The sequence below is a fragment of the Rattus norvegicus genome, chromosome 1, assembly GCF_021556685.1.
Source record: "Rattus norvegicus strain SHRSP/BbbUtx chromosome 1, alternate assembly SHRSP_T2T, whole genome shotgun sequence".
NCBI lineage: Eukaryota > Metazoa > Chordata > Mammalia > Rodentia > Muridae > Rattus > Rattus norvegicus.
The window spans coordinates 205,156,969-205,301,147 of NC_141534.1; the positions used below are offsets into that span (position 1 = coordinate 205,156,969).

The following is a 144,179-nucleotide window of genomic DNA, read 5'->3' on the forward strand; positions in this document are numbered from 1 at the left end:
TGAACCAGTGGGAAGTAGAGGTTGCTTGGAGCAGAGACCATAAGATCCCCTTTCCCAATTCTAGTGCAGTGTTAGCTTCCTGGGATGATGGCAGCCTTCACATCACAAGGGCAGCTGGTGGCGTGAATTTTTAACAAGTTCTTCTGAACCATGTGGTGCCTGGCTACACTCCACACTTCTCTCTTGAGACACTCTGAGCTTACCACAGGAAACCACTGTGGTGAAGTGCTTGAAGCTATCCTTAGGTTACCTCAGGATCTCCAAATGGCTCTTCTACCTCAGTTCCTGTAAGAGATAACATTGATTCACTAATACAAGACTAAGAGATATTTACCTGTTTTAAAGAACTTCTCAGGCTGGAAGTAGTGGTGTATGCCTTTGATTTCAGAATTTGAGAGGCAGAGGCAGGAGGATCTCTTGAATTTGAGGCAAGTGTGGTCTATGTAGAGAGTTCCAGGGCTGCATCTCTATCTCAAAAAATTAAAAAATAAAAAGTAAAGTACTCTATTTTATGCCAAGTACTCATTAGGTGGATTGTCGAAATCTTGTGTCACACACCCTTCCTATCTGGTGCATCTTTGGAATCTATTAATTTTTTTTAAAAGGCTGGGCAGTGTGTCTTGGTGTTGTTGGAGTGCTTGCCTAGTGTATTAATCAGTGTTGTCTAGAGGAACGAAACAGAAAGGATTTTTAAAATAGGAAGGTAGAAAGAGGAAGGAGGATCAGGCATTCAAGGGTCATCATCACAGTGAGGTGGAGGTTAGTCTGGGCTACTAGAAACTGTCTTAAAAACAAAACAGGGCTGGGCTTGTTGGTGCACACCTTTAATCCCAGCACTTGGGATGCAGAGACAGGCAGATCTCTGTGAGTTCCAGGCCAGCTTGATCTGCATAGAGAGTTCTAACCAACCAGGGTTACATAGAAAGACACTGTTTCAAACAAAACAAAACGAAACAAAATAACATGGCCTGGAGAGATGGCTTACTAGTTAAGAGCATTAACTGCTCTTGCAAAGTACATGTGTTCAGTTCCTCATACCTATGCCACCTGACTCACAATTGCTTATAACTCCAGCTTCTGGGGATCCAACATCTTGGACTTGTACTCACATACAAGCCCCTCAAAAAATTTAGAATTAAAAATGATCTTTCTATTAAAAAAAATAAGAAGGGGCTGGGGATTTAGCTCAGTGGTAGAGCGCTTGCCTAGGAAGCACAAGGCCCTGGGTTCGGTCCCCAGCTCCGAAAAAAAGACCAAAAAAAAAATAAATAATAAGAAAAGCAGCGATGAGAGAATGCCAAATTGATCAAGATCCCTTCCCTATAGGCTGTGAATGAAGTCTTGTCAGCTCAATGCAGTTTGACTTTCTGCTGATCTCTCAGAGAGTCGAATCTACAGATAAGTAATTAAGTGTCTGGAATCCTGGACAGCTTCAGGAGCAGCTCCATTTTGAGCCTGCGCACTTTTCTTTACAAGATGCTTGAGCCAAGTCCAGAATCATTTCCCCACAACCTTAGCCCGTGAACTGGGTACAGCAGTAGGTATGTGTAGAAAGGTGTAGTTTGGATTGGAGATGTAGCTCAGTGGTAGCCCAGGGTAGATCCCCAGTGCTGTAGAAGATGGCTTTTAGCTCAGATGATATTTCCCAAACGCTAGTCATTTCAGAACTGACTGCAAGATGCGTCTTAGACTTCTCCTGTTAAATGACTCAGACGTTTGTTGTTGATAGTTTAAGACAGAGTCTCATTCTATAGCTCTATCTGGCCAGGACCTCTCAGTGTAGATCCTCCTGTCCCTACCTCCTCATGCTGATTTTCCATCAAACTTGGTTCATCTTAGCCACTTTGAGGTGCACAGTAGTTAACCACACAGTGCAGGCAAATATAACTTCTCCCCATCTCCAAAATAACTCATCTTCCCCAGTTAAAGATGTCCCTGTTAAAACTGACTCCTGTTCCTACCCATCTTTCCACTGTCTTTGTAAGCCTGTGCCTGTCTACTTGGTTTGAAGCAGGGCCTTAAAAAAAAAAATAAAAAAGATAATGCCAGTCAGTGGTGGAGCACACCTTTAATCTCAGAACTTGGAGGCAGAAGCAGATGGATCTCTGAGCTGATACAGATGCCATGGAGAAATATTGCTTACTAGCTTGCTCGGCCTGCTTTCTTATAGCACCCAGAACCACCTGCCCAGGGATGACACCACACAGTGGGCTGGCCCCTTCCCCATGGATCACTAATTTAGAAAATGCCCAGCAGGCTTGCCTATAGCCTGATCTTTTCTTCTTCTTCTTCTTCTTCTTCTTCTTCTTCTTCTTCTTCTTCTTCTTCTTCTTCTTCTTCTTCTTCTTCTTCTTCTTCTCCTCCTCCTCCTCCTCCTCCTCCTCCTCCTCCTCCTCCTCCTCCTCCTCCTCCTCCTTCTTCTTCTTCTTCTCCTCTTTTTCTTTTTTCTTTTTTTCAGAGCTGGGGACTGAACCCAGGGCCTTGCGCTTGCTAGGCAAGCGCTCTACCACTGAGCTAAATCCCCAACCCCCTATAGCCTGATCTTAAAAAGCATTTTCTGAGACTCCTCTGGGATCACTTTAGATGTGTCAAGTAGACATAAAATTAGCCAGCACACCAAGGTCTTTGCTCTTAATGTAAATCTTATGTTTGGGAATCTATTTATTTATTTTATGTATTAACTTACTTACTTACTTACTTACTTATTGTTGTATGTGTGTTGTGACTGTGAACTCAAGTGGATAAGTTTCTCCACAAATGTGTGAAGGTCAGAGGAGGGACAGCTTCCAGTAGTCAGTTCCCTATTTCAACCATGGGTTCTGGAGATCCAATTCAGGTCATCAGACTTGGACAGCAACTACTTTTACCAATGAGCTGTCTTGCTGATTGTGTGTGTGTGTGTGTGTGTGTGTGTGTGTGTGTGTGTGTGTTTGTGCATACTTAAAGTCCCAGTTCTCTCTCTCTCTCTCTCTCTCTCTCTCTCTCTCTCTGTGTGTGTGTGTGTGTGTGTGTGTGTGTGTGTGTGTGTGTGTGTAGTGGCTGCATATTTATAGCCCCATATTTATAGAACCCTTCAAATTCCAGTGACTTTTGGACAAAGAGCTGCCGTTTCAGCCCTTCCCTCTGAGAGATGACAGATGACACCTACAGTGTCTGCTAGTGAGGAGTCTAGCTTGCAGTAGGTGTTTAATAATGTTCCTGCTTTCCTTGTTTCAGCTCTTCAGATGCTAGTCTAAGGATGCTCTACCTTTGATGCTCACAGTTGCTTGCGATATGGAGGTGACATTATCTTTTCTTAGGATGCCTCCCTTCTTTATACTGTGCCTGATCCTTTCATTCTCCAGGCCTTAACTGAAGGTCCCTTCCTCAGAGGAGTTCTGACTACCTGACCTAAAGTCCTGGTCCTCTGCCTGACCCCATCTCAGCTCTCTGACACTGATCACTGTACAGTAGTTTTCTTTTTTCTTTTTTTTTTTTCCACGTGGAGAGGTTTAATGAGAGAAGAAGAGGAGAGGAGAGGAAAGGCCGGCCATGAGCACGTGGAGGGAAGGGGTGGGGGTAGAGAGAAAGGACAGGGAAGAGAGGAAGAGCAGGGAAGAGAAGAGAACAAAGAGAGCTACAGTTGTTTTCTTGTTCAATGTTTGAGGTCCCATGTCCTTGACCGCACACCACAAACAGATCATTCCCACTGACCAGGGCCAGGTATACAGTGGGCACTCAGGAATGGACTCTCCCAACTGCAAGCTTCGTTTCTTACTTTACCATCTGTGACTTCACTATATCCCCACGAGACATTTCAGGACTGTCCTCATGTTTAGATCAAAACGACAACAAAACAAAACAAACAAAACCAGCCATGGTGACTACACATGTGGTGACCAGAAGTGGAGGTTGGGGGCAAGGTCAGCAATCCAAGGTCATCGTGAGTCTGAGACAAGCCTGCTGGGATTCAGGAGACTTTAAAGGAAAGGAAGAAGGAGTAAGGAGGGAAAAAGAAGTTGAGGCACAGAGGTGCCCAAATCTGCAAAAAAGATCAAGTAACACGCCTGATTGTAAGCTAGACCCTTTTTACTTCCCGCTTCTCTGTGGACTTCTGGTCTGCATGTCAAAAACAAGTGGATTTGAGAAAACTTAAAATAACTTCATTTTCCTCCTTTGTCCCTGAAGCCCAGCTGGAGTGCCAGGGTGGCAGTGGCTACTGAGAGCTTTCATCTCTGACTCTGGTGGGTCCTTGCTGCCCTGCTCCCTGCCCCTCACTCACAAACCTGGGGTTAGCCAGCACTTCAGGGACCAGGAAGGAGCCCTTTGTGTGCCAGGGTCCACTTTACTCCTCTATTGGCCCTATCAATATGGCCTGTTCTCTGTGCCATAAGCACCCATGTAGCACAGATACTGCTGGAGTATTAAATGAGAAGACCTGGCACACCCGAGCTGGTCTCCATCACCATATCTTAAATGGCTGGGATGCACACTGGTGACCTCATACTCTGTGCTCATCTCTAGCCTAACCTTTGGCTCTGTTCTCTCCCCTCAGACAGGACAGTCATTCCATCCGAGAGTGTTAGTTAGATCGGAAGCTGCCCTTCTTCCTAAACTTGTGCTGAGGAAGGACACAGCTTTCTTCTATGCCATTGTAAATCAGTTTTTTCCCCCAGACAGTGTCTCACACTGCAGCTTATGGTAATCCTCCTGCCTCAGCCTCTCAAGTGTTAAACCTCTAGCAGTGAACCTTCAGTTTTGGCTTCAGTGCTAGTTTGACTTCCAATTGTTGTAATAAAACACTATCACCAAAATTAATTTGGGGAGGAAAGAGTTCATTTCATCTTACAACTCCCTAGGAAGCCAGGGCAGGTTTTCAAGGCAAGAACCTGGAAGCAGGAACTGAAGCAGAGACTGCGGTGGAATATTGCTTCCTGGCTTGTTCTCCACGGCTCCCTCAGCCCATTTTGTGATACAGCATAGGGTCACCTGTCCAGTAGTGGCACTGTTGACAGTTGGCTGGGTGCTCCTATATCGATCTTTAATGAGGAAAATGTCCCTATACTTTTGCCTACAGACCAGTCCGATGGAGATTGCTCACCCGAGGCCCCCTCTTCCCAGATTGTGTCAAGCTGACAAAAAAACACCAGCGACACAGCTTCTAAACTACTTCCGCCTCCGGTGAGACTTCAAATCCTACACATAGTCCTCATGACCAGGAAGACTTCCTAATGGCAAACCTCAGGATAATAAACAGCCCGTGGTGCTTCCACTTTTCTGTAGACCTTTGTGAGTTTAGCTACTTCCTAAAAGATTTTCTGTCTCTGCAAATATGCTTGACTTCAACATATCAGATTTAACATTTGAGAAAATACATTACAGATAACAATGCACACTGGAGCTGTAAAAGAGTGTACTATGTGTGTTGGGTGTATCCATTCTACAGTATCACAGTAGACACTGACTGCACACAGAAGGACAGCCTTCCACAGCCTGTCATCTTGTGTTTTCGTCACAGGTGCTGTCAATACATAAGAATATTAATCAGTCACAAATGTGTCTTCCAAAATCATGGCTTCATATTTGAGTGGAACGCATTAATTATATCCCATTTTGACCTAGCCTTGCCTTTAATCACCGGGTGGCATTTGTCAAATGCCACATGCCCCTGCACTTTCTGGGTTATACTTTTGTTTCGGGAATAGATGGGAACTTTAACACAAGGTTTTATATTTTGTCCTAAATTTTTTTACTTGCAAGGATACGCAGTCACATTAGTTATGTCAGATAATCCATTTTGGGCATGCATTTTCATATAAATTATGGGGTATTTTTGCCTTTCGGCTCTCTCACATAAGAAAGGGAAATCTCCAGCATGTGGAAATATGACTGATGCTATGTTCGCATGTGGGTTGGAAATAATAAGGATTATAAATGACTCACTAGGTATAGAAAATAAGGGGAGAAGACTTATTGAGGAGAAGTAAAGAGCTTGCTCTCTTTATGCACAGCTGAGAGAAGGCACCATGAAAGATATATTGCTTTTCACCTTCCTTTTATTTCTAAGGGAGTTTTTATTAACCCCTTTTTATCAATCAAAATAAATTGATTGCTGGAGAATGCAATATTTCCTGACTGTTTAAAATTATAAAACAAAATCAAAGACATGCAAGGCCACATTCCACATCTCTGGTAACTAAGAGATCAACCTTTCCTGGAGAGATTGTTAAATAATGTTAAAGATTACAAGCATCTTTCAAAACAGAGCATTCATTTAGGTAGAAGGCTGGGCCTCAAGATTGTCTGGGACTCCCACCTCTCCCAGCTGTGCTGGTGACCAGGTATGCCAGACATTGTTAGTTAATATTTATATTCCGTCGTAAAAGAACATATTTCTGTAGGGTAAATACAGTTATACCCAATAATAATGGCTCTGTATAAGGAATGATGGTCTAATAATCCAATTCTCGAGGAGAGGAAACTGGGTGACGAGGGACACATCTGTGACTCACTACCCCAAGAGGGGGTCTGGTCATTTGTAATGTCACTTGTACAGTGATTTACAGAGGGGAGAAATCAGAAAATAAAGATTTCCATCAAATTGGTGAGAAGATTTCTTTTGATCTCCACTTGTCTAAGTAGATGGTCAGAGAATTTGGGACAATAGGAATAAAACCTGGGGCAGGAGAGCTGGCTCAGGGCTAGGAACCTATACTGCTCTCGCAGAGGACCTGAGTTCAGTCCCCAGCATCTGCTTCAAATGCATTACAACTAAAACTCCAGCTCCAGGGAACTCTGATGCCTCTGGCCTCTGAGGGCACTGCACATGTGTGCACACACCCACATACATATGCACATACCCACACACGTACAAATGATTTAAAAATTGGTTGTTAAAAACTCTGGCTATTCTTCCAGGGGGCCTAGTTTTGATTCCTAGCATCCATATAGAAGCTCTGTAATCCTCTGTAACTCCAATCCTAGACAGTCTGACTCTCTCTTCTGAGGGCACCAAGCAGAGATAATGAAGCACAAGCAGTACATGCAAGAAAGACACCCGTACACAAAATACAAATTTAACCCCCACCCCAAACTGGTTACTATTTAAAATTAGATACAAACTTGCAAGGCCGAGGGTATAGCTTGGTGGTAGAGCGCTTGCTTTTGCACACACAAGGCTCTAGGTTCAATCCCCAGCATTACATAAAAAATAAAACAAAACGAAACCTAGCTTAGAAGATGGGACCAGACACGGCTCTGGTGTGAAAGAGAGGAGTTGAGTAACAGGCTCCTGAAACCCCTCGAGGCTTTAGGCAGCTCTGCGCCTCTTGCTATTCACTGCTAGGGCAATTGCTGCTTCTTCAAAGGCAGACTTCTTATGATGGACTTGGTACCCAGAGGAATAGTCACTGACCTGACTCTATACAGTTGACCAGACAGCAGAGTAGACTTGGCAGAACAGGGCTGGGCACTGCTCTTTCCCTCAGCTTCATGAAGGAAAAGACCACCCATCTGGGGGCCCTCCCCGCCTGTCTGTAAGCCTAGAAAGGTAAATAGTGGCTAAACAAAAACCTGTTCCTGAGCAAGTAATGGGCCGTGCCTCCCACTCAGGTGCCTCTCAGAACCCCTGTGAGTGTGTAATTGTTAGGAAGTGAGCAACTTCATCTTGAGATTGTAAGAAAATTACATAGCAATTCATTTATTTAGATACACTCCCGGCTATTGGAGACTGTGCGTCCTTTTTAAAAAAGAGTTATTATCTTAATTATGTGCATATGTGTGTGTGGGGGGGGTGCTATATGCACATGAATGCATGTGCCCAGAGGTCAGATATATTAAATTCCCTGGAGCTAGAGTTACAGGCTGTTCTAAGTCTCCTGATGTGGGTTACTGGGAATTGAACCCAGGTCCTCTGGAGGAGCATTGTGTGCTCTTAACCAGTGAGCCATCTGCCTAGCCCCACTGGTGGTTTGCCTTCGTGTATATCTGTGAACATGCCAGACCTCCTGGAATTGGAGCTATAGATAGTTGTGATCTGTCATGTGGGTACTGAGAATTGAACCCAGGTCCTCTGGAAGAGCAGCCAGTGATCTTAAACTGCTGAGTGATCTCTCTAAGGACTCTGAATTCTTTTTTTTTTAAAGATTTATTTATTTATAAGTATGCTGTAGCTGTCTTCAGACACACCAGAAGAGGGCATCAGATCTCATTACAGATGGTTGTGAACCGCCATGTGGCTGCTGGGATTTGAACTCAGGACCTCTGGAAGAGCAGTCAGTGCTCTTAAACACAGCCATCTTTCCAGCCCAGGACTCTGCATTCTTAAAATTCCAATCTCCTCCCTTCCTCTCTTGCTGGGTTCTGTGAGTTTCCCATATTTTTTGTAGTTTAGACTGGCTTCAAATTCGCTTAAGTAATGGAGGCTGACCTTGAATTCCTGATCAGGCTTCCTCCTCCTAAGTGGGATCCCAAGGGTTGGATACCACACACAACTTTTTCTTCTCATCAAAAAGAAAAATGATTTGTATGTTTATGTGTGTGAGTGTTTTGCCAGCATGGATGTACGCATTTGCAGTATGTGGGAGCCTGGCACCTGAGGAGGCCAGAAGGCACCGGATATCCTAGAACTGGAGTTATGGACAATTGTAAGCCGCCATAGGAATGCTGGGGAATGCATGCAGATCCTCTGAAAGAGTAGCAGGAGGTCTTAACCACTCTTAGGTCTCTCCAGCCCCAAGTTGATTTTTGTTTGTTTTTGTTTTTGAGAAAAGGCCTCATGTTACCCACCCTGGTCTCAAACTGCTGATCCTCTTGCCTCCCACCTGACAGCTGCCATCACAGGCCTGGGTTATCTTGCCTGAAGCTTGTTTTCATATCCTTGAAGAAGGAACTCTGTCAGTGAAGTTTTATAGAACAAAACCACAGAAAACATCCTGGCTGTTTAAGTCCAGGGTGGGGCTCCAGTCTGGAGAGCTTCCCATGGGAATGCAGGTCCAAACACCTCCTGCTTGCCCAGGTCATCTGATGACACTGCTTCCAAACTTCCTTCAGTCAATGCTGCCCTGCTGCCGAGGCCATGGAGTTGCATGAGGAGTGCTAAGGATGACACATTCCTGCCCGATCTGCCCAGCAGACTCTAGGGAGCTCAGGATGGATAAAAATTCAGATGACAGTAATGAATAGTAGCAAAGGATCAATCACTATTCCTTGGGCCTGGTGGCACAAACCTGAAATGCTAGGTACCTAGGAGGCAGAGGCAGGAGGATTAAGGGTTCAGTGCCACCCTGGGCTATTTGGGAAGGCCTATCTCACAGGGTAAAACAGCTGGATTTTAGCTGTGGTAGGGTGTTTGCCTAGGATGCTGAAGCCCTGGATTCTAGCCCTAGGATTGGGGGTTGGGGGGAAGAATCCACCCCCCCCCAAAAAAACCAAGAACAAGAAGTCCTTATTTCTTTTCTTGCACCCTAGAGAAATTTCTCTTGTTTATTAGAGAGGAAGCTCTTGTGATGGTAGTGGATGTTTGAGGAATGTGGCAATGATGACTGAGGTCATCGGCTTAGTTCAGTCTCAGCAGATCTGATTTCTATGCTAGGATGGTGTCTGCTACAGAAGAATCAGTCAATGACTGATTGGTTGGCCTCTGTCTACAGAGTGCCCATACAGTGAGTTAGAGAGAGAGAGAGAAAGGGAGAGAGAGAGAGAGAGAGAGAGAGAGAGAGAGAGAGAGAGAGAGAGTGTTCCTCACAATATCTACTTTGAATCCTTCTGCTAGCAGGACTGGGCAGGAGTTGGGTCTCCTTTGGCTGCTCCGGGAATCTACTCAGGGAGATGGTATCTCTGAACGCACACAGCAAGCGAGAGTTTTGTTGTCTTAGGGTTTACTGCTGTGCACAGACACCATGACCAAAGCGAGTCTTACAAAGGACAACATTTCATTGGGGATGGCTTACAGGTTCAGAGGTTCAGTCCATTATCATCAGGGCAGGAACATGGCAGCATCCAGGCAGGTGAGATCTAGAAGCTGCTGAGAGTTCTACATCTTCATCTGAAGGCTGCTGGCAGAACACTGGCTTCCAGACAGCTAGGATGAGGGTCTTAAAGCCCACACCCACAGAAGCACACCTACTCCAACAAGGCCACACCTACTTCAAAAGGGCCACACTTTCTTTTTTTTTTTAATATTTATTTATTTATTTTATGTATATGACGAGTACACTGCAGCTGTCTTCAGACACACCAGAAGAGGGCATCAGATCTCATTACAGATGGTCGTAAGCCACCATGTGGTTGCTGGGAATTGAACTCAGGACCTCGGGAAGAGCAGTCGGTGCTCTTAACCACTGAGCCATCTCTCCAGCCCAGGGCCACACTTTCTAATAGTGCCATTCCGTGGGCCATATACAAACCATTACACTTGTGTATTCAAGTAGCTGACCAGAACCCTGCATCTGGAAGATTCTGGCAGAAATGTGAACTCTTTGAGCCACTAGCCTGAGTCTGGCTGGCTAGTGCTTCTTAGCTTTGTAAGGAATTACTTCTAGCTCCACAGGCTGTGTTAGTTTGTGTTTTGCTGTTAGGATAAATATCTGAGGGGGGGGGGGAAATCCAAGCAGGGAAGATTTATTATTTTCTCTTGGTTTCAGAGGTTGGAGTTTGTGGTCCACTAGGGCCATTGCTGTGAGGACTTCCGTGAGGGAGTGCATCATGGTGGGGGCAGGGGCAAGGCAGAGCTTTGCAGCTCACTTTGTAGCAGCCAGGAATCAGAGAGCGGCAAAGAAGGACCAGGAATAGAGGATGTCTTTTCAGGGCACGTGCCCATTGAACACTCCCACTTCTAGGCCCAGCCTCTCCGTGCATCATATTTGGAATCCGTGAAGGGGTTATTCCAGCCAATTTTCAAAGCCCATCAGCAGGCAACCAAGTCTCCAACAACGCAGCTTTTGGGAAACTCCTGATTCAAACCACTATACACGCTATTGCCTGTGACAAGGGTGGGCTCACCTATGTCCTTGTTTCTTAGAAAAGGAACAAAAATTACAGCTGCCACACACCTTTAGTTCCAGAACTTAGGAAGCTGAAGCAGGCAGAGGCAAGCAGATCTCTGTGAGTTCGAGACCAGCCCAGTCTACGTAGTGCGTTCCAAGACAGTCAGGACTATATGGTGAGATCCTGTCTGAGAAGAGAAAGAAACAAGACTTACAAATAAGAACAGAACATTAACGTTCAGTGGACTAGGGGAATAAATGCATCTGTGTACACTGTTTATATGTAAAGCACTTTGACTCAGAAAAGACAGGATGCACGGCTGCAAGCTTAGGCTGTGCAGTATCCTGAGCCGTATGTCTGGGGTGGTCCCTTGGGCATGGACCCCTGGAAAGTAGCTTTGCACATGGAAATGTGTGTGCCAGTGATTGTGCGAGGAGTTCTTCCTTTTCTCACCCTTTCCATCTCTGTGCTGGCAGTGCTTTCAAATATGCAGTCCAGATGTGGTGGCATTCGTAAGATCTCAAGTACTTAGCTGACTGGAATGGGAAGGGTCGGGGAAGGTATTAAAACCTCGTAGGTCAAGAAAAAAAGCAGGAAGTACCACAAGCATGGACAGAGCCTTGGAGGTGTTTGTGTTAATCCTTCCTGGGCCTCTTAGGTTGACGAGAGAATCCACTCAACAAAGACACTCTTCAGTCTCGGGTGGAGGCTGATGTCACCTGCAGCTTGGAAGCCGGCTCTACACCACACAGTTCCTTCTGGGCCAGGGTAGAGAGAGGATATGGGTGATTCAGGCTGAGGATGGAAGACTTGTAGACCCATTAAATGGTTTTAACTGAAGACTTCGGGGACAGGGCGGGGTGGGGGGCGGGAACTGCAGCAGCTGGGTTAAGTATGCTGAGCTGCATTCTCACTGACGGACTCTTCCTGAGTTGGCCTTTTGGGATCTGATCATTCAACCCCGTCCAGCCCCAGTGTTCAGCACGAGCTCCTGGTGGAGGATATGCCCGCTCATTCAGCCCGTCTTACCTACTTCGGGGAAGCCAGATTATGCGGAGCCCGTCAGACAGCACCTGCTCCTGAGAAGAAATGGAACACGTTTTATTGGCACAGCCAAGATGAAGTATGTCTTGAAATCTGTTTTACAAATAAACTCGCACATAAATTGTCCATTCTCAGCTTGGAAACCTGCTTTTTTTTGTTGTTGTTGTTCACATTCGAGGAGCTGTCAGAGGTCCCTAATAAACACTGAGCCTTATTTAGTTTACTGGATATGTAATTCTTCTTTTCTTTGGAAATAATTATTTTTCAAGCAAGTGCAGCAGAAATATAACCAATAAACATCTAGCGATGACAGCATAAACAACCTTTATAGCAGGCCCATACATCGAGCACTCCAATAAAAGCCCCTATGCCGAGAAGGGAGCGGCGAAATTGGCTGTCTTGTCCCCAGACAGAGCTCCTCCTCCTGAGAATCCAGAGACTGCTCACAGCTACTTTCCACATCTGTGCTACAGAAGTGTCTATTGGCGTGGCAGGCAGACTGTCTAGCCGCCAGAATGGCCGTGGGGTAAGGAGGAGGAGTCTGGCCTCACGGCTGGGCAATGTACAACGAATATACCTACATGGTTTGGTGACACCTGCCTCTCCGGGTCCATTGTGGGGTAAAATTCCCCATAGGACTCCAGAGGGGCCATATGAGGACCCCAGCCTTTGGCCACGCTCACTGTCAGTTCAGGCCAGATGTCACACAAGGTCTGGACGGCTATACCTATGTGTGGAACAAGAATAGCCTCTCTAGAAGACTCCCACCTCAGGATTCTGCTCATGGCTGGGTCAACCTGATCCTCACCTTTCCAGGACTCTGGGAGAGGGAGATTTCTTCAGGCCTTTCCCAGCTAAGAGCTCAGGCTGCCTCTCACTGTGCCCAAACTGGTGGGCAGCATCCGGCTGGGGTGGGGGAGAAAAGATCCTGCTGGGCCAAGTGGGCTCCAGGCTTCTCCTGGGGAGCTGTGTGTTGCAAGTCCCCAGCAGACTTGCAGGGCTCATTGGGGCTCATTTATGCTTTTATGGTAGCTCACAAGATGTTATCGCAGCTTGAGAACTGAAATTAAAATATGTATCCTTCAGGTGCAAATCCTGTACTAACAGCTTTACCGCTGCTCAGCGGGGGGCTCCATTAATCTCGCACCAGTGAAATTCCTAAGGAAATTAATTCCCTCCAGTTGGGGTTATTCTCAACTGGTCTTTGGGGGGGCGGAGTAATTGGAATTTAAGAGTCTCTCTTAAAAGAAGGGAAACCTTGGCCATTTTACTTGAGCGGCAGCCCTTTTCAGTGCCATAGTTTCTCTTCCCCCCCAACTCCCCCTTTATGCTTGTTGATTCTCTAGGTAGGGTTTACAGATTTCTACCCATGGGATGGGTATGGTCCTTGACATGGTCCTTGAATGGTTTGTTCGTGGCCTCGCAGTCCTGGCACTGGGCACGCTGAGTAAGATTTGACCATAGGAACGCAGGACAAATCATTAAAAGCTGGTGGTTAAAATACTGCACTAACAACAGTAACTAAAAAGAGCTTGGCTGTTCAGGAGCAGTAAATATCAGCTGTCACTGTCTAACCCAGCAAAGCCCTGCACCCCTGCAAGTTTATAACACAGTTGAAGGCTGAGTGACAACTAAGTGGGTAAGGTGCTCAAAGCTTGCCTCAAGCATGAGGGCCTAAATTCTATGCCCAGAACTCACTTGAAAAAAGCTGGCTATGGGGTCGGGGATTTAGCTCAGTGGTAGAGCATTTGCCTAGCAAGCGCAAGGCCCTGGGTTCGGTCCCCAGCTCCGAAAAAAAGAAAAAAAGAAAAAAAAAGAAAAGAAGAAGAAGAAGAAGAAGAAGAAGAAGAAGAAGAAGAAGAAGAAGAAGAAGAAGAAGAAGAAGAAGAAGAAGAAGAAGAAGAAAAAAGCTGGCTGTGGTGGCCCACTTATAATCCCAGTGCTGGGGAGACAGACATTCAGATCCTTGGAGTTCACTGTCTAGTCAGCCTAGCAGCCTTCTTAGAGAGTTCAAGTCAGTGAGGCTTTGTCTCAGAAACTAAGGTGGATAGCTCCTGAGGACCAGCAGAAAAGGTTGTCCCCTGGTCTTTACAAGAACATGCACACGCATGTCACACAGACAGACAGACAGACAGACAGACAGACAGACACACACACACACAGAGGAGTACACACATGCATATGTCCTTCAGTTGATTGCAAACACAAGATGGAGTTCCCTGGCTGCCTTCCCATTGAAGCATTCTCTCTCCTAGGCAAGGACTTTAGCTCCCTGGCCAGAATCCCAGGTCCTGTTTCTATGTTCAGAAGTACCTCACAGCACTCCTGGGGAAGCTTCATTGTCTTAATCTACAGGTAAAAGCAGCTGATGTGCTGGGAGGGCTGTTTCTGGTCAGGCAAATCCAACAGTTCAGGATAGCATCTTAGCAGAGGGGGGTTGAAGGTTCAGGTGTCAATCTCAGGTGGCTCTCAGTTAGGAGTCCCAGTGCCTTAAAAAGGCATCTGACACCAGTGAGTGTTATACCCAGAATGACTCTACAGGGACATAGGCCCAGATCAACTCCAATCTCTTGCTTTCCTATTTTTTCCCCACCTGCATAGAGAAAGGCCATTTGGCCATTTTCTTTTACAATAATAGCTTCTAGTTAGGGTTACTATTGCTGTGATAAAACACCATGATCAAAGCAAGTTGGGAAAGAAAGGGTTTGCTTAACTCAGTTCTATATCACTGTTCATCCCTGGTGGAAGTCAGAACAGGAACTCAAACAGGACATGATCCTGGAGGCAGGAGCTGATGCAGAGACCATGGAGGGATGCTACTTACTGGCTTGTTCAACATGGCTTGTTCAGTGTGCTTTCCTACGGAACCCAGCCTAGGGATAGCACAACCCACCATGGGCTGAGCTCTGCCCCATTAATCACTAACTAAGAAAATGCTCTCCAGGCTCACCCAGAGCCTGATTTTTTGGGAGCATTTTTTAAAACTGATGTTTCTACCTCTCAAGTAATTTTAGTGTGTTTCAAGTTGACATAAAATTAGCCAGCACACTATAAGTGTGGGTTGTTCTGAACAGGCACAAACCACTGAACCTAAAAGTGGTCAGTGTTTCCCCAAGGTTGTCTGAAGGAAAAGGTTTGACTTGAGGAGAGTTTGCAGTGGTTACAAGGGGAATTCTGGTATTGTCCTCACTGCTGTGAGTGGTCAGCTTCCTTAGCTATAAATGGGGCGAGAGCTTGAGGGATGCTGAGGGAGAAATATGCACTCCATCTAACTGCCTTGAGGGGCAAAAAGCCTCTACCCCCTCGACCAGCATAGATCTGTATACAGATGTAACTTGAGCACATCAGTTTTCTAAAATGCAGCCTGTTCCCACCCATCCTGAGCTCACTAGTCTTAGATGCTGAAGTCAGAGCATTTTCTAGGCATTGAGGCGCCTGCTGCCTCCTGGGTTATCAATATTGGCAGTGGTAACTGCAGAAAGGGTGGTGGGAGAGTTTCTCAGGATATGTCCTGCTGTTTTCCTCTGGAGCTGGTATCTGCCACTGCCATGTGCAGCACATTCCATTCAGAGGGAAAGTCAGAGTTAAAACTGCCAGGTGAGAAGTGGGGCCACATCCTAAAAAAAAAAAAACAAAAAAAAAAAACAAAAAACAAACAAACAAACAAACAAAAAACAACAAAACTCTGTAACTCTGTAACATATCGCCTCGCTGAATTACAATGTTACTAATCTCAACCCACAGAAGCAGTCTGAGTTCTTCCGAGGCAGGCAGAAGCAGGTACAGTGAGTGCAGTGGTCTTCAAACTTCCTAATGCTGGGACCTCTTAACACAGTTCCTTATGCTGTAATGACCCCCAACCATGAAATTATTTCATTGCTACATCATAACTGTAATTTTGCTGTTATGAATTATAATCTAAGTATCTGATATGTAGGCTATTTGATATGCGACCCCAAAGGAGTGGGAACTGCACAGGTTGGAAACTGCTGGGTTAGAGAATGAAGGCCTCTCATTAGCACCCCAGCTCTTCTTGTTCTTTCATATCGAGCTCTTACACTTTGGGGAACTTTCGGGAGACCTTTTTAAATGCCACATTCAGCTATATAGTTTATATACTTAAATAAAGTAATCAGAGTGGGTAACCTGTCTTAATTTTATTTTTTATTCTTTTATTAAGGCCAAGTTTCATAATGAAGCCCAGGCCCTCTGGAACTTACCATGTAACACAGGGGAGCTCAAACTCTTGATTCTCCTGCCTTAGCTTTCAGAGAGCTGGGATTCCTGGCCTACCCCATCCTGTTTCTGCAACATGGTTTTCTCCTTTCTAGTGCATTTTACCTCCAAAGTGTTCGCCCACAGTTTTTGCTTTCAGTCAACCCACTCTTTATTTTAAAAAAATGTAGATTCATATATACTTAATGTGAAAAGAAAAATGCTGGGTCTAGGAGCACATACTTGTAATCCCAGTACTTAGGTGGTGGGGGCAGGAGGATCAGGAGAACACAATAAACTTCAGCAACAACTTCAGCAAGTTGGAGGCCAGCCTGTGACACTTAAGTATGTATTTCAATTAAAAACAATAATAAATTTATGATTGACTAGACACACCTCGTAGTAACTTTATTGTCAACTAGGTGGCACATATATATAACTCCAACATTTGGGAGGTAGAAGCAAGTGGATCATGAGTTCAAGGCCAACCTTGACTTCATAGTCAACTCTAGGCCATCTTTCAAAATAAAAGCTGGGGTGAGTTGGGGGGAGCAAGACACAGAGATAATGTGTGTACTGTCTCCCACTGATAAAACCTTGTGTCTTAGGGTTTTACTGCTAGGAACAGACACCATAACCAAGGCAAGTCTTATAAAGGACAACATTTAATTGTGGCTGGTTTACAGGTTCAGAGGTTCAGTCCATTATTATCAAGGTGGGAGCTTGGTAGTGTCCAGGCAGACATGGGGCTGGAGGAGCTGAGAGTTCCACCTCTTGTTCTGTAGGCAGCTAGGAGAAGACTGGCTTGTAGGAAGCTAAGAGGAGGGTCTTAAAGCCCATGCCCACAGTGACACACCTACTCCAATAAGGCCACACCTACTCCAAGGCCATGTCTACTAATAGTGCCACTCCCTGGGCTAAGTATACACAAACCATCACACCTTGTAAACCTATAATACAATATTATAATCAGAATGATAATGTCTGTGTGTGATCCTGATGCCTTTCTGAGGTTTCTGTGGCTTTACTGGTATTTGTGTATTTTTATTTCTTACAGTCCAAAGTTTGGGTTTCTAGCACCCAGCCAAGAAGCAAAACAATTTGTCCTGTTGCATTTGGAGTGCTGTGATGTACATTTTTAGGAGCTGTGTTTCTCGAGGTGTGTGTGACACGGCTCCCAGGGCTGTTCGCAATCACAAGAGCAGGGCTGCCAATATGACACAGGAGTGGCCACCACAAGGGACAATCCTGTGTATTTTAAAGTGGCCCAGTGAGCAAAGGTAAAAGGAAATCTTTAATTCCCAATATATCCGAAATAAAATATTTCAACATGTAATCGGCTACTGTTACTCAGGCTGGCCTGGAACTCACTGTATGGCCAGGCTGGACTCAAACTTAAGGAACTCTTCCTGCCTTAGCATGGGAAATGGTGTGGAGATACCGCTGGAGAGTCACTGCCCATACAGGGAAGGAAGGCGAGGGTCATGGCGGCAGGGTCTGGGTGGGAAGGTGCAGGAACTCTAAAAAGGAGCCTAACGGTTCTTAGAGGCAATGGGGCCATTTAGGCCTTGCCGTGTCAAGGTTGCAACGGGGATCACAGGGTTGTACCGAAGGGTTGATTTTGGGGTTCCGAGGGCACTTCTAGAAGAGTTCGAGTTTCCTTCAGGACTGAGGTACAAGGACTATCAGGGTTTTGCTCAGATACTATTGGTTTTAGTCTTCGACTTCCTAGTCATCTTTATGCAGCTTCATGTGAGATTTCAGCTTGCCAATATTCTAATCTGACTTCACTCTGATTTACAAAACACACATACTTACATCCCTTCCTATTGTAGGTTTATGTGCTCCAGAGCTACAACAGCCAGGGGCCAAGGCATCTAGCTAGTTAGCACACCAATACAAAACAGCGAGGCTCCACTAGTCAACCCAGCGCCACCAGTAGTGCCTCCAAAGCTCCCAGTTCTCCTGGCCCCAGGGAGTTCCCTTCAGAGCTGGAAGGCGTGGTATAGTGTGTTAGGGGTGGGTCCCCACCGCAGCGGGCGTGGCTTCCCCGTGCGCAGCCTCCTCGAGTGTCCATCCCGCCCTATCGAGCCTCCGGCGCTCGACTGCTGGCGTCTGGCGGAGGCAGCATGGCGGCGGGGGCGGCTGAAGCAGCCGAGGCGGCCGTGGCAGTGGTGGAAGTCGGCTCTGCCCGGCAGTTTGAGGAGCTACTGCGCCTCAAAACCAAGTATGCGGGTCGGCAAGAGGGCCCGGGGACCAGAGGGCGGCGGGCTGGGGGTCTTGAGGGCGGCCCCCGAACGCCGCATGTGCGGAGCTGAGCTCGTGGTCCAACGGCGGCCTTAGTTGGGCCGCGGTGGTACCCCCTCCTAGGGAAGCAGAGCACAATGGACCTGCCCTCCGGAGACCCGCATGTGGGCGCCTCCTGAAGGAAGTCTTGGCTGGTGATCAGCCGGCAGGCCGAGCCTAGTCCCTAGGTCCGGGACTTTCCTGAATCACCAGCTGACTTAGGGAGGGTCTGCTGCGGCCCGGTGCAAGCGCGGTTCGCCTTTGGACAAGACTTCCAAAGGCCAGCCCTGGGGATGCGTGGGAAACCACTACCTCGGCTCTCTGTGATGCTGCCCAGCCTTGGTCTGCAGAGTAGTGAGGGGTTTCGGGGTCAACTGCCTGGGATCCCCAACCTCTCTCCCTAACCCTCCTTATGTTCTAGTAACCCTGGGGCAAGTTTCATAACGTCACCTTTGGCTTCCTCCCGGGTGAATGGACCGGTTCGGTTCAAGTGCTGCTGTGGTTGGCGTACCGGAAGCTCTCTCCACTTATGTGAGGCCTTGGTGTCTTTACAGAGCAGAGCGGGCAGGTGGGAGATTGACTGGCTGACATCTGCTACTTTATAAAGCATAGAGGGGAGTTAAAATAGCTCATTCAGAGGCTGGCGGTTGTAGCTAGTGCTTAATATACAAGAAGCCCTTAGTTCAACTTTTAGCACCGAAAACAACAGATAACAACAATAACAAAAACCTTCCAGTTCTTTAAAAAAAAAAAAAAAAGGAAAAGAGAGGAGAATAACATTTGCTCGTAGGTAGAAGCTGGGCTCTGATTGATCCAGCCAGGTCGTTTACCAGGCATTGTGGAGGACGTCAGAGATGGCCTCATGGAGTGATGAGGGCTTGTGTGGACATGTCCTGCAAAGCTTGAACTTAAATCATCTGAGAAGATTCTTTTATGTGTGTGAGCGTGTTTCACATGCTTAGCTTGTTTTTATGTTTCATGGTTTAAATAGGCCTTAGTGGGTAAAAGTTAACATGCCATTTATTCTGCAAGTTCAAGGTCAGTTTGGTCTTCATAGTGAATTTCAGCTAGCCAGAGGTATATGGGGAGACCCTATTGCAAAAAACCAGGAAACAAACATTTATTTCTCTCAGTGAGGAGGGGGACAGAACAGGAACAGCACAAACCCCGAACCCATTTACATATATTCTTGTCACTGGTGTGTGCCTGAGATGACTCAGGAATGGGTCTCATGAGAAGTGCTGTGTGACACTCAATGAAGGAGCTGCACTGTGTGGATGTGGAAGCCATTAAGAATACAAATAGTGGGGCTGGATAGATGGGGCTGGAGAGGCGGCTCAGTGGTTAAAAGCACTGACTGCTCTTCCAGAGGTCCTGAGTTCAAATCCCAGCAACCACATGGTGCCTCCCAACTATAATGGGATCTGGTGACCTCTTCTGGTGTATCTGAAGACAGTGACAGTGTATTCACATAACATTAAATAAGTAAATCTTAAAAAAAACATCAAAACAAAAGATATTTTAAAAAAAGAAAATGCTTTAAAAAATACAAATAGCATTTGTGAGTGCCATCATTCCCATGTCAAGACTTTTCAATTTTGATGTGGGTTGAAATCTACCTTTTTCTTTTATTGCTGGTGTGTGTGTGTGTGTGTGTGTGTGTGTGTGTGTGTGTGTGTGTGTGTGTGTCTGTGCACCATATGCATGCAGTACCCCAGAAGCCAGAAGAGGGCATTGGCTCCTCTGGAATTGTGAGCCTTTGTGTTGGTGCTAGGAATGGAATCCCGGTCTTCTGGAAGAGCAGTTAGTGCTTGTAAAATCATTGAGTCATCTGTCCAGTCCAGAAATTTACTTTTTATATTAAACACACACACACACACAGTGTAATTTTTCTGATAAGTTTTTATGTTTGTGTAAGTTACTGGAATCTTAGTTTTTGTCTATACAGTGGAAGTGGGAATTGGGTATCAGAGTTGGTTTATGAATTTGGGCCCATTCATAAACCACTTAGAATCCAAAATATGGTAGTAGTGCTTAGAATTTGTACTGTAATTTGCAGATGAATAACTGGAGTAATAGAACACTGTAATAGAACAACAAATGACATTTGAGCTAATTGTTTCATTGATGGAGAACTGAGACTCATTATGTCTGCTAAAATAGTCAAATATTCTGGGGTGTAGTGCAGCTCAGTAGTGGGGTGCATGTTCAGAGCACTGGTTTGAATGCCAGTGCAGGGTATAAGGGAGTCTTGTTAGTAAAGTTTTCAGCTTGATCTTTCTAATTGTTGTCCTAAAACAATGCATTGGACATACTGGCCTGACTTATGAGGGAGAGACTAGTTACATACAGTATAGAGGGTGACATCAATCCTATCACATGTGCGGTTGGTATCCCATGCTTAAACGGAAAATAAGAGCTAGAAGTGTAAATATAAGGAAATCTTGGGCAATAATCATTCACGTTAAACACATGCAATGATGTTATCAAAACACATTTTTGTTTGATCTTTCTATCATCCCATGGTGTAAGTTATTACTGTTTATAGTTGTGGGTGTTCAAAGAATTCAAAGCCATGTTAGTGCCCTTGGAGCAAAACTTAGCTCTTTCTTCCTCTTCCTGCCCTTCTCTTTGAAGCCAGGGCTCAATGGAGGCTGGCCTGGAACCCTAGATGTAGCTGAGTGTCGGGGTCCAGCCTGGACACAGGATTGGAGTTCTCAACTGGAAGCAGGGATATCTGGAGGGCACATAATAAATATACACAGACTACTCTTTGGGTACAGGCAGTTTCAAGGCTTAAAGTTTCCTTTCTCTCTCTCTCTCTCTCTCTCTCTCTCTCTCTCTCTCTCTCTCGCAGCTTGAGGCTGCACACACTCTGCATTCTTATGCGCAGTCTGCTTTTTTCTATTGCCCTTTTCTTTTCTCGAACTCCCACACTCATGTACACCTCTGTTCATTACCTTTTCATTCTCACACACACAATCTTCATACACACCTCACATTCTCTCTTCACTCACCCTTCACGTTCTCTTGTTATGCTGTCTCATTCACTTCATCTTTTACTCCTTCACTCGCTCTCTCATTCACTCTCACATTCACTCTCACATTCACTCTTCACATGCTTTCTAGCCTTTCTCTTGTCCCAGTCTTTTATTGATAATCCAAAAGCAGGTAGAAAAAACATTGTATAATCATTGCCAAATCAAATTCAAAAGAATAACCACATCCCACAAAGAAGTAAGAATTACAATTTTTCCCCAAAGTTTCAAGCTTCCCCTATTCCCAGGCCTGTGGCCAAAATAATAATTGTAAACTTATCATTATTTAAACTTTAACTTTTGACTTATTATACTTCAGAGCTCAGAGCTCCAAAGTCAGCTACTTGCATTTTCCTGTGACGCTCTAATGATAAATGACATGGGCAAAACTGCCAGGCAGTGGCCAGAAAGGATCAAGTTAACCCTTAACTCAGTAGTTCCGCTAGCTTTCTGTTCCTTGCACACAATGACTCTTGTAAGAGTCCCAGTATTTTGACTTAGTTCTTAGTATATAATTTTATGTATTCTATACTTCCTTATCCAGGAACCACTCTCAAATGTTATGTAAAACTTATTTCCTAACTTCAATAATTTTTTCCTTTCTTGAGGTCCCAATGTTGGCTCTAATTCATCTTTTAATAATTTCTTTAAAGTTTTTTTGCAAGTCAAGCATTAATCTGTAACTACTATTGTGCAGTTATTACATTATTTCCAAGATGAGAACACACAGCACGCACCTGGGCCATTAGGACTGTGCTGTGCTGTGCCCCTATGCCTCAATTTCCAATTGTTTAACAATCATTGCATCAAGGACCATCTAGTTTCACAGAATTCACCAGAGCAGAAGGAGAAAGAAGTAGGAAAGTCAGATATAATAGAATAATTATGCACACCAAGGCCTACTGAAAGGCAGTCAGGCACAAATGAAATCTGTATAGCCGCTGTCCAGGGCTAAGGTTAGGAGAAATGGGAACAACCAGTTTTTACATAGAGCTGCTGTGAGCTACTGAGATGTCTCCATCCCGGCCTACTGCTGGCAGTCCCTGTCATCCTATGCTGTCCCCAGCAGCTGAGGATGACCTTGAGCTCATGATCCGGCTGCCTCTACTTGGGAGTGCTGCAATTGCAGGCAGACATCAGCACACCCAGCTTTCCTCTTTTGCTTTTCACACTTGGGCTAGTCCCTTGTTGTTGTTGTTATTATTATTATTATTACTATTACTATTATTCTTTTAACTCTGCTGCTGGAATTAAGTCCAAGGCCTAAGGCATACTAGCCTCTGCCATGAGCTACATCTCTATCCTCCTACTGTAATTTTTAAAAGCAAGCCAAAATTGTCAGCATTTTCTTATGTCATTAAAATTTCTTTGCAAATTTGGTTTCTAGTGTATTTTAAATATTTAGAAATACTTTAATATTTTAAAAGTACTTTAGTTATTTGAAAGCTGTTGTGAGATAAGAGTTTATTTTGTTTTTTTTTTTTTGGGGGGGTTATTTTCTTCTGTAGTGGTAGGAAGATACCTGTCTTCCTAAATCTTTGTATTTTTAATTCTTGGAATAAATACTTTGCGGGTATGGACTTTGTGGAGGTCTGGTTTTTAGTTTCTACCAGCAGGGTGAGAAGGTGCTTCTTACACTTCCTTTTAGAAATCCTCACTGAAAAGTGTATCTCACCTTTCAAGACTACTGCTGCTCATGTGGGTTTAGCTGTCTTGAAGACAGGCTCTTGAACTCCTGGAGGCCCTTGTACCCCTGATCTATCAGCATGGCTTGCCTTGTTCTTGGACTTATGCATATTTTGTAGTTTCTGCCCTCCCTTTCTTAGGCTCTCCTTTCACTCCTGTGGTGACTAATAGTGATTTTCTCCTTGGCAGGAGCCACAGTCACCAAGAGACCTGTTATGAGGGTTTCTGAGAGGGATCTAGATTAGGTAAATTGACATGGGAAGACCCACCCTGAATGTGTGTGGAACCCTTCCACTTCTGCTTCCTAAGAGCAGGGATTAACTGTGCACTACTATGCTATGATTTTTTTTTTTTTTCCTTTTTCAGAATAAGCCCTTTTAAGTTGCTTTGTCAGGTGTACTGCCACTGTCACACCTGGGCCAGTTGCTCATATGCTTCCCCGTGATCTTACATTTTCAAGCAGTTTACCACAAGCTAGTTTGTAGCAGGTATTTGTGGCCAATTATTCTCAGTTTCTGTCACAGTCTCTAAACAAATGTATTAAATTGTATTTGTTCATAGGTTGTTAGGCTCATGGAGGAGTACAGTGTGTGGGTTTGTTCAGTGAGTCAATGCTAGACATGTTCTCAAGTTAAAAGCCTCCTTTTAACAATGGGTATCTTGATGTAATCATGTCAGAATGAAAACTGTATGGTTGGACTGGATGGAGGGTAGCCAAGTCTTTCCTCTTGTGTTGCTGCTACCTCAACACTGTAAACTGTCTTGGCAGATGATTCTTTTAATCTGGTATCCTTGGCTTGGCTTGTTTTCTAGACTTGTCTATGTGGTTGTGTGTTTCTCTAGAACAGCTTTTTGGGGTTTTGTTGTTTTGAGACAGGGTTATTCTGTGTAGCCTTGCCTGTCTTGCCTCTGCCTCCCAAGTGCTGAGATTAATGGCGTATGCCACCATCAACCAGCAGCCCCCCCCCCCCCCATAGTTGAATAGTTGGCGCATGTTTCATTGTTGGAGTGTAGGGTGCTTTTTCTATCTGTGGGCATTTGGGTGTGTTACAGACTGCTTGGATGCTCCTTGTCAAGGTCTTTTTTTTTAAACTTTTTTTTTTTTCTTTTCTTTTTTTTTCCAGAGCTGGGGACCGAACCCAGGGCCTTGTGCTTGCTAGGCAAGCGCTCTACCACTGAGCTAAATCCCCAACCCCCTTGTCAAGGTCTTGTTGACTTGCTTTTCTTGCCTCAAGTAGGCCTTGGGACCTCTCTTAGATGCTCTGCTGGGCTGAAAGGTGTGGTCAGAGCCTGCACAGGCTTATGAGGGAGGGTTTTAGTGTTCTGTAGGCTAGAACTTATTTAGTTCATGGTCCCCAGACAACTTTAAGGAGGACTGGAAAATGTTGTCTAGCTGAATGTGTGACCGAGAGGCAACACTGCTTGATAGAGCAGTTGCCATCAGCTGAGGCTCTTCAAAGATCTGCCAGATACAAGTCTGTCTGGTGTAAATTGTAACCCATTTATGGAACATACAGTGTGTCCTTTCTTGCCTTAGATGGATCCTCCTTTTTGCCTTTGGTATCCTTTCAAATGGCTTTCCTTCATCATTTCTAAATAGTCCCAGTCTTCCACAACTGTCTGCCTCCCCTCCCTCAGCCCAGTCCCCACCATTTTTGAGGCGGTCCTACTGGCTCAGGATGGCTTTGAACTGCTCATTCTTCCACCTCAGCCTCTGTAGTGCTGGGGTTATAAACATGTAGTTCCACACTGAGCTTCCATTTCTGTTTCCGTGTGTGATCTAGCATTATGCGTGAGCAAATCCGGGATTCCAGGTAGCTTCTTTTTCAACCCTCCCTATCCCTACTTTGTACCTGCCATTTAATCTTCTCTTCTTTCTTTGGCTCTGAACTGGAAGGCACTGTTTTAATGAGAGAAGAGTAGAAAAAGAGAGGAAAGGTGGCCGGCCACGGGCACGTGGGGGGCGGGGGGGGGGAAATGGAGTCAATAACAGAGAAGAATAGAAAGCAAGGGGGTAAGAGAGGGTAAGAGAAAGCGGCACTATTCTTTTGCTCTGGCTACCTTTCTCCTTTCCTAACTTCTTGGAAACCTTGCACCTACAGCTGTCTCAGATTTTCAACTCTGTCTACACTGGCATTGTTCCTGCACTATACAAGCATCTGGGGATTGATTTCTTGCACCGGAGTTAAGCTGAACCCCATGTTCTTGGATTCCTCTGTGCAGTCCAGACCTCTTGAGTTGATTTCTGTGGCGGCCACTTCCAGTCAGCTCCCTGTGCAGCTGTGGCTCTTGGCTTCTTTTGGCAATCAGCCACATTCACTGTTCGTTGTTACCTTAGTGGTTGGAACTTCTCCCTTGCCGTTCTCTTGACTTCTGGGAGACTGATCTTAAAACTCCTGAAACTGTCCCTCTTCTCTCTGTCCCTCCATCTGGCCTGATGTGTGCAGTGTTCATGAGACCCAGAGACACTGATGTCCAGTCTCCTCTGTCCCTTCTGTGCCATGGTTGGCTCTGTGTTTCTTGATTTCCACATCTGTAGAGAGTGAGGTTCTCTGTGCTTGAGCCCTGGTCCTGATATTAAGTAGACTTCGCTTCCTCTTAGGACATTCACCATCAGTGTTTAAGCCAGGACTTGTAGTCAACCTTTGATTGTGGTCTGTCACCCTTTTTTGCTCTTTCTGGCTGTAACCTTCCTCATCCCATATATCCCATATGTGTCTTGTTGTGGGTAGGGTCCCACTTCTCATCTGTGTTTTTTTTTTTTTTTTTTTTTTTTAGATTTAATTTATATGTGTTTCTGTGTGTGCACATGTATATGTGTACAAGTGCATGTGGGTAACCATGCAGGCCAAAACTTTGGAGCTGCTGTCTTTGGAGATTTTTGTGAACCGTGTGACCTCTGTCCTTGTGTAGATAGAGCAGCAAGCACTGCTCACGCCCAGCATTTCTCCAGCCCCCGTTATCGTTACTTATTCTGTTCCTTGCTGGGAGGTAAATGTTTGCATCTTTCTCCATATAACACTTCTTTATGTGTGCCCCCCCCCCACCTTGGAGGAGGGTTTTATTTGAATTTAGAATTCTGTAAATTCACGTTTCAGTTAAATTTGAGGTGGTTTCAAACATAGGTCTTTGTGAAAGCAGTTTTGCATGGAAATAACTAAGATTGGTAACATGGCCTAGGAATCAGATGACGCCGCTGATCGCCCACATGGAGGGTTCTCTGGTAACATAACTGCACAGGCAGCCATGACCATGATTGCAGCTCTGCTCTCTTCTGCCTTGCCTTTACTGTTAAGACTTTTTTGCTCTTCTGTGGTTACAGTTGTATCTCTTTGTCACAATATTATGTGAGATTAATATTAATAATGCGTTTATAACCATTTCTCAGCAGCAGCTTGCTTGTATAGAAATTCAGACTCTCCTTTCATCATGGGTCTGAAAATAAAATTGATGTGTGTTGAGATGGATGCACATTTAGACCCACTCACTGGGCTTAATCTTGACTTAAGAAATCCTATTAACTTGAATATTCATCCAAATAGTCTGAAGACTGGCAGTGATGCCACATGCTACAACAGAACTCTGTTTCCTAGGTAGGAGAATTTGATCTATACCCATATTTGCTTCTGGGATTATTATAATAAAAAATGTTTTTTTGATTTACAGGTCACTCCTTGTGGTCCATTTCTGGGCGCCATGGGCTCCACAGTGTGTACAGATGAACGATGTCATGGCAGAGTTAGCTAAAGAGCATCCTCATGTTTCATTTGTGAAGGTACTATACATTTTCAGTCTTATGTCCTTTATTAATATCTGACTTATGGGATAGACTAGAGTTTTACAATGTGAAGTTCCAAATACTTGAACTTTATGTTGAATTCTGTTATATTTGCAGCAAGTTATTGTGCCAGATTTTTTTTAAAGGTTTGTTTGTTTGTTTGTTTATTTATTTATTTATTTATGTATGTATATGAGCACACTGTAGCTTTCATCAGACACATCAGAAGAGGGCATCAGATCCCATTACAGATGGTTGTGAGCCATTATGTGGTTGCTGGGAATTGAACTCAGGACCTCTGGAAGAGCAGGCAGTGCTCTTCACCGCCAAGCCATCTCTCCTTGACAGATCTTTTAGTGTTGTATTTCTCACATAGTTTAAAAAATCACTCCAGAGTGGGCAAAAGACAGAAGTGTCTGACAGGACAAGCAGACCAGATAATTCACTGGATAATTTTAGCTTGATAGTAGTTGGAGAACATTGAGAAGGTAGCTAGCTATGTTGTGAAAATGATTCTAGAAAGTGCGTGTATAAACAGGTTGCTGGGGTCAGTTGTGTCTGCCTCTCCTCTGTACGCTGAGCCCCTGTTTTATTCAAGTCTTGTGTCTACGTTTCGTGCTGTCTTCTGAGAGCCTGGGTTCTCAGAGGGAGTCGATAGCTGGGCCTGGCGATAGCAGAGTTACTTTACATACATGTAGTCTAGCCATTCAGGAAGTAATACTGGTTCAGGTTTTTAAAAGAGCAAAGTATTTGTTGAGAATTATTAGAAAGGGAGAATTATTTGTTGGGAATTATTGTATTCGAAAGTCTTAATTCTTAGAGTTGATTTATTTACTTTGAGACAGGGTCTCACAGCACAGTCTGGCCTCAAGATCTCAGTGTTTTTGCTTCCCAAGTGCTGGGGTCAGTGTTTTGTGCCTTTTTTCTGAGTGCTAAATCCTTAGGATTTAAAACAAAAACAAAAACCTTCATTTTAAAACTATAAATTGTGAGTTCAAAATACATGTTGACAGATGTATGAGGTTAGAGGCCATGTGAAGCTCTGGTCAGATTTCTGATATCTAGTTTCTTAATTCCTTTTTATGGTAGGTAATTATGTTTTCTGAGAGCATTTGCACAGACTGAGTTTTTGTGCTTTGAATAGGTAGTGTATTCTGATGGCTCAAAATGCCAAGCAGAATAGCAGGGTGGACACTGAGAAGGTTCACTCCATGTCTTCCCTGCCAACCTTTGTCCGTCCCTGTAAGTAACCAGTTGTATTAATTTTGTATGAATTCTCTCAGTGTTTCTTTATGCAGATAGCACAAATATGAATATAATAGTTAGCTTTTTAAAATTTAAGGACTTATTTAAAATTCTGATGAAATGCATAATGTAACCCTAGAAGGTAACCCTAAAATGTCCAGTATAAATAATAGAAGGGAGCATTAAAACTGCATGTTTGGCCAGTGAGAAAAGATAATGACTACAAGTGTAATGAATGATTAAACACTTCAATCATAGAATTAGTCAGGATGACCGTAATTGTCCCATGTCTGCTTTCATACGTATAATGTTACTGATTTAGGTAACACGCTGTTCTCAGCTGCCATCTGAATGATTTATTTAAAGTCACTGTAGAATGGCTTCTCACATTGGTACCAGACTTGGCAGTGAGATTTCAAGTTGTTCAAGTGCTTAAATGTAGCAGTGAGCCAAGAGTCCGAGGTGTGTGGTACTGCTGGATTGTCGGGGATACCTAGGCCTGACTGTGTAAGGGTTTGCAGCAGTGTGTTTGTAAGTAGGAGTTCTGGAAATTTCTGGAGAAAGGCAAATACTCTACTCATCAGTGACTTTTTTATCTCTTGAGTTGGGAGTCTCACTGTGTTTCCCGGGCTGATCTCAAACTTTTGGATTCACGCCAGACTTTAGTATCAGCCTCTTGTAGCTGTTACCTCAGGAATGGCTTACCACTCCTACTTTCTGTCCAGTTGGTCTTTTAAAAAAAGGTGTATTAGTTTGGCTTTTTTTTTTTTTTTTTGGTCTTTCAGGACAGGGTTTCTCTGTGTAGCCCTGGCTATCCTGTAACTTACTCTGCCGACCAGACTGGCCTCAAACTCGTAGCTATATCTGTCTGCCTCTGCCTCTCGGGTGCCCCCTGTGCCCAGCTAGTTTGGCATTTTGACTTGCAAAATGAAGTGATTGCTCCAGTCTTTGCTAGTAGGCTCACAAAGTCACTTAAATAAGCGATTTCCTTTTAAATACGTTTTTTTTTGATTTGCATGTAAATTACTATTACTACTACTACTTCTTCCTCCTCTTCTTCCTCCTCCTCCTCCTCTTATTTTGAGACAGAGCTTTACGTATCCTAGGCTGGTTTGGAATTTACTGTGGAGCCACGGATGACTCTGAGATTTTGATTCTCCTGCCTCTATCTCATGAGTGATGGGATTGTAGTAGGTCCCATAGTGCCCCAGTTCTGGTGCTGAGGATCAAACCAGGGCTTCCTGCATTGCTAGGCCAGCAGTGAAACAGCTCATCTACACCTCCTTCTGGATCAGCTAGAAGATGATCTTTTAAATTGGTTGTAACTACCAAGAACTAGTTTTCTAATTACTAAGATACACCAGCTCAGACAAATCAGCCACACATTTCTGCCAAGAGTCGTGAAGCTTGTTCCTACCAGGACTGAAAGCTGAGGGGCAAGGCTTTCGCGTTCTCTGCTGAGACCCTTGTGATGTGGCTGTAAGATGCTAGCTCTTGCTGACGGGCTAGGTCCTTCCCTCCCTCAATTGCTGCCATAACCAGTTGGATCCTGAAACTTGGGTTTTTCTGTAGGTTCTTACATCTCTAATAACTGAGGAAATACATGAATTACTTCCATTGGTAAATGCCTTACAAAGAGTCAAACTTACTCAGAATAGAGTGAAATGGCTAATTAAAATATTAAGTGCCTTTTCTTTTCAAAATACATAGATCTGTACCTAAAAGGGAAGTACCCTTTATTGATCTATGGATGTGGATGTGTCTGGGTAGGTGGAAGGATGAATTTATGATCTTCTGCTTCAGCTTCCTGGGTGTTGAATAGGCTTGTGTACCATGCTGGTGGGAATACATATTTATCATTTGATTGAATCTTTCAGATTATGATATTTGGGAATGAGAGATAGTAGGAAAGAGACAGAAAATTCCACAGCTTTGCCCATGATGAAAAAGTGGGAGAAGATCAGATCCTGTTTGTAGGAAATTATCCTCCTCTCCTGCATTTCTCATTTGCCATGCATCATAGTTGCATTCCTATCGCTGCGATGCTATACACTGGCAGAATCAACTTAAGGGAGAAAGGTTTATTTAGCTCATAACTCTAGGTCCATCATAGCAGGGAAGTCAGCTGTAGAAACGAGGCAGCTGCTCAAATTACAGTCAGATTCCCAAGAGAACAAGAATGACACATGTGATTGCTTGGCTCAGTTCTCCACTTACACAGCCCAGGATCCCCTGCCAAGGGATTGACACTCCCACCCCACTTGGGTAATTAGGATAGTCTCCTCACACTCATGCCCAGAGACAGTCTCTCAGGCGTTTTAGACTTTCATCAAGTTGAGAGTTAACACTGACCATTACTAACAATTCCACTTCAGTATAAACATTTTCAAAGATTAGAGTCAGCTGTGTAGGGAGAGTTTTATGATGTTGCTCTGGTCAGTATTATTTCATTGTATGGTGCAGTGTCACCTAAGACCATCAGCAAACCCAGATAATGACATTCTGATTCGTAACAGTAACAAAATTATAGTTATGAAGTAGCAATGAAAATAATTTTATGTGAGCATAATAACATGAGGAAGTGCGTTGAAGGGCCTCAGGGTTAGGGAGGTTGAGAACCACTGGTATAGTGGCTGCTGTGCTGAGAGTCAGGCATGGAGGAGTTACAAAGTTACAGTGTTGTGCTTTGCATCCCTACACCGTCCCTTGTGCTGTTGGACTGTTCTGAGTACCTCACATTTATGTTAGGCTAGTGCTCTCCTACTGAGTTACATCGAGGTCTATTGTAGGAGTCTTTGTGGCTCAGCAATTAAGAGTACTAGAGACCCTTGCTAGGGACCTTGTTTCAGTTTCTAGCTCCTACACAGTGGCTCATAACTGTAACTGCACTTCCAGGGTATCTGACCCCTTCCTCTGACCTGTGGGCACCGGGCATGGTGTAAACACTTACACAGTATGATAAAAATATAAAATCTTAAAAAAAATCCAGGTTTCTTTAATATCTGAAGGCAAGTGTCTTAAAGTTAGAGTTTATGCTACTTTCCAAATGTTTGCACAGTTGCTCTGTATGAAATAACTGAGATGGTAGTGCTAACTATTACCAGGAGTAAATAAGTGACTCAGTGTACTAAACCTCAGGCATTATCTAGCTTAGAGTAACTCTCAGCTGTGAGCCATTTGATGATGTCACTGACCTGTAAAATGGAGTCTGAGAGTGAGGACCCTGCTGGGCGTGTTGGCACACACCTCTAATCCCAGCACTCAGGCAGACGGATCTGAGTCTCTGTCTTCAATGATCTGAATTTGAGGCCATCTGTTCTACATAGCAAGTTCTAGGCAGCCAAGACTACATAGGGAACCCCTATCTTAGACCTCCCACAATGAAGGAGGAGCTCCCTCCCTGCCTGCCTGCCTGCCATGTTCTCTCCTGTCTCTCCTTCTCACAGGCACACCATGGGAAGGCTCTGAGGAGCTCAGTTCCCAGCAGAGGCATTGTGAAGATGCAGTGTGGGTAAACCAGTCCCTAAAGCACAGTCTTTCTTCTGACTGTAGCAGTAGAAAGCTGCATGTGGCATAATGACAGAAGCACAAATTTTATATTTAGGCTTCGTTTCGGAACTGTTATTTCTCTGAATCTGATTATGTCACCCACATCACCTTTTACATCAGCCAGGCTTGTCCAGGGAAACAGCCTTTGGAACATGGAGATAAAGATAAGTAAGGAGATTTGTTATAGGAATCTGCTCACCTCATCGCAGAGCTTTAGAAGTCTCTTAAGCTGGAGAAGCAGGGGTGCTGTTGTGTAGTCTGCCAGAGGCCTGTGACCAAGGAGCGGATAGTGTAGAGCTTGAACTCCAAGGGCAGGAGCACAAAGACTCAATAACTGGGGGTTCTTATTCCAGGGGTCAGAGATAGGTGTTCCAGCCTGAGAAGAGCACGAATTCACATTTCCTTTGTTGGTTTTTGTTGTTGTTGTTGTTCTTCTGTTGAGGCCTTATGCTGTTGGGTGGTGCTCATGGAGTTTGAGGACAGATGAGTCTTCCTTGCTCAGTCTGCTTCTTGTTGGGTGAAACACTCTTATAGGTGTGTCCACAAATGATGGTTTTTAAGGTTATTAAGTTTATTCATCTAGTTTGTAGAAGGGCTCATAGTATGGAGCCGGTATTCATGAAAGATAGCTTTGAGCTCTTGTACATAAATGAAGGTCATTTAAACTATTTTCTGTTTTTATTATGAAGACCATTATACTCTGCTGGTGCCATATTTTTAAAGAATTTTGAGTGTTGCAAAGGTTCCTTTCTGTGATGCTAGGGACTGAACACAGACCCACATGCATGCCAGACAAATTCTACCCCAGCTCTACAAAGGTGTTAGGATATCAGATGGTGATGTTTTGGAGAACTTTATGGCTATAGTGGAAATCCCATCACCTTTTCTGTGTTTGTGTGTCCCCATTGCCTCTATGAGGAAGAGCGAGTCTTCTGGAAGCTCATTTGAGGGGAGGCATTTTTAGTTGATCCTCGGTCAGGAATGGCAGCAGAAATGTAGTTAACATATGTAGGCCTGTGTTAAGAGTTAGGGTGTTTTTGTTCTGGTCAAGGAACATGTTTCTTCTTAGTGTTGCTCAGCTATATGGCATGTAGGGTCTCGTTCTGAGCAATGCTCAGCTGATCAGAGAGTTGAACAAGGGTCAGCTAATGGGTGACATCATGGGCATCATTGGTCTGAGTATGGAACTGCCCCTAAGGAAAAAAATAGCACATACATTTCTAAAGCTATAGTTTGTTCAAAATATTTGTGTCAGTCTGGTCTCTAAGTACATTTGAAAAATAGAAACAATTAAAAACACTTGTGAAGGCACTAAAAGTGTCCTCTTTAAACAAAGCCTGAGAACAGGTGAGCCCACGGGTGAGCGAGGCCATATGAGACATCAGGCTAGACAGTGCCTCTGCCCGCCAGGACAGCACAGGTAGCCTGACTGGCTACAGCAGAGGCAAAAATCACATTTCAAGCCCAGTGGAAATCTCACTCTTGGAGAAATTCAGTATATATATTTTAAACATATTTAACAATATAATTTATCAATAAATTTTATTTCCTATAGGTATAATGTGAATGCAGGTTTTTATTGCTTTCTAAAAGTTTATATTAAATTGACAGTCCTATGAGAGAAAAATATAATATATCTTGGTTTTCCCTCAAAGGATATTTATAAAGACCTACGTAAATATTTTACAGTAATTGTGTTCTAATTATCTAGAAATTGTGTTTCTAAGTCTGTTTGAAACCCATGTGCCAGATACCACATCATACCATGTTTGATGAGGGGCCCCAAGGAAATGATCAGACAGATAGTCATCTTAGTCAAAATGAGTTTACATGTTTGACTAGACTGGAGTGCAAGCAACCTAGCAGGCTGTTTGTTTGTATAGTGTTCAGCAGCCATGCAGGGGTTAAAAGTAAAATTTATCAGACATCAATAGTTTATTGAAGAAATACTCCTTTTTGCTTCATAATTTGCAGAAAGCTGCAACTGTCAGTCATGATGTACTGCCTCTTGAAATTAGTCAATAGAGCAAACAGCAAGGATTGCTGTGGGCAGAAAATAAGCACTGTAATCATGACATAACTGGGGTCAGTGATTTATGGATTTCAATATAGTAGTAGCTGCATATGATTGAAAATTTACTAGGTCACTAGTGCACCAAAAATTTTATTCACAGCCTCCAGGCATCTTTTGAAATGTGCAACAAAATAAAAACCTCTGAACCTGTTTTGACACTGCAGACTCCGTGGATGACATGGCAGCCCAGTGAGTCTCATTTAAATGTAAATGTGTCATAAACTTTTGTCCTGTAGTCTTAAAGTACCTGGACTTGAAGGGACAGTGCATGTGAAATGATTTACATAGCAAAGTAGAAAAGGAACCAGTGATAATGAAGCTTGGGTTCTTTTGTTTTTAAAGCTGGAAGCCGAAGCTGTTCCTGAAGTATCTGAAAAATATGAAATTAGTTCTGTTCCCACCTTCCTGTTCTTCAAGGTAAGGATGAAGGAGGCCCCAGGGACGGTCCACCCAGGAGGCTCATGGGAATCCAGGAGGCTCATGGGATTGTGTGTCTCGTTCTTTTATCCTCTCTGGGCCTCCTTGGTTGCTCCTGGCCTTGCACCTTTTTCTGGTACTCTCTTTTTTCTCACTGATGAAGACCATGCTGGTTGCTTGCCGTGGGCAGTGGGCAGCTCACAACTAGAACTGGAGCCTCCTGACCAGAATCCAGTCTTCTCCTACCGACTCGCACTCCCTGACCCAGGTTTGAAGTGGGTTATTGAGGACATGTGCCTGGATGTGAGGAGACATCTGGCTGGTTCTAGTTGATTAATGACTCCTTGGGAATCGAGTGCAAGTCTGTGCTTCAGGGCACCCATGGGTATTATTACCACTTACCACAGCTCTCCAGAACTTCATTTGTGTTGAGTAGGTCTATCACGCTGGGCTTACTTTGAGATGTCTGTTTGCCCAGCATGCTCCAAAATAGTGTTTCTAAGTGAGAAGCAGAACAAGCAGCTGCTGGTCAGACTCTCACTTCAGTAACAACAGGGATACCTTTAAACAGGAGCTAGAGCTGTGGGTCCTTCCCGTAACCTCGGAGTCTGGTAGAGATGTGTAGACGATGTGAGGAAACGCCACTTTTTTCTAAATGACATTTCAAACTTTAGAATTCTCAGAAAGTCGACCGGTTAGATGGTGCACATGCCCCAGAGTTGACCAAAAAAGTCCAGCGACACGTGTCTAGTGGATCCTTTCCTCCTAGTACTAATGAACATGTTAAAGAAGATCTCAACCTTCGCCTGAAAAAGCTGACTCACGCTGCCCCCTGCATGCTCTTCATGAAGGGAACACCTCAGGAACCACGCTGTGGTAAGAAGCTGATCCTGATGATTGGAACAGAATGACCTTGCCTGCATGGGTGCTTTTAACGTGCATAGAGTTAGGCTGGTTACACGTCCCTGTGTCGTCATACAAGTCATTGATAGCTGTCAGTGACTATATATTTGGAGGACATGGGAGCTAGAGCAGGGTTCTTTGGAAATCATCGGGTTCAGGCTGTCTGTGTTTCCCATCTGAGTCCTCAGCTACAAACATAACTTGCTCACATGGCAGTGGAGCTGGGAGGGATTAGGTTCCAGCTACCTGTCTTATTGCTATCTCTGTTAATGGGTCTTTGGCCTATGAAGGTTTCTTTTTAAATGTGTGTGTATGTGTATGTATGTCTTTGTATGTGTGTGTGTCTCTTTGTATGTGAGCATAGCATGTAGGTCCAAAGAGGCTAGAAGAGGATGTTGGATTCTCTAGAGATGCAAGTAGAGGTGGTTGTCAACTTCCCAACATGGGTGCTAAGAGTGAGACCTGGGTCCTCTGCAAGAACAACAAGTATAAGCACTCTTAGCCTCTGGGTCATCCCTCCAGCCCTGTGAGAGAGTGTGTGTGTGTGTGTGTGTGTGTGTGTGTGTGTGTGTGTGTGTGTGTGTGTGTGTGTGAGAGAGAGAGAGAGAGAGAGAGAGAGAGAGAGTGTGTGTGTGTGTGTGTGTGTGAGAGAGAGAGAGAGAGAGAGAGTGTGTATGTGTGTGTGTGTGTGTGTGTGTGTGTGAGAGAGAGAGAGAAAGAGAGAGAGAGGGTGTGTGTGTGTGTGTGTGTGTGTGTGTGTGTGTGTGTGTGTGTGTGTGTGTGTCTGGGTTGTCCCTCTCCTGGCATGCCCGTGCCAGGAGGACATTGGAGCTTCTTTGTCAGATTGCACCCATCATTTGAGGCAATGTCTGGAACCTGCTAGGCTGGCAAGCCCCAGTCGTGTTCTTGTCTCCGTCCTCTGGAAACTGGAGTTATAATTGTGTACTGACTCATGGGTTATGTGCGTGCTGGGATACTACTCCAGTCTTGATGGTTGTGTGGAAGCACTTTTTATCTCCTGAGTATCTCTGGCCTGTGTAGTTCGCTCTGAACAGTTTCTTTCTTGGCAGCCTCCTTCTCATCTTTTTGTTTAGATTTTATAATTTAACGGCTTGAGGGCTTTCATTAGGGCCTGAGTCTGCTCTGTCTTCCTGCTTCCCCTCTTGTTCTTGTATGATGACATTTTTCACCCACTGCTGTCACTTCTAGATAGAGGATAGCTGTTAGTAGACCATTGAGTCTTGTCTTATAGGCACATGTACTTTCTGTACATGAGGGTGCTTGTAATTTTACCCTTAAATAAGTTTTGTAATTATTTGACCCTCTGGTATTGAGCTTATGTTGTTTTCTTTTTACTGTGCCTACTACAACATTATTATGCTACATAATTGAGTTTTTAATGCCTTTTGATGATTCTATTGAGACTCTAAGGGTATTTATTTTAGCTGCACTAGAGGGGATTTATTAAGATGGGTGGCAGTAAAGTCGGGTGTGCTGTTGACAGGATTCCTGTGTGTCCAGTGACTGGAAAGAGCCATGTGCTATTCTGCGTGTGCTCCCTTCTAAACTCCTCTGTGGTCAGGAAACAGTCCACTTCTAACAGTAAAGGTCTTGGTAAGCTCTGTTAAGAGATGAAGAGGAGATGCCTTTCTCTCTTAGTTCTGCCTGAAAGATCTCCCAGGCAGTGCCCTTTTGAGTCAGCCTTGCAAGCTTGCTGGGTCTGCCCTTGAGTTAAGTAGTGACAGGGAACAGGTAGTCTTCATGGTGCTTTTTTTGTTACTTTATTTTTAATGAGGGTTGGAATTATTGCCGTCTCTGGTGCTTCATATTGTCTAGATAAGGACTTATCTTATTCTAGTCTAAAGGACAGTAGGAAGGCCTGTAAAATATGGGTAAACCTCCATGGCAGGTTATACACAGCACACTGTCTATCTAATACCCTACTTGCTTTTGAAATTCAACAGTACCACTCTGTAAATCTTCTGATAACTTAGTGAGATTGGCAGGAGGCAAAACTGGCTGGCAAAACTGGCTGGTTACCAGGCAGCAGAGGTAGGGGTTTTGTGTCACTTGCTGGCTTTAGCCCTGCCATTGAAGTTGGCCCTGCTTAGGAACGGGGTACAAATCAGATATTACAAGTACCTTGTCTTTCAGTTGCTCTGGAGGGCTGGCATGGGGATTGTCACCGAAAGTCTTTCAGTGCAGGGACTTTCTAATTTTTCAAACACATTAGTGACAAACAGAAATAGTCATTTTTAGAAATGAACTTTTAGGTAAGCATACATTGGACTGTGATAGGATCGTTGCCCCTCCCCCACCGTCTGAAGCCTCTTCTGGTTCCAGTTGGTTCTCCTCTTTCCTCTGTCAGCTCTCTGCTGCTTTCTTGTTCCCGGTATCTCACCTCTCTGTTTCCCACTGTCAGAGCTGGTGCTTCTTCATGGGGACATGCATGTGGACATCTGTATACAAACAGGTACTCATACACTGACACTAAAGCACAAACACAATTCTAAATCTAGTTTCTGCATACAAAGGAAAATATATTACTTGTTTTTCTAAGTTTGGCTTATTTAGAAATAGTCTATTTCTCTAAACTGAATTTATGACCTATTTTTTGAGGATTTTTTTTAAATGTTGTGACATTCTGACGACAAATAGAATAAAAAGAAAATTTAGATATTTTAGAACAATAAAAAAGATTTTTAGCCACTGGCTGATAAAAAAAAAAAGTAAAGAAAAAGATTGTTAGCTGCATAAAGGGTTAACTGCCAGTTCTTTTTGGTGCCATCTTTGTAACTTTTCTAACAGTCCTAGTAAGCTCCCTTTCCCTGACATTTGGTTTCGTGTTATGTGTCTTCCTTCCTGGCACATAGAGCAGCAGGTTATTGGAAAGTACGTAATGGAGTGTCTGTGTCGGGGCAGCCGAAAACCTGTGCATGGGGTCTCCCGGTCACCTCTGCTTTCTGTGCAGGACTGTGCACGCTCTTCACCTTCCATTTCCTGTCTTTGGGAAACAGAAGTGAGCTGCCTAGCACATAATTGACTGTGCTCCATACTGCTACACCAATGTGAGTGTGGGCTAGCCCCCTTGGGCCATCTCTTTGGTCTTGAGGTTTCTCTCACGAAGCAGTTGCTTTTGAGAGAACTCTGCCACTCAAACTACTCTGCTTGTGGCTCAGCATCTGTTGTGGAGTAGGGTTATACTTGCATTTGAATTGGTGGCCCTGACCTTGCTTGTGTTACCCAGAAAACTTACATTTGCACTTCATATCCTAGAAAGTGGGAAACTGTTTCCAGAGCCTGTCTGTTCTAGAAACAATACAGGCCACAGCCGCACCTTATGCTTTCCTTATAGACTCCATCTGCAGAATTTATGGTGACTTACAAGCACAGATGTGAGATGCCGCTCTGGCTTCTCATACTGGTAGGAAGAGAACTTGCTTACTTTCAAGGAAGTTTTTAATCATTGAGCATCTTTAGCAGGGTAACAAGGTTATTGGGGACTCATAGCCATTTCAGGTAAAGCTCTGGTAGATGTTTGGCTGTGGAGTGTTGAGAGTTGGATGCAAAGCACAAGTGCAGAAATACTCTTAGGGTCTGCTTTCGGTAGTTATTAAAGGTGGCAGTTAGGCTTATTACTCATGTCACAAGTGGAAATGACTGCACATAGAAATGGTGATTTCGTGGTAAATGAGATTTTTTTTTTAAACTTTTAAGTGCTTCTGTTACATGCATGCATTTTTCTTCTGGAGTGTATAAATATTTTGTTATTAGAATAAAGCCTTATTACTACTTTATCCTTAAGCATAACATTTCCAGTCTGCCACTTTAACCCTTAAAAATGAAACCCTACCAATCAATCTTTCTAGTCTGCATGTAATTGCCTAAAGCCAAAATAAAGCCTTTTCTCAGCCAGTTACAGTAGAAACGAGCTAATATATTGGGAACAGAATAACCATCAGCAGTCAGCCGTTAGCTGTTTACTAATGAACTCCCAGATGAGTGAAAACATTCAGAAACAGTGTTTGACTTCAGGCTGTGCATGAACGCCACACTTCAGTTGTAGGAAAAGCAGCTTATGTGCTGCACACTCCTCCTAGAGCTTCATCTCAGCAAACGGCAGAGCTGGGAAGCTTTTGGAGCTCAGCTCTGATCCATGTTCTTAGTAGTAAATGTACTTTTGGGTGACGTCAGGTAAGACCATTGCAGTTCCTCTTATACTGAATGTCATGATTTGTTTTTATTTGAAAATAATTGCTGATGTGGGGAAATCTTAAAGGAAGAATAGTTTACATTCCAGTGAAGTAAGAGTATCTTTCAAAGAATGGTGAAGTGAGAAAGAGGAAGGTGGTTCTGATTTTTGGTAAGAATTAGCATCTGGGAAGAAAAGTGACAGTTTTTCAGTCTATACTGATAGGTTCATAAGACTGATGAGAACCCTGGAAGAAGATGGCTTCACCAAATTCTAAATTCCTAGGACACATTTGCCAGTATAGTGTAGCTTAAAGAAAACTGTCATCCTACACAGTAAAGGGAATGTAGATAGTTTTAGTAAAGAATCTGTCAAGTCATAACAAAAGCTGAGAAGGAAAGACCTCAGTCTACAAACAGTTTACATGTAACAACAAAGATGGTTTGACATTGACTGGATTGCTGATTTCAGACCCAAAGTGAGCTCCTCTGATTCTGATTCCCATTATCCTACTCAGAGGTGAAATGAGAAGCACCTGCAGAAGTGTGCGCACAGCCAGGCTTGCTAGAGTAGTAAGAAGGAAGGGAGGGAGGGAGGGAGCAAGTGCACTTGGGTCTCACTGTGGCCAACCAGTGGTGAAAACAGCTGTTCTAGGTCCCTGGTCAGCTGGTGAGTGAGAGGAAGCAGCCATAGAGGCTTTGTCACTGTCAGGGCGGAGTCTGTGGTAGACTTTCCTGGTTCTGCTCTTTGACAGACGATGCTGTGCCTCCAGTTAAAGGGCAGCTTTTTTTTTTTTTTTATTTTATTTATTATATATGTAAGTACACCATAGCTGTCTTCAGATATCAGATACACCAGAAGAGGGCATCAGATCCCTTTACAGATGGTTGTGAGCCACCATGTGGTTGCTGGGAATTGAACTCAGGACCTCTGGAAGAGCAGTCGGGTGCTCTTAACCACTGAGCCATCTTTCCAGCCCAAAGGGCAGCTTTGATAAGCACACACTTCACTGTAATTATGCTCTGCGTGAGGATCTAGGTCAACCGAATTTTAGTATTTACTTTGTCTTATATTATCCAGTTATGCTGATTCAGTCACTACGCAGGCAAGGGTGGCATGGTATGCGGGAGATGCTGAATCTCTGTTCTTGTTCTGTTGCAGGTTTTAGCAAGCAGATGGTGGAAATCCTTCACAAACACAATATTCAGTTCAGCAGTTTTGATATCTTCTCAGATGAAGAAGTTCGACAGGGGCTCAAAACATACTCTAATTGGCCCACCTATCCTCAGCTCTATGTTTCTGGAGAGCTCATAGGAGGACTTGACATAATTAAGGTTAGATTCTTCATAAAGATACTTTGTTTAGAGCACCCTTTTCTAAAGCGTTGTAATAAATTGAAAGCACATATTTCTTACTGTACCTCAGGATTTACTAATGAGAACTCAGTATTTCTGATAGACATTTGTCAGTATGCCACAGTGGGGCTGGTCGTGGTGGTTTATGTTGTCACAATGTGCTTCTTTCAGGAGCTGGAAGCATCAGAAGAACTAGATACAATTTGTCCCAAAGCACCCAAGTTAGAGGAAAGGTAAGTGCTAGAAATCTGACAGCAGTATGCTCTGTCTATCTTAACAGTCTACAAATCTTGTTAAGGCATTGTTCTGAGTAGACACCAAACATTTAGTGTTTGCCTGTTTGGGTTATAATGTGGTGTTCCTTAGCACCTTGTCTTGCAAACTTGGGATGCTCTTGTGTGGACAGGAGGTGTTTTAGCAATTATGAAGAGTGTACTTGATACTGTAGAAATGTCACTTTCAGTGGGTCCAGGGTCCTATTTGGTTCTTGCTCTTTTGTATGAGCATAGCACCTCTGTTTTTGTGTGCCCCTCAAGTGCTGTGTTCAGTCCCAGAATGTGGTAAGAGTTTAATGGGAAAAGCTAGGGTTCTCAGAGGCTTCTTTAAGCCATAGTCACAAAACTCAGGCAGACTCTGGAGCTGTGAAACCATCTTTCTATTTATGAGGCATTACAGCCGGCTTTAGAAGTCTTGTAGAAATGGTAGATTTTGGTATAGAGGGATATGTGAAGGGAATTCTATCGTAATAAATGTGAATTTATTAATTCACATTTTTATATTAATTAAAAATAATTTATCTTGAAATGCATCAGAGCTCAACAATTATTGGGCCTTGAGTTTGTAATTTTCTTGCTATTTCACATTTTGAGAATTTCTATGTGTATTTAATAAAGAACATTTGTCTAAACTTAATCCAAGTACTCCTTAGGAACAATATTCTATATATGTCACGCTGGCCCAATGCCACTGGTCTGTACCCTGTATCATCTGTTGTGATGAGAAGATAGTGGTGTTGTGATACCACACGGGCCTGCTTGTGGTCTTTATCATGGCCCATGATATCCTTGCCCCCTGAGGCTGTGCTGCTCCTAGGGAGGCTCTGCATTTCATACCCCTGGATTGCCTCTGACATTGTCCTTGCTGCTGTTGCCCGGTCTTCCTCAAATCTTCTTTCCTAAAGTGCTGCTTCTGGCTCTCCCTGCTTCAGGCACACACAGATCCTGACTAGAGCTACATGTTTTGGGTAGCAATTTAAGGAGCTCCTGTCTAGCAACATGACGAGTATTACTGGAGATGATTTAGCTTGGTTTCGGTGGCTAGATCATCTGGTGAGTGGGCTTGGCTAGCTTTGTTCCTGTGGAGGGGCTGGAAGTGTAAGTGTCATGGACTGTGTGATCTGTGTACTTGACCAGAGTCAGCTTTCTTCTATAAGATTTTGACCTGTGCGGCCTCCACAGCATGAGAAAAGTGAAGAGAAAATGATGTGACCCATTGTCCGTATACTGATTTTTTTTCCTGAAGATTTAAACTTTGTTCCAAATTTGGGTGATTAACATTCCTGATGGATAGCAAGTTAGATTGTGCTTTTTGACAGGTGGTATATAAGATTAAAACAAGAACTGTTTATTGCTTGTGGTTAGTGTGGGTGGAGGACTAGGATTTTGCTTTCTTAGGCTCACTGCTTCATTTTAGGAACTGGTAGATGGCTCGGTACATAGGCCCCCCATCGAATAATTCCTTACTGAATTGGTTATTATTATTTTTTTAGTACTACAAGTTGATGGGCTTAAATTGCAACTTGAAAGAACATTCGTTGCCTTAAAAAGCCATATTATGTTTTACAGTGGCTCAGGGAGCGCATGAAATAAAGGAAAGTGTCAATGCTTTTGCTTGTTTAGTACCACTCAAAGCTGTGAGCCGTCATCCTGCTATCCCTCAAATATGCCTGCTACTCATGAAGCAGAGCAGAAGTGGTGTTTAATAATTGAGCTGAGCCATTTTATATCAATTTTCTCTCTTCAGGCTCAAAGTGCTGACCAATAAAGCTTCTGTGATGCTCTTTATGAAAGGAAACAAACAGGTAAAGAACTCAAAAATGGTTTTATTTGTAATTTCTTTTGATGTTAACATCTGCAGCAAGGGGACAGTTAAGTCTTTTTTTCTGGTTTAGCTAATGAAGCTGTAGTGGTATCAGGAAGTTATCCAGGCTTTAATTGGTGCTTATGGAGATCAAACAAAGTAATCTCCATTTTGCTTGACTTTATCATCAGCATCTCAGCAGGGTGCATTTCTTTCTGCTGCCAAACTTTGTCAGCTGAAGTGGTCAACACTGCCAACACTTAGCCAGGACCTTTTTTGAGGATGTGGACTGTGGGTAGGTGAATGTCCCTGGTAGTCCTGAGGGTCTTGTCCTTAGGTCCACAGAGTAGGAAATAAATCCTGACAGTGGCCTTAGTGCTCTGAGGGAGCATGATTGGTTCTTGTAGTCCGATGAAAGTACATACTGAATTAGTTTGCTAGCTTTCCTTGCACTCATTAAGTGGTGAAAGCAGATTCTCCCCTGTGTTGGGATTAGATTGGTAATTTCAAAAAACTAGTCCTGTCATTTGTCTTACACTTTGAAGTTAACAGTTGAGCCTCAGCTGTTGAACTTCAGGCAGGCAAAGCTGTGCAGTTTGCTTTTCTCTCAGGATAAGGAGACTAAATCTCAGAAAGCTGAGGCAGTGGAGTGAGGCAGCTGCTTGGGCTCTGGACAAGCCACCTTTGGCAGGTGACCCTTGCCTCCCATGTGCCTTTTTGTGAATGGATCTATTGATGCCATAGGACTGTTTTAACCTCAGGTTGCCATGGTATCAACACAGGGAAGGCCATTAGTTAAAGCAGCAACTGTTAATGTAGCTAGTGTGATGAAAATAATAAGGAAGCACGAATATTAATGTTAGCATATAGACCCCACTGTATTAGGACACAGACTCTGTGACTGGGACAAAGCACAATGGTGATAACGTGTAGTAATGATGAAGTGGTACTCTGGCTCCATGGCTGCTGAAAGCAGACTTTTGATTCTCCACATTCCTTGTGCCCGTCTAGGAAGAGTTTGTATGTCTTGGGAATGGTGTCCTGGGGGCTTTTAGGTTATTGTGTATTGTCAGTCTTTTTCCCCAAGATGGCTGGGGCTTGGGGGACTCGCCCTGACATAAAGCGTAGGATTTCAGTCACTTCAAATAGCTGGTGTCGCAATGCAAAGGTCTGGCTTAACTGTGCTCTGTCATTTTGCATATGGTAAGGAGAAGAGTCAGGGGACTCTGTGTGGGTGATCTGCATGTTATGTGGGGACCACCTCGACCACACAGATCTTAAGCTGCTGCGTGTCACTCGACTTAAAAGGTTAAAGCCAGTGTCGGTGGGAAGGTCGTTTGGGATGATGTCAGAGGGGACGGAAGAAGCACAGGAGCTGCCCACAGAGTGGTCGGGCGCTAACTGTGGAAACAAATGCACAATGTACTTTTTTTTAAATATAATTTAGGAAGCAAAATGTGGATTCAGCAAACAAATTCTGGAAATACTGAATAGTACTGGGTATGTAAATCTTTTGTTCCATTCTGCTACTGATACTTCAGTTTTAATGTTTAAACATATTTGTATAATATTTATTGACACATTTCTAATTTTTATAGTGTATTTTCAATGCTTTAACTTAGACCAAAAAGGAATTTTCAGTTCCTTGTTCTTACCATGCATAAAAAAATGCAGGGAGACTATCACATAATCTAAGCTTTTATTTGAAGTCTGTGCTTTCAGAGCTGGAAAGATGGTTCAGTGATTTAAGAAGATGAGAGTCGTTCCTAGCACCCATTTCAGGCATCTCATAGCTGCCTGTGACTCAGGTCCTGGGGATGCTTTGTGTGGAGTAGGATGGACTATCTAAGTCTCTGCTTGCTCCTGGGTTGGAGCTGGGTTGGAATTGTCCAGCGGGGACTCCCTGATTGGCTTTTGTGGTTAAAACCAAATCCATCTTCTTGGATCCACAGCATTTGTTCTTTTGGATTTTCAAATGTTTCATGATTGCTTTTCAAATTACAATATGTGTTCTGATCATACTTTGAATAGATAGCCTGTTTTCTGAAGTTGTAGATCTGAAGTTGCAGGATGGAAGGCAGTATATAGCACAGTCTGAATGTGACCTTCAAAAAAATGGCTCTTTGTAAAGAAATGTTGGGGCCAGCAAGATGGTATAGAGGATAAAGGTGCTTGTCCCCAAGAATGATGCCCCGAGTTTGATCCCTGGGACCCAAGTACTGGAGGGAGAGAATTGACTCCTCGTGTAAGTTGTCCTCTGACTGCACACAGATATCTTGGTCTTCTACTGTGCCCATAAATATTTAGGAGAAATTTGGCAGGTCCCACTGTAGCTAGTGTTGTCATCAAAAGACTGAGTGATTTTTGTCTTCGAATGACCAGTCTGACAGTAAAAGTCATTTCCATTTGCTTTACAGCAGATTTTCTAGAGTAAGCTCTGTTAGCGCTGGACTGCTTTTCTTGACCTTATTAAAACACTAGGTAGATTTTATTTTTTTTTTTTTTGTTTGTTTGTTTGTTTAAAATGAACACCTAGTAAAATGCTTTCTCCTTTTGCAGGGTTGAATATGAGACTTTTGATATACTGGAGGATGAAGAAGTAAGTTCTAGGTTCTCTGTTTCCTCCCACGTTTTAGCTTTGTTCACAGGGTCTGAGGGGAAGGATTCAGGATTTCTGTTGTTTCCTTAGGTGCGTCAGGGATTAAAAACGTTCTCAAATTGGCCAACCTACCCTCAGCTGTATGTGAGAGGGGATCTTGTTGGAGGACTGGATATTGTCAAGGTAGGAGCTTTCTGCTGTTACTCTGGGAACAGAAATCCTTGAGTGTTTAAGCATCCAGCTTTGGTATGGCCTGGCTCCTCTCTTCTCCAGCCTCACACCCAGCCTCGTTCATGGTGTAGTATCTCGTGCTCTCTCCTGCTCTGAGCCTTCTTCAGTCTTCGAATGCTGCCAGCTGCCAGTGAGAGTTAGACGCTGTAGCCGACTGAGTGTCTAGATGACCTCAGAAGACCCCGATGTGCTAACTACAACACAGCTAGCTTCCTTCCTTGTTTTCTTGTCTATCAGTACCTGGTTCCCGTCACTTTGTGTTTTCTTGTATCTTCCTTATTTAATTCTTTTTATCTCCATCCTTTGGGGCACAACTTCTTTTGTAAATGTGCATTTTTCCTGCTGGGAACACTTCTCTGCTCTAATATTCTTATGCATTTTCATTTTTTGTTATTGTAATTGTTTCTCTGGGTCATTTTTCTTTTCCCATAACCGCCCATAATGGTGCAGGCCTGAGGATGAGGTCTGTCTCAGCCTTCCCAGTTCTGAGATCACAGGTCTGAGCCATCAAAGCTGGTCTCGCATCACTTCAGATCCTTCCTGATGCTCTGTTTATGTTAGGAACTTGGTAAATGATTATTAGATAGTCAAAAAACTTGTTTCTCGGGTTGGGGATTTAGCTCAGTGGTACAGTGCTTGCCTAGCAAGCGCAAGGCCCTGGGTTCGGTCCCCAGCTCCAGAAAAAAAAAAGAGGGAAAAAAAAAGTTTCTCTTGTCTTTTAAATGAACCTGGCATTTCTTTTTAGTTTTTTGAGGCAGAGTTTCTCTGTGTAGCCTTGGCTATCCTGGAACTACTTCTGTAGTCCAGGCTGGCCTCTAACTTAGAAATTGTCTACCTTTGCCTCTTGAGTGGTGAAATATGCCACCAGTGCCTGGCAATGGACCTGGCAATTTTGAATGTGCTACAAAGTAACTGCTAGTAACTGTGTTTATTAGCTGGGTTGGTTACTGTAAACTTACAAAGGGAAGTTGCAGCTTTTGTGGCCCTTCTCTTACTGCTCTCCACCTTGGCCAGTGTGTTGAGGGTGTGAATCAGCAGATGGTAGGGCAGCTCCTTCTCCACGGCAGGATATTGCCCTCTGGCCTTCTGATTGTTTCTCTGAGTTTTAAGTGGAAAGAATTTTTTAAATGTAGTTAACATTATAAGGTAAAAGCTTTAAAAACAAGGCTCTTACAATACGGACAATCTCTAGACCAGCCAACAGTCCTTGAAATCAGGGATGAAGGCAGATTTCCTGCCAAGTGCAGAGTGTGATGGCACTTTGAAAATTAGGAACAAAAATAAGGTAGAGATGTAGTTTTCCTAGTAAATGCTCTCATTCCTGGAGGAAAAGCAAGCACTATAGCTTTTAGGAGCCCTGAAGCAACTAGGTAAGTGTGCATTTGTTACTTTATATCTAGGTGCACACGTATCCTATGTAGGTAGACATCTTACTAAGTTGCAAACTGTCTTTAGATCCCAGATGCTTTTGAGCCTGTTCTTGTCTCAATGTTTCACAGTCCATGCCTTAGCCAAAGGGTCTTGGGAGACCAGGAAGTAGTTGGAACCTTTTGGGAACTACATGATTTTATGATCCCTGCTCAGAACACATGCCTTTGCAAGTTGATGCTGCTGCTCCTACTTTTTGTTGAAAGTCTATGGAACTGTCTGTCACTTTGTGGTCCCTGCAGAGTACAGTTTCTCATCTGTCATTAGTACACATTCCATACGGCAATTCTGGTTAGCGTCTGTTAGAGTGCTGGTACTTTTTGTTGACTTAGTAACTCAGTAACTTGTTCAGTCCGTGAGCTGCTGACAGGCTGTAGATGAACTGAGGAGCTCTTAGACTTGGCACCCTTGGTTGAGTGACTTAAAATGCTTAGCGAAGACGTGTGAGCTGCCTGTTCTCAAAGAAGAGAGAAGCTCTCCCTCCCATACAGTCTCGGAGGAGAGGATTCTCCCTATGTAGAGTTAGTTCATCCACTTTCCACCATAGCTTAGGTACAATCTGCAGCCGGTGCTAGCTTGTGTAAGGGGAAAACTTGGAGGACCTGATGCTGCTGTGGCTACCTGATCAGTTACGGACCTGAACTCTGGCTGCCTGGGCTTAGTGGTTTTGTGTTCACTAATCTATTGGTGTAGAACATCCTTTTAACTTTGTAATGTGAGATTGTTTGCCAGCCCTCCCCATCTGTGAGTTCTATATGCAGATTCAACCACTGATGATAAAACACACATATATACACACACACACTACTGCTGAGCCTTGTGCTCTGTTTTATGGTGTGAGACTGTTGGCATGTTGAAAAGCGTATGGGTTTAATTGAGTGTGTCCTTTTGATGTCAGACGGAGGTAAGCGCTTGTTGCTTAGGTGCTTTCTGTTTTTGTATGACCATACACACTCACTCACTTATACATGCTTTTGTTTTTTTTTAATTTTTAGGAACTGAAAGACAACGGTGAATTGCTACCTATACTGAAGGGAGAAAATTAGTGAACGTTAAGCACGGTGTCCAAGGACTGCAAGAAGTATTTAATTATCGTGGAATAGTTGATGACTTGGTCCTGCGAAGTGGACTGAGAGTAGAAATGCGACATAGTCAGCTGTGCTCAATGTGCTTCACAAAGTTGTGCTGAAAAAAACATATGTTACATTTTCCATGAAGCATAGAAGGCAATAAACTCCAGATTCAGCTAAAAACGAATGTGTGTAGGATGTGTGTTTATAGTGATGTGTGTGTATATAACATATGTCTTTGTAACTTACAGTCACTGTCACTAATTCCTTTAAATCCCTTTCTTAACACAGGGCCCTCCTGTAGCAATTAGGGAAGACCATCAAGCAGTGAGGCCTCTTAGAAGCGGTGTGCTGTAGAGCTTAGATAACTCCTGTACCAGTCCAATAGCTCCCCTCACTGGCCAGAGAGCTCCTCACAGCCTTAGAAAATGCAACCAAAACTATCCTGCTGGCAGTGAGGAGTCCCATACATTGCAAAGCCAGAACACCTTGTACCAACACCCAGAAGAGGGAGCAGTAGTGACCAAAAGAGAAGCACCTTTCAGTGTTCACTGCAATGAATATGCTAATTTTGCCTTCCAATAGATGGGAGTATTCTAAAAGCCATGGAAAATTTAAATGCATTTTCGAGCCCCGACTAGTGCATAGAGATACTTGTCCCATTAAACTTTGCTGTGCAAGCCTTTCTTTTACTTTCTGACTTCCCAGCTGTGGCTTCTGGGTATTTGCTGCCTGTGGGGGCAGAGGGGGGAGGCGTTGTTCTTAAATGATCATGGCCTGCTGATCTGGGCTGTGAGGCACTGTGCAGTGAAAGGAAAGCAGTCAAGGGAGGAGTGTGAACCCAACCTCTCCAGAGCTCAGTGATTGCTGCCTCTTAACCTTCGTCCTGTTGCTTAAGGTAGAGGAGTTGAAGGAGCACAAGCTTTGGAGGTGGTTGGGACCTGGCTTCCTAGGGGTTAGGATGCCTATGAGGGATTTTATGGGAAAGAAGGCTCTTCATTTTACTGAAATGAAAATCATTGGATAGCTAAGACCTTTAAATACCGGTAGATGTAAGTATAAGTGTCTCTTGGGTTCTTACCAGGGCTTCCTGCGTGCCTCACGGAGGTCTGACTATATTAGTTACTTTCTTGTTGCTGAGATAAAACACTGGGACCAAGGCAGTTTCTAGAAGAAAGTATTTATTTGGTCAGGGAGATAATGGTAGTAAGCTATGGGCATGGTGTCTGGAACAGAAGCTGAGGACTCATAGTTGGAACTTAAGCATGAAGCAGAGAGAGGACTTATGTGGTACCAGCCTCAAAACTCCCATCTCCAGTTTCATCCTCAAATATGGCCACCTAAACCTCACAAACAGCATTGTCAGCAGGAGGAAGGCTTCAGAACCTAGAGGTATGGGGGCCTCTTTTATTTGGACCATTTGGAGGAAGACTGGTTTTCTTGTGTGTGTGTGTGTGTGTGTGTGTGTGTGTGTGTGTGTGTGTGTGTGTAATTTACCAGTGCCTCCTGTTCTAGTCCATTATCCTCACCTTATGCTGCGTGTTGCAGTTTCTTGTCAGTTGTGATAGAAGACCCTGACAAAAATAACTTGGGGGAGAAGTGGTTTATTTGGCTTACAGTAGGGAAGCCAAGGCAGGAACTGGAAGCAGCAAGAAGAGGGGGGAAATGAATGCATTGAAGTCCACTTAGGTTCTAGAGTCAGCTCTGTCCACACCTATTCCTTTCCTGAGGAAAGGCTTTAGTGTTTGGATGTTTTATTGGGTGTCTGTTGGTGGAGACTTCTAAGTGTGTGCTGTGTGTAGCTGAGCATGTCTGGGCACATGAAGGCCCCAAATGGGACATCTGTGACACCTCTTCCAAGACCAAGGGAACATTCCAGAAGAGGGAGTGAAAGTACTACAAAGTCAAAGATACTGCAGTCAGGATGGTAGGAGGCAAGGGCTGGATGGGAAGAAGTGTCGGGAGGAGGGAAGGAATGAGTGTGGTGGGTGTAGCTTATATACAAGGACAACATTGCCAGGAGTCAAAATTCAACCCCCAAATAGTATAACATGCTCAAAGTATATGGTTTATGCAGAAGTACACATAACACCCATTCTGACAAAGCTGAAGCTCAAAGCTTAAGATTTTCTGGGCTTGGTGGCACACTTGTAATTTGGAAAGATCAGGAGGTGGATGGAGACAATTCAGTTAGCCTGAGATAAATAAGACTGTCTCAAAAAGAGAGAAGGCTGGGGGACAGCACAGGACTTGAGAACGCATCTGGCTCTTGCAGAGGACCCTAGTTTGATTGCCAGGACCCACATCAGGTGTCTCAGAACTGTGTGTCATCATAAACAAGTACACATACCTACACACCCAGAAGGCCATAACTGAAAGTGAACAATTAGAAGAGTAAAGAGAGCCAAAAATGCTAAAGATTTCAACATGAAAGAAGGTTTCATTTCTGATTAAAATTTAAAACCATTTTTCTTAAAAATGGAAAACTGGGATTTGTTACCAAATCCAAACATGTCTGAGTAAAAATGACTTAGTTCCTGGTAAGCATGTTCCCCCTTTTACTGCACATGTCTGATGTTACAGGAACGGCCCCGGCTCAAATGATGAACTAGTTAAGTTTCCATAGCTGGTCTTCACAGCTGTTCAGATTTGAAGGACTCCTGGTAAGCTGGTTTTAGGGACTTTAAAGGGCTGGACAAGGAACAGGTCATCATAGACCTTTGTCCCAAACCTGTTATCCTGTAGTAGTAGTATTGGTGTGCATACGTTCCTTTGCAAAGGTCCATGCTTTTAGGTTGATTTATTGTTATGTGCATGTGTGTTTTGTCTGCATGTGTGTCTGAGTGGGTACCATGTGTGTGCTTGGTGCCTGTGGAGGTCAGAAGAGGGATCCGATTCCCTGGAACTGGATGTAGGGATGTTTGTGAGTATCATATGAATGCTGAGAACCAAAGCGATGGCTTCAGCAAGAACAAGCCTGCTTAACCACTGAACCATCTCTTCAGCACTCTATGGTGGTTTAATGGGGGGGGGGGGGCTGGGGCAGTATAGTCTTACTGCCTCTGCCTTCTCTGTGTGCCATTAGGTCTAGCAGCTGCTGCCATTCAAACCAGGCACATTTCCAGCCCTCGGCTATGCCTGAAGCACTGTGTGCTTTCTATAGGAGAGCTGTGCCATCTAGCGGAAACGGGAAAGCCTCTGGTTTCTGAATGATGTATGTGTTTAGCCCTGTGTCAGGAGGAGGGTGGCTTTTCAAAAGCACCGTGACCTGGCATATTCTGACTCCTTAAATGTGCTCTTCTATGCTGCCCCACTCTCATCTAAATGACTACCAGTGGCTAATTTTTAAATACACCTAATAGTTCTTTAAAGAGCCACACTTATTTAGAAGAAGTTGCAGTTTTCCCACATGGACACTAGGTGGGGAGCTTGTCTGGATGATGGTCATGACCTGGGTGTGGGTGACGTTTGTCTGAGAAGAAGAGAGGATTGATTGATCACTTGGGGCATTAAACTAGCTTTTATACTTTCAGGCCAAGTTTTTTTTTTTTCTCGAAAGCAATGGCCATAGCATGCTGACAAAGCTAGAAGAAAATCCACCCCATATTAAACATTCTTTTTCTGTTTTATCGAGATGTGTCTCCCTCTGTAGCTGAATCTGCTAGTCATGTCAGAAGGGTCTTGTACACCACACAGCAGAGGGCAGTGGGTCCAGGCTGGTCTTGGATGAAGGCCTGGGCTTGGAGGTGGTGGTCACAGTGCAGCCTGGTACCAGTGTTGTGTCCCAGTGTGTCTTCCATGGCAGAGAGTAAATGATTTGGACATAAGTATGCACATGAGGAAGAGGACACTCTGGGGAGTGATGGCAGGTGTTGCCCCTCATCCTACAGCTGAGATCTGATGCCTGGAGTTCCCTGGAGTTCCTTTTCAGACCTGTCCTTGTCCATCTCATGGGAAGGAGCCTGATTTCTGTGGGGCTTACCTGCATCATCTGCTGTGTGAGCTGTGGCCCCTTGTTCAGGAAGCAGGCAGGAAACATACTTAAAGGTGGAATGGAAATAAAGCTTTCTCCTGGCAACCTCTTCGCTTTTTATTTTTCTCTCATATATTACATCCCAGCAGCAGTTCTCCCCCTCCCCAACCTCTCTGAATCCCTCCTGCTGCCCTGACCCCCACCCCAGGTGTTTTAGTCAGTGTTCCTATTCCTGCATAAACATGACCAAGAAGCCGTTGGAGAGGAAAGGGTTTAATCAGCTACACTTCCACATTGCTGTTCATCACCAAAGGAAGTCAGGACTGGAACTCAAGCAGGTCAGGAGGCAGGGGCTGATGCAGAGGCCATGGAGGGATGTTTCTTACTGGCTTGCTTCCCCTGGCTTGCTCAGCTTGTTTTCTTATAGAACCCAAGACTAACAGGCCCAGGGATGGCACCACCCACAATGGGCTGGGTCCTCCCCACTTGATCACTAGCTGAGAAAATGCCTTACAGCTGGGTCTCATGGAGGCATTTCCTCAACTGAGGCCCCTTTCTCTGTGATAACTTCAGCTTGTGTCAAGTTGACACACAAAACCAGCCAGTACGTCAGGTTTCACCTCCCCTTAGAAAAGAGCAAGTCCTGCAGGGAATCAACCAAGCATGGCACAACAAACTATATACAAATAAGACCAGGCATATACCATCACATCAGGGCTGGGCAAGGCAGCCTAGGAGGGGAAGGGGAAGGATCTGACAAATAGATACAAGAGTCAGGGACAGTCCCCAACTCCCAGTTAGGATTTCCACAAGAACACCAAGCTACTCAGCCGTGACACAATGCAGGCTGTCAGACCCCTGCAGTCTCCCTGATCTCTGTGAGCCCCCTTGAGTCCCTGCCATTTGCTTCTGTGGACCATGTCCTCATGGTGTGTCCCTGACCCTCTTGGTTTCTTCCTCCAACCTGTCATTCCCCTCCTCAACAGGATTTCCCAAGCTCTGCCTAAAGTTTGGCTGTGGGACTCCGCATCTGCCCCATCAGTTGCTGGATTAAGTCTCTCTGGTCTCTTCTGGCAGGACAAACTGTAGGTCGAAGGTTTTGTGGCTGGGTTGGTTCACTTGTGCTTTCTTTTTTAATATTTATTAATTTATTTTATGTGAGTACACCATCACTGTCTTCAGACACACCAGAAGAGGGCATCAGATCCCATTACAGATGGTTGTGAGCCACCATGTGGTTGCTGGGATTTGAACTCAGGACCTGTGGAAGAGCAGTCAGTGCTCTTAACCGCTGAGCCATCTCTCCAGTCCCATTTGTGGTTTTGATGTGCTGTACAGCGTCATGAATAAGGACAACAACATGAGCATGGATGTTTTCTTGCTGTGCACAGCGAGTCTTAAACACAAACACAAGAATGTTTAACCCGTATATGGCACATTAGCCTCTGTGGGAGGGAATGGTGGACACTGCACAGAGTGGGTTTTGCTTGGTCTGCGTGGCCCCCTTCACACTCTTCCTTTGCTGTGGGAGGAGTAGGACATGGACTGTGACTGGGTGGGTTGCTTCCAGGTTCTTTGTGTAAGAGGAAGGTTGGTTTAGGTAAGATACGCAGGTTCCGGGGCTGCCGTGCTCATGATGTTCTAGCTCTCTGCCACGTCACTGTCATTCATAGGGAGATGCGGCTGCTGAGCTGACACCTCTCTCAGTGCCGCCAGGTGTAGCATGCGATCGCCTCACATCCTCTGACCACCGTCGGCCTTGACCTTGGAGAATGGCAACTGTCCTCTCTCCCAAGATACACAAGTGGGCTATTGACTCCTCAAGTCCTGGGGGTAGGATGAGGAGGGGCATTAAGAGACAGGGGACCCAGGGCCACATCCCAGCTATACCACATTCTCTGTGACCTTGCTGGGTCTTGCTCTTGGTTTGAGCTTCTATGCATCATGGTCCACTAGGATTCTGTATTGGGATACGCCCCTACTGCCATCCAGGAAAATCCTGCTCACAAGCTTGCCGCCATGCCTATGGTAAATCTAGAGGTAAGACTGGAGGTTGGAGACAACAGTATGAGAGCCCTCTGAGTGCACAGCCTGAGGGTGCCCAGGTCACAGATAAAGATTCTTCCCATCATGTGCATGGTTAAGGAGGATCCAGCCTGCTGGTATCTTCTGTGGTTCTCTCCCTAAATTTGATCAAGGAGTTTGAGGAGGAGTCTGCACTTGACTGAGTGTCAGTGCCACTTGCTGTGGGGGAAGCCTTGTTCAGGGATCATTCCTGACAGAGCACACTTTATACCTATAGCTGGCGTTAAACAGCCAACACACACACACACACACACACACACACACACACACACACACACACACACACACACGGTATTGTCCAGTAGTGACCCAAGTACTCAATTCAGCAGGAGTCACTGCTGTCTCAACACCACAGTAGAGGAAGAAGCAGGTTAAGCAAATTGCTCAAGGTCACAGAAATTGGTGTAAGGGAATTTGACCCTAGGTCTCAAGCCATGCTTCCAATTGGCCTCTTATCCCCAACGGATGTGGACTTCTAGTCCAGTTGTGTAGCTTGCGGGGGGAAGACATTGGCCCTCAAGGGTCAGGGCCAATGATAAGTAGAGGATGAGAGGGGCTGGATGGTCTTCACTGGAGTAAGAGAAGCCAAAGATGAAGAGAACTCTACTTGAGTTCCCAAACACAGGACCAAAACGGATGCTCCCTGTCCAGGCTTCTCAACAAGCAGCTACTACATGAATTAGAATGCACCTTTGAGTGCTAGTCTCCCCCGGGACAGATTGACACCTCCTGTGAGTTATGTTCTTGTGCTCTTTCCTCAAGGGCCTTGGTATGCACAGGGGAGAATGCACAGCCTGCAAGAAATCAGCATTGTCTGTGGCTTTGAAGGTCTGTGGAGATGAGTACATGCCTCATTAACGTTTGCTTCTAGAGCAATAGGTTGGGGAATGCGACACTCTGGAGGGGCTATCCCCAGACTGTTGGATCCCTGATAGTCCAGGGCTGTCCACTTGCTCCCTGTGTGACTGCCCAGCTGGTCCAGTTCCAGCCCAGTTCTGAGAAGTTAGCATCAGGGCAAGGTTGGACCCCGGCCTGACTTGCTGGGATTCCTGTCCTTGACTGCTGGAGGCCCTTGGTGTCCAGACACGGCTGGGCTGGGGTGTGCGTGGTCAATCCCTAACCCCAAGACGGGTAATGATAGGCAATACCGGGTTTCCTGTGCTAATTCAGCTTCTCTGCCTCCGAGGTCCGGCTGAGGCCTCTTGTGACTTTGCAGGAACTAGCCTGGTGTCCTCTGGTCACTACTGGTCTATGAATGTTAGAATAAGCTCCTGGCTATAGAAGGCAGCGGCGGGTGGTGACAATATGTGTCCACGCGAGGACGCTGCGCACCGCGGGCCGATCAGCTGCGCTGTCTGCAAGGGCGACTTTTGGGCACCAGGGGGCGCGCGAGGACCAAGGCTAACGCAGCACCGATCGTGCAGCGTTGTTGTGTCTCTCCTGCCTAGCCTCTGCACGTTGGAACCGCTTGCTTTGAAATTCTACCTCCCCCTTTCCTTTACAGATAAAGCATGTGGAAAATGGAGGTTGACTAGGTTGGGGAACAGAGTTCACAGACCTGTATGGCTGTCGCCTGTTGCTTGCCCTGTTACCTGTTCGAATATCAGAGCTGAGCCCTGTGACTCCTCCTGCCTACCCATCCCTTGGTCCTCCCTGCAGGAGCCAGCATCGACCCTGTGGAGTGAAGCCTACCTGGTGGGTAGTCATCTGCCTAGCCTGTTTCAATTGTATATATGGAACAGCACACCCCTATCCCCCGGGTCCACTTCACAGAGGACACACCAGAGAGTGAGATGCCACTGTCTCATTGTATCGTGAGACTGTACTATCCCTATGCTCTGTCACAGCCTGAAGACGTTTGTGAATGTCTTCACGGTGACACAACACTCTTTCCCTTCCAGTGCTGTATTGCTTGGAGGTCAGAGACAGTTCATACCTGAGGGGCAGGCATCTTTAAGGGGAGGTACAAAACTGGGGTTCTGTTGGGAAATTTTTGGATATTCGTCTGTTTCCCCAGCTTATTCATTTGTCTAGCCATTCGTTCATATCGGGGTGTGCTTGCTGGTATTTTATACCTGCTGCTGAGTTCTGCTCTCTGGGCATGACACGACCACGGCTATCTCAAAATCATTAGCAGCTCCAATTATCTGCAGAAGACCCTTGGCCACTAATATTCCCTGCAGACCAGTGGGGCTGATAGGCTATGGCTCAGGAAGCTGTGCTTGTGAGGAGGATATAATTGATTAACAGTTAGGGGCACTCTTCTTTGGAGGTATGGCTGCCATAAACTGCTCATGTTTCTGTAACTCACTCCACTTAAATGCGATGATTAGTCAAGGTAGACATTGGGGCCGTTGGGTCTTTGGTCTATTGGTGGCACCCTGTCTGGAGAGAGATGTCCATTCATGTCTTCCCAAGCAAAGTTTAGCAACAGTGGCCAAGGGATTGAGGGTGTGGTCATGGAATGGTGGGAGGTGTGGCCGCAGGAGGCTGAGAGGTAGGCTGGTGGTACACAGAGGGGTGTGTGTGTGTGTGTGTGTGTGTGTGTGTGTGTGTGTGTGTCCGTCTGTCCGTGTCCTGATTTTAGTCTTTTTGAAATGCAATATTTCAAAGGAGGAAAAGCCAAGGCTGGTTTAGGATAAACACTGACCAAAACAAGCTGAGGATAGCCACTCACCATAATCTGGTCAGTAGAGTAAGGAGGTTTGGGTCTGGGTGGCACAGTGTCCCTGGTTTTATCTATCCCCTGTCCTGGCTATGTTTTTTTGTCTCATCTAATGGTTGTGGTCATGTCAAGAGTTCCCAGGACACAGGTGTGGTTCCTGTTGGCCTCCCTTACCAGCTCCAGCCAGTGCCCTTGCTCAGATGATTCAAGCTTTGCCTTCCTAAGTGATGTCCCCACAGGGTGCTTCCTCAATGCCTTTCACCGGCCCCCAGTAACACCAACATGGTGTCCTATAGAAACCTTTTCGCAGGATCTGCCAGGGGCTTGGAGCTGTGCCTACAGAGCCGTTTGTAGGGAGCCATCTCTGTTCTCTTGGGACACACCCTAGTCTCTTTGGATGGCCATCTGCCTGGGGTGATGGATAGAAGCTTATCGTGTCTGTCTGGGAGGAAGGCAGTCGCTTGGCAGTTAACAAAAGGTTTTAATTAAAGAGAAATGAATTATTTTGGCAAACTAGTTTTGCTTCTAAACCCAAGTGATCTGTCAAAGTTATAAGTTTGGTTAATTTCCACATAAGCCTCACGGTTTGGGGGATTTCACCCTAGAGTCTGTGGGAGACAGAGTCCCAGGTCCAGGTATCTCCGGGAGAGCTCTTCTCATTTTCTCCCTCCCCTGTGGAATTCTCCAAAGCTGTGCCCATAGGTCTGGACCTTGCCTTGACCCCTTCTCCAGGCATCTATCCTTCTCACCCTGACCCAGCCTGTCATGACATGTCTGTTCTCAGCTGCCTTGTGCTTTCTGCATTGTCAAACTGACACAAATCTACACATAAACCTGGGAAGAGAGAATCTCAACAGAGGAATCGTCTCTACCAGACTGACTTGTGAGTATGTCATACTGAGCCCTGCCTCTCTGTGAGGGTACCCGGATGCTGGCACGTTGCTGGGAGGAGACAGGGCAAAGTTTGAAACTGGCAAGTCCACAGTGGTTCCAGGTCTCCTCTCTGGGTACCTGGGTACCTCCAGCGTGCCACTGAGAGAGGGAGTTAGGAACTGGGGTCCATGGTCCTCCTTTCATCCATGCGCCAGGCAGGAGGGGGAAAGTGCAGCCCAAGATGAGCAGAATCCCGTCTGGTTGAAAGAGAGGGCTGGGAGTATCAGAGGAGCTGGAGGGGAGAAATCCTTCCTTGGGAGTCTTAGGCTCGACCCTTTGGTAGGAGGCCTTCCCCTGCTTCAATGCTTAATGAAGCAACTCTCTGAGACAACCCTGGCTTGTTCACATTGCTTTATTTGATGGTGGAGTAAACACATACACTTTATTTGGGATGAACCAGGGATTACATACCTCTTGTGGGAAGGAATACCCAGGAAGGGAAAGTCATTGACTAAAGGATTCAGATACCTCATTAGCATGGAGAAGAACTCCAGTGTTAGGTTACATGAATGGGTGCCTATGGTCCTCTCAGTGGAGTGTTGTAGTTACTTGTCCCAGAGCAGGTACAGAGACAGGTGGGGAAGGGCTCCATTTTGACTGTCAAGTCTCTGAGATGCCCAGGGTTTGAGCTCTTTCAACCTTACCAGTTTTTTTTTGTTTGTTGTTTTTGTTTTTGTTTTTTTGTTTTTGTTTTAATGTTTTTTAGAGAGGGTTGCCAAGGGGGCTCAGGGGCTAAAGGTGATTGTTGTTAATCCTATTGACCTGAGTTCAAATCTCAGGACCTTCATGGAGAGAGAACTGAAACCTTCAAATTGTCTTCTGACCTCGACATAGGCACCATAGCATTCTATGCCCATCCCTAGATAAGTAAATCAATCAACTTTAGAGGGTTCACCCAGCATGTGTGTAAGACCCCGAAAAAAAAAACCATACATAGACAGAGGAAAATTAGGATTAGGTTTTCTGAAAGAATTTGAAGTTCTTGGCTAAAAATGTATTGATCCCTCCATGTGTGCCATTTCTCAGGATGGGACCCTCCCAGCCAGGGCCAGGATCCTAGTCATACTGGTGGGAAGGGTAGGTCTTCTGTCCGTCATACTCATGGGTGGTGAGGCACCGTAGCATGAAGTGGCCCAGATCATGCTTGGATATGACCCTCGAGGGCCCTCGTCCATCCAGGGTCACTGTGTAGGCCCCAGTTAGTGGTTGGTCCCCAATGTGTGGGGGCATTACAGCCACGTACTTCAGTCCTGACTCCTCCAGAATCTTATGCATTCGGATGTGGTCATCCGAGGGCACCCGGAACATTGTGGCAACCTTACCAGTTTTTATATCTGTCTTATACAGTGGCCCCACACCCTCAATGAGTGTGCCAGCGAGCTATTTCCTTAATTGCTAATTAGTATAGAGTGCAGTGCTATCTCCAGGCAGGTGGGCCCGCTCTGTGTAAGAAAGCAGGGCGATTGCTGTAGCTAGAACTTCGAGTGCTATATTGAACAGATAGGGAGAGAGTGGACAGCCTTTTCTTTTCCCCGATTTTAGCAGAATTGCTTTAAGTTTCTCTCCACTTAGTGCGATGTTGGCCACTGGCTTGCTGTATATTGCCTTTATTGTATTTAGGTATGTGCCTTGTATCTCTGATCTCTCCAAGGTTTTCACCATGAAGGGGTGTTGGAGTTTGTCAAAGGCTTTTCCAGCATCTAATGAGATGATTATGCTTTTTCTTTCCCTTTCAGTTTGTTTATATGGTAGATTATGTTCATGGATTTTCGTATGTTCAACCACCCTGCATCCCTGGAATGAAGCCTACTTGATTATAGTAGATGATGACTTTGATGTGTTCTTGGATTTGATTTGCTAGTATTTTATTGAGTATTTTTGCATCAACACTCCTAAGGGAGATTGGTCTGAAGTTCTCTTTGATGAGTTGTGTGGTCTAAGTGTCCAGGTGACTATGGCCTCATAGAATGAATGAATTTGGCAATGCTCCTTCTGCTTGTATTTTGTGGAATAATTTGAGGTGTATTGGTATTAACTCTTCTTTGAAAGTTTGGTAGAATTCTGTGCTAAAACTATCTGGCCCTGGGCTTTTTTTGGTTGGGAGGCTTTTAATGACTGCTTCTATTTCCCTAAGGGTTATGAAGACTATTTATATGGTTTACCTGATCTTGATTTAACTTTAGTAATTTATATCTGTCTAGAAAATCATCCGTTTCATTTAGATTTTTCCAATTTGTGGAGTGCAGGCTTTTAAAGGAAGACCTAATGATGTTTTGAATTTTCTCGGCGTCTGTTGTTATGCTTCTCTTTTCATTTCTGACTTTGTTAATTTGGGTACCTTCTTTTTGCCTTTTAGTTAGTTTGGCTAAGAGTTTGTCTCTCTTGTTGGTTTTCTCAAAGAATCAGCTCTTGGATTTTTTTTTTTTTTTGTATGTTTGCAGACAGGCCTAGCATAACTGTCCTGTGAGAAGCTTCGCCCAGCAGCCAATGGAAAGAGATTCAGAGGCCCACAGCCAAACATTAGATGGAGCTTGGAGAGTCTTATGGAAGAGTTGAGGGAAGGATCGAGGGACCCGAAGAGGACAGGGAATCCACAGGAAGATCAACAGAGACAACTAACCTAGACCCTTGGGGACTCCTAGAGACTGAACCACCAACCAACGAACCAGCACGGACTGGACCGAGGCCCCCTGCACATATGTAGCAGATGTGCCGCTTGGTCTTCATGAGGGTCCCCCAACAACTGGAGCAGGGGCTGTCCCTGAATCTGTTGCCTCCCTGCCTGTCCATGGACCACCGTGTCTGGCCTCAGTGGGAGAAAACGTGCCTAGTCCTGCAGTGAGTTGATGTACCTGGGGCGGGGGATTGGCGGTGACAGTTGTGATACCCAGAGGGGGCTCTCCCTCTCAGAGGAGAAGGGGAGGGAGGAATGGGAGAAGGATCTACATGAGGTGGTACTGGGAGGAGAAGGGGGCTGACACTGCAACGTAAAGTGAAAATAAATAAATAAATAAAACCCAAAACCAAAACAAAAGAAAGCAGGGTAACGTAGGGTAAACAAGCCAGTGAACAGCCCTCCTCTGTGGTCTCTGCTTTAGTGTCTGCCTGGAGTTCCTGGCTTTGCACCTTGGAGGGCCGTAACCTGTAACATGCAATAAGCCCTTTCCTCCCCAAGTTGCTGTGGGTCAAAGTGTTTGTCACAGCGACAGAAAGGTGTGTATATTCCATGTACCAGCTGAGGGGGACTTTGGGAACTTTTGACCCCATCCCCCTGACGCTGGGAATTAAACCCGCAGCGTTACGCATGCTAGACAAGCACTCGACCATGAGTTACATTCCTACCTGCCTGGGAATTTTTCGAGATGGTTGTTGGTCCCCAGAGAATGGCGAGAAATGGTGACTTTCAGTCAGTTTTCCCCAAGAGGAGCATCTTGCAAAATTGAAGGAATAGCTCAGTGGTAGGGCATTTGCTTAGCAATGCAAAGGCCCTGGATCTGATTCCCGGCCCTGCAAATCAAAACCCTATAACATAGCAATACATTCCCAAATGGCTCACTCAATCCAGTGACCTGCGAGCCTCGTTCAAAGTTGCCCGTTCTCTGTGTGCGGACCACGTGTGTAGCTCATGTGCTTGCCTTCCCAGTCAATTACAGGGCAGCTGGTTTCCAGGAGCTCCTTGCTCTGTCCCTTGGCACCCAGGGCTCTCCCCAACCCCACATGTCAGGACACATTCACCGATCCCCCTCGCCCCTCCCAGGCTCCACCCACGGGACTTCCATGTATAGGTAAATGTCGCTCCTGAGTCATGGAGCCCTCTGCCTCTGCCCCTGGCCTGCTTCAGCGTGGCCCACCCCTTCCTCTGTTCTCCCCACACATTCCTGCCCCCTTATGCTGCACCTTACCTCACAAAGACCTATCTTTGTCTTTTTCTACCTCTCTTCCTGTTTGTTGTTTTTTCCTTCAGTATCTATCTTTATCCCTGTTTCTCTCTCTCTCTCTCCTTATCCATCCTGTATATTAAGTTCATCTCTTACCTCTTTCCCAAAACTCCCAGATTGCTGAACAGAGGTCACAGTCCAGAGTGTTGGTATTCTTTCTAAGCTCCACCTCCACAGCTACCTGGCAACAGCCAGGTATGCTCCGCCCCATAGTTGCCTAGCAACAACCAGGTATGCCTGACTATGAAAGGGGCTGCTTGTCCCCTCCTCTTTCTCTTGCCCTTACTCTTCTCTGCTCTCTTTGTCCTTGTCCCTTCTCTCCCCACCCCTTCCTTCCACGTGCTCAGGGCCGGCCTTTGTTCTTCCCCTCTTCTACTCTTCTTCACTCATTAAACCTCTCCACGTGGAACCATCTTGGCTTGGTGTGTTCTGTCTGGACGCCGGCTGAGATCTAAACCCCAACACAGAGGACAGTGACTGCCTTTGAATGTGCATCCTACTCCCTGCCATTCTTCCCGTGAGCTGACTCCAGGGTTTCTGTTGTGTGGGGTCAGGGAGTCAGGTCACCCTTAGTGCTGGACTTTTTTGTTGGTTACTTTTTTTTAAAAGATTTATTTATTCATTTATTATATATAAGTACACTGTAGCTGTCTTCAGATACACCAGAAGACATCAGATCTCCTTACAGATGGTTGTGAGCCACCATGTGGTTTCTGGGAATTGAACTCAGGACCTCTGGAAGAGCAGTCGAGTGCTCTTAACCGCTGAGCCATCTCTCCAGCCCCTGGTTACTTTTTTGTTTGTTTGTTTGGTTTTTTTTTTTTGTTGTTGTTGTTTTTTGTTGTTGTTGTTTTTTTGTTTTTTTTGGTAATTCGTTCTGGCCTCAAACTCTCACTCCCTCTGGTCACCACCCAAATACTACAATAGCAGGCATATGCCACTGCAGACACACCATCCCTGGCTATCTTTTAAAATCAAGCATGGTGGAACATACCTCACCCCAGGCATCAGAATCAGCAGTGACCAAGGCCAGCTGCTCATTGATCATTGAGCTGAGCGCATCTTTGGTTACTTTGCAAGAATGTGAGTAATTGATTTCAGATTTAGCGCAAAATTGAAACTGTGAGAACGTCCTCGAGCCTTAGAGCTGTGTGCTCTTCGCCAGTAGCCTTTGTGCTTCCTGACGGGTGCTGAGTTCCCCAGGCAGAAGGGTAAGTCTGTTCCGTCTGGAGGGCTCATGGCATACCAGATTTGTTAGAGGAGACTTTAAAGAGGTACCTGGGAAGACGACGCTCCAATAAAAAGCTCACTGGTTCTCGGTGAAAAGTTGGACTTGCAGCATGTTGAGAAGGCAATTTGGTTTCATTACCTCTAAGTGCCCCATGCGTTACAGACGTAGGTGGAACTCAGAGGCCCCGAGTGGGCTAATGGAAATGCTCTTTTACTGTGGACATTCCAGAATGCGTTTTCATAAACATAAATATAAAAATCTTACTACTCGTGAAATACCCTTTCATTTGTAGTCACGAGTTCCTGAAGCCTTGGTTCTAATGAAGTGGGGATGCCACAAGACCATGCTTCCGGGAGAGGGGGGAGGGGAGGAGGGAAAGAGGAGAAGGGAGACAGGAACCAGGTACAGTAGCCAGATTACTGAAAAGGGGGAGGTAACCACAATTCCTGCATTGTATAAGGAAGAGCCTCTGGGAGCAGGGCAGCCCAGCCCCTGGGCTAGAGACTTTGGGGTATAGGGCTGGTATGGGGTGTGCCAACCATAACAGGCTGGGACTGAGGGGTGCTGGGGGAACCTGGAGGCCAGGTTCACTTTGATGTGTTAAGTAGGCACCTCAGCCATTTGTCCTAGGTTTGAAACTTAATACAGGAGGGCACCCCTGTCCTGTTCTTTATAGAGTCAGGATCCTCAGGAGGGTAAGTGGTGTGGGGGGGGGGGGAGGAAGAGAGGGATGGAAAGAAGAATCCAAGTAACATCTTCCCATCGGGAGCTTCACAGATTGTGGAAGGACCCCTTTTGGGTAGCCAGCTCTGTGGGTAGAGGGAGACCACAGCTGTTGGATGTCAGCCACGAAGGACAGGACAGGGTGGAAATGTTTGTAGTGGGACTTTGATACTAAGGGGCTCTTTCCTCCCCAGTCCTGGCTTGATGTGAACTATCCCTACTTTAAAGCAGTCATGTCTCAGAGCCCACAGTGCTATGATGAGAAGTCTGACAGTGTTGTGTGTGGACCCCCAGGCTATGCTACGAGACTGCCCCATGCCGACTGGCTGGGACCGGAAGCTGAATCTCCACACCTCTTCCTCCCTACAATTGTGTATGTGTATAAAGCTCTCAGCACAGGCAAATGCCGCTCTTTCTCAGGCTACCCTGAGTGATCTCTGACCAGGATTAGCCTCTGTTTACTGGATAATGGGGTGATATCGCCCCCCAAGCCTGTCTCCTCCCGGACTCAGGCTGGCAAAGGGCCTGCTCTTAGATGTGATCTTGGGGAGCCTCCCAGTTGAGCTGGTGTATTTGCAAAGCAGCCATGAAGGTTATTGATGGTCCACTGCCCCGTGAGCTGGCTCTGACACTGAGGAGAATATTCAGAGTCTTGGAGATGGAGGACAAGGCTGCAGAGCTGAGGAGAACATGTCCCCCTGTTTTTAGCTGGGGACACTAAGACTTGAGAAGGCAACGGCACCATTATTGCACTTTCAGAAGCCTCAGTGCTATTTCCAGTTGTTGTGATAAATGCCCTGATAAAAGCTACCCAAGGAGAAAGAGCTTGTTTGAATCATCATTCTATGTTATAGCCCATCATTTCAAGAAAGTTGAGGCAGGAGAAACCTGAAGTTGCTGGTCACATTGTAGCCAGCCAAGAGCATAGAACAACGAATTAATGTAGTTCAGTTTGCCTTCTCTGTTCTAACACAGCTCTGCATCCCCTTCCTAGAAAACGGTGCCCCGATCTCCTTATTTTGATTAATGTAATTGAGATAATCCTCCACAGAAATGCTCACAGGTCAGCCTAATCTAGATGGTCCCCCACCAAGACTCTAGATTTTCTTACACTGACAACTAAAACCAACTGTCACAGAGCCCAAACTTGAACACACATAGGCAGTGGCCCTTATGGACTGCACCAGGAAATGAATGAGTGTCTCACTGGGGAGTTGGGGATTGGGAACTGGGGGATTTGATGAGAATTGAGATGGCTAATTTTGAAGGAAGAGGCCCAGTTTTTGAAAGAGAGGAGCTATTTTGTCATTTTTCTGGGAATTAGGGAGCTCCTGGGACTTTCAGTGCTAGGAGGATCATAGATTAACTGGGAAAACGGTAAGCAACAGGAGCATGGGAGGTGGTGGCAGAAATAAGGGCAGATTTGAAGAATGTGAATCTGAGGGAGGAGGGTAGCTCTGAGGGAGGGAGGGAGGGTGATCTGAGGGAGGGAGAGTGGCCTTGAGGAGGGGAGGAGAGATCTGAGGAGAAAAGGTTGGGTCTGAACAGGGAGAATGGATCCGAGGAAGGAAGGTAGATTTGAGAGGGTACAGCTGACAAGAGGAGGCTGATTCTGAGGGAGAATGGATCTAAGGAGGGAGGCCGATATGAGGAAGCTGATTGATCTGAGAAGGGTGGGAACATCAGAGGAGGGGAGGGCAGATCTAAGAGGAGACGGTAGATTTGATCTGGAAGGGTGGATCTGGAGAGGGGGCTCGATTTGGGGAGGAGCTGAGGTAGTAGCTAAGAGGCTCAGCTTGGCCATTACCTGAGTCTAGATATTTTTGCAATGAATCTTTAATATTTGATAGAATACTCATATCCTGAAATTCACCCTCTTCACTAATTTCAGTGTTACATGTGTTCATTCTGTTTTGTCTTGTGAGCTCTGTCAAGAGTTCTCTGCAATCTCCATTTTTCATGTCTGGCACACTATGCCCTTTGACATGCCAAGAGTCAGGAAAAAACAAGTCTGACCTCCTCCCAATTCTCCAATTAACCTCTTTGCCCCTGAGAACTGGGTCTCACCATGCATTCCTGATTCTGAACCGGTCCTTAATGTTTGAGAAGCTCTTACTGGTAGACTCCTGTGCGGAAGTTCTCATTCAGTAGCTTTTTAAGAGGGGTCCTTGAAAGTCTAAACAGTTCCCTCAGGTTCTGGTCAATGTTCTTGCTATAGGATTTATACAAAGAATACCCACTATTTGAATGTCTTTGCTTTCCTGTAAGCATCAGGGTTACTTTATCTGGATGCCCTTAGAATATGGTAGATGGATTCACAAGAGTAAGTCTGAACTTTCTGTGGGATCTGCGGGGTCTACATGACCCTCCTCAGGCTGGGCTGCCCATGGACATAGTCACCATAAGACCCGAGGACCAGGAGAGCAAGAGAGCCAGCCCTCTCCTGACCCCATGAGGCTCTGAGTGTGGGACAAGAGGCCATAAGTCATCTGCTGCCCTCTGCTGTGGGTGCTCTGTGGCTTACTGCCTAAGCTCTTCCACCGACACATTTCTTACGGGTTTAAGGATCTTCCCTGTAGAGACTTTACATCTGTCAATCACAATCGCATCATTTGAATTGCTGGGATACAGACACTGTCGCTCAAACCCCCACTCACTGTGTCTTATTTTCTTGTGCATGTTGGTGGCTTTATTTGTGGGAGTATTTGATTGGAATTTGACCTTGCAGGGAGACTTGCCCTGTATGAGGCAACTCTAGTCTACTTTCTGTGTGAGTTTTCCCTGACTTCATGAAGTGTTCATTTAGGTTCCAGACCCATGGCAGGGCCAGAGTTCTGCATATGTACAAGGGACACTTCCCTTGTCTAAAGCCTATGTTCTCACCTCGTTCCCTGGTGCACTGACCTTGTAACAGTTCACTTCCCTCCATAAAAACATGGAGCTAGGACACTAATCAGTACCCATCCCAGACATGGCACCTTTCTGTTTTTTTTTTTTTTTTTTTGCCTCTGCATATTTCTGCAATTGCTTGTGACTTCAGATTCATGTTTAAAGATCAATTGTATATCCCACTCTGCACTTCCTGGGCATCCTATTGGGAGATTTTTCTAGAAGGTTTGGTCTGTAGGGTAGGGTCCTTGTTTTTAGCTCCAGCACTACACCAGGCTCACACCAGGCTTGGTTGCTTAGCCAGGCATTTCACATCACAGGACTTAGGCCAACGTGCCTTCTGCTTCCAAAACGAGAATCTAGGGGGCTAGAGCAGGTGGCTGGAGGGCCAGGACATCAGCAGAGAATGGCAGCATTGCATGTTCTCTGGTGGTCACCTGCTCTCTTGGGAGATGTGGGTGACCCTTTGGTTTGTTTACCTGGGCAGTCTGGGAAGCAGGCGAGCTGCTGTGGTTTTTTAAGGTTTGCTTCTCAGTCTTGGCAGAGACCCCATGCTTTACTCTGACTTTCTCTTTGTCTGGCTGTTTCAAAGACTGGTCATGGGCTTGCCTCTCTCCCTCTCTCCATTTCCTTCACTTTTTCTCCCTCCCTCCCTCCTTCTCTCCCTCCCTCCCCCTTTCTTCCTTCTGTCTCTTGATCTTTCTTTCCTCTCTCCCTCCTCTTGCTTCTCGATCCTCTAGATATCTGTCCCTCTTTTCCTCTCTCTGTTCCCCTTTCCTCTTTCTGCCTCTTCTTCCCTTCATCCAGCCTATTCTCTAGTAGCTCAGGCCTTGTAGGCTGCAGGCTGGTAACACAGCAGCCCTTGCCAATATGCTTCTGTCTCAGGCCCCCTGCTCTGAAGAGCAGAGGACCACTAACTACCCTCTGTGATCTGTGTGTTTGATGGTAGGTACCTGGCTGTCTTCCTGTGTCCAGAGCAGGGTCAGTCCTGGGTGTAGACAGTGACACCTGGTACTGGAACTTCCTCCTTAGCATGGATAAGTCTATGCTCTTTGCCCTTAGGTGTGCAGGAATGGTAGTTATCTAACAGATCCCTGACCAGTTGCAGGGGCCTGAAGCCTAGTATTCCTTATCTTCCCGTGAGTCTTTGAAGTGTTGCCTCATACAGGGAGCAGACCCTTCTCCCTCAGTGCTTCTGTCCACAGTGGGCAGCAGATAGGACAGAAGTCTCTTCTACCACACTGAGTGATTTTTTATGGCATAGTTTATTGACCAGGGGGAGTCAAAGCAGTTGCTCCACATGCTCAGTACCCAAGCCCAGCATAGGCTACTTGTAATCCTGGGAGAAGGCCTGGGAGTCCTTTGAACATCTTCCTCATAGATTCAGGTGTTCAGCGCTAGGCTTCTGTGTTCTCCCTTCTTCTGACCCAGACAGCAAGGCTGTGGAAATATCCTGAGAATCTGGGGTCCATTTATAAACATTGTTCTTTCATGTCAGAAATGCCGGTTAGATGCGATGGTTTGCATATGCTCAGCCCAGGGAGTGGCACTATTAAAGGGTGTGGCACTGTGGGTGTGGGCTTTAAGACCATCATCCTAGCTGCCTGGGAGCCAGTGTTCTGCCAGTAGCCTTCAGATGGAGATGTAGAGCTCTCAGTTCCTCCTGCACCATACCTGCCTTGACATTGCCATGCTCCTGCCTTGGTGATTATGGACTAAACCTCTGAACTTGTAAGCCAGCCCCAATTAAATATTGTCTTTATAAGAGTTGCCTTGGTCATGGTGTCTGTTCACAGCAGTAACGCCTTAACTAAGACAGGAGACATAATCCCTTCATGAGGGTCACAAAGGATTCATGAAGCCAACACAGAGGATGGTGGCGGGGAAGACAAACCCAGAGGCATTTTTCTATTGCTTGCGGTTTTCACACCATTCGCGGACACTGAGATTCATCCTGCACTTTTGTCCTCATTTCCCTGCAAAGATAATTACTAGGGACGTGCTTGAGTGTGCTGTGTTAGATCTCCGTGTTCCCCGACTCTGAGAATGGGGAGGTATTATAAATAAGGCCAATAAGAAGCAGACTCTGCACAGGATGAGACAAAAGGCTCGTCTTCCTAATTGCTTCTGTTAATCTCGTGCACATCTTCATCAGGGCTTTAGGATATTGGAAAGATGCATCACAGTTGGCAATTAAAGGCTCCAGTGTGCGTTCCTAGGTCTTTCTTGGCTGGCAGCTGATGGGGAGAGGCTTCAAGAGACCAGTCTGCCTGCTGGCTCTGCCTTTCTGTGAGACCCAAGCATGCTGATCGGCATAGTTCAAGGTATAGAGGTGGTCACAGGGCTGCTTCAGGGCTCCAGGGATCCAGCTGTCAAGCTAGGCAGTGGATGTGCATGTTGTCCCTGCAAATGCCACTGAAGGAGACCGGGAGTGAGGAGTCTGAGAGTTGAGCATTGGTGTGTAGCGTTTGGAAGGGATCTGAGCCCAAGTGTCAGCTATTTTCCCTGAGAGCCCAGGTATCCCAATTCAGGGTGGTGATTGGAGGTAGAAGCCATGTAGTATCTGAGCCAAGAACAATTGGGCACGTGTAAGGTGTGTTTGGGCTGCAAAATGTTCTAGGCATTTTTTTTATTACATCTCTCTATGTCCTCTCAGAAGCCTGGGACACACTGTATTGTTCGTCTACAGGGGATCAGACCTACAGAGTCACTTGTCACTCAGTGGAGAGGCAGTGCCTGGCACTCAGGCCTTCCTCTAGGAGGCTGCGTCAAACTTAAAGCTGCAGATAGACTCACTCCCATGTCAGTGGAGGAGAGACAAGGGCTGGGACGGATGAGAAGGGAAGGAAGGGATGGAAGACAGACAGAAGGATAGCCTTTGTCTGCCTTCCCCAACTGCTCAATGTGAGCATTTGGCTTCTAGAGTCAAGAGTGAGGAATTAGGAAAACTTTTAAGAGAAAAACACTTAAGTAGCAGTTTATTGGCCTAATTGAGGAAAGAATTATGGAAATTTATTTTCTGAAAAAAAAATGGAGGTATTTAATTGGACACTGATAAATGGATTAACTCTTTCTTGTCTTCCTCAGAATTTGGAATGGTTTTATTTTATTCATGCTGCTGCTATGGAAAGTGGCATTAGCGTACACACACACACACACAACCGTTTTTATTCTGTTAATTAACTCAGCAAGGCAGATGTGGCATTTATAAAGGCACAGGAGTGCTCTGTGCAGGACGCTCCCATCTACCCATCTGTCTGGGCTGGGATGTGTAGAAGGGACAGCTCAGAAATGAACAGAGCCAGGGTTATCATCCCCTGAACCCTCCCTTCCACTAGGAAGAGGTCAAGGTTCCCAAGTCTTTTCACAGGGGCATCCTTCCCCTGGGTGGTATTCATCTGGAAGCAGTTTAGTTATAGGAAGAAGCTTCTAGATGGATCATCTCCTGGCTTGGGGTTTTAGTGGCTTGCTAGGTGCAAGTTCAAGATGTACTTAGTCCCAGCAACTGTCAATGGTGATGTACCAGGGAACAGGACTACAGATTTGTGCTTGTAACTGCCATGCCTTCTCTGGTCATTGGTGTGATGTAACAACTGTAAGCCTTCACATTGGATATGCAGGTACTGTATTCTGGGTCTTTCTCTGTGACCTGTAGTCAGTCTTCAGGGAATCTGACTTCAAGACAATCTTGTGAGGGGTAATCAACCATGCGCAGCAGAGCAGAAAACACAGATAGCAAGGGTATGAGAGTCTTGAGCAAACCCACAGGGATCATAAGTCCTGGTTGGAGAGCAGCAGGAATCACAAACACCAGGTTTAGCTCGTTGTGCCAGTGTGGGATTTATTTCAGACATCCTGGAGCATGAGGCTATTGTGAGTCTTTTGCTGGCAGGCACTGCCCTGGGTACTGTGAGCAGGCTTGAATGTGGAGAGCCCCTTCACAGTCAAAGTGCACGCGAGAGCAGGGCTGAAATGGGCTCGTGGAAGGGTAGCTGGCTGGACCTACGGAAGCTGCCTGAGTTCAGAATGAAGAGGTTCTCACAGGCAGGGGTTCCTGGGCTATATAGAGCAGAGGCTAGGTCCCACTAGAGTCCCTGGATACCAGTTCCAACTCATCCCTTTTCCTATGTGTGGTTTAGGTGAACTACTTGGTCTCTCTGTACTTCTGCCTTCCTGGCTGACGAGGTGTGGTAAGCAGTTCCAGTGCAGAAACTGCTGGGAGGCTCAGGGAATGCTGATAGCTCAGGACACACACACAGCAAAGTCACTGGGCTGTCATTACCCTGTGTAGGACCTAGGAGAGCCATGGTTAGAGTGTGAATATTCTGGGCCCATGTGTCGATGGTAGTGCTCTTTTGGGAAGTTGTGGAACCTTTAGAGGGCGGGTCCTGGCTGGAGGAAGACCTGGCAGGGTGATCTTCCTATTCTCTTTCTATTTCCTGATCAACCCAGATGTAAGCAAGCAGCCTCACATCCGCTGCCAACAGTCAAGAGCCATGCCCATGCCATGTCTTCTTGGCCATGATGAGTTAAAATAAATTCTTCCTTCCTATAGCTGCTTCTTAGATGGTATCTAGTTAGAGATGTGGAAAAAGTAACCAATTGTGTGTGTGTGTGTGTGTGTGTGTGTGTGTGTGTGTGTGCGCGCGCGCGCGCGCGCGCACGCATTTACCTTTTTTCCTTCCTAGGAGTGGGGATTGTGCAAGTTAGACAATCACTGAGCTATCGCCCCCAGCCCTAATATGCACAGTTGCTTTTGTCCTTACAGCAGTCAGATGAACTCTGCTGGAGCCATACATACATAATCATGCATAAAACAGACCAAAGCCTGCTTCCTACTCTGCTTTGCCTCTCTCCATCTCCTGGGAGGGAAACCAGGAAGCCTCCATGTTTACAGCCAGATAGATATGGGCATATGCTTTCTTCAGTTCCTTTTGGAAGCATTCAAGTCTCTCACTGCTCCTTTAAGCTGCCACTCCCCTTCCTTGGGCACACACATGGATGACATCATGTGTCTGGGATGGTTCAGGTCATTGGCAGTCCATAGCCAGTCTTTCCCCAGTTACCTTCCCCACAGTGTGCTATACCAGCATCCATTCAGTCCTTCCCTACTTAATGGAGGTTTCATGCCTGCCTTGCACCTCTCTCCTATCCCCACTTCTCAACTCAAGGAAGATGAGATAGATACTTGATTACTCATTGCCAATTTGGGGCTGATTTGTATTAAAGGAAAATGTAACACCTTTGATATCTGCCCAGGGTGTCTGGTCATCAATGCTTTCTGTCTCTGGGATATTTTCAGTAGAGGAGGAAGGCCACCTCTAAAGAATATCATAGAAGGCATGGCTAGGCTGTGGGCATTCAAGTTTTGTGCATGACTATTCTGGTAATGAGTTAGAAGTTTCACATATGGATTGTATTAAGAAATTAACTATTAATTTTGGTGGATATACATTTAGGAAAATATGTCTAGACTGGCATAGTTCTCGAGTCATCCCTGAGGGAAAGTTGCATGTAAAGCCTGCTGCTACATGACCATCTGTCATCACAGGAAGGAAGACTCCATAAAGAGGTTTCTCTCATTGGCTTTGGAAGACAGGGATAAGATGAATGGGCTGTTGTGTGGTAATAGCTTCTGAATCAAAACATTCCTGGAAAGAGACTTGTTAAGTTTCTGAAAGTTCCAAGACATGGGGTACCTAATCCTATTTGGTACATCTATAGGGATGTACCCTTATAGGTATGGCTCAGAGAGCATTGGAAAAGGGGACAGAAAGATTGTAAGAGTCAGAAGACCAGGATGGAGACGTGAGACTGTATCTTCCATTTATGACAGGGAAGCAGCATCCATGAAATCTCAACAATATGGTTTCCTAAACAAGACATAAGCGAGGTCAGCACCAGATGACATGCCAACATGAATGGGGGAAGTCTCACAAGGTCCCAGCTCTAGATGAAGAGTTACAGGCAATTGACGCTACTGAGATAAGGGAGAATCAGTCTTCTCCACAGATGAGTCACCTCATAGGTTACCGAGTCCCAACTGGTCAGCCCTGAAGCATGCACATATGGGAACACTAAATGAATTTAGCAGATTGTGGGTGCATGGCTGTGTGCGTGCAAGTGTACATGCAGTGTGTGTGTGTGTGTGTGTGTGTGTGTGTGTGTGTGTATGCATGCACATGTGTGGGCTGTTGTACCTGGAGTCAGGAGCAGCTCTTCTTAAAGGGTCCAGTCAGTCCCTATTTTCCAGTTCCAGCTTCCTTCATCCCTTGAGAGGCAGACCACATCTGAGCCCTTGGGCAGGACAGCTACTCCAGCTAGGCTTGGAGCTCAGTGTTTTCCACACAGTGATTCTGATTCCCTTTGTGTGGACGCGGCTGTGGTCCCTGTTAGGTGCCCGGTGCCCAGCTGCCTCGTGCCCTGTTGATTAATACAATGCTGTTTCCCGTTCTGTGTGGTTATTGGATTTGTGTTTTCTATAAAGTTGTTTCTCTTGTATTGTAGTCTAATCAAATGGCTGGCAGCGACATAGTCTTGGAAACAGCTCTTCTGACTAGGAGGATATTTTTCCAGCTAAAAGCCGTGCACAGCCTCGTTCATGTATATTTCATCACTGCTTTGTTGGGAATTATTCACATTAAAAAAAAAGGAATATGTTGCTGGGGGAAAAAAACCCTCAAAACAACACAGTGTGAAACCAACGGGCTTCCCCATGTACTTCCCACAGAGGGCTGTGTGCACCTGTAGGCCCCAGAGGCCACTCAGGAACAACTCTCAGACACAGTTGGAACTGGCATATACTGGGTCCAAGCTGTGTTTTCCTGGAAGGGTTGGAATCTGAGACCAGGCCAGTGTGTCTCCACTTGCATCTTGCTCTGCAGATCTGCAGCTGTAATGGAAATCCCAGCATGACGACCAAAACATCCTCACGAGCAATTCAGAGTGTCCGGTGTTGGGGTTGCAGAAAGAGGTGTTAGAATTTTGTAAAATGTTTTTTATTATTACACATCCACTACACACAATAATGTGTCTCATTACGATATTTTCATATGAGTACAGAATGTATTTTGATCATATTTGCCCTGGCCTATTACCCTATCTTCTCCCCTTCCAGTTCCTTCTAATTCTCTTCCTCTCCCAAAGAATTCCCCTTCTACTTTCCCCTCCCTCCCTCCCTCCCTCCCTCCCTCCCTCCCTCCCTCCCTCCCTCCCTCTCTCTCTCTCTCTCTCTCTCTCTCTCATCCTGATGAGTTCCATTGTTTGTTTATTTGTTTGTTTGTAATAGGGGCCCGGATGGGACTTTACTTACAGGAGGATGTGAGCCTTGTCAACAGGAGTCTGTGGAAATCTTACCCCTAAGGTCTCAAATTCTTGAACTCCTTTCTCTTACCCACACTTCCGTCTTTCTCTGGACCTGCCTTTGTGTTGGTAAGGAATTGTTCCTGTGACTCAGAGGAAACAGTTTCTATACCTTTCCTTTGTACGGATCCCGCCCTCTCTCCCCGCCCCCACCATGTGCTTGCCTGCCCATGCAAGACTGTACACAGGTGCCGGTTCTCCACTGATGGAGCTGGGTGTTGGCCAGTTGTTAGCTCCGTAGAGCTGGTTTAACAGCTTCCTCGAAGTTGGGTAGTTTGAAGCAACAGAAACTACTCCCTCCTGGTCCTGAAACCCAGAAGCTCAAAGTCAAGGGACAGGGAGGGATGAGCGCCCTCTGGAGGTCTGGAGGAGGGTCTGTTCTTGAGTCTGTTGGTAGCAGTTTTCCCGTGAGTCTAGCCGGCTATCCCTGTCTGTATCTTCTCTTACTTCATTTCTTACAAGCACATTACTGCAGGGCCTACCCAGACAACTTAGACTTACCTTAAGATCCTTAATTACAGTTGTGTGGTAGTTTGAATGAAAATGGCCCCCATAGATTCATTATTGGAGGTGTGGCCTTGTTGGAGAAGGTGTGACCTTGTGGGTGGAAGTGTGTCATAGTGAGCAGGCTTTGAAATTTTAGAAGCTCAAGCTAGGCCCAGTGTTACTCTTTCTTTGGGCTATCTACTGATGCAGATGTAGAGATCTCAGCTACCTCTCTGTACCTTGTTTGCCTGCATGCCACCAGGCTTTATGCCACGATGACAATGGATTAAAACTCTGAACTGTAAGCTAGACTAATTAAATGCTTCCCTTTATAAGAGTTGCCATGGCCGTGATGTCTCTTCTTCCCAGTTTAAAAAAAAAAAACCTAAGTAAGACAGCCTTCAAAGACCCTGTTTTCATATAAGGCCATATTCCCAGTTCTGTGGGATGGGATGTGGGCTTAATTTTGGGGGAGGGCACCATTCAACCTACCACATCCACTAGGACGTCTGTGATATTGTAGGTACTAATGAACGTCCCAAGTTGGGAGCTGTGGCTGTTAATGGAGGAACGAAGACAATTGGTCAGCTTTACTGAGCTGGAAGATCATTGGGGGTGAGCAAGTGAAAGCCACGGCTGGACAGGAGGATGATGCTCTGTAGGGCAAGGGTCATGGAGGAAGTGCTGGAGGTGGAATCTGAGGCTTGTTTCCTAAGGCGGGGACTCATTTGTGCCCTCGATCTTTAGTCAGATTTAATTGGCTAACCAAGGCTGAAGGAGGCCTCGGGCTCAGGGCCCAGGACTCCTGCAGCATGAAGAAGGTGAGCCACATCGATTACAATGGGGTCTCTGATAGGCTGAGAGAGACATCCTCCCATGGTCCTTTTCCTCATAGTGGGGCTGAGTTGATTTTAGGTGACCCCCTCAAAGATCCCAGGGAAAGTGGGGGTTCTATTCCCTTTATGTCAGCCTCTGGCTTGCAGGGCTGAACTGGGTTGGATTAATGCCTTTTCTGTAGAGATGACGTTGGCTTCTGGAGAAAGCTGCCTTTCCCCCTGGCTGCTGAGCCAATGGGGGTCTGGAGGAAGGGCAGGAGGTCTGCAGGTGGTACCACAAGAGACCTGGTAGCAACAGAGACGAAATTCGGGTAAATGAGTCAGATTCCTGCAATGTAGTGCTGAGGGTGGGAACCCCAGTGTGGGTTTCTAGGGTCAGTTCACCTCTCAGGTCCAGAGGCAGCCGTATGCTCTCCTTTTAGGGCTTCTCCGGACTCTTTTGGCCCTTCAGGTCTTGGGGGTTTCACATCCTCTCATGCTATACTTTCCACCTGGGAGGCCATCCCTGCCTCTGAAGGGCATGTCTATGATACCTGCCCCCCTCCGACAGACATCTCTATGATACCCTTACCTCTGAGGGGCATCTCTATGGTATGATGTTTGTGCTGTCTAAGGGGACTGTTTCCTGCTCTTGGGTCTTCCTCAGGGAACTGGACCTATCTACTATTAAAATATTTACCTGGTCACTAGTCCTGGTTACCTGGACACTCAGGTAACCAGCCCGAGCATTGAAAGAGTGGAGACTAATGGCCCTGGTGCTTCCGCTTGTTGGTCTAGGGCTTCCATAGTTGTAAATCTAATGACTTTTATTACTCGAGGAATTTTACACTGCCTATTAGCCTAGCAGTTGGGAACTTAATTGGTAAAATTAAGGACCCACGCTTAAAAACTTACAGTAAATATTCACTAATAGATTGATGGGAGCGGGCCTACTGGGACATCTGGTGTAGCTATTTCTATCAGAATGTGGCCTCCAAAGCGGAAGCTTTACTTCATGGGCACCTGTTTCCTGGCCTCAGATATTTGAAGCTGTTGAGCAAGTGTTTGTGGGAGACTTAGTGAGATTTAGATCAGTTGGAAAGAAGAAAGAACGGGAGAGGAGAGGAGAGGAGAGAGAGGAGAGGAGAGGAAAGGAGAGGAGAAGAGAGGAGAGGAGAGGAGAGGAGAAGAAAGGAGAGGAGAGGACAGGAGAAGAGAGGAGAGGAGAGGAGAGGAGAGGAGAGGAGAGGAGAGGAGACTTCACTGAGGACCCATTACCTGGATTGTCACAGGCAGCTCATGTTGGAGACAAAATCCCATTCTGTGGCACCCTAATGAGGGCAGCTGAGGGACGTTTGGACTGCTGCATAGCTGTGAGAGAGAGGTGTTTATCTCCTGAACCTGGGTTGTGAAGACTGGACTCAATTATCAACTTCTTTAGATAAAGAAGTGGCTCCATCAGTATGGGGTGTGTACTGTGAGGTGCTTCTAGGAAGTATGATAGGCAATTGTCACTGTCAACCAAGCTAGCTTAGCATCACCATGGAAATGAACAGCTGGGTGTGTCCATGCGACTGTTTCCCCAAGAGATTAACAGAAGGGGAAGACCCGCTCTGAGTGTTAGCAGCACCATTCTGTGAACTGGGGTCTCAGACTGTGTTAGGAGAAAGTGAGTTGAACACTGCTGTTCATCTCTCCCCTCTTCCGGATTGTGGAGACAGGGTGCCTGGCTGTAACATCCAGAGCTCCACAGTAGCCTCTAACTCCTCAAATGCTGAGCCGCAATAAACCCATCCCACATTGTAGGAGTTTGAAAATGCTTGGAAGACTTGCCCTGAATGGGGGTCCTATGGAATCCAAGTGTGAAGGGAGAGAACCCACAGCCACAGACATTTTCTCTACTTCCACCCACCATGGTGTGAGCATTTCCAGACAGGATTAGCCAAGTGGGCGAGACTCAGTCTGAATGTGGGCAGCACTGTCCTGTGGGTGGAAGAAGGTCAGTGTGGCGGTCTCTGGGGCCACTTCCTGTCTAACGGATGGGAGCAGCTCCATCATGTCCACTTCACTGTGGCAGATAGAAACTTCTGAAGCCATGAGATGATAAATCTTTTCTCTTTTTAAGCTGTTAGTCAGGCATTTGGTCACAACAGCAAGAAAGCTAACGAAGGCATGACATTATCTTGGTGGTCTCTCTCACTAATGTTTCCTTAGCATGCGGGATGCGGGATGCAGGATGCGGGATGCGGGATGCAAGATGCAGGATGCAGGATGGAGGATGCAGTATGCAGGATGCAGGACAGATGTCGGGGAAGGCGACCCGGCAGTTTCCAGGATGTGTCTTTATACCCTCATACCTATGGGGCTGCACCACTGCCCAGAGCATCAGGTGAGATTGTGGTGACTCCTAGTTCTTCCTGTCTATAAATCCATGTTTTCTTGGAGGACTTCATATTGACTCCAACTGGAAGGAGTCCTGGGAGAATTCTAATAATAAAACCAAACATCGAGGACCTCTTTATCCATGTCTGCTGTGGTCAGACTCTACACATTTTCAGGAATTATTCTCTCTTGCCTGTTAGGAGGGTCCTTGAGGGCTCTGCAATATTGAATAAAACTTGTTTCTGGTCCTTCCAGTGACAGCTGTGCCACAGGGCATCCAGGCTTCTTATGGGAAGTCTTTTTTTTTTTAAAAGATTTTATTTATTATTATGTATAAGTACACTGTAGCTGTCTTCAGACACACCAGAGGAGGGCACCAGATCTCATTACAGATGGTTGTGAGCCACCATGTGGTTGCTGGGATTTGAACTCAGGACCTCTGGAAGAGCAGTCAGTGCTCTTAACCGCTGAGCCATCTCTCCAGCCCGGGAAGTCTTCCCTTAGCTTTATTGTGCTTACCAAGGAAGGCAAATCCAGACCGGTACCTTCAGGACAGAATCCGGGGCTGCCCTGGCAGCATCCCCCATGTTCTGCAGCCCCCATCAAGGGATTTGAGAGAGATGGGGGCTGGCACAGCTTCAGGAGTGAGATGGGAGAGTGGGTATGGGAGGAGCCTTTTGTAGGGCAAGCACTTGACTGCAGCTCAGTGGCTTTTCTGAGACAATGGGTCCTTTTTTCAGAGCTGCCTGTACAATGACAGATTAACCAAGGCTGGGCTCCCATGCGTGCTGGGCTGCAGTGAGCAGCAGGAAATAGCTGTGGCGTTCTGGGGATGCTTCTGTATCCCATTTACCACATTCTCTGCCCATTCCCACTTGGCTAAGCCTCAGCGTCCCTAAAGAGCTTCACTATTTTATAAATTATTAAATCATTGATTAATTATTAACTGAAGCATTAATTAATTCTTAATTAATAGTTAATTAATAATGTTGTATGTGGTGTGTGTGCAGGTACATGCATACCATGGTGAGTATGTGGAAGTTCATTCTCTCCACGAATTGAGTCCTGAAGATACAACTCTGGTTGTTAAGCTTAGTGGTAAATGCCTTTTCCCGCTCAGTCATCTTGCCAGCTCATATATTTTTTTATTTAAAAAAATTTTTTTTGGAGACATGGTCTTCCATAGTCTAGTATGGCCTTGAACTCATTATATAGCGAAGGCTGGCTTGGACTCCTGATCTTTCTGCCTCTTACCTTCCAAGTACTTGATTATCAGTGTGTGACACCATGCATCTGAAGACTTTTATCTTTTTACAGGACTTTCCTTTATTTATTCTTTGACAGTTTCGTACGTGTAACCAATACAGCTTGAACACATCCACCCAACTCTCCCATTCCACTATTCCACTCCCCTCAACCCCATAAATCACCTTGGAGAGTTTTTAAGGCTCAATTCTAAGCTCTGCCCCTCCTATGTTTTAAGATAGTAGGGAGGGTCTGGAATATGTAACAATCTTGTCATTACTGGCCCTCCATGGTTTTAAAGTAGTTTTGGCCCTGCTTTATCCAACTGGATTAAAAAGAATTAGGAAAGATATGTGACAGTTTGGCAGTCCTGCAGGAATGACAGCAGCCAGGACTTGGTCCCAGCTCAGACTACTTAATCCATTTCAGGACTGTCAGAGACACAAGTTCTTGGTCCTAAGAGGCCCTGTGGTGGAGCCCCATAGAATGTGAGGCCAGGGGATTGAGACAAGGAGCTGGCACTCACTCATTTGCATGCAGGGATGCCCTGTATTTTCTATGCATACAAATCTAGCTTCTGGGTCACCCTTTACTGTGGGTGGCATGGTACCAAGTGTCTTCAGACCTCTGGCTGCCTGACTCTGCCTCAGGTATTGCAGTGATCACTGCCATAGGAGACAGTCACCTCCTGCATCCTACCAGGCTTCTGGCCCTGCATCCTACAGCTGAAGAGATACTCAAAGCTGTACGAGGCTCATAATTCATTAGTAATGCAGCCCAGGGGGCAGCTGCAAGACCATCAATTAAAAAGGACCACCAACTTCCAACACAAAACCAGTGTTGCCATCAAGGCCACTGGGAGCAGCCTGGAGGTGGAGCCTTCCATGAATCCCGACTGGCCAGGATCATGTGGTCTTCTCTACTCTGGTAGTTTGTGCAAACCAATGTTGGCTCCCTTAGTGGACTGGAATAACAAAGGAGGTAGCCACTGGAACTGAGTAGGTCATCATGGGATTGTGAAGTAGGGGGATTTTGTGGGACAGAGCTCCTCTCAAGATAATGTTTCTGTTATCTGCTGCTACACCTTGAGACTAAATGTTGGCCATGCTTAGAGCAGTCTTCGTTGGCTTCATCAGACAGAGAACTCTGGGAATTCTGAAGGTTTGGACTCTTCACATTCTATCTGCACAGCTTCTTTCTGTGCTCGTGTTTTGTAGGTGTCTGCTTAGCAAGTTTAATTGAGTCAAAGCTGATTTCCCAGGCACTGCCACACATACTGGAGAGTGGAGCTGCAGTAGCAGAAAAGGGGGTGTTTTCGGGCCATATTCCAAGAACAAACTCAGCTTGAGCTCAGGACTTCTCATCTGGGGTTTCTTATGAATGTCCTCAATGTCCCTCTATGATGTTGCCCATGCATCCGAAGCCTGCAAAGGGTTCCCAAGATGAGTCAGTGTGAGAGAAATACACGAATGACACATCATTGTTAGGTTCAGCTTGATTCAGGAGTTGGGGAGACAGCTTAGAGAGTAAGGTGCTTGTCATGCAAGTGAGGGGGTTCAGGTGTGGGTCCCCAGAACCCACATAAAATCTGGGCAGGCAGAGTAGTCTGCCTGGTCTTTACACTCAGGAGAGGAGATGGTGGATCCCTAGAGCGAGCTGGCCATAGGCATTGGTCTACTTGAGCTCTGGGCTCTGGTAAGAGACCCTGTCTTGGTATATAAGGTGGGGAGTCAATGAGGAAGATACTCAATGTCAACCTTGGACCTCTACATGTATACCTGCCCATATATGTGCTCATATATATATGTGCTCATATATATGTGCCCATATATATGCAAGTACAAAACATGCATCCACACACACACATACCACACATTCCACACACATATTTACACACACTTAAGAAAGGACTCAACATCAAAAAAAAAATCCAACCATCCTGGGGTTTGACTCAGAAAGCACAGTGCTTGCCTAGTTTACAAGGCCTTGGGCTTGAGTCCCAGCACAGCAACAAATGTAATTCATTGTGGTGGTGGTGCATACCTTTAATGCTAGCACTGGGGAGGCAGAAGAAGGTGGATCTCTGTGAGTTTGAAGTCAGTCTGTTCTACACAGCAAGTTTTAGACCAGCCAAGAATTACACAGTGAGACCTCATCTCAAAACAAAACCTGCCTCCAAAATAAAATAAAAACAACCAAAAAAAAAAAGCCAAAAAGTCAAAAAGTCAAAAACCAAAACCAACCAACCAACCAAACACCAAAAACCCCCCCCATGAATTCCACCCCCTCCAACAGAAACAAAAACAAATTACAAAGAATTTCATCATATGGGAAGAACTTACAATAGATATAATTCTAAAAGGCTTCAAGAAGAAAGGTACAGTAAATTTCATTTTGGTTCAAGATAAGAAAGAAAAAATAGCACCCCTGAGGATACCAGGAGGTACATATAAGAACGTGAGTCTTTGTGAATGTTGGAGGATGGTTTGGGTCTTTTTGGGGATGAGGGTTGCTATTCAATTTCATTTTTGTTTTTTTTTTGTTTTTTTTTAAAGATTTATTTATTTATTATATGTAAGTACACTGTAGCTGTCTTCAGACATACCAGAAGAGGGCATCGGATCTCTTTACAGATGGTTGTGAGCCACCATGTGGTTGCTGGGAATTGAACTCATGACCTCTGGAAGAGCAGTCGGGTGCTCTTAACCACTGAGCCATCTCTCCAGCCCTCAATTTCATTTTTATTTAGTTTTTTTTAAAAATTTTTGTTTTCTGTTTTCTGAGACAGGGTTTCTCAGTGTAACCGGTCCTGGCTGTCCTGGACTCGATTTGTAGACCATGCTGTCCTTGAACTCACAGAGATCCAGCTGACTTTGTCTCCTGAGTGCTGGGGCTAAAGACGTGCACCACCATGCCTGGCTTTATTTATAGTTCTAATAACATGCTAGCAACAATCTACAGTGTATGGTATAGATTGAATCTGAAATGTTTCCCCAAAGCTCATGTGTTAAGGCTTGGTTCCTAGCTGCTGGGAATCCTGAAGTAGCAGAGCCTTGTTGAAGAAAGTAGGTCACTGGGTGTGTGCCCAGAAAAGGTATAGGAACCCTGGCTCACCTGCACTCCTCCTCCACTGGTCTCTTTCTTTCTCCATGTCCTGCCCACCTTGAAGTGAGCATCTCTCCTCTCCCACATCCTCTCCCAGTGATCTCTGCCTCTCTATGGGCTTAGGAACAACAGATATGTGGAGGACTGAATGTTTATAGACTGAAATCTCTGAAACTGTCAACTTATAAATAATTATAATAAATAAATAAGTATATGGAATAAATAGTAAATGAATATTTATCAGGCATTTTACCATTCTGGCACAAGGCTGCTGGGCAGGTGTTGTTCTCTGGAGGCCATGTTGTTGGAGTGGTGGTGCTGGTGCTAGGAGGTCTTGTGGATCCTTTCTTAGTAGATGCTTCTCAGGGTAAGAGGAGTAGGACAGGTTTTGACTGAGTATTCTGCTGGAACCCTCACTAGCTGCTGATTTGAGCTGAGTTGTGGAAGAGAGAAGCAGTTCTTGGTGGATTAGTCCAGTTGTACCTGACATCAATCTTTTCTTTGTAGGTCTATGGTCCACTGTCAGCTCTTGGGGACTTCATGATGCTGGCTTCCTTTTTGCTACCTGGCACCCCCATCTGATTGTCTCCTCTCTGTTCATCCACCTTCTCATACGTCTTTTTTCCTGTCTTGTCTTTTTTTTGTGGTTGTGTGAAATATCTGTATGATAAAACGTCCACTTGGCCTACTTCTCAGTGGGCAGTTAACACAATTGTGTGGCCATCATTGATCTCTACGTCCAAAGTGTTTCATCTTCACACTCTGAAATTGTCCCCAGGAAACACTGGCTCCCACTTCCCTCCCCAGTCCCTGGCACTCACCTTCCTACTTTCTGTCTCTATGATTTGACAACTCTAGGGACCGAATGTAAACAGAATCACAAGACATTTGCCTTTTGTGTTTGTATTATTTCATTTAGCAGGATGCCCCTGAGGTCTGTCCATGTTCTAGCATGTATCAGAATTCTCTTCCCTTTGAAAAACGAATGCTATTCCTTAGTATGGATGGACCATTGTCCAGATTTCATGTCTGCTAAGTCTTTTGACAGCCTATAAGCATGGCTCCTGGCTTGGTGTATTGACTGCTTGTTATATGGGTGATGCTGAATCACAGAGAGGACAGTGTCTGTTCTAGGTCACACTGCTAGGCAGTGTTGGGGATAATGGACTCTAGTTTCACAAGTGAGGGAATACACTTGAAATACAGCCCTCAGGTCAGTCTTGAGGCTTCTCAAGGTCTACCCTTACAAAGTATTTGGGAGAGGAAGGAAGTACCACAGTGATACTTAGCATGAAATAAAGAACAGAGTCTTGAAAAGAAAAGAAGTCACAGACAGGGAGGGGTGGTATCTTTTTGCTACTGGCCCATGGCTAAGACACAAGCTCACCTGCTCTCTATTGGAATTTCAGCACATAGTGAGCCAGCCTAGGGCTTGGATTCTTGATGTGGGTACAAAGCTGATTGTGGTGAGAGGGAGAGGGTTTCTGGGTATGAGAGGGTTAGTGGGCCTCATGGACAAGGAAGAAAGCTAAGAGCTTCTGGGAGCAATGGTTCAAATGAGGAACAGAGCAGGCCAAGCAGAAGGCCTGATTTAGGGGACATTTCTTCTATCACAGCCTGATGGGACCTGTCATCCATCTCTTCTGTAGAGAGCTGTCTGAAGCAAGTGTGGGTCTTCGGGCAGAAAGGCTTCGCTCTCTGGCAATGTGTCACCAGGGAGATATTTGTCCCGGGCATCGAGCGTATTCTGTTATCAACTCTCCACGAAATCATGGCTCTCTGCAGACTCACCATTAGGAGGCATATCTTTTTAATAATGGCACATTTACAGTGACTCTAGCCTGGCCAGTGTGAGCACACAGTAGGATGCTCTCTCTCTCTCTCTGTGTGTGTGTGTGTGTGTGTGTGTGTGTGTGTGTGTGTTCATCCCGGAGCCTTCCCCAGCCAGTGGGGATGGCCACCATTAGCATGGCACATACATCAGTGAAACACCAGCCTCTGAACCATGGTCACGACATCTGAAGACTACGTTCCCGCTTTGGAGGAGGGTAATGGCTTTCTTTCATTTCATGTCATCACAGATACTGAAATGTAAATGCAGATATTGTGTGGAGTTCATGCCTATAATGTACTGCTAGAGCTAAGGGCCAGGAGAATGTGCAAGCATTCTTAACCACAAGTGCAGGCACAGAGCCCAGCTGATCTATAGGTGCCAGGTACTATTCAGCTTTGACTTTGAGATGCTCATGGGGTGTGTGTGTGTGTGTGTGTGTGTGTGTGTGTGTGTGTGACAGAAAGAGAGAGAGAGAGAGAGAGAGAGAGAGAGAGAGAGAGAGAGAGAATGAATCCATGTCTTTATACTGATGGATGGGATGTGTGTGAGAGTATTAACCTGAATAAACATCCGACCATGCTAATATACAAAATGGGAACTCATATGGGCCAATCTGGGTAAATGAGGGTACACAAAATTCTAAAAACATTTATTTTGTCTGAATATAAAATGTGTCAAAATTCTTGTCCGGAGTTGGAAACTAGAAAAACGTTGAAGGAAGAGAGTGAACAGTGCAGGGCTACAACACACTGCTAGGCCCTTTCTGATGGCTCACTGTGTGTTCTGTTCTCCTGTGTTCATGTCCTCTGAGAACCTGAGCTCTGAAGCTGTACTGGCTAGTTTTACGTCAACCTGACACACCTCAGCTGAGAAAAATGCCTCCATAAGATCCAGCTGTAAGGTATTTTCTTAGTGATTGATGTGGGAAGGCCCAGCGCATTGTGGGTGGTGCCATCCCTGGGCTGGTAGCCCTGGGTTCCATAAGAAAGCAGGCCGAGCAAGCCATGAGGCACAAGCCAGTGAGCAGTATCCCTCCATGGCCTCTGCATCAGCTCTTACTTCAGGTCCCTGCCCTGTTTGTGTTCATGGTTTGAAAGAAAATGGCCCATAGGCACAAAGGGAGTAGCACTGTTAGAAGGTATGGTCTTATTGGAGTAGGTGTGGCCTTGGAAGAGGTGTGTCACTCTGGAGGCAGACTTTGAGGTCTCATATAAGTCTAACCAGTGTGAGGTTCTGGTCTGCGCCCAGGACAGAACTGATCCTACCAAACAGCTCCCTGCACCCAAATCCCGTCGGGGAGAGAGCTGGAACCTCAGAAGTGGGGATACTCCTGAGAAGTCAGAGGAGAATACTCTCTGCCCACAGTCCAGACCCAAGAGGGAATTGCATAGTGCCAACTGTGCCTGCTGGGTGCAAGGACCTACACGAGTAGTCAGGGGCAGGACCCTTTGATTCCTGCCCGCGCCTAGAGCTGGAAGACAATCTCCAGGAGCACCGCCACAGCTGAGAGCAGAGGTAAGACCCACTTTTCTGCTACCAAGTGACCTGCCTGGTGGATACAGGATACACAGAGGCAGAAGTCTTCTGGGTCAGGGCACTTCCTGTTCCTGGCTCTGCCCAGAAGTGAACTTATACCATCTCACAGTTCCCTGTACCCAAATCCTGTGGGGAAGAGAGAGGACCACCCAGGAGTGCAGACAGCCCGAGGCCCCAGGACAGACTGACACCTCTGCACACCTTGACCCACATCCCTGGTCCAAGGGAAAACTGCACAGTGCCTCTAAACAGAGGGTTATAGGAACAGACAGCTGCTGGTACCCGTGGTTCTGGTCTGCACCTAGGACAGAACTGATCCTGCCCGCACCTAGAGCTGGAAAACAGTCTCCAGGAGCACTGCCACAGCTGAGAGCAGAGCACCTGTTCTCAGGAAAGGCTGAGAGAAAACAGGAAAACAGTTCTACAGGAGTAATGACACAGAGGCCTACAGCAGGGCCAAGTCACTCCCAGAAACAGCAAGACAAGCAACATCAGAGACAACCCAATGGCTAGAGGCAAGCGCAGGAACCTAAGCATCAGAAACCAAGACTATTTGGCATCATCAGAGCCCAGTACTCCCACCAAAGAAAATACTGGATATCCAAACACACCACAAAAGTAAGATTTAGATTTGAAATCACATTTTTTGATAATGATGGAGGACTTTAAAAAAGACATAAAGAACTCCCTTAGAGAAATGTAGGAAAGCACAAGTAAACAAGTAGAAGCCCTTAGAGAGGAAACACAAAAATCACTGAAAGAATTACAGGAAAACACAACCAAACAGGTGAAGGAATTGAAAATGGAAATAAAACAATTAAGAAAGCACAAAAGGAGACAACCCTGGATATAGAAAACCAAAGGAAGAGACAAGGAGCCATAGACATAAGCATCACCAACAGAATACAAGAGATAGAAGAGAGAATCTCAGGGGTAGAAGCTACCATAGAAATCATCGACATAACTGTCAAAGATAATGTAAAACGCAAAAAGCTCCTAGCCCAAAACATACAGGAAATCCAGAACACAATGAGAAGATCAAACCTAAGGATAATAGGTATAGAAGAAAGTGAAGACTTTCAACTTAAGGGGCCAGTAAATATCTTGAACACAATTATAGAAGAAAACTTCTCTAATCTAAAGAAAGAGATGCCCGTAAACATACAAGAAGCCTATGAAGCTCCAAATAGATTGGATCAGAAGAGAAATTCCTCCCGTCACATAATAGTTAAAACACCAAATGCACAAAACAAAGAAAGAATATTAAAAGCAGTAAGGGAAAAATGTCAAGTGACATATAAAGGCAGACCTATAAGAATTACACCAGACTTCTCACCAGAGACTATAAAAACCAGATCCTGGACAGATGTCATACAGACACTCAGAGAACACAAATGCCAGCCCAAGTTACTGTATCCAGCAAAACTTTCAATTAACATAGATGGAGAAACCAAGATATTCCATGACAAAACTAAATTTATGCAATATCTTTCTACAAATCCAGCCCTAGAAAGGATAATAGATGGAAAACTCCAATTCAAGGAGAGAAACTACACCATACAGAAAGCAAGAATATAATTTCCTCTCAGTGAAACTAAAAGAGAGACAAACAAACATGATTCCACCTCTAACAATGAAAATAACGGGAAGCGACAATCACTATTCCTTAATATCTCTCAACATCAATGGACTCAATTCCCCAATAAAAAGACATAGACTAACAGACTGGATATGTAAAGAGGACCCAGCATTTTGCTACATGCAGGAAACACACCTCAGAGACAAAGACAGACACTACCTCAGAGTAAATGGCTGGAAAACAACTTTCCAAGCAAATGGCCCGAAGAAACAAGCTGGAGTTGCCATTCTAATATCAAATAAAATTGACTTTCAACCAAGAGTCATTAAAAAAGGTAAGGAAGGACACTTCATATTCATCAAAGGAAAAACCCACCAACATGAACTCTCAATCCTAAATATCTATGGACCAAATGCAAGGGCACCTACATTTATAAAAGAAACCTTACTAAAGCTCAAAGCACACATTGCACCTCACACGATAATAGTAGGAGATTTCAATACCCCACTCTCATCAATGGACAGATCATGGAAACAGAAATTAAACAGAGATGTAGAGAAACTAACAGAAGTTATGAACCAATCAGATTTAACAGATATTCATAGAACATTTCATCCTAAAACAAAAGTATATACCTTCTTCTCAGCACCTCCTGGAACCTTCTCTGAAATTGACCATATAATTGGTCACAAAACAGGCCTCAACAGATACAGGAAGATAGAAATAATCCCATGCATCCTATCAGATCACCATGCACTAAGACTGGTCTTCAATAACAACAATAATGACAGAAAGCCCACATATACATGGAAGTTTAACAATGCTCTACTCAATGACAACCTGGTCAAGGAAGAAATAAAGAAAGAAATTAAAGACTTCTTAGAATTTAATGAAAATGAAGAGACAACATTCCCAAACTTATGGGACACAGTGAAAGCGGTACTAAGAGGAAAATTCATAGTTCTGAATGCCTGCAAAAAGAACCAGCAGAGAGCATATGTCAGCAGCTTGACAGCACACCTTAAAGCTCTAGAACAAAAAGAAATAAATAAACACAAGAGGAGTAGAAGGCAGGAAATAATCAAACTCAAAGCTGAAATCAACCAAGTAGAAACAAAAAGAACTATACAAAAAATCAACAAAAGTAGGAGCTGGTTCTTTGAGAAAATCAACAAGATAGATAAACCCTTAGCCAGACTAACCAGAGGTCACAGAAGAGTGTATCCAAAGTAAGAAAATCAGAAATGAAAAGGGAGACATAACAACAGAATCTGAAGAAATTAAAAAAACATCAGATCCTACTACAAAAGCCTATATTCAACAAAACTTGAAAATCTGGAGGAAATGGACAATTTTCTAGACAGATACCAGGTACCAGATACCAGTTAAATCAGGAACAAATAAATCATCTAAACAACCCCATAACTCCTAAAGAAATAGAAGCAATTATTAAAAGTCTCCCAACCAAAAAGAGCCCAGGTCCAGATGGGTTCAGTGCAGAATTCTCTCAGACCTTCATAGAAGACCTCATACCAATATTGTCCAAACTATTCCACAAAATTGAAACAGATGGAGCACTACCAAATTCCTTCTGTGAAGCCACAATTACTCTTATACCTAAACCACACAAAGACCCAACAAAGAAAGAACTTCAGACCAATTTTTCTTATGAATATTGACGCAAAAATACTCAATAAAATTCTTGGAAACCGAATCCAAGAGCACATCAAAACCATCATCCATCATGATCAAGTAGGCTTCATCCCAGGCATGCAGGGATGGTTTAATATACGGAAAACCATCAATGTGATCCATTATATAAACAAACTGAAAGAACAGAACCACATGATCATTTCATTAGATGCTGAGAAAGCATTTGACAAAATTCAACACCCCTTCATGATAAAAGTCCTGGAAAGAATAGGAATTCAAGGCCCATACCTAAACATAGTAAAAGCCATATACAGCAAACCAGTTGCTAACATTAAACTAAATGGAGAGAAACTTGAAGCAATCCCACTAAAATCAGGGACTAGACAAGGCTGCCCACTCTCTCCCTACTTATTCAATATAGTTCTTGAAGTTCTAGCCAGAGCAATCAGACAACAAAAGGAGATCAAGGGGATACAGATTGGAAGGGAAGAAATAAAAATATCACTATTCGGGGCTGGGGATTTAGCTCAGTGGTAGAGCGCTTACCTAGGAAGCGCAAGGCCCTGGGTTCGGTCCCCAGCTCCGAAAAAAAAAAAAAAAAAAAAAAAAAAAAAGAACCAAAAAAAAAAAATATCACTATTTGCAGATGATTCGATAGTGTACTTAAGCGACCCCAACCTGGTAAACACCTTCAGCAAAGTGTCGGGGTATAAAATTAACTCAAACAAATCAGTAGCCTTCCTCTACTCAAAGGATAAACAGGCTGAGAAAGAAATTAAGGAAATGACACCCTTCACAATAGTCCCAAATAACATAAAATATCTTGGTGTGACTTTAACCAAGCAAGTGAAAGATCTGTATGACAAGAACTTCAAATCTCTGAAGAAAGAAATTGAGGAAGACCTCAGAAGATGGAAAGATCTCCCATGCTCATGGATTGGCAGGATTAATATAGTAAAGATGGCCATTTTGCCAAAAGCAATCTACAGATTCAATGCAATCCCCATCAAAATTCCTACTCAATTCTTTATAGAGATAGAAAGAGCAATTTGCAAATTCATTTGGAATAACAAAAAACCCAGGATATTGAAAACTATACTCAACAATAAAAGAACTTCTGGGGGAATCACCATCCCTGACTTAAAGCAGTATTACAGAGCAATAGTCATAAAAACTGTATGGTATTGGTACAGAGACAGGCAGGTAGATCAGTGGAACAGAATTGAAGACCCAGAAATGAACCCACATACCTATAGCCACTTGATCTTTTACAAAGGAGCTAAAACCATCCAATGGAAGAAAGATAGCATTTTCAACAAATGGTGCTGGTTCAACTGGAGGTCAGCATGTAGAAGAATGCAAATCGATCAATTCTTATCACCATGTACAAAGCTTAAGTCCAAGTGGATCAAGGACCTCCACATCAAACCAGATACACTCAAAGTAATAGAAGAAAAAGTGGTGAAGAGTCTCGAACACATGGGCACTGGGGAAAATTTCTTGAACAAAACACCAATGGCTTGTGCTCTAAGATCAAGAATTGACAAACGGGACCTCATAAAACTGCAAAGCTTTTGTAAAGCAAAAGACACTGTCATTAGGACAAAATGGCAACCAACAGATAGGGAAAAGATCTTTACCAATCCTACATCTGATAGAGGGCTAATATCCAAAATATATAACGAACTCAAGAAGTTAGACTCCAGACAGCCAAATCACCCTATTAAAAATGGGGTACAGAGCTAAATAAAACATTGTCAGCTGAGGATTATCGAATGGCCAAAAAGCACCTAAAAAATGTTCAACATCCTTAGTCATCAGGGAAATGCAAATCAAAACAACCCTGAGATTCCACCTCATACCAGTCAGAATGGCTAAGATAAAAAACTCAGGTGACAGCAGATGCTGGCGAGGATGTGGAGAAAAAGGAACACTCCTCCACTGTTGGTGGGATTATAAACTGGTACAACCACTCTGGAGATCAGTCTGGTCGTTCCTCAGAAAATTGGACATAGTACTACCTGAGGACCCAGCTATACCACTCCAGGGCATATAACCAAAAGATGCTCCAACATATAACAAAGATACATGCTCCTCTATGTTCATAGCAGCCTTGTTTATAATAGCCAGAAGCTGGAAAGAACCCAGATGCCCTTCAACAGAGGACTGGATTAAAAAAATGTGGTACATCTACACAATGAAGTACTATTCAGCTATCAAAAACAATGATTTCATGAAATTCATAGGCAAATGGAATGAACTAGAAAATATCATCCTGAGTGAGGTTACTCAATCACAGAAAAACACTTGGTATGTACTCATTGATAAGTGGATATTAGCCAAAAAGCTCAAATTACCCAAGATGCAATCTACAGACCAGAGGAAGCTCAAAAAGAAGGATGACCAAAATGCAGATGCTCCCAATCCTTCTTAAAAGGGGGAAATATTCATAGGATGGGATATGAAAGCAAAGTTTAGAGCAGTGACTCAAGGAATGGCCATTCAGAACCTGACACACATCTGGCCCATATATATATATACAGCCACCAAAACTAAATAAGGTTGATGAAGCTAAAAAATGCATGCAGAAAGGGACTGGATATAGATCTCTCCTGAGAGACACATCCAGAGCACGCCCAATACAGAGGTCAATGCTAGCAGCAAGCCACCGAAGTGAGAATAGGACATCCTTGGGGGGAATTAGAGGAAGTATTGAAAGAGTTGAAGGAGCTTGCAACCCCATAAAAACAACAATGCCAACCAACCAGAGCTTCCAGGGACTAAACCACTACCGAAAGACTTTACATTACCTGACCCAGGGCTCCAACTGCATATGTAGCAGAGAATAGCCTTGTTGGGGCACCAGTGGAAGGGAAAGCCCTTGGTCTTGCCAAGGTTGGACCACCAGTGCAGGGGAATATGGGGGAGGGCAATAAGCAGGATGTATAGGGGGAACACCCATATGGGGAGGGGGAGGGGAGGGAATGGGGGCTTATGGACAGGAAAGCAGGAAGGGGAATAGCCTTTGAAATGTAAGTAAAGAAATATATAATAAAAAATTAAAAAAAGTCTAACCAGTGTTCTCAGTCTTTCTTCTGCTGCCTATAGATCCAGATGTAGAACTCTTAGGTCCTTCTCTAGTACTATGTCTGCCTGCATGCTGGGTTTCCTGCCATGATGATAATGGACTGAACTTCTGAAACTGCAAGCCAGCTCCAATTAAATGTTTTCCTTTATAAGAGTTGTCAGGGTCATGATATCTCTTCATAGCAACAAAAACCTGAGCTAAGACACACACCATAGCACTAATGCCTGCAGACATTTGCCTGGATGGTTGGCCTCTTGAAGGCTGTGCCTTTCTCTGGCTGACATCTACATTTAGCAATAAAAGGGTCACAAATACAACACCGAGGCATTCTTTGGTTCAAGGAAGATTGTCCCCATCCAATCTCTAAATTGAACAGTATGGCTGCTTCCTCAGAGCCTGTGTCCTTACTTCACGGACCAGAAAATTGGTGCAGTTAGTGACTCATTTCAAGTCACATGTTTTGTCAGTAGTTAAAGTGTGGTTTTCAACCAGGGAATGTGTCTTTTATGTTTCTAGAAACACATTAGACTCCCATTTTATGTAGTTGTCTCCATCTTGCTCCGGCTCTACCTATCCCCTGGGTCTCATATCCCATGTGACTGTAAAATCACCGTGTTCTCATAGTGTTAAAACAAGGCATTGAGGCAGCATGAACAGGCAGCTGTTCTGTTGCCCTGGGGACCAGCACCTTGGCTGGCTGCTTACAAGGATGCAGGCGGGCACTTCTGTGCAGGGTCAGTCCACCACTTACACCAGTCGGCACGATTTGAATTGAATCCCCAGTGGCCCTCCTACCTGACTGCTTAATGACAAGTGAGTGACAGTAGTGGTGGGACTCATTGATCATGTCTGCAGGGAGAGGGCATGGAAGGTGGAACTGAAGTGGGCATTGGTCTCTGCCCTTCAGCGGTCTTTAGAGAAAGGAGTGGATCTCAGCAGGACTGCTGTGGAGACATCCAAGGCCTCTGACGGTCTTTGTACCTTCCCGCTTTAGAGCAGTTTTGCACTTAGAGGAAAGTTGCCAAGATGGTACAGGGATCCTCCAGGTCCTCCTTGCTTGGTTCTCCCACACGGGCATCTACATTTTGTGTTTGTCAGCCTCCATTGCTACCCACACTCCAGACTTTATCTGTGTGTCACCAGATGCTCCACCAGACGGCGTCCTCTTCCAGGATCTAATTAAGTGCATGACAGTGCAGTCCCCTTGGTCTCCTCTGATTCGTTATTTCTCAGGCTTTTCTCTGAGTTGTTTCCCTGGTTTCCCCGGCATCTCGTTATTGGTAATGAGCTTGCAGAGTCTCGCTCAGCTACTTGTTATACTGACATGATGAACTTTGGGAAGAAGACCATCAAGGGACGTATCTGCCCTACACTCTACCTGGGGACCTGACTCCCCAGTGTTGTTCTGGAGACTGTTTAAGGCTGTCTTGGTTGGGTGTCCTGACTCAGCTCTTTTTCCTTCTTGTCCAGGAAGCAAGTGGCTGAGTATAGGCCCATTTAGCAAGGGGAGATGAAAATACCACTTGCGACAAAATAAACTTTACCTCCTCTTCCCTGGATCATGTATCCATGCACTCAGTGTCACTAGAGGCTCCTGCATCTATTAGGTTGTGCTTTGTGTTGTCATCTAGGGCCCTGTGCTTCTTGAGTCCTTCCAGTATTAGCACTTGGAAGTGTTTTCAGGTGGCTTCCTGTGACCTCTGCTGTGTTCTGTCCCCTTGGGCTTTTAAACACTATGTTACTTCTTGGTACTTTAAGACACTTCATGCTCATCTTTCTCCAGCCACCTGGCTTTAACATTAAGCTGCCACTGCCCATTTACCCTCTGCATGTCTGTCTACAACAGACCAAACATGGGTCCATACTGCTGTGTCTACCTCTAACCCAGTAGCACTGGTTCCTCTTGGCCTCTTTCTTGCCCATCTGCAGTATCCTCTTTGCATGAAGGATCCTGGATACCTCCACCCATCCTCCATCACACACAGATCCACCTAATACACACAGCTTCTGATGGGTGTTGTGGGGAGTAAAGGAATGGCTCCAAGATTCTGACACAGGGAAATATCTATTCCTTACGACTTAAGATTACAGGGAGCTGAGTGTAGTTTGTTGTGTGTAAGGGTTTGAATGAAAGTGGCCCCCATAGGCCCACAGGGAGTGGCCTTGTTGGAGGAAGTGTGTCCCTAGGGGCTGGCTTTGAGGTTTCAGAAGCTCAAGCCAGGCCCTGTGGTTCACTCTCTCTTCCTTCTGCCTATGGATAGATGTAGAATTCTCAGCAACCTCTCCAGCACCATGTCTGTTGCATACCTCCATGTTTCCTACAGTGAAGATAATGGACTAAACCCATGAACTGTACCCAGATCCCATAGAAATGTTTTCTTTTATGAGAATTGCCATGGTCACGGTGTCTCTTCACAGCAATAGAAATAATAGAAACCCTAACTAAGACAGTGTGTTAGGAATCGGGCGACTTGAATAAGGTAAGCTCCTTTTCTCAGTGCTCTGGAGGCTGGTGTCCAAGACCAAGGTTCCGGTGGGGTAGGTGTCTGGTGAAGTCTTTCCCTGTGATTTGCAGACTTTCCTCTCCCTGCATCCTCACCTGTTTGTCTATGGCTGTGACTGTGTCTTAATCCTCTCCTGTCATAAGGACAGGAGTCACTTGGATCGAGCCCACCATGATGATCTCCCTGGATACGAACCTTTATAGAACTATCCTCAGATTCAGTCACATTACAAGGTACAGGGCACCAGGATTTATGAACATAATTGGGTGACAGCTGAGCCCCCAACACCCATGAAGAGTCTGGAGCACTCGAGGTGGATGATCTAAGGTGACATCCAAAGGAAGCTTGGGGTGGACAGTTTACTGCCTCCAGGCACTAGAGACGTCAGGCAACCCATGTCCTCACACAGTGTCATAGGCCCCTTCTAGCTTTCTTCTTAACATATAGTTTAGGTTTTCCCTTTTGAAAGTGGGTCTAGTTCCCGCTGAAGTCTGAAAAGGATCATGCTTCCTGGGAAAGTACCACCAAGGGCAGCATAGCCAGTGCTGTCAGAAAGCTGACTCCTCAGAGCCCAGTGTGGGATTATGAGGAAGGAGAGAGAGAGAGAGAGAGAGAGAGAGAGAGAGAGAGAGAGAGAGAGAGAGAGAGAGAGAGAGAGAGAGAGGAAGAGAGGAAGAGAGGAAGAGAGGAAGAGGAAGAGACAGACAGAGACAGAGACAGAGACAGAGAAAACACAGGACTTAGGAAGAAGATCCCAGGGCCTTATGAACAGCCCTGTCCTCAGGTGGAGTCAAGCACTTCAAAAGGTGAGTCGGATGTATCTTTTCATTATGTTTGGATGGGGAGGGTTCACCCAATCAGCTAACTTCATTTTCCTGATAGACAAGGAAGGAGCTCTTGGGAATAGAGACCCAAGACAGGGCCACCAGGGAGCCAGCCTGCCTCAGTTGGGAGAGAAGAGGCCTCGCCGTTGTTTGTAGCCCCCACGTGGTGCTGTAGATGAGTCCCTGTGCAGTGGCAGATCCCCACTTCTGCCAAGCTCTCGAGAGTGAAATGAGTTTTATGGCATGGGATGTTTAAGTGTGATCAGCCCAAGTCACAGAGACATGTAGAGATGGATGTCTGTGGTTGGTACTCTTCATTTCCAATCAGTTTATTGACCCTGTGGTGCATGAGGCAGCCCTAACCCAAGTTTTCAAGTGTCAGGTTTGTCAAAAATAAGGCTCATTAGTCAAACCTAATGGCCTCTGATATGTTTCTGTAGTTTTGGATTCGTTTGTGGTAATTGTTTTCTCAGTGTGTGATTTCTCTATAGAAGTCAGTCAAATGATCTCAGATGTACAGTTGGAACGGGGCTACCAGTATATGGATGTCTAAGTGTAATTTTAAGGAAAGCACATGGAAGAAGGTTTGATTAAATGGACTTTTATGGCTTCGGTTTTCTAAACAACAGAACTTAATTGCAGAGGAGGGTGCTTGCCCCTGAGTGGAATCCTCCATCCGAGCAGTTCGCTAAAACCCAAAACGTTAGTCTTGCATTTATTCATTATGCAAATACAGCAAATAAAATATTCCATCAAGCACTTTAAACAGTCAGCCAAACACATATTTTTTATTATTGGATCAGGAAACTCAAATATAGTTACTGTTTATTGGTTTAATTAACATATTGGAAATACAATTTGGTTTAAACTTCTCATTCTCTTGTCAAAGCCTGAAACAGTATCAACAGTTTTAGGGGGTTTAGGATTCTATTCTTTAAGGCAAGTAGCTGTGTTTTCTATTAATGTCCTTAAATAAATAATGTTATTTATTTACGCCGAGCCAGGGAGGCAGCTGTGGGTTGAAAGCATTTACTTAGAGGCCACTGGTGGTTTTCTGTTTGTCTGATGCCGATCTAATACGGCCCACTAGGAAGGTAATTTCATTCTCCTTGCTTTGACAGGAACCTCTAAGGAAAATTACTGTTGGACGTCCCTGCTCTCAAATGCTGTGTTAATAAGACCAACAGCTAACATGGGTCCCCCACTTGGGCTGACTTTTCCAGTGGCCAGTGCAGGGCAAGGGTGGGATGGGAACTCAGTCTAGGAAGATAGGCTCCCAAGAAGGGTGGCAGTGAAGGGGGGGCAGTATATAGGAGGAAGGTGAGTTAAGAGATGGACAAAAGCCATTCATGCAGTATCTAGACTCCAGGGACTGGACTGACCTGCCCCAAGGGAGGGCAGTGACAAGACTTGGCCATCTCTTTTCCCAAAGTCTTTTCGAAAGTTTTTAAAGATTTATTTATTTATTTTATGTATATGAGTACACTGTTGCTGTCCTCAGACATATCAGAAAAGGGCATCGAATCCTATTACAGATGGTTGTGAGCCACCATGTGGTTGCTGGGATTTGAACTCAGGACCTCTGGAAGAGCAGTCAGTGCTCTTAACCACTGAGTCATCTCTCCAGTCCACCAAAATTCAGTTTTTAAAAGAGGAATTGGGGCTGGTGTTGTGAAAGTTTTGGCCACTAACATTCCCTGGCCTAGAGGGAGAGCTGAGATTAGCATTCTGGAAGTCTGGAAGGTTTGGGGAAGGGGAAGTGTGAAGGATGATCTTGCTGAGGCCAAGGCTGGTTTGGAAAGAAGTTCCCAGGGCTGTATGAACAGACATGTCCCCAGGGGAGTCAAACACTTTAAAAGGTCAGCTGTATAATTCTTTTTATTATCATAGTCAAAGTTTAAATGCATCATTTATTGGTTTAAATCATATGTTGAAAATACAATTTGGGGTGAACTTATCCTTTTTATAATCAAAATTCAAACAGCAACAACCATTGGGAAAGGAGCCCATGACACTTATTTTGGATCTCTGATTTTTCCACTCTAGTCTCTGTAAACCCTGGCAGGCACGTTCAGGAGTCAGTTTACAGCTGTGATCCTGCAGCTAGGAGCTCTGCACCTCAAACCCCTCACTGAATTCTCCCCCTAGAAAGGTACTGTAGGAGTTTGAAAATGGTCCTCATAGGCTCATAAGGAGTGGCACTATTAGGCAGTGTGACCTTGTTGGAGTAGGTGTGGCCTTGTTGGAGGAAGTGTGTCTCTGGGGATGTGCTCTGAGATTTCAGATTTTTTTTTCCTTTTTTTCTTTATTAACTTGAGTATTTTTATTTACGTTTCGATTGTTATTCCCTTTCCTGGTTTCCGGGCCAACATCCCCCTAACCCCTCCCCTCCCCTTCTATATGGGTGTTCCCCTCCCCATCCTCCCCCCATTACCGCCATCCCCCCAACAATCACCTTCACTGGGGGTTCAGTCTTAGCAGGACCCAGGGCTTCCCCTTCCACTGGTGATCTTACTAGGATATTCATTGCTACCTATGAGGCCAGAGTCCACGGTCAGTCCATGTATAGTCTTTAGGTAGTGGCTTAGTCCCTGGAAGCTCTGGTTGCTTGGCATTGTTCTTCATATGGGGTCTCAAGCCCCTTCAAGCTCTTTCAGTTCTTTTTCTGATTCCTTCAACGGGGGTCCCGTTCTCAGTTCAGTGGTTTGCTGCTGGCATTCGCCTCTGTATTTGCTGTATTCTGGCTGTGTCTCTCAGGAGAGATCTACATCCGGTTCCTGTCGGCCTGCACTTCTTTGCTTCATCCATCTTGTCTAATTGGGTGGCTGTATATGTATGGGCCACATGTGGGGCAGGCTCTGAATGGGTGTTCCTTCTGCCTCTGTTTTAATCTTTGCCTCCCTATTCCCTGCCAAGAGTATTCTTGTTCCCCTTTTAAAGAAGGAGTGAAGCATTCACATTTTGATCATCCTTCTTGAGTTTCATGTGTTCTGTGCATCTAGGGTAATTCAAGCATTTGGGCTAATAGCCACTTGTCAATGAGTGCATACCATGTGTGTTTTTCTGTGATTGGGTTACCTCACACAGGATATTTTCTAGTTCCCTCCATTTGCCTATGAATTTCATAAAGTCATTGTTTTTGATAGCTGAGTAATAGTCCATTGTGTAGATGTACCACATTTTCTGTATCCATTCCTCTGTTGAAGGGCATCTGGGTTCTTTCCAGCTTCTGGCTATTATAAATAAGGCTGCTATGAACATAGTGGAGCATGTGTCTTTGTTATATGTTGGGGCATCTTTTGGGTATATGCCCAAGAGAGGTATAGCTGGGTCCTCAGGTAGTTCAATGTCCAATTTTCTGAGGAACCTCCAGACTGATTTCCAGAATGGTTTTACCAGTCTGCAATCCCAGCAACAATGGAGGAGTGTTCCTCTTTCTCCGCATCCTCGCCAGCATTTGCTGTCACCTGAGTTTTTGATCCTAGCCATTCTCACTGGAGATTTCAGATTTTTAAACCAGGCCCAGTGTCTCTGTCCCTTCCTGCTCCACCAGAGTTTGATATAGAACTCTTTGCTACCTCTTCAGTACTGTGCCTACCTGCATGCCACGATGTCTCTGGCCATGATGACAACGTACTAAGCCTTTCATTTATAAGCCAACCCCCAATTAAGTGTTTTCCTTTATAAGAGTTGCTGTGGTCATAATGTCTCTTTACAGCAATAGAACCCTAAGATGACCATCCAAGCCTGTAATTGAACTTTAAGAGAAATACCTCACATCTTGACGGTGGGGTTGGGAGCAGGGCTTTGAAGGAGTGACTTAGGATGAGAAAGCTGGCTTCTCCATCTCAGCAGCTTGGGAGAGGTGGACAGCTCTGTGCCTGAGGTGAGGCATGCAGGGTTGCTTCAGAGATGAACCTTCTCTTGCAATCCTGAGCTAGTTCCAGGGGCCTGAGTCTCTGCACTGTGACTGGGCCCTATTGGGAAGTCACAGGCCAAACCATCCACCTTCCCACTTGAATTAGAAGCAACTGCTAAGCTCTTCCCCAGTCTCCTCAGCAATGCCCCCAGTTCTGTGTGGCTCCCTTTTTCTCCAGTCTACTTAGGGAGCTCCCTTGCCCTTTCATTGCTATCTTGACAAACCCCTCTGTAGTCTCTATAAGAATGATCCAGAGAACTCTATGCAAATGCTGGGTTCTGCCTATTATTGCCCAACCCTGCCACCTTGGCCAGGTAATGTCACTGTACTCAGGAGTGTCTGTCTGGTCCTGAGATAGATAGACTGTGGCTTCCTGTTTGTCCGGCCCCTGTATTCCTCCACAAGAGTGTTCTAGTTTCATTCCATTGCCATAATAAAGTGTTTTCACCAGAAGCAACCCAGGGAGGAAAGGTTTTATTTCATCTTAGAGTTTATATAGTCCATCACTGAGGGAGCCAGCAGAAACTTGAATCATAAATGCCCTTTTGTTTTCACTGCTTGCTGATTTGCTCCCAGGTCCACCTTTAACTAGCTTTCTTATATAGCCCAGGACTGTTTGCCCAAGGATTGGTGCCACCCACAGTGAACTAGCCCTCCTATATCAGTTAACAATCAAGACAATCCCCCAGACATGGCTACAGGCCGATTGATATGGGTAATCCCTCTATTGAGACTCCCTTCTCAGATATTTCTAGGCTGTGGCCATTGGCAAACTAAGACAGTGGGTCCTCAAGAAGTTTCTTGTTCTCTGAACAAGTTACAGGGTTTTTTTTTTTCTCTGTGAATTCTACACATTGAGACAACCAAGAACATGCACATGACATAGTATAGTTCTTTGTCTCTCTAAGTTAAACTTGCTTCTTGTTTGTAGGGAAAACTTGCTAATTAAGGTCGCAGCCACTGTGTCCAGATAGATCTTTTGAGCTTGGGACGAAATGGAGGACTCTCTTCACCAGCAGGGTTTCTTTTCTCTGACCTTATCTGGGGAGCCTGAATGACCTGCCCCACCTTTGACCTGCAGAATGCCACATAGCCTTGGTGAGGATACAGGCTCAGCTGTCTCCCTGATAAGAACCTGTCCAGCAAGCATCTGGAATTCCTGGAATGGTTTGCCATGCACACGAGTGAGGCATTCTTCAGCACCCTAAGCTCTAGTCAATGATACTTACCCTCCCCAAAATCCCTTCCCCCAAACTATATAGCCCCTGATTCTCTGTGAATAAAGTTGAGTTGCTTCTTTGAAGCTGATCCTGGAAGACTCCCTTCCATCCTTCGTACTCTCCGAACCTTGTCCTTCAACTCTGTTCCCTTTGTCCTTATGGGTTGATGGTCAACAGCCCCTGGGGAGAAGGCAGGTCCACATGTGTTTATTGAGGTTTGGTCCATATCCGCTATCCTGCATGTCAGATATTTACATTGTGATTTATGACAGCAGCAAATTACAGTTATGAAAGCGGCAGGGAGAATAATTTATGATTGGGGGTCACCACAGCACTAAGATCTGTATTAAAGGTCACCACAGCATTAGGAAGATTGAGAACCACTGTCCTAGATGGACCAGCTGTCAAGTTTTGCAGAAGCTCTGGTCCTAGGATGCTCTGTTTCTATCTCTGCCTATGTGTGCTATCATGGTGACCGTTTGACTCTAGCAGGAGGTGAGTCTGATAAAATATGACCCAATGCCTTTCAAAACAATGGTGTCTTTCTGTTGTAACTCCAGTTGTCTGTGGCTCTTGGAGATTTCATGTTGAGGGAGCCCCTTGCACTAATTTCTCTCTGCTCTTACAATTTGGAATCACTAAAGTAAGTGTAATCTACAATTTCTCTCCAACTCTATTTCTTCCAGGAGCTGGAATTAAATATCCTTCTGTGCTCACTGCAGAGCTCCAGGGCTTCAGTGACCTCACCCTTAGAGCAAGCTTCTGGTTCCCTAGTGCTTACAGTTTGGGCACTGGGTGAGGGTAGGGAGGGGACAGGAGGGTCAGCACAGCTGCCCCTCCCCTGGCCTGTGCCACCCAGCAGTATACTGATTCGTACAAGCTCCTATGGCAGGAAACACGCTAAGGACTTCCCTAGGGTTGATTTTAGATCCCTGTCCATCCCCTCACCACCTAGCTCTCCATTTTTCAACATTAAAAATTATTATTCCATTATTTTATTCATGAGTGTTTTATCTGCACATAGGTCTGTGCACTCCATGCAAGCAATGCCCTAGAAGATCAAATGAAAGTGGGTGTCACATTTCCTGTCACTGGAGTTACAGACATTGTGAGCTACCACATAGGTGCTAGGACTTGAACCTGTGTCCTCTAGAAAAGTAGCCAGTGCTCTTAACCATCGAGTCATTTCTCCAGTCCCTCCATCTAGTTCCTACACATCCAGCACTGCAGCCCCGGTAGTGTCAGGTTCTGTAATCCACTGAGTGAGTAACACATCTGCTAATTAAGGTCCTCTGTTCAATTAATCTGAAGCTGATTGCTCCTGAGGCCCGCAGGCTGTCAGTCACAGTGCACAGACATTTATTTGAGGCTGAGTCCTTCTTTGCTTGTTCTGCTCTGGGCAGTTACTGACATTGGAGGAAAGAAAGGACTAGGGGTCTGGGGAATCAGAGGCTGTGGAAAACTTCCTCATTATCCCAGCATCTTGTCCCTCCTCACTGTTTATGTGGGGAATGTGGCTAGCTCATGGCTGGGGAGCAAGGGAAGGGTGTGCCTATTCCGCTCGGGTTCTAGCCCATTTTGGAGTTTTATAAATATGAAGCTGATATTAACTAGTTTTTCTACATAAACTATGTCTTTTCCCCCTACTGTTTGCTTTGCATTTAAAGTGTCAGCAAATCTTATTTGATGATTATGCTCCTTCTTCTAGTGTCTCACATCCTCCTCCATTTGTAACACCTTCCTTGCTTTGGAGCACAAAGCTGTTCCCTAAGCCAGCATACTTCCAAAATATAAACAGAAGAGCTTTTAAAATTAACAGGACATCTGAGATTTGAGTTTGTTGTAAAAATTCTCCAAGAGTACAGTCTGTGCAAATAAATTCCTTGGCTCCAGCTCCAGCTCCAGCTGGATTTGGGGAGACTTTTAAATACCTCCCTGTGGCTGCCCAGAACTAGCTTCACCTCCCAATCTGAGCCAGTGGGAGAGCAGAGATGTTGGACTTAAGGTTCAGGTTTCTGGACATGGTAGCATGGCCAAGAGTCTTGCAGGGAGAGGCAGAGGCAGGCTAGGGACCTTCTGAGTGACAGCTTGGTGATGAGAATGGAGATACAGAGCACAGAGGTCTGAGTGGGAATATGGAACCATACCAAGATAGGCAGCTGCAGAAGAAGGGTGGGGAGGCCAGTAGGGCGTGTGCTAAGGCCAGCTGAGGGTTGTCTGGGCTTGAAGCAATGAGATTGCAGTAATCGGGGCATCTGGTGAATGTCTTTATGTTAAGCACCAGCCCTTATGCTTTCTTTTTTGGTCCTCAGTGAGACCTGATGGGACAAGTCTTATCCCTATGGAACATGTCTGGGCAGAGCTTTCCTCTTAGGGGCAGAGAAAAGGAAGGGCTAGCAGGAGGACCAGGCAGGTCCCAGAAGGGAGGATGTCAGAAAGCACAGTCAAAGATGGCATCCGGGAAGTTGGGAGGACATGAGTGCACATGACTCGTACGTGGTGATAAGGCTTTGGGAAAGTCAAGGGACAAGGCCAGGAACAGGAGGGACAACCTTCCTTAGCCCGGAGAGCCCCCAGCTCTGCTGACAAAGTGCATGTGAAGACACAGACTTCCGGAAAAGCCACTTTGCCACTGGATGCCCCTTTCCTGAGTCCAGACAGCTGTTTGGATCCGTGTGCTGTTTATTCTGAAGTGCGTTACTGGCTACAGGGCTCAGGTAACAAGGTCTCAGGGTCTGTAGCTGCCCAGAACACCACAACGATAAATGATTTCATTTTGTTGCCAGTCATTTTAGATGAGTGGAAGTCAAATGTGAGGAAACAGCATGTTGTGTCCGTCTGTGTGCTTTCTTGGGAGAGCTGCTCCTGGATCACGCGGAGCCATGCCGAGGGTAAAATGTCCCATAGAATCATCCTGGAAAAAATAGGGAATAATCCCATGACCCCACTCTGAAGGAGAGGAGTGTCACGGCCACAGGTTCTGGCAGGCGTGTGGGTGAGACAACACTCCAGGGAATCTTTGTGCCAGACTGTGGTGCTGACCACCTCGTTCTCTGAGTGCCATGTTCACTTCTAACTCACCCCAAGGTGACCTTCGACAGAACCCGTCTGCCCTCAGTGCTGGCCAGCGGAGACTTGACTGAGGTTAGACTTTGTGCTTTAGGTCAGGTGGCTCTGCAGGGCTGGGTTCTCTGTGGAGTAGGGGACTCACCAAGGAGCGTCCAGGATCTTCCTAGGACCCAGGTTGGAAGTAAGAAAATCTTCTGAGAAAGGGAAGGGACAGCAGCTGAGTTAAATTCATGTTGAGTAGAAAAGCACATCCAGAAGGCAGAATTTAAAAACAGAGGTCAACCTGTGACATGATTCTGGAGGACTTGTGTCACGATGGGGTTGGGCTTAACTCTGAGTGGGGATCACAGGTGAGTGGATTTCTGTTCTTTACACACACACTAGAGGCTTCCTATGACAGCATGCACTTAGAAAAGTGGGGAGTGGGGTCTTGGAGAATAAGGACAGTTTTAAGGGGAGTGATGTGTGTCCTTAGCTGGGGTTGGGGGCAGAGCCTTCAGAGTCCTGGCTATCTCCTTTCCCTCACCTGGCTGACATGTAGCTAGCTGCCTGCATACTTAATATTTCATTTGCCTTGATAGGTCCCCAGAGGCTGACATAGCAAGGCCATCAAGCCACAGAATAAATGAGTCTCAGTGCCACTGCTAGTAGATCTGTATGCATTTATATTCAGAGTGCACAGAATGGATTAGGACCCTGCCACATGTCTGTTAGCTAACAGCTGGTGAGACAAGTAGACCAAGTGAGAAATTGTGTGTGTGTGTGTGTGTGTGTGTGTGTGTGTGTGTATGAGAGAGAGAGAATCAGAGAGAGAGAGAGAGAGAGAGAGAGAGAGAGAGAGAGAGAGAGAGAGAGGAGGGAGAGAGAGAAGAGAAGAGGGAGAGGAGGAATGAGGGAGAGGGAGGTGGAAGGGGTTAGGATGAAGGGGAATGGGGGGGAGAGAGACAGAAAGACAGAACTAGTGACTGGCTGCTGTAGGTTGCATCAGACAGAAGCAGTGTAAGGTTCTGGATGAGGCAGGTCCAGTTCTCGCCTCTGTGCCACCATGCCTGTCTCTTGATCAGCAACACTATCTGTTCCTGGGCGACAGTGGAGCTGGCCATGGAGTTATGGTTGTTCTCTGCCTAGGCAACAGTTTAGGCGCACACTCCAGCATCTGAAAAGGCCAAACCGCGTGGGAATCTCAGCACTTTCAGAAGAGCCTTGCTTTCAACCCTGGCTAGCTGGTGCCAACCACAGCGCTGTCTCTCCCTACTTGGTGGGACCTCGCAAGTGGGAGTATCCAAGAGCAAGGGTGCTTATGTTCCTACCCTGTGGCATCAGGTCACCGTAGCATCTGTAGTTGGGACAATGCACAGCAGCTATCTTAGTTTCTGTAGTACAGAGGCCTATAGCAAGAACAGGTTCTCTGTCCAGGGTCTGCTCAGTTGAAATGAAGAGGCTGGCTGGGGCTGCTGGCCACCTGGGATTTATGTCGCTCTTGCGAGCTCATTGGGTGCTAGCAGCCTTTGTTTCTTCCCCACTCTTTCTGTGCCTGCCATGAGGGATTGCATTCTCCTGAACTCCTGTTTTCTCTATTTTCTTCCCTCCCCTTCTGTGTCTTTAGTTTCCTATAATGGCTTCACCCTGACAACCTACGGTGATTTGATTGGTAGCATCAGTTCCACCTTGCCTTAGGGCTACCACTGCTGTGATGAAACGCTATAACCAAAACAACTCGGGGAGGAAAGGGTTGATTTGGCTTAAAATCCACATCATGTCTACATCACTGTCCAAGGAAGGGAGTCAGGACAGGAACTCAAGCAGGGCAGGAACCTGGAGGCAGGAGCTGATGCAGAGACCGTGGAGAGGGATGTTGCTTACTAACTTGTTCCTCTTGGCCTGCTCAGCCTTCTTTCTTTGATTTTTTTCTTTTTTTTTCTTTTTTTTCTTTTTTTCTTTTTTTCGGAGCTGGGGACCGATCCCAGGGCCTTGCGCTTGCTAGGCAAGCGCTCTACCACTGAGCTAAATCCCCAACCCCAGCCTTCTTTCTTAAAGAACCCAGGACCACCAGCCCAGGGATGGTAACTCCCATAATGGGCTGGGTCTGTCACCAATAATCACTAATTAAGAAAATGCCCCACAGACTTTCCTATAGTCCAATCTTATAGAGACAAGTTCTCAATTGATGGTATCTCCTCTCCAATAATTCTAGCTTGTATTAGCTTGACATAAAACTAGCCTGCAAAAGCCCCGTCGACACACAGCTGAACAGAATAGTGGGATGATGCCAGAGAACACAGGTCAAGGGATTTCTGCCATAGTGGTTGTGGCAACTGTCCAAGCTCACACAAGAAGTAGGACCTCTGTCAGACCACCTACATACCCAGGGGCTTATACTGGCCAGGACACATTGTGACCTGAACCACAGTTCTATCCTAGCTCATGCCCAGTCCTCCTTAATATTCTATGCTACCCCTCTCTCTCTACCTTGTCTGGCCATGGACAAGACTGAGAACCTTAATCCAGGGCCCATGTCACAGGCTGAATATAACACATGCAATCTCCCATCACAGGAGATAACCGCCCAGAGGCCACTCTTCTACCCTGACCTCCCTTCAGGCACCGAAAGAGATGGGTAAACATGGCAGTTTCTAATGCTTTCTTCCTAGAGGAGACTCTGGGTTTTATGGACATGCCCATGAATAAAAGAAAAAGTTCTGATTTTATTCTACTCATTTCTCTATGTGTGTGAGCATGTGACAGAGCATTCACATGGAGGTCAGAGGGCAACTGTGGGAGCCAGTTATGTCCTTCTACCATGTTAGTTCCAGGGACTGAACTCAGGTCATCAGGTTTAGTGACAACCACCCTTACTCGTTGTTTCAGTCCCGTCAGTGTTTCTTCAGATAGCAGTCACATGCCCCACCTCTAGCCTTCGGGGAAGTAGTAGACACCAGTAGGGTCATGAGGAGGTGGTGTGGGTGGTCTCTGGGACTTTGTGGAAGTGTGCATTTACTCTGTCAATATGCTTGTCCTCTGAGGGTTGCTTGATCTTCATGCACCACAGGTTTTGCCTTGGTAGGGAGAAGGAAGACCTGGCTTCAAGGGTAAATATTTACAGACCCATGTTACAAAGGAGCCCCAAGATGAAGTCTGAATCACAACATGATGTGGAAAGGAGAAGGCTAGATGAGCTCGAGAAATGTAAATTGTGACCCTGATGTGCTAGCATACAGGGCAGGTGTGAGGATGGGGGTGCTGCTTAGCTTTTGTCACCTCGACACAAGCTAACGTCATCTGGGAAGAGGGAACCTCTACTGAGAAAATGCCTCCATCAGATTGGCCTGTAAGCAAGTCCATGGGGGATATTTGATGATTTGATGATTGGTGTGGGACGGCCCAAATCACTGTGCGTGGTGCTACCCCTGAGCAGGTGATTTTTGATGGTGTAAGAAAACAGACTGAGAAAGCCATGGCAAGCCAGTAAGCAGCACTCCTCTATGGCCTCTGCTTTAGTTCCTGCCTCTGTGTTCCTGTCTTGAGTTCCTACCCTGACTTTCCTTAGTGATGGATTATAACCTGAAAGTTGTGGAATAAACCCTTTCTTCCCCAAGTTGCTTCCAGTTATGTGTTTATGACAGTAATAGAAATGTAGTTAGGATAGATGGGGTATGCTTGCAGGGGCTTGGCTTTTTGGCTCAGTGAGGATGGATGGGCTTAGGGGTGTGGCCCTGGGTTTTATAAACAAGGAGTCAATTCAAAGAGATTGAAGAACTGATGTGTTACACGAATGTGCGATCTTCATCTGGCCCGGGACAGGGATTGGAGAGGCTACAGTGAAGAAGGACTTGACGAGATTCTGCAGCAGCAGGCATCAAGAGAAGGGGTGCATGAGCCCTGGGACCTGGCCTTGGCAAGAGAGCCATAAGGTACAGTAGGAGTTCCACAGGCAGAGGGGCCTCTGGAGAAAGAGGGGGAGGGGAAGGACCCAGGTTCTTCCTGGAGCTCAGTTGTTTCCTCTTTACCTGCCAAGATTTAGCAAGTTGGCTTTTATGTCCAAATTAGTAGGAATTTGTTAGCTAAGGTGGTTAAATCTGAAGTGAAGTCATTTTCTGTCACATTTTCATCACTGGGAAGTTGGCTTCAGGCAGCTGGCCACCAGATGGCTGTGGGTTTGTGTTCAGCACAAGCAGACGTTGGACACTGGCCGATCAGAAACTAGTCCTTCCTGTGCAAGCAAACAGGACGGATGGGAACTTCAACCCTCTTTGATAAGTCAACCCAAAACCCAAGTTAAACTGTTCTTGATATTTGATTCAGGTACTGAACTGTTTTGAAGTATGAAGTTTACACAGAACTAAAGTGTTCACCTGTAGTGTGCATTAAAAAACTCTAATTAAAAATTATATGTATGTGTGTGGGTTTGGGCTTATGTGTATGATACTGGCAGAGGGCAGAAGAGGGTATCAGTTCCCCTGGAGCTGCAGTTACAGGTTGTGGTGAGTGGCTGGATATCGGTGCTGGGACCCTAATTCAGGTTCTCTGGAACTGTGCACTCTTACCCACTGAGCTAGCTATTCAGCCCCTATGCATGGGTCTTGATGCGTCTTGACACATTTAGACACTGAGGTTTTCACAGACACATGGATGATATTGAGCCTTCCTTTCTGGCAGATAGCCTTCCACATCACCCACACAGGTTTCTCAGGCTAGGCAGGTATTGGAGATGAGAGGTGGACGCTCTGTAGCTTTAAGTGGAGTAATCAGAATTTGCACGTGTGCCTGGCTAACTTTCTCTTTCCTGATGCCTTTGAGATCCATCCATGCTGCTTCTCAAGCCATAAGGATTTCTGGCTTCTCTTCGAAGTGATTTAAGCCCTTGCATATATGAGGTAGGAGGTGCCTTGAGGGTTTTCTGCTTGTGTTTGAACCTACCACTAATTGGAACAGCTCCACTAGGGAGGGCTGTATTTGTTGTAAGTCCATCTCTGATTTTCCCATGCTGCTCTGTATTGATGTCTACCATTTCCATCTTGCTGAAGCCTTATGGTAACCACTGAAATCGAGAAGTATGAACTTCACATTTTCAAAGGCCCTTCTCAAATTATTTTGGCTATTTTTGGCTACTTCGGCTACTTTCAATTCCCATATACATTTTAGAAAACATTTGCCAACTTCTAACAGAAAAGCATGCAGGGAATCTGACTGGGATGATATTGAACCCGCGTGTCACACTGGGAAGAATCAGTTGACTAGGCATGCTTAGGGTTCAGTCTTACAGTTTCTCTCAGCAATGTTTTATAGTTTCCAAAGTATAACATTATGCATAATATTTAAAAGAGGTAAGAGTGACTTTATGAAGGCCACAGGACAGATCAGTATGTAATTGAACTTCTTTTTTTAGGATTTTTTTTTAAATTATGTGTATACATATGTGTGTGTGTGTGTGTGTGTGTGTGTGTGTGCACTTGCCTGCAGAAGCCAGCAGAGGGCACTGGATCCTCTGGTGCTGGAGTCCCAGGTGCTTGTGAGGTACCTGTCATGGATGCTAGGAACCAAACTTGGGTCCTCTGCAACTGTAGTGCATGCTTTTAGCTAATGAACTCTCTTTCCAGCTCCTTATTTATTTTTCAAAATGAATGTATCACACTACAGTTAATTCATTAATTAGTTGTTATTTTATAACCAATAACTAATAAGAAATAATATTTATTTTTAATAATAAATAAAACAAGTATAGAAACATTTTATATAATAATTACATAAAACTAAACAACTTCATAAAACAATAAATAAATAAAATAGAAAACAAAGTGATAAAGTTAATAATTATTAGCTAATTAATTAATTAATTGTGCACACATGTGGGCACCATAGAGCACAGTTAGAGGCCATAGAACAATGTACAGGAGTTTGTTCTGTGGGTTCCTGGGATGGACTTCATACCATCAAGCTTAGCAGCAGGGTCCTTTACATGTTGAGTCATCTTGCCAGGCCTACAGCTGTATTTCTACCATGAAATATTAATGAACAATTGAAAACTGAAGTGGAATATAGTATAAAATCACACCCGCTTCTGAAAACAGTGTTTATGCTCGTGATCTGTAATCACTGTTGCCAACTTGACGCAGGTGGGAAGAGGGGACTTCAGTTGAAGAATTGTCTCCATCTGATTGGCCTGTGTGCTTGTCTATGGGGTATTTTCTTGCTTGCTACTTGTTGTATGAGGGTGCAGCCTGCTGTGGGCAGTACCATCCGTAGGCAGTGAGAAAGCTAACTTAGACAGGAGAACAGGTTAGTAAATAGTGTTTCTCCTCCACAGTGTGTTTCAGTTCCTGTCTTCAGGTTCCTGCCTTGGCTTCCCTGGGTGATGAGCCGAAACCTGTAACCTAAGATAAACTTCTTCCTTCCCAAGGTTGTTTTAGATTAGTCAGTGTTTTATCACAGCAACAGGGAAGAAAAACGGGACAGCAGTCATGCTGCTTGTGAGAAATAAGTTTTCTTTCTTCCTTTAATCTATATGCCTGTTATAACCTTTTCTTGCTTTTCACACTTCCAGGATTTCCAGTACAAAGTTGAATAAAAGTGCTAAGGGGAGAGGGCTGGAGAGATGGCTCAGTGGTTAAGAGCACTGACTGTTCTTCCAGAGGACCTGGGTCACATCATGCAGGCAAAATGCCAATGTGCATAAAATAAAAAAAAGTAAAAAAAATAAAGAAAATAAACATTTAGAAAATGGGTTGAGAGAAGATATTTTCCCTCATTCCTGACCTGGACTCAGTCCTTCAGAGGAGGGTGCTGATGGCTTAGGTTTTTGTTCACGCCTCTGCCAGGATGAGGAAATTCTATTTCTAATTTGCTGAGAGACTTTATCATGAGTGGATGTTGATTTTTGACAAATGAGTTTTCTATCTCCCCGGAGGGCCTGTGTTTTTCTCCTTTATGGAGAATGGCATTGTTTGATTTTAAAATGCTAAACAAACTTCATATTCCTGGCTCAAACCCCAGTTGTCATGAGTCATCATCCATTTTGCATAAGTCTACATTTCATTTGCCCATTCTCTCTCTCTCTTCTCTTTTTGCTAGGGATTTTAAGCATGTATACACAGGCATATTGAACTAACATCTTTACAATATACTTTTTTGTAATGTCTCTGTCTGGTTTTGTTAACAGAGTAATTCTGGCCCCGCTAAACATGTTTCATCTGGTTCTGTTTTTTATAAGTGTCTGGGTTCTTTGCTAAGCATTAAGTGGAGTCCACCTGTGAGACTATTGGACTTGGAGTTTCCTAATAGGGATATCTATAGTTACACATTGCATTTTGATTTAGAACTCTCCAGGGCATTCCAGAGCTAACCTAACTCCATTCTATAGACTGGCTTCTTCGCACATTCCACCGAGGACAGTCACTTTGAGTTCACCGAGAACCCTGGATATTGTTCCTGTCAGCATGCCTCTGCATGGTCTCTTTGGGGAGTTCATCTTGCCTATCTGAGACTCAATCCAGCTTTTCCTGTGTGCTGATTAATAGGCAGCCAATCTGCTGGGGACAGATTTCTAGAGCTGTTCCTTTATAGACCTCCCTCTTATATGAACTCTGGCCCCAAGTTCAGCTGCGTTGACCTCCATGAACATTGATAGTCTGACCCAGACAGAGGCTGACCTCTGGAGGTTTTTCAGCAGTGGCATGGGAGGCAGCCTCCCCGCACGATAGACAGCTGTAGGGCTGACCTCATCTGCTCACCCTTCAGATGGGGATCACAGCACTGCCTGGTTCCCATTTCTTTCCTTGGGAACAGTTGTTTGATATATTTTGTCTGTTTTTTCAAGTTGTTTTTTGTAGCAACTTGCCCTTCATGCCCAGGGACAGAAGTCTGAACCAAAGTCCTGTTGGAAGATGGCAGCTGCTGAGTCTGTGACTGCTTTGTCCCTTGCAGGGATATGGAGCTCCATGCTCTCCAGAGTTGGACGGGAAACTTTGGGGGATCGTGCTGCTGATGGCTGTGGATGCTTGCTCATATCAGAGTAAAGTTATAATGTAACCCAACCAGTGAGGGTAACCCAACCATTGGGGATAACCCAACCAATGGGGGTAACCCAACCAATGCAGGTAACCTAACCAATGGGGGTAACCCACCAATGGGGGCAGTTAAGCTCTGGATTCAGGCAGATCACAGGACCTACCCAAACTAGTTTGCAAGTGATTTTCTGGTTTGGCTACCTCTAGAAAATCTTGGGGGCTTGGGAACACATTTGTCAGGGCTACTCCAGCAGCTGAATTAAAAGGTCTAAGGTATGTGTATGTCCCAAGCTCTCAGGCCATTCTGATCCATGGTTGTTTTAGGACCATCAATTTAGGAATGTTTCTTATCTGGTCAATGTTAGTTTGTCAATTTGAGAGGATCTAGAATTGACTAGGAGACAAGCCTCCAGGCACACCTGTGAGGAAATTAGTCTCTGCACATGCCTGAAGGATTGTGTTGACTAGATTAATTGAAGCGGGAAGACCCACTCCAGCAGTGGGCAACACATTCTCTGGGCTTGTGTAAAGAGATCTGGATAAAAGGGGGAAAGTAAGCTGAGCACAAGTGGTATTGTCTTTCTGCTGACAGCTGCTTCGAGCTCCTGCTCTTGTGACTTCACCTCCATCGCGGACCGCATCAAACTATGAGCCACAGTTTGAACATGAACCCTTCTGTCCTGAAGTTGCTTTTCCCAGGGTATCTTTACCACAGCAAGAGGAGGAAGAAGACAGTAAGAAAGCTTTAAAATGTGAAAACAAGTCACAAGAATAATTCCAACAACTAGAGGCTTGTAAGTGCTGCTTTTCATGTTGTGCTGGGCTTGAATCCTGAGAGCCACTCTCCTCAGCTCTGACCATCCATGAGAGGCTACAGTAGAAATGAGTCATTTTTTTCTATAGCAGGGGCTGTCCACTCTTGTTTGTGCCAATTAAAAACTCTGTTTTATACCGAATCAACCTTTCTCTCTCTCTCTCTCTCTCTCTCTCTCTCTCTCTCTCTCTCTCTCTCTCAATCACACACACACACACACACACACACATTTATTTATTGTGTGTATACTCACCTATCCCACAGTATGCTCCAGGAGATCAGAGGACAACTTGAGGGAGGCCATTCCATTCTGTCCTAACTTATAAGTCCTGGGAGCTGAAATCTAGTTGTCAAGCTTGGTGGCAGGTACCTTTGCCTGCTAAGCCAGTCAGTGGTTCAAGTTTTGCCCTTCAGATGGCCACCTTGGAAGTGGACAGTGGGAGGATTCATGTGAAATCCAGGGTGGATTCTTTATGCCTTACTATCCTGAGGTATGTGTGAGGTGGCCAGGACACATGTAGAAGTTTGAAGCCATGTTTACTAGCCCCTCTTCTGCACTATGCTGGGATAGCGGACACTATGGGAGGATTGGGGCAAAAAGAACATAAACAGCAAAAAGGAAGGGAGCAAGAATAAGATGAAAAGTGTGGGATAAGAGAGGGAGGTGATTGCCATCTTTCCCACAAGAAGCTTCTGCCCATGGGGAGGGTAGGCTGCTGGAACTGAGTCCCAAGGAAGCAAAGCGGAGCTCAGGGGCGTGGTTGCAGAGCCCTCTTTCTCTCAGAAGCTATTCTGGTTTCTCACCTTGCCCTTGTTCCAGCAGAGGAGAAACCAGCTTCTCATGGGACTGAAAGGGCCTTAGTCTCCAGGTCCAGGGTTGTGTTTGGTGTGTGAGCACCACTGAGGCCACACCCACTGCGAGGAGGTACAGGGTTTTGGCATCTGTCATCCACAGCCCGTGGCTCTGGTACCTTTTTTCTATGAATCACCCTACCTCATTATCATCATCATCTTCCTCATCTTCATCATCTTCCTCATCTTCCTCCTCCCCTTCCCCTTCTTCTTCTTCTCCTCTTCTTTTCCTCCTCCTCTCCTCCTCCTCTTCTTCTTTTCCTCCTCCTCCTCCTCCTCCTCCTCCTCCTCCTCCTCCTCCTCCTCCTCTTCTTCTTCTTCTTCTTCTTCTTCTTCTTCTTCTTCTTCTTCTTCTTCTTCTTCTTCTTCTTCTTCTTTTCCTCCTCCTCCTCCTCCTTCTCCTCCTTCTCCTTCTTCTCCTTCTCCTTCTCCTCCTTCTCCTTCTTCTTCTTCTCCTCCTCCTTCTTCTTCTTCTCCTCCTTCTTCTTCTTCTCCTCCTCCTCCTCCTCTTCTTTTCCTCCTCCTCCTCTCCTCCTCCTCTTCTTCTTTTCCTCTTCTTCTCTCTTCTCCTCCTCCTCCTTCTCCTTCCTTCTCCTTCTTCTTCTTTTCCTCTTCCTCTTCTTCCTCCTTCTCTTCTTTCTTCTCTTCTCCTCCTTTTTCCTTTCCTCCTCCTCTTCCTTCTTCTTTCATAGCCCTTATCTTTGCATTCTGTTTTTGCCCCACCCTTCTCCATCCCCTCACACTGATTACACTTTGTTTTCTGGAAACCTGAGTTCTCTGTTCCCATAATTCCCATATCTGGGTTTTACTGTACATGAATGTGTGTGTGTGTGTGTGTGTGTGTGTGTGTGTGTGTGTGTATGTATGTAGTGCATTTGTGTATATGTGTATTTGAATGTTAATGTGTGTGCACGTACATATGTGCATAACTACATGTGTGCAGGATTTTGTGTACATGTATGTGTCCCTGTGTATTTGTGCATGTGTATGTGTTAGTTATACATTTCCTTGTCTTTCTCATAAATCAGTAATGGGATCCTTTTTGGCTCTCTCCAGTCCCATCATGAGCATGGCTACCTGTAACCTCTTGATGGTGCTCCACTCATGGCCATTGATGCCCAGAGTATTCCAGGCATATTAGAAATGACAAATAGGTTGTCTTTTCATAAGGACTTTCTTCTTGTCGGAAGCACACCTTCTACAACTAGAAGCTTCTTGATGGCTTTTGAGTCATTGAAGAAGAGCACCACAGGAAGATGGGCAAGTTCTTGCTTCTCATTCCACAGTTTTGATGGTGATGACTTGCTTCATGCAGCCCCCAAAGGTGACCGGTGGGGTTTAAAGGTGGCCATGTATGCTGACATGTTAGAATGGTGTGCTTTAGTTGTGTTTGGCCAGTGGGAATGTCTTTGATTTGAGTTCTCTGTTTTGACCAGACCTCCATTTCTGAGAACTTCCCCAATTTCTATGAAATTCCTTCAGTCACCTCTCTTGCCTGATGCAGGTACCTGTTGAAGAAGCATTGCTCAGTGCCAGTGGGGATGGGGTGGTAGGGTGCTGTGCAGACTTCTTCAGGCTAAGAAGGACTCAGATGATGTGGAGATTAAGACATTAAAGCACACACTGCTTGTCTCAGTTAAAATGGTGGTCCTCAGCGCTCTGACTCCATTTTCTCTTCTGGTTGAAATTCCATTCCCAATCACATAGTGTAGCTGCTGACTTGCTTTGTGAGCAGGATACTGCCATGGCCAACACTTTGTTTTCCTCCATACCCCCTACCCGGTCCCCAAGTCAGTTGCTAACTCTCATTTCCTCTTATCCAGATACTGCTCCCCATTGAAGACTTACAACTACCTTACTGTGACTTCTCCCCACTGGGGACACAGCTACCTTACTGTGACTGTTCTCCAATGATGACTCACAGCTACCTCACTGTGACTGCTCCCCTCTGGACATACAGTTACCTCACTGTGACTGCTCCCCACTGGACACACAGTTACCTCACTGTGACTGCTTCCCACTGAGGATGCACAGTTACCTCACTGTGACTGTTCCCCACTGAGGACGCACAGTTACCTCATTGTGACTGCTCCCCTCTGGACACACAGTTACCTCACTGTGACTGCTCCCCACTGGACACACAGTTACCTCATTGTGACTGCTCCCCACTGGACACACAGTTACCTCATTTTGACTGCTCCCCACTGAGGATGCACAGTTACCTCATTGTGACTGCTCCCCACTGGACACACAGTTACCTCATTTTGACTGCTCCCCACTGGACACACAGTTACCTCACTGTGACTGCTCCCCACTGGACACACAGTTACCTCATTGTTACTGCTCCCCACTGGACACACAGTTACCTCACTGTGACTGCTCCCCACTGGACACACAGTTACCTCACTGTGACTGCTCCCCACTGGACACACAGTTACCTCACTGTGACTGCTCCCCACTGGACACACAGTTACCTCATTGTTACTGCTCCCCACTGGACACACAGTTACCTCACTGTGACTGCTCCCCACTGGACACACAGTTACCTCATTGTTACTGCTCCCCACTGGACACACAGTTACCTCACTGTGACTGCTGCCCACTGAGGATGCACAGTTACCTCACTGTGATTCACAATTACTTGAAAGAAGATTCCTAAGAGGTTTTGTCATTAAATTAAAACATAGTTATATTTTTTGAATTTTAAGAATAAATTTTTAATTTTGGTTTCTAGGTGCATGAAATATTTACCTATTTCCACAGCCAAATCTGACAAGCAAGGTCTATTTATAAAATGCATGTTTGCTTCTCTGCTCTCTTTTCCCAAAAGGGGAAGGCATTGCAATTACCTCTTGATTTAGTTTTCCATTGTTTTGTTTCTCGACATTCAAACTTGTATTTGCATGCTCTAAAAATCTCTCATTTTTCTCTCTCCTCCCTCTTTTCATTTTCTCCCTTCCCCCTCTCTTCTTCCTCCTCCCCTTCTTTTCTATGTCTTTTCGTTCCTGTGTACTGGGGATCAAAAACTAAGGTCTTGCACATAATAAACACGTGAACCAATGTGGAAACCCCAGCCTCCTTCCATTCCCTGACAGGACATATTTTGTACATTTTCTTTTTCATTTAATAATGTTTTAGAAAATGCTCCACAGAAATATATGAAGAAATTACCTTTCCCCTCAGCTGTGTTCCATTCTGTGGTTATATTATTCTTGAGTCAACCATCCCTGCTATGAATGTTTTGGCTAAATACAGCCTCTTCCTGTTAAGTAGACCCAGTGCTTCTGCCTAATGGTTATGACATGGTCTTTTCCCCTCTCCTCCCCTTCTCTCATGAAAAAGATTTACTTTAATTTTATTTTTGAGGTCATAATACTATAATTATATTATTTTCTTCTTCCCTTTCCTCCCTCCAACCCACCCATAGACCCCTTTCATTCTCCTTCAAATTCATAGATTCATGGTCTCTTATTTGGTTAACTGTTCTTAGATGCATATATTACACACACACACACACACACACACACACACACACAACACACACACACACACACACACATTCATTCTTAGGTATAACTTGTTCAGTCCAGATAATGCTACTTGTATGTGTATCTCAGGGGATGACTATTTGGTAATGGATAACCAATTGATGTGCTCATCCCTGGAGAAGGCCACCTCTCCTACTTACCAGCTTTTCTCTGTTGCCTGTAGTTCTTTGTGTAGTGTTGAGGCCTCATGGGCTTTTCCTTGCCCATTCTGGCACATCCATTGGTGTTGTATTTGTCCAGCTCACCTTTGAGCGATCACGTTGGTGCGACTTTATGGATGTACCTTCTGAACTACTAGGAGACACAATCTCACAGCCAACTCCCCGATCCTCAGGCTCTGATACTCTCTGCCCACAGTTGCAATGTTTCCTGAGCTTTACGTGAGGGAGCGTTTTGTAGATGTATCCATGGGGATGGGGCTCTGCACTTCTGCATTTTGACTGGTTGTGGTTTTCTTTATTAGTCTTCATATGTTGCAAAGAGAAGTTTCCTTGATGAGGGGTGAGGACTCTATCTGTGGGTATAAGGACAAATGTTTATAGATTGTTGTTAGGGTTTATACTGATTTGGTAAATTAGAGGTTGTAGATTAGATTCTCTCCCAATAACCGTGACTTCACCAGAACTAAGCAGTTAGCTAAGTTTCTAGTACCAGGCACAGTTTGCATCTGGTTGAGTGGGTATGGAGTCTAATTAGAAAGTTATTGTCGGGGTTGGGGATTTAGCTCAGTTGTAGAGCGCTTGCCTAGCAAGTGCAAGGCCCTGAGTTCAGTCCTCAGCTCTGAAAAAAAAAAGAAAAGAAAAGAAAAGAAAGTTATTGTTTATATTGGGAGCATGAAGGTCCTTATATCCACAGATCTCCAGAGGAACCAGGAATGTTAATCATGAAGGGGTGTCTACTTAAACAAGGAAATATCCATTCTTCCTCCAAAAGTCTGGGGATTGGAGGTGACTGACAGCCCTGTGATCTGCACTATCTGTTGAGACAGGCCATATCAAGCTTCCACAACTAGTACTGGAGGTGACTGGTAGTCTCAATGGCCTTTACATTATCTGCATAGGTAGGGACTCCCTCAGGTTCCCACAACCAGGACCTAATAGCCCAAATAACTTCTCTGCTCTTTGTATGACCAAGATGGTGCCAGATCCTTCTGTAGACCCTTAAACTAACAGGTGGCTTTGTCTCTAAAATCCATGTTGTTGGAGGTAATGACTTGTACTTTGAGTTAAGTTTCAATATAATAATGCCTTCTTGTACACTGGGGATTGGATTATACCAGAAAACCCCGCTCCCCAATCCCCAAATTATAATGGATTTACTTATACTGACAAGAAACCACCTGGCATCAGAAGTTTGATCCAGCTTGAAGAACCAAGTTTTCCTTTTTACCTCATTGAGGTTCGTTTTCCTGCCTGCCATGACACCAGTAGGGACTCTTTCAGGTTACCACAAAGGTCTGCATACCACTGCTACATTTAGGGTTATTGTGTAGTTTATATGGTTCATGGACATCATAGCTAGGTAGGGCAGTTGGTTACCTCCCTCCTTTGGAAGTTTGTATGGTCCCTGCTTGTTGTATCACAATCTGTATTAGTTGAGGTTCTCTATGGAGCAGGTCTGATAGAATGAACCAATATATATACAAGGTTTATGGAGTGATTTATAGACTGTGTTCTGAGTTGTATCTCCTAAAAGAAAGACCAAGGATCCAGGGGTTGTTCAGCCCATGAGATTGAATGTCTCAGCAGTCCCAGTCTTCTGTCGGAGTCCTGTGGAGGTCCTAGAGAGCTGCTAGTTTTCAGTCCACATTGAAATCCCAGAGAAGTAGTTTCTGATACCAGCAAAGGAATGGCTCAAGAACTGACCAGTGAGAGTGCAGGCAAGCAGACAGAAAGCACACGCTTCCTTCTTCCATGCTCTTTGTGGGCTGCCACATATGTTTAATTATGTGCACTTGCGTGTTTACCTGTGGGACTATGTGCACATGAGTGCAGGTGTTCTCAGAGGCCCGAGGCATTAGTTCCTCTTGTGTTGGAGTTACAGGTAGTTGTGAGTCACACAACATGGGTAGCAGAACTCAGGTCTTCTGCAAGAGAAGGATGTGCTCTTGACCACTGAGACCTCTTTCCAGCCCCCCCTCCTTTGCTTTTGAGGTGCTAGTCTTTGATCCCAGAGTTTAGCACCTGCTAGATAAACTCTTTACTGCTGAGCTACATCCTAGCCCTGTAGCAGGTTTTTAAAGACACAGCTTATGGGTCCAAGAGCCACTGTGTGGGGTAATCTCTTTAAGCATTGCCATGGCTTTAATAGCCGTGTGGCACCTTAAAAGATTCTGCAATTTTTATTGCACTAACTAGCTGTGGGCTCCCAACAGACACAATGTTTTTCTTATAAATGGAAATTGTTTTTCATTTTTTATTTTTATTCAGATGTAATATTTGTGCATATTTATGGTGCACATTTGGTAATTCAATACATCTTTAAGTGAGTAATAAGCAAATCAAGGCAATGAATATTTCCTTCCAAAGCATTCATCATGCTTATGGGTAGGGTTGTTTGAAATAGACCATCGATTCACCTGGGATGCAGCATTTTCCTGCCCAGGAGGCAGATGGACACATCGCTGTCTCCTGTATTAACCCATTAGCCTGACCAGCTGGAGCTTCAGTGTCCTCAGAGGGCCAACAAGCTCTTCCACTATCACTGTGAATCCACTCACACATGCATATACACACACACATGCACATTGTGTGTCTTGTAGTTTAATCTATCATCATTGGTCTTATAAAGCACATACTTATTATTGTATTGACTTTGAATTCATAGAAATGTTTCCTAAACAGCCAGAGTAGAGTATGTGTCTATTCTTCACAGAGCCCTGTGTTAACCCAGTGCACCTGTCAGCTTAGGACTGGTGTCTGATTATTAGCTACCCTGACTGCATAAGGGTTTCCTTGGTGGTGCTGTGTGCCCATGCGCATGGCCTGTGGATTAGAGGATTAGAGGATTAGAGGAGATTAGAGGATATCCTTGAGCATGAGTTGTTCCTCAGATGCTTTCTTCCACATTGTTTTAGTGAGAAATGGTCTCTCGTTGGCCAGTGAGCCCCAAGGAGCCAGCTGTCTCTGTCTTCCTACTATTGGATCCCTACATGCAGTTGTGTGCCACTGTGCTTGTCTTTTTTTTAAAAAACAAATATGGGTCTGGGGATCCAGCTTGGGTCCTCATTCTTGCAAGGCAAGCACTTCACAGACTTGAGCCATGCTTCTAGTCTTTATTTACATCAATATTTATGGTGTTTAAGTTTCTTTGTTTGTAGCAAGTGAGAGTTTGACCCTCCTTAAGGAACCAGATGGCTCCTTATCATTAAATGGAATCTCAGTGGCTTTCAGTGGGCAGATATTCTACTTTGTGCAAATAATTCCTCTAATTCATTCCAAGCATCCTGTTCATATCTGAAATGAGCCACTTTCCCAAGTTCTCTGAGGTGTCAATGACCCTCTGATCTGTTACCCAAGTTCTGGGTGCTCAAGGCTACTGAGTGTCACTCATTTTAGGTATTTTTTCCATGAATAGAGATAGGAAACATATATTTTAGAAAGGAAAAAATGAGTTCTTATTGAAAGTTACAATTCAAATACACAATTCTAGGGCCCAAACTCAATCGCTCTGATTTTCCCCCTTTGTACTAAAGATCCTGGTTCTCGGCAGCAGAGTTACCCCATTCCTACTATGTGCTGTAATTATGTTACCATTTTATACTGGAGCAACTGAATGGAGATGAGCCAAGTCTTTCCATGAAGATGTCAACCCAAGATAGTATTTGCGGCCACAATGGTCATCTTTTCTTCACTCCGTGTTCTTTGGGGGTTGGCTGTGACCTTGTTCCATCTGGACCTACCCAAAGGCAAAGCTGGTGGCACCCTGTTTCTGAGGCTGTTGGATTATCATGGCAGAGGGAAAATAGCCTTGGTGGACTGGAATCTAGTTTTCCTGTTTCTCACAGTATTGATTCCTGTGTTATCCACCTTTCTACCACTGTAACAAAATGCCCGAGATAATCAACTTAAAGAGAGGAAAGTGTGGACGTTCTGTAGAGATTTGAGTCTACAACCATGATGGGAGGTGAAAAAAAATAAAGAAAGGAAAAAGAGAGACTGAGTGGCTGAAGATGGGTCAGCTGTTAAGAGCACTTGCTGTTCTCCCAGAGAACTAGAATTTGGTTTCTAGAACCCATAGCAGGTGGCATGCAGCCAATTGTAACTTTAGCTTCACTGTATCTGACACTTTCTTTCTGGCCTCTGTTGGGACCTGCACTCACATGCATATATACATACAGAACCCCCACATACTACCACACATACCACACACACATACACATCTCACATACATATTTTCACACCACACACACACACTACACACACATACACACATACAGACACACACACAAACCACATACATACACACTCCCACACCCCCCACACCCCCAACACAGCCCACATATACCCCACACATATACATATATACTACAAACCCTCATAAACACATACTCTTGACACCACACACATCCCACACACATCCCACACATATAAGCATACCACACACACACACACACACACACACACACCCCACACATATACACCACAAATACATATATACAAATAAATCTTTGAAAAAAGAGGAAATATCCTATGACCCAACCTCTTCTAGTTAGTTACCATCTTTCAAAGGCTTCATGTCCCAATATGCTGGAAACTAAGCCCTTTATAGACGGCTTGGGCGCACTCCTCATGTAAGATGTAACACTTTTTTTGCATGGTCAATCCCGAGGGTGGGAACTTTCAGACTTCAGACTCTGAGGATCATGCAGCTGAAACTGCTGTCGCTGGGGCAGCAGTGCGAGCTTCTTCTCCAGGGCAGGGGCGTGAGAAACTGAGCAACCCGGACAATCGTCAAATGGAACTGCAGGTTCTCTCCAGCCACGTGCCCCGCCACACTGAAGTCACAGCATTTCAGAATTTCTCTCTCAGCAGGTTATCTCTGTGCTGGGGCATCAACTCCACCCACTGCTAAGTTTTTCTCACAGTTTTTTTTTTCCGTAGATGGCCATTTTTCTTTTTGTCATTTGTATTGCATAGTTCCAAATTCTAAATGTTAAAATAGAGGCATTCCCATGCACCAGGGGGCTCTGACCGTCTCTTCCCCACTCAGTCCTATTCAAATGCTTGCCTTGCTCTGTTTAAGTTTTGAAAACACATGGAAGCGTTCACACACACTTAGTGCAGCAGATGTTATACCCTAGCGTGGAGGTCATGTTACCCTCTCGTAGTTGCTAAAAGTGGCCATGAACTGTGCTGTGTAGATCAGAGAGCTCTATCTCCTCACAATTCCGGAGGCTAGGACTCCAAAATCATGTCAACAGATCAGTATTTCCTCTCACAGGCCCGAGGAAGGAGCTTTCCTTCCTCTTCCTGGTTTCTGGCCAATGCTTGGCATTCCTTGGCTTATGGCTAAGTCACTCACCCTAATTCTTGCCTCCATCATCACGTCACCGTCTCCTTTAGGTACCTGTGTCCTAAGACCTACCTTTCCTCCTGAAAATACCATGGGTTTAGGGCCTCCTCTACTCAACTAGGACCTCATATCAAGTTTTCTCAAACTTCCAAGGAGCCTGTAGTAGAATTCTACAGAGGAACAGAATCAACAGGAAGAATATACTCACACATATATAAAGGAATTTATTAAGCCAGCTTATGTTAGAATAGTAGCAACAGCTGTCTCGCACTGGTGAGGCTGAGGACCCGTAGTTGCTCAGTCGATGGGGCTGTGTGTCTCCGAAGCCTCAACCTGACACCTAAGACCTGCCAGGTTCTGGGCAGCCACTGTTACTTAATCAACAGAGGAAACCTGGAAACACTGGTTCTGAAATCCACAAAGGAACTGTGATCATCAGCAGCAACAGGGTTAATCAACTCAGGCAAGAGGAAGGTGAAGAGAGGCAAATGGTCTTCCTTCCACCTTTTATCTGGGCTGCTACCAGAAGGTGCCACCCAAACTTCAGGCGGCTTTCCCATATCAGTTAAAGCAGTCAGGACAAGTTTTTAAGTTTCCCAGCACTGTAAAAATGAAAATAACTCAGAAAGGGACTGTCTGCTCTCATCTAGCACTCCCTGGGTTAACAGACCCTTTGTTCACTGCAGAGGAAATGTCACGGTACAAGAACTTTGACAGTTGGATGTGCCGCACAGCCATGAATGCCATCCCATGGCCTAAGTTCATGTGCCTTAAAATAAGTGTGACAATAAACAGGGCTGACCTTTCTATGAAAACCCAGGGCAAAATGTCACCTGATATAGTCCTGTCTGTGTCCAACAGAGTAATTTATTGTGACTTCCCGTGAAAAGCGTTCCTGGGAATGCAACTGTGCTGGAGGCCGTGGTGTGAGGAAGCTAACAGCCTACTTTGAGATAAGAGCCATGCGCTCTGCTGGCAGATTTAATATGATTTTTATCTTGTTTATTGATGCTGTCAGTGCGGATAAAGGTACTTAGGTGTTCTAACAATAGGGATTAGCTGGGGAGGGTGTTGTTTCTTACTAAGATGGGGTGGTCACGGGAATTCTGTTTTACATTTAGAAGACCAGATTGGTAATGAAACAGGCAAAGGTGGATTAAAACCAAGACTGGGAATTGGCTGTCATTGAATGGTAGACTCTTGGGTCCTAATGGTTCATGTAATTACCTTTCTAGAAATAATCCCAACTGTGAGTTTGCATTATGATGTATGGCTTTTCTTTGAATTCTGCAAAATTGTGTCTATCCAGTCAGATCTCTAAAGCTTGCTGGTCAGTCAATTGGTGAGCTCTATGGTCCTTGAGAGACTATATCTTAAAAATAAAAAGAGGCTGGAGAGATGGCTCAGTGACAAAGAGCAAAAGTTTGGTCTCTAGCACCAACAGGGAAGCTCACAAATGCCTTTAATTCCAGTTGCAGGGATCCGATGACGCCTTTTGTTCTCTGCAGGCTCCTGCATGTGTATGGTGCACGTACATGTATTAAAGTAATAAACATACATGTGAAAACAAATAGGAAGAGTAAGATTGAGAGCAATCAAGGAAGACACCCAATATGGGCTCCACATATACATACATGCACATACATGCACATACATGCACATGTACACACACATATAAAGTGCATACCACACACACACACACACACACACACACACACCCCAATTATTTACTTCGGTGTCCAATTATGGGGGATGCCTAAGAACTTTTGTAAATAAATTAGAAGGTGTTGGGAAAGAGCGGCGCAGATCTTCCCGGTTGCTGCCACAGCGGAGAGGACTTGGGCAGTACCCCACGAGCAAACTTGAGCCTTGGAACCGCAGGTAGGACCAACTTTTCCCCTGCAAGAAACCTGCCTGGTGAACTCAGGACACACAGAGGCAAAATTCCTCTGAGACCGGGCACTTCCTGTGTTTACCGGGAGTCCCACACCCGCGGATCCCGGCCCGCAGCAGCTCTCTGCTCCCAAACCCCGTGGGAGAGAGACCTCACCGCCTGATCAGGTGGGCACTCCTGAGGCTGCAGAGCGGAGGAGACCACCGGCGCTGCCCACCCCTGCCCACATCCCTGGCCCAAGAGGCAACTGTGTGGGGCCTCTGGGTTCCCGTGGGGGAGGGCCCAGGAGCGGCAGGACCCCATGCGCCTGAGACACCGCCGGAACCTGAAGGAAACAGACCGGATAAACACTTTCTGCACCCAGATCCTGTGGGAGGGAGAGCTGAACCTTCAGAGAGGCAGACACGCCTGGGAGACCAGGGGAGGCTGCACTCTGTGCACGTCCAGACACCAGAGGAGAACACCAGGCGTCATCTGGAGCCCTGGTGTGCGGAGGCTCCCAGAAAGAGCGGTGCAGATCTTCCCGGTTGCAGGAAACCTGCCTGGTGAACTCAAGACACAGGCCCACAGAAACAGCTGAAGACCTGTAGAGAGGAAAAACTACACGCCCGAAAGCAGAACACTCTGTCCCCATAACTGGCTGAAAGAAAACAGGAAAACAGGTCTACAGCACTCCTGACACACAGGCTTATAGGACAGTCTAGCCACGGTCAGAAATAGCAGAACAAAGTAACACTAGAGATAATCTGATGGCGAGAGGCAAGCGCAGGAACCCAAGCAACAGAAACCAAGACTACATGGCATCATCGGAGCCCAATTCTCCCACCAAAGCAAACACGGAATATCCAAACACACCAGAAAAGCAAGATCTAGTTTCAAAATCATATTTGATCATGATGCTGGAGGACTTCAAGAAAGACATAAAGAACTCCCTTAGAGAACAAGTAGAAGCCTACAGAGAGGAATCGCAAAAATCCCTGAAAGAATTCCAGGAAAACACAATCAAACAGTTGAAGGAATTAAAAATGGAAATAGAAGCAATCAAGATGCCCGTAAACATACAAGAAGCCTATGAAGCTCCAAATAGATTGGACCAGAAAAGAAACACCTCCCGTCACATAATTGTCAAAACACCAAACGCACAAAATAAAGAAAGAATATTAAAAGCAGTAAGGGAAAAAGGTCAAGTAACATATAAAGGCAGACCTATCAGAATCACACCAGACTTTTCGCCAGAAACTATGAAGGCCAGAAGATCCTGGACAGATGTCATACAGACCCTAAGGGAACACAGATGCCAGCCCAGGTTACTGTATCCTGCAAAACTCTCAATTACCATAGATGGAGATACCAAGATATTCCATGACAAAACCAAATTTACACAATATCTTTCTACAAATCCAGCACTACAAAGGATAATAGAGGGTAAAGCCCAACATAAGGAGGCAAGCTATACCCTAGAAGAAGCAAGAAACTAATCATCTTGGCAACAAAACAAAGAGAAGAAAAGCACACAAACATAACCTCACATCCAAATATGAATATAAGAGGAAGCAATAATCACTATTCCTTAATATCTCTCAACATCAATGGCCTCAACTCCCCAATAAAAAGACATAGATTAACAAACTGGATACGCAATGAGGACCTTGCATTCTGCTGCCTACAGGAAACACACCTCAGAGACAAAGACAGACACTACCTCAGAGTGAAAGGCTGGAAAACAACTTTCCAAGCAAATGGTCAGAAGAAGCAAGCTGGAGTAGCCATTCTAATATCAAATAAAATCAATTTTCAATTAAAAGTCATCAAAAAAGATAAGGAAGGACACTTCATATTCATCAAAGGAAAAATCCACCAAGATGAACTCTCAATCCTCATCTTCGATTGGTTTATATACAAGTGTGCAATTTCTAGGCTTGAAAGTAAAATGATGCTATCTGGTGCTGGATAGAGGAGCCTTATTTTTTATTATGGCAGCTTGCTATTTTTGTAACATGGTGATTTGGTTGAACACAAAAAAGTACAGTAGTAACTGATAAAAAAAATTAGAAGGTGTTCTCACAGTCTTATGGTCTGGGGAATGTTGGTCATTGACTCTTTGTGTCCTTCGAGGACCAGCTCTAGCCATTGACCCAATGATGGCATTGCAGAACTGCTGGATTGAGGCATCTAAGAGACAACTGCTATTCAAACAGGCTCTGTCCAGGGTGAAGAAATAATGAGAAACAACACTGTAGTTTCAATTTTCCCAGAGGCTTGCTTTCTCTCTTCTTAACATAAGATTCCTCCATCACATTTTTTTTTTTACAAAAACTAACCTACTAAATGTAGCTTTGCAAAAATTGCTTGTTCAGAACTTTACAAGCTACAAAATGTATTATTGCAATCTGTAGTTATATAATAAACAGGCACAGAACTATGTAACAATTCCCAGTATGAAATAATCATAAAATCCAATATTACTTTTCCCCGGCATAGCCTATATTTTTTAATAAACTGTCACTTCGCCTGCTCTCTGCGAGCCCCGTGCTTCCTGCGCAGCCTGAGTTGTGTGCTTTGTCTCGTCTCGCAACCTAACATCAAGAGCTGTATCTTATCTTCCCTAGCGAACTGCCCAGGGATTTACACATGATAAACAAGTTTGCTTTTAAGTCAGCCTGAACTTTCCAGAACTATTCAAATGCCAACTACTTCTTGGGAAGAGACAGATGCACAGCAGCTCCAGCACAGTGGGTTTCCTGGGTCACTCCCTGCCCTCAAATAGGAGAGGGCTGCTTTTTGAAAGAGGCCTGACTGGTTGGTGGCTGTGGCCTAAGGTGTACCCTGGTCTGGACCACTCCCCTCCCCTGGGATCCCCTCTAGGGCTGCTGTTTGCTGCAGCTCTGTCACCCAGCAGGGCTTGGGCAGCCTGTTCAACCTTTCATTTTCTTTGCACCAACTTAGCAGTTGGTGAGAAGTGGGAACAAGGACTTATGGGCCTTCCTGAGCTGCCTGGGGAGAGGATGGGCTTTAGGAACTCAAGCTAACTGTGCTGAACCATCTTCTTGCTCCACCCTGGGTCTCGGAGTCCTTGTTTGTTCTCAGATGCTGATGGGGGATGTGCACCGTCACAGAGAGCCCTGGCTCTGGCTTCTCCACCTGGGGGCAGCAGGGTTTTAGGATGGAGCTGGGTTTATAGCTCAGTTTTAAGTCTTCTTTTCTTCTTGTGTCACAGGCTTGCTGTGCCCAGTGGAGGGTGTTTCCTCACTAGGAGTTGCCTACTTTGTGTCAAATGTAGTTTCCCCTAAGCCTTCTGGGCTGCGGCTGGCTGCTGATGAAGGGAAATGGTGATCTTAGGGATGTTACTGACGGGGGTCTTAGGCAACCCCTTGTGATCCACAGGTTGAGAACCACTGATCTAGTAGAAAGATGTGGTCATGCTGGGCCTGCATTGGTCTTCTGAACTGCATATGCACCCTTTAGCGGACACACACCTGGGCTGCCTGGTCCTGGCTGGCAAAGGTGGCAACATTGTTGCACACAGCAGTTAGAATCTTATCTCCAGACTGTCAGTGACGTTGCCGATGGAGCCCTGGTATTGGTAGGTAGGAAAGGCTCTTCTGTGTAGATCTCTGGTGGGATGTACCCTGTGCTTGGCTATCCTTAGCACAGGGCTTGCTGTAAATACCTGTGCTGGCCAGAGATCCTCCTTCTCTGGGACATGGTGTGAGAATGCAGCACGGAAATTCTGACAGCCACTCTGCTGGTCATTTCTTTGGACACATCAGTATGCCCACTATGCCGAGTGCTATGCCCCCAGACTTGACTCTGGTATTCATGGTTGTGCATTTAGAATTTAGAAGTGTTCCATAACTTTTGTTAAACAAATGAATGAAGTAGTTATTTTTATCACATCAGCAGATCAATTATTAGAAATTCAGGAGTGGAGCTTCCTTCCCCCTTATCTGCCCCTGGAACAGCACAGACATTGGTGTTTTGGGGGCCATTCTACATAAGTGTCATACGAAAGCATGTTGAAGACTGCTATGTCGGTAGAGGGCTTGTATAAATCCATGGGTTCAATCCCCTGCCCCACAAAAAAACAGGTGTGGTGGTGCATACCTGTAATCCTGGCACTCAGGTGGTGGGGGCAGAAGGGTCAGAAGTTCAAGGTCATGTAGTCTATTCAAGTGCATCCCAGGATGCATGAGTACCCACCTGCCCTCCAATCCAATATAAACAGTCATTTATTTGTGTTTACACTTGAGTGGACAAACACATTCTGGTCAGCTTCTTGTGTTTTCATACCTTGAATGGCTCCACTGGCACTTAGGTTATCTCTCTCCTGTCTACCAAGAACTGCCTGGATACCATGTCATGTATACCAGCAAATACATGACCCATAATTTGAACACATCTCTTGCTGGTGGCTCTGAGTCAGTTCTTGCTTCAGATCACGGCCCGGGGCCCTGATGCCCCACATACCCATGTCTGTTACTTAGGTCATCCTTGATGTTCATTACCAGGCTCAGATTTGCAGGTTGGAAGGCGGGGCTTGCTGATGTAGAGTTCTCCAAAGAGAAGGTCTTGGTGTGGGATACCAGGCCTCATATGCACAGCACATACCAGAGGGTCCTTTTCTGATTCTTGCCAACAGAGACGGCTAGGTAAGCTCAAGTTTAGGAATTCAAGAATTATCTGGTGGTTTGAATTTTTTTTTCAAGACAATGTCTCACAACGTAGCTCTGGCTGGTCTAGAACTTGCTACGTAGGGCAGACTGACCGTGTATCACAGAGATCCTCTTTCCCCTGCCTCTTGAGCAGTGAGATAAAAGATATGTACCAAATGTATTCCAATGAATGTCATTTTGATTAAAGAATTATGCAATGGCTTTGAAATAAGCCAGATTCAGAAGACCTGGGGGCACTAGATTTAAGTATGTGTTGTGTCATACATCTGCCACACATCACAAAATGAAAGCACAGAGGGGAGAAGGAGACCAGTGGGAGAGAAAAGAGAGTCAGGGAGAGGGATCAGGAAAAACATGAGCAAAATATAATGATATGTATTCATAACATATAACATTCATAATGTCTTAGAAAACCCAATTATTTTGTATGCTTACTAAAAAACATTTAAAGTCATTTTCTCTACTAACCCCATGTGAGAAGTTTTGAAATAAGCCAGCAGTGATGGCTTCTGGAAGGGAGAGTTTTTCTATCTGTCTGTCTGTCTGTCTGTCTTACAATATAACAAAACAAAATATAGTAGGATAAAACAAAAATTATGTCATCACACTTGGACAGGAAAAACCAATAGAAGTAAAAGAGCCCAAGAGAAGGTACAAGGAACAGAGACCCACTCATTCACACACTCAGGAATCACATTAAAAACACTAAACCGGAAGCCATGTTTTATGCAGAGGACTTGGCGCATGCCTTGGTCCATGCAGGCCCCGTGAATGCTGCTTTGGTCTCTGTGAGTTCATCTGAGATTGGCTCAAGTTGATTCGAGGGCCTTGTTCTCTTGGTGTCTCCACTCTTTCTGGCTCTATACTCTCCATCTCCTCTTCCAAAGGCTCTTTGAGCTCTGAGGGGAGGTATTTGATGGTGACATCCCACTTAGGGCTGAGTGTTCTAAGGTCTCTCATCCTCTGGGTAACGTCCAGCTGTGGCTCTCTGTATTTGTTCTCATCCGCGGCAGCAGAAGGCCTCTCTGATGATGACTGTACAAGGCATTGATCTGAGTATAACAGAATGTAATTAGGAGTCATTTTACCACTACACTTTTTCCCTTTTTCCTTTTTTAGACTAGAAGTGTTTATTTTAACCCCAGGCCCCTGGACTATCTAGTCTCTGGTTCTTGGTCACCCAAGCAGTGTTGGGTATGGGTTCTTCTGGACTGAGTGGGCCCAATAGATCAGAATTGGTTGGTCATTGCCATAACCTTTATGCCTCTGTGGTCCTAGTGTACCTTGCAGGCAGGACTCATTGATCAAAGGGTCATTGATCTGTGGCTGTCTTGGTGTTTAAGTTTTTCTTTTGGTAGTCTGCAGACTACCTTTCTATACCAAAGATGCTAGAACATTGGGATGAAGGTTCTTTGTAGGCTCCAGTTTGACTTCTCCATATTCAATGAGTTGTGTAGGTGTTGGCTTTAGCAACAGGGCTTTGATGTCAGTTTGTGGAGGGCAATCTATTGTCTTGGCTATAGCCTGAGTGGTTTGGGGATTCCCATGGGACCCCTTTGGCCAACAACACAATTAGATGTAACCCAATCCTGGTACTGGAAGCTTCATTTGGTGACAAGAGATGGCTTAGTTGGACTCTGTCTCCCACATTATTTGGTGATTTAATTTAGGTCACCTTCATATATGTATATATTTTAGAAAGTTTCTTCTGTACTAGGTTTTCATACTACCTCCAATTGCTTCTTAACCTTAGCTGTCTTTTCCTGTATTCCCTCCATCAACCCCCTCTTCACTCCCCTTCTCACATGTTCCTCCCACTCCAGCCCAAAATCCATCCATAAGTACTTATTCTACTTCCCCTTCCCAATGAGATCTGTTCCCTCTCTTCCCTAACTGAATACTATACTCTGTGGTTCTAGGGATTGTAGCATAGATATCATTGACTGTTAACAATATGCAGCTAACTTCTGCATATAAGTGAACTCCTACCATATTTGTCTTTGAGTCTGGGATATGTCATTAAGGATGATTTTTTTTCTAGTTCTATCCATTTGGTTGCAAATTTCATGATGTCATTTCTATTAATGGCTGAGCTATAATCCGTTGTGTAAATGTATCACTTTTTTTTTATTACTGATTATTCTGTTGAAGGACAGGTTGTTTCCAATGTCTGGCTATTCTAAATAGAGCAGCAAAAACATACTTGAGCAAGTGTCTGTGGTAGGATGTAGCATCATTTGAGTATATGCCCAAGGGTTGTATGACTGAATACGGATCAGTTCCCAGCTTCTTCAGGAACCACCACAGTGATCTTCACAGCAGCTGTACAAATTCGCACTTCCACCAGCAATGGATGAGTGTTCCTCTTACTCCACATCCTTGTCAGCATGAGCTGTCACTTGTGTTATTGATCTTAGCCATTCTGGCAGGTGTACGGTGGAATCTCAAAGTAGTTTTGATTTACATTTCCCTGATGGCTAGTGATGTTGAAAGTTTCTTTAAGTGTTTCTCATCCATTTGAGTTTCCTCTGTGGAGAATTCTCTGTTTAGATCTGTACTTCATTTTTTTAATTGGGTTATGTGTTTTCTTGATGTCTAGTTTCTTGGGTTCTTTATAAATTTTGGATATTAGCCCTTTATCAGATATGGAGCTGGTAAATATCTTTTCCCATTCTGTAGGCTGCCACTTTGAATGATGACTTCTTCTGCGATGCAGAAGCTTTTCAGTTTTATGAAGCCGTGCTTATTAATTGTTGATCTTAGTGCCTGTGCTAACAGTGTTCTGCCTAGAAAGTCTTTTTCTGTGCTAATGAGTTCAAGACTATGCCCCACTCTCTTCTATCAGGTTCAGTGTAACTGGTTTTATGTTGAGGTCTTTGATCTGTTTGTTGTTTTTGTACAGGGTCATAAGTATGGATCTGTTCGGAGTCTTTTTTTTTTTTTAATGTAGCCACCCAGTTTAACCAGCACCATTTGTAGAAGGTCCTATCTTTTCTCCAGTGTATATTTATGATGGCTGACCTCTTTATCAAAAATCAGGTATCCATAGGTGTGTGGGTTTATATCTAGGTCTTTATTGATCATCTTGTTCATCTTGTCTTGTTTCTATGCCAATGCTATATATATATATATATATATATATATATATATGTATATATATATATATATATATATATATATATTTTAGTGCAGCTTGAAATCAGGTATAGTGAAATCTCCAGCAGGTCTTTTACTAGTGAGGATTGTTTTAGCTCTCCTGTTTTTTCTGTATGTGTGTTTGTGTGTGTGTGTGTGTGTGTGTGTGTGTGTTTCCATATGAAGCTGAAAAACTTTATTTCAAGATCTGTAAAGAATTGTGTTGTAATTTTGATGGAAATTGCATTGAATTTGTGTCAACTGCTTTTAGCAAGATGGCCATTTTTTACTATGTTAATTCTAGCAATCCATGAGCGTGGGAGATGTTTCCATCTTCCAATATATTCTTTAATTTCTTTTTTTCAAAGACCTGAAGTTTTTAATCTTATTTGTCTCACTTGCTTGGTTAGAGTTACCCCAAGATATTTTATACTATTTGAGGCTATTGTGAAAGATGTTATTTTCTGATTTCTTTCTAAGTCTGTTTGTCATTTGTATATAAGAGAGCTACTAATATTTTGAATTAATTTTTTATCCAGTTACTTTGCTGAATATATTTATAAGTTGGAGGAGTTCCCCGGTGAAATTTGTGGATCACTTATATATACTGTCATATCATCTGCAAATAAAGATACTTTGATTCCTTCCTTTCCCATTTGTATTCCCTTGATCTCCTTCAGTGGTCTTATTGCTCTATCTATGACGTCAAGTACTATATTAAATAGGCATGGAGACAGCGGACAACCTCGTGTGCTCCTGGTTTTGGAATTGCTTCAAGTTTCTCTCCATTTAAGTGGATGTTGATTGAGGGCTTGCTGTAAACAATCCTTTAGGATGTTGAGGTATGTCTTTTGTATTCTTAGTATCTCCAGGATGTTTATATTGAAGAGATGTTGAATCTTGTCAAAGGCCTTTTCTGTGTCTAATGAAATTATCTTGTTATTTTTGTCTTTCGGTATGTTCATATGGTGGGTTACATTGTTGACTTATATATGTTGAACTGTCCCTGAATCTCTGGGATGAAGCTTCCTAGATCATAGTGGATGATCTTTTTGATGTGTTCTTGGATTGGATTTACAAATATTTTATTGAGAATTTTTGCATCTATGTCAAAAAGGGAGATTGGTCTGTAATTCTCTTAGTTAAGTCTTCGTGTGGACTGAGTATCAGGGTAACTTTGGCCTCAGGAATTGGGCAATGTTCCTTTGGCTTCTGTTTGGTGGAATAGGTTTGTCTAAAGTACTTACCAGATCTTGATTTAACTTTGGTAAGTGGTATGTATCAAGAAAATTTTTAAAAACATTTTTCAGTTTGGTGGAATACAAGTTTTTAAAGCCCCATGTCCTTATGACTGCTTGTATTGTCTCTGTGTCTGTTATGGTCCCTGTTTCATTTCTAACTTTGTTAATTTGGACATTCTCTCTCTGCCTTTTAGTTAATATGGGTAAAGATTTGTCAATCATCGATTTTTCTCAAAGAACCAACTCTTTGTTTTATTGATTCTTTGCATTGTTTTTGTTTGTTTGTTTGCTTGTTTCTATTTTACTGATTTCAGCACTAAGTTTGAGTGTTTCTTGACATCTCATTTTGAGTGTGATTCTTCTCTTTGTTCTAGAGCTTTCAGGTGCACCGTTAAGTTGCTTGTATGAGATTTCTCTAGGTTATTTTTTCTTTTAATGTCGGCACCTAGTGCTGTGAACTTTATTCCTGGCACCACTTTTATTTTGTCCTATAAGTTTGAATAAGTTGTGTATTTGTCTTCATTCTATTCTAGAAAAATCTTAATTTCTGTCTTGACCTATTTTTCATTCAGTAGGGAGTTGCTTAGTTTCCATGAGTTTGTAACCTTTCTGTTGTTGATATCCAGCTTTAATCTGAAGGGGTCACATAGGATGAAGGATATTATTTCAATTTTCTTGTATTTGTTGAGACTTGTTTCATGTTGAAGTATGTGATCACTTTTGGGGAAAGTTCCATAAGACGCTGAGAATGGTATTGGGGTGAAATGTTCTGTAAATATCTGTTAGGCCCATTTGGTTCATAATGTCTGTTAGTGCCAGCATTTCTGTGTTTAGTTTTTTTTTCTTTTTTCTTTTTTTTCGGAGCTGGGGACCAAACCCAGGGCCTTGCGCTTGCTAGGCAAGCGCTCTACCACTGAGCTAAATCCCCAACCCCCTGTGTTTAGTTTTTGTCTAGATGACGTGTGTACTGGTGAGAATGGAGAATTGACATCTCCCACTATCAGCATGTGAGGGTCAATACATAATTTAAGATGTAGTACATTTCTTTTACAAACTTGGACATCCTTGTGTTTGAGGCATATTAGATAGTAAGATTTGAGACATCTTCCGGGTGGATTTCCTTTGATGAGTATGTACTACCTTTCCTATTTCTGATTAGTTTTGATCTGAAGTATATTTTGTCAGATATTAAAATGGCTACACCAGTTTGCTTCTCAGGTCTATTTTCTTGGAATATCTTTTCCTAACCCTTTACCCTAAGGTGATGTCCAACCTTGGTGTTAAGCTGTGTCTTTTGGATCTAGCAAAAAAGTGGAACCTGTTTTCACATCCATTCTATTAGTGTGTGATTTTTTTATTTTATTGAAGAATTGAGACTATTGATATTGCAGATATCAATGAGCAATGATTACTGATGATTCCTTTTATGCGATGCTGTTGTGGTGATAGTGGTGTGTGTGTGTAAGTGTGTGTGTGTGTGTGTGTATGTGTATACATATGCTTTTCCTCTTTTGACTTTCCTGATCTGGGATCATTTGTTACCTGTGTATTCTTGAATGTAGTTAACCCTTTTAAGTTAGAGTTTTTCTTCTAGCACCTTCTGTAGGAATGGATTTGTAGACAGATATTGCTTAAATTTAGTTTCATCATGGAATGCCTGATTTTCTCTATCTTTGATGATTCAAAGGAAGTTTTGCCTAGCATAGTAGTTTGTAATTATGTGGTAATTCTGTATAGTCTGTGGAGATCTGTCTTTATATGTCTCTTGGTCATTTTCTCTTCCAGCTTTTAGGATTCTTTGTTTGTTCTATACATTTTATGTTCGATTATTATGTGGTGGTAGGATTTTCTTTTCTAGTCCTGTCTATTTGGTGTTCTGTAAGCATCTTGTACCTTTATAGATATCTCCTTTTTTTAGATGGGGCAAGTTTTCTTTTATGATTTTGTTGAAAATATTTTCTGGGTCGTTGACCTGGGTTTCTTCTCCTTTCTCTATTCCTATTATTCTTAGTTTTGGCCATTTCATAGTGTCCCAGATTTCCTGGATGTTTTGTGCCAGGATATTTTTAGCTGTAACATTTTCTTTGACTGAGGTATTCATTTCTTATATCTCATCTTCAGTGGCTGAGATTTTCTGTTCCATCTCTTCTATTCTGTTGGTGAAACTGGCCTCCTGTTCCTGCTCAAGCTTCTGGATTTTTCATTTCCAGAATTTCCTAAGTTTGTGTTTTCTTTATCGAGTCTGTTTCCACTGTCAGGTCTTAAACAGTTGTATTGATTTCATTCCATTAATCATTTATGTTTTCAAAGATATCTTTAAAGGATTTAATAATTTCCTCTTTAAAAAGTTCCATTATCTTCATATGGGATGCTTTAAAATCCTTTTCTTGTCTTTCAGCTATTGGATTCTTCAGACTATTGGAATACTCAGGGTTTGCTGTGGAAGGGATGATGGGCATATTGTCCTAGCTGTTATGGATTGTGTTTTTATGCTAGTGTCTAGGCATCTGGGTTTGCACAAACTGTAATTCTAGGTGCTAATATCCCGCCTTGTCTTTGTTGTGTTTTGTTTCTTTGTTTCCTCTATGGTTCTTAAGGAGTATGTGAGTGCATGTTACCTGGCAGGAATCCTCCTATGGTCCTGATAGGTGTTGTTACTGCTTCCTTGGCAGGAATGGCCTGTCAGGAGAATGATTTCTTACTTGCTGCTTTCACCCCAGTTAGGCTGCCCAATACCTAGTGGATGGCTCACATCCATGGGCATATGGTTGGACCATCCACTAGCACTGCCTGGATGGGTTGAGTTTATAGAGAAGAGCAAGACATGAAGTTGGAGGGGAGATCAGGCATGGATACAATTAAAATATAGCATATATGTGCATAGAATGATGAAAATAAACACAAAATACTCCATAAAATGGCTTCTCCCTAAAATTCAAATTGTGTCCCACTGTGAGAGTTTTGCACATCTTATATGATATTTCAAATGAAATAGCAGGCATCCCTCCCAGGCCCCCACCCCACTTTGTGGCCAAGGTAAATATTTGATGGTATTACTCTGTTTCTCCATGAAGAGTAGATTGCCAGTGGCTGTATTTTGGACAAAGGAAGCATTTGATTGGCGTGTACCAGGAATGGAAATGGGGCTGAGCCTAACCTTTGGAGAGCCTCTACTTGATGAAGACATCATATTCTCAGATGTGATATCATCTCTACTACTCCACACAAGCAATGAATCTCAGAAAGGCCAGGGGTCTGGTCATGGTGACCATCTATGGGTGGCAGATCCAGCAGCAACCCTCACGTTTATGCTTTACTTGATTCTAGTGAGGACAGTTTTTTTTTTTTTTTATTAACTTGAGTATTTCTTATATACATTTCAAGTGTTATTCCCTTTCCCGGTTTCCGGGCAAACATCCCCCTCCCCCCTCCTCTTCCTTATCGGTGTTCCCCTCCCAACCCTCCCCCCATTGCCGCCCTCCCCCCATAGTCTAGTTCACTGGGGGTTCAGTCTTAGCAGGACCCAGGGCTTCCCCTTCCACTGGTGCTCTTACTAGGATATTCATTGCTACCTATGAGGTTAGAGTCCAGGGTCAGTCCATGTATAGTCTTTAGGTAGTGGCTTAGTCCCTGGAAGCTCTGGTTGCTTGACATTGCTGCACTTCTGGGGTCTCGAGCCCCTTCAAGCTCTTCCAGTTCTTTCTCTGATTCCTTCAACGGGGGACCTATTCTCAGTTCAGTGGTTTGCTGCTGGCATTCGCCTCTGTATTTGCTGTATTCTGGCTGTGTCTCTCAGGAGCGATCTACATCCGGCTCCTGTCGGTCTCTACAGTGAGATGGAAATATGGAAGGGTTTTCTTTGTGCCATGTGTGTGTAGACTCACGTACAGAGCTGGTGAGCTCTGTGGAAATAAATGGTGGTCAACACGCACAGATTTTATTTAGGCCACCATGTCAGGCTCTGTTGGGTGCTTGGCTTAAAGGTCATCATAGTGGCTTAAAAGTATTCAAGCCCCCCCCCAAAAAAATCCAAAGCAAACCAAACCCACAACAACAAAGCTAAAAGAGAAGTCATAGACATGCCTGATACATTATTAATAAAGCAGACACAAAACAAAAAAAGCAATAAGAGTTTTTGAAAAGTAATTTTAACTTTGATGTGGCCACATAGATTTGAGAGGGGAAATAGGGTCAGTTTAAATCATGTTCTCCGAGTCTTCAAATGAGGCAGAGAAATGTATAATGAAGCCCAAAGGAAAGAATTTTGACAGGTGAAAGCCTAAATCTCTTCCTGAAGAATAAAATATTTGGTAAAATATTTTTCCTGTAAGTGTTCTTAGCAGTGTAGGGAATTCTTGAATGACAGCTTCAAGTCATGCCCTTTCAGACGCGTAGGCCGGGTGGATGCTGCAGTCCTGTGCAGCAGGGGGCAGTTTCTGTCCCAGGAGGGTTAAGGCTGCCTTGCTTTCGAGTCTGAGCTGTCTCAAGCATAAGGCACAGGACACGCTTGTCATCTGCTCCTAAAGTGTCCGGCTTTGAAACTCCCACGTTGAAAGAGTAATTAATGGCTTGATGGATTAGTGTGGGTTGCTGGGAAGTTTCACAGAATCCCAGTGCTGTGTGTTGTCTCATAGTTCTGGCGGCCCTTATTCAAGGCTTGAGATTTCTTCCCTTGTGTAGCTCCAGGGATAATCATTCCCAGTCTTTTCCAGCTTCCCGGTGGCCTCTAGGGCTCCTGGGCTTTGACACCACTGGTCCCATCTCTGCCTCCATCTTCACACGGTGGTCCCCCTGCAATTCTAATAAAAACAGGAGACGTGGATGCAGGGCCCATCTTAGCTCAGTGTGATCCAATTACATCTGCAGTGACATCGTTCTAAATGAGAACGATCACATTCTGAGTGGTAGATGAATGGGACCCTTAGTGGTCAGGGAACTAATTCATTACACTACGTAAATGGAACATCTAACTTAGAGACCGGTAAATCAAGGGGTCTATGTTATATAAGAAGTTCCTTTAAAATAAGCAATGTCAGGGCAGAGAGGTGGGAAGGGGGTTGGTTGGGGCGGGGGAACACCTTCATAGAAGAAGGGGAGGAAGATGGGATGGGAGGTTATGGATGGGAAACCAGGAAAGGGAATAACATTTGAAATGTAAATAAAAAAATATACAAAAAAAAAATAATAATAATAAGGAATTTGGATGTCTTGAATGGCGACACCTAGTGAGTAACCGTGATATTGCAGCTTTGCTCAAGTCGCAATTGCAAGTGCGTGACAAATCAAAGAAGCAGGACAAGCCCAGAAATAGCAAACACAGAGTCATTTTTTCCCCCAGATTCCTTGGGCTTTAAAGGCTCCCATGACTTTATGGCATAGAACATGTCATTGTTAGGGACTTGACACAGGCCTTACAGTACTTCACCTCATGAGTTTCAGGGCTCTTAGTATGTTTCCAGTAGAGCCCATCTGTGTCTACTTAACTGCTTTATTTGTACTGAGTGTGCAAAGTGGAACCCACCCTGGTCATAGCATGGACTACATGAGGGTTTCTGACTTAGTTACAGTTTTATTACTGTGAAGACACACCACAACTATGGCGATCTTCATAAAGAAAAGCCTTTAATTGGGGCTGGTTTATGGTTCAGAGTTTTAGTGCATTATTATCATCATGGCTGGAAGCGTGGTGGCATGCTAGAAGCATGTGTCATGCAGGCAGACATGGTGCATGAGAAGGAGCTGAGAGCTCTACATTTGGGCCCCCAGGCAGCAGGAAGTGAATGCCACACTAGCTGTGGCTTGAGCATCTGAAACCTCAAAGCCCACCTCCTAGTGACACACTTTTTCCATCAAAGCCATACCTCCTAATAGTGCCCCTCCCTATGGGCCAACCTTTCAAATACATAGGTCTATAAGGGGCCATAGCTATTCAAACTACCACAGTTGCTACCCTACAACATGTGGCATGGTGCTATGTAGAAATCCACAGTGCTGTGATTGGGACAGTTTGGGGACATTCCTGAGTGAGGACTACTCATGGCTTTAGTAGGTGGATACATAACTTAGTGTGACCAACTATTATGAGTTTAATCCTAAAAAGCTAGAGTACAGTGTTTTTTTTCTATTTTCCCTTTACTAACTTATTAATATTCTACATTTTATAACCAGCTGTTTTTTCAGCTACAGTTTAAAAACATGGAATTCTAACACTGTGAATGGCAATATAAATTTCAAAGCTTGCAGAGATAAAAGCTGTTATTATGAAGACAAGGAGGGCAAAGCACTGAATGTGGCTTGAGGCAGTTATCAGATGCAGTGTGTGACGGGAAGTAGAGTTAGGACCTGCTTTCCTCTGGGTCCCTCTGGCTAATGATGCTTTGTGTAGAGTCCTGAGCAGGGTTTGCTGTCTTCATTGGTACTCAACTGCTCTCACAGGAAGTTCCTTAGCGTAGATGAGCAAAGGGGACTGAGTGCCCACTGTCACCCTGAATCAGTACCTCCAGGGCTTCCTGAGGTTAGGCAGCTCTAATCCCGTGCAGCTCCTGAAGTGCATGCTCCTGGGGTGAAGTAGAATATTCTGCTATCTGGTAGCTTACTATTTAGTCAAGCCTCTGCCCTGGGGGCTGCTTTACCTCCGTAAAGACTCCACCGTACTCAGGGCTTCTATGTATGTGTTATGTGGCTCTTCCTGAGAAGGTGTGAACAAATATCTATTCACCTTAGAGAGGGCAAATGGCAGATAAAGGAACCATCCACAGAAGTCTAGCTTAGTGAAACAATGGGTTTATTAGGGTGTCATAGTTGTCCAAGGCTGGCTTCAACAGGTTAGGGTAAACTGAAGCAGGGCACAGAGCTGGTGATTGATCACTCAGCTGACTTCTCTCTGAGGAACTAAAACTTGATTCTCTGGGGTCTGCAAAGTACTCCTTGTGGAGGCCACCAAGAAAAGAGGGGAAAGACACACACACACACTGGATAGATGAAGCAAACTTCAACAAGCTCTAACAACTCCACACATACATGTACATACACACACAGATACTCGCATATATACATACATGTACATCCACACACTGGCTGGATGGAATGAAGCTCTGATAAGCAATCTCTAACGACTTTATTTTTTTATCCCACAGCTAATATATCTCAACAAAATCTTTTAAGCAGTATAAAAATCACAATGTGGTTACATGCTATTCTTCATCATGTGATCAGATCTACATAGAAAAACATGTTTCCAATATCCTCACATGAATATACGTTACACAGTACAGGTAAAAAAAGAAACAAATTATTCTCAAGAACCCACAGACATTCATAACTAAGCAACTTGTTATAGATTAACAAAGTGTAAGCAAGCAAGGTAATTCTCTCATCTGGTTTCTCTTTTCTGGCAAGCTACAATTGGCAGTTACAAAGAATGGACCAATTATCTTATTATTATCTTAAAAAAGTGATCTTATAAATGTCTTAAAAGAATCCCAAATCTAAACTTTTATACAAAAAGCATTTTTATTTTAAATTCTCAGGGTACACACCTACTCATTAACAATTTTTATTAAATCATATCAGGAAGCTGTGGGCAAAAATGGGTACAAGAAATTAACCACCACCTTGATCACCAGCCCAGCTTTATCAGGAGAAACAGATCAGGTAGTACTAGTTGGGCTTCCATTGTTCCCTGACTTCAGAAAATTCCTAGTTCAATTATTAAAAGTGTGCCTTTCTGAACTTCAAGTTGTTTCCTAAGATTTCTTGTCAAAGTCACTAGCAAAAACATCTTGATCTAACTTTGTTAGTAATCTACTTCTCCACATTCTTTCTAAGGGTGGTGGATGAATCATTAATGTGCTCCAACAGTAATGTTTGAAAAAGATCAATCACTATTATTGTGAGTGCCAATGATCCTGCCCAGTAAGGGGCTGGAAGCCCCATAGAGTTTTCACATAAACCCTGGATTATGAGGAATGTGATGTGAGGGCAGCAAGCAGAGCAAAACTCCACAACAGCATGAAGTCCTCAGGACACAGTCCTTGGGGCTCTGCCTTTGAGGCACACCCTTCCTAACTGTGCTAACTGTTGGGCCAAATTCCATGAGCTCTAAAGCTGTTTTGCTGTTCCTCATGTGTGGCCCCCAACACATAGTATTATCTATCAATTTGACGTAGCCTAGAATTACCTGAAAGGACTCTCCATTGAGTATTTTTATCAGGTTGGAAGGTGGGCATGTCTATGAAGGGATTATCTTAATAGATGTAGGAGGGTCCAGCCCATCATGGGTGGCACCATTCTTTGGCAAGGTGGTCCTGGGCTATATAAGAATCTAGCATGAACCTAAGTAAGTCTGAGATGAGAAAAAGGGAGGGAGGGAGGGAGGGAGGGAGGGAGGGAGAGAGAGAGAGAGAGAGAGAGAGAGAGAGAGAGAGAGAGAGAGAGAGAGAGAAGAGATTGTCCTCATGATTCCCTCCTCCAGATTCCTGCCTTGATGGGCTATGACATGGAAATATAAGTCAAACAAACCCTTTCCCCTAAGTTCCCTTTGACCAAAGGGTTTTATAATAGTCACAGAAATGAAGCCGCTTACAGGATTGTGGGTAAGGGGTTAATTATGGACACATGGGTGACTCAAAGGCATCTGCATTGTGAAAAAACCCCAGCAAAGGTGACAGCTCAGAAAAGCTGCACAGCTACTGTTCCCTACATGCGTTGTAGGTGGTTTGGCTGGCTGAAGATCTTTTCTCCTTCCTTGGTTATTACTACTTACATGATCTTGGGAGGGGAGGAGAGGCTAGTGATCTTAAAAATTTCAGGAACTTCCTGAGATGTGAGCAGTTTCCTACCTTAAGCTTGTAAGTTTTATTTACTTCCTGAGTCCTAAAGAGACTCTTTGGGGGCCAGAATATTTAAATTTGAAGGAAGTTGCTGCACAAACTAAGACTTTAAGGAAGGACACAATTCTATCTCTAAATGGGCTCTAAGTTGAACCTTGATGTTAGTGTTCTTTGTGTGTCAATGGGAGGGCTAGGAATCTGTGTGATTAAGATTTTATTCTAGGGGTGGGCACTCCTGAGGCTGCAGAGCGGAAGAGACCACCAACACTGCTCACCCCTGCCCACATCCCTGGCCCAAGAGGAAACTGTATAAGGCCTCTGGGCTCCCGTGGGGGAGGGCCCAGGAGCGGCAGGACTTCTGCGCCTGAGACACCGCCGGAACCTGAAAGAAACAGACTGGATAAACAGTTCTCTGCACCCAAATCCCGTGGGAGGGAGAGCTAAACCTTCAGAGAGGCAGACAAGCCTGGGAAACCAGAAGAGACTGCTCCCTGCACACACATCTCGGACGCCAGAGGAAAAAGCCAAAGACCATCTGGAACCCTGGTGCACTGAAGCTCCCGGAAGGGGCGGCACAGGTCTTCCTGGTTGCTGCCGCTGCAGAGAGCCCCTGGGCAGCACCCCACGAGCGAACCTGAGCCTCGGGACCACAGGTAAGACCAAATTTTCTGCTGCAAGAAAGCTGCCTGGTGAACTCAAGACACAGGCCCACAGGAACAGCTGAAGACCTGTAGAGAGGAAAAACTACACGCCGAAAAGCAGATCACACTGTCCCCATAACTGACTGAAAGAGAGGAAAACAGGTCTACAGCACTCCTGACACACAGGCTTATAGGTCAGTCTAGCCACTGTCAGAAATAGCAGAACAAAGTAACACTAGAGATAATCTGATGGCGAGAGGCAAGCGCAGGAACCCAAGCAACAGAAACCAAGACTGCATGCCATCATCGGAGCCCAATTCTCCCGCCAAAACAAACATGGAATATCCAAACACACCAGAAAAGCAAGATCTAGTTTCAAAATCATATTTGATCATGATGCTGGAGGACTTCAAGAAAGACATGAACACACTTAGGGAAACACAGGAAATCATTAATAAACAAGTAGAGGCCTACAGAGAGGAATGGCAAAAATCCCTGAAAGAATTCCAGGAAAACACAATCAAACAGATGAAGGAATTAAAAATGGAAATAGAAGCAATCAAGAAAGAACACATGGAAACAACCCTGGATATAGAAAACCAAAAGAAGAGACAAGGAGCTGTAGATACAAGCTTCACCAACAGAATACAAGAGATGGAAGAGAGAATCTCAGGAGCAGAAGATTCCATAGAAATCATTGACTCAACTGTCAAAGATAATGTAAAGCGGAAAAAGCTACTGGTCCAAAACATACAGGAAATCCAGGACTCAATGAGAAGATCAAACCTAAGGATAATAGGTATAGAAGAGAGTGAAGACTCCCAGCTCAAAGGACCAGTAAATATCTTCAACAAAATCATAGAAGAAAACTTCCCTAACCTAAAAAAAGAGATACCCATAGGCATACAAGAAGCCTACAGAACTCCAAATAGATTGGACCAGAAAAGAAACACCTCCCGTCACATAATTGTCAAAACACCAAACGCACAAAATAAAGAAAGAATATTAAAAGCAGTAAGGGAAAAAGGTCAAGTAACATATAAAGGGAGACCTATCAGAATCACACCAGACTTCTCGCCAGAAACTATGAAGGCCAGAAGATCCTGGACTGATGTCATACAGACCCTAAGAGAACACAAATGCCAGCCCAGGTTACTGTATCCAGCAAAACTCTCAATTAACATTGATGGAGAAACCAAGATATTCCATGACAAAACCAAATTTACACAATATCTTTCTACAAATCCAGCACTACAAAGGATAATAAATGGTAAAGCCCAACATAAGGAGGCAAGCTATACCCTAGAAGAAGCAAGAAACTAATCGTCTTGGCAACAAAACAAAGAGAATGAAAGCACACAAACATAACCTCACATCCAAATATGAATATAAAGGGAAACAATAATCACTATTCCTTAATATCTCTCAATATCAATGGCCTCAACTCCCCAATAAAAAGACATAGATTAACAAACTGGATACGCAACGAGGACCCTGCATTCTGCTGCCTACAGGAAACACACCTCAGAGACAAAGACAGACACTACCTCAGAGTGAAAGGCTGGAAAACAACTTTCCAAGCAAATGGTCAGAAGAAGCAAGCTGGAGTAGCCATTCTAATATCAAATAAAATCAATTTCCAACTAAAAGTCATCAAAAAAGATAAGGAAGGACACTTCATATTCATCAAAGGAAAAATCAACCAAGATGAACTCTCAATCCTAAATATCTATGCCCCAAATACAAGGGCACCTACATACGTAAAAGAAACCTTACTAAAGCTCAAAACACACATTGCACCTCACACAATAATAGTGGGAG

The 144,179-nt window shown here is 44.7% G+C and overlaps 1 protein-coding gene and 1 long non-coding RNA gene across 4 annotated transcripts; one reads left to right on the forward strand and one right to left on the reverse strand.

Moving 5' to 3' along the window:
* Nucleotides 1-18,327: 18,327 nt before the first annotated feature.
* Glrx3 (glutaredoxin 3) lies at nt 18,328-48,337 on the forward strand. Of its 3 annotated transcripts, none has more exons than XM_087584946.1 (11): nt 18,328-18,698; nt 26,901-27,009; nt 34,223-34,297; nt 34,972-35,173; nt 40,554-40,726; nt 40,919-40,980; nt 42,770-42,827; nt 44,274-44,326; nt 45,386-45,425; nt 45,516-45,608; nt 48,080-48,337. In XM_087584946.1, exons 2-11 carry the CDS (start codon nt 26,953-26,955, stop codon nt 48,128-48,130), a joined length of 864 nt encoding a protein of 287 aa, XP_087441072.1. In that variant the 5' UTR covers nt 18,328-18,698; nt 26,901-26,952; the 3' UTR covers nt 48,131-48,337.
* LOC134485190 (uncharacterized) lies at nt 37,450-61,919 on the reverse strand. Its single transcript, XR_015647615.1, has 3 exons — nt 61,845-61,919; nt 61,153-61,240; nt 37,450-37,659 (listed from the first exon to the last, which is right to left on the reverse strand). It is a non-coding gene; the product is annotated as an uncharacterized LOC134485190 (long non-coding RNA).
* Between the last annotated feature and the right edge of the window lie 82,260 nt (nt 61,920-144,179).

What these genes read in the sequence shown, in the direction of transcription:
- Glrx3 (XM_087584946.1), top strand. Translation starts at nt 26,953, where the DNA reads ATGAACGATGTCATGGCAGAGTTAGCTAAAGAGCATCCTCATGTTTCA. An exon ending in TTATGAAAGGAAACAAACAG is followed by an intron (nt 42,828 to 44,273) that starts GTAAAGAACTCA and finishes AATATAATTTAG; the next exon opens with GAAGCAAAATGTGGATTCAG. An exon ending in ATATACTGGAGGATGAAGAA is followed by an intron (nt 45,426 to 45,515) that starts GTAAGTTCTAGG and finishes TTGTTTCCTTAG; the next exon opens with GTGCGTCAGGGATTAAAAAC.